The 131,102-nt window shown below is 36.7% G+C and overlaps 3 protein-coding genes across 4 annotated transcripts; 2 read left to right on the top strand and 1 right to left on the bottom strand.

Moving 5' to 3' along the window:
* Positions 1–20,384: 20,384 nt before the first annotated feature.
* LOC140156663 (organic solute transporter subunit alpha-like) lies at positions 20,385–36,758 on the top strand. The gene is made up of 7 exons (XM_072179601.1): positions 20,385–20,664; positions 28,207–28,367; positions 29,549–29,622; positions 33,518–33,679; positions 34,606–34,717; positions 35,467–35,719; positions 36,344–36,758. Exons 1-7 carry the CDS (start codon positions 20,568–20,570, stop codon positions 36,613–36,615), a joined length of 1,131 nt encoding a protein of 376 aa, XP_072035702.1. The 5' UTR covers positions 20,385–20,567; the 3' UTR covers positions 36,616–36,758.
* Positions 36,759–39,472: 2,714 nt separating this feature from the next.
* LOC140156662 (histone-binding protein RBBP4) lies at positions 39,473–63,106 on the bottom strand. 2 transcript variants are annotated; one of them, XM_072179598.1, is made up of 13 exons: positions 62,975–63,106; positions 58,064–58,211; positions 57,667–57,717; positions 56,475–56,513; positions 55,108–55,202; positions 53,986–54,159; positions 53,346–53,464; positions 52,542–52,702; positions 45,588–45,651; positions 44,037–44,099; positions 43,441–43,595; positions 42,600–42,768; positions 39,473–41,915 (listed from the first exon to the last, which is right to left on the bottom strand). In XM_072179598.1, exons 1-13 carry the CDS (start codon positions 62,991–62,993, stop codon positions 41,850–41,852), a joined length of 1,323 nt encoding a protein of 440 aa, XP_072035699.1. In that variant the 5' UTR covers positions 62,994–63,106; the 3' UTR covers positions 39,473–41,849. The 2 variants fall into 2 exon arrangements, with proteins under 2 accessions (XP_072035699.1, XP_072035700.1); XM_072179599.1 differs by having other exon boundaries at positions 53,346–53,461.
* Positions 63,107–63,198: 92 nt separating this feature from the next.
* LOC140156661 (trafficking protein particle complex subunit 10-like) lies at positions 63,199–109,256 on the top strand. The gene is given in 22 exon segments (XM_072179597.1): positions 63,199–63,406; positions 65,499–65,580; positions 66,283–66,418; positions 67,634–67,836; positions 68,724–68,922; positions 69,771–69,882; positions 78,978–79,225; positions 79,682–79,828; positions 83,155–83,320; positions 83,323–83,336; positions 88,907–88,998; positions 93,570–93,713; positions 94,919–95,052; positions 95,804–96,390; positions 97,041–97,182; positions 98,943–99,098; positions 99,344–99,483; positions 99,995–100,092; positions 101,749–101,872; positions 102,547–102,723; positions 105,105–105,444; positions 106,376–109,256. Coding segments are annotated over 22 exon segments (3,645 nt in total). The 5' UTR covers positions 63,199–63,369; the 3' UTR covers positions 106,543–109,256.
* Positions 109,257–131,102: the final 21,846 nt, after the last annotated feature.

Genomic DNA, 131,102 nt, shown 5'->3' with positions numbered 1-131,102 from the left:
CAATCCAAGTGTCATGCAATCAATTATACAGTTAGCAACCTGGACAACGGATTCTTTTGTTCTGCAAGGCTCACTCAGTCATTTAATGAGGCAATACAAACGATCGAAATTGGTGTTGAAATGAGCAAAATTTTGAGTTACACCTTTTCAGTGTAAAAATTTTTTTCTAAGCAAAATGAAAAGCAATAATTTTCATTTTTTCAGTAAATGGCTGGAAAAACTATAATGCTTGATACTGATTTTTTATAAAAATCCTGGTGTTAAACTTAGGCCTGAAATTCAATCATTTAGTGTAAGATATTCGATTTTTATAGGCTTCAGCTCGGCCCGCGAGCTTTTTCTTGGATCAACCTTTTAGCTTTTCAAAGTAATATAGTTCGCTAATGAAGGATTTTCCCCAACTTTCTAAAGCACATCACCGTGAGCTATATATCATAGTTTTGTCAGAATTTCCGTTTTGATTTCACCATCTTTCACTGTCGGCTGACAAAATTTCTAAATCAACACGTGAAATCTAAAGGCTAGTACTAGCATTTTGGATCGATATCCCTGGGTTTAATAGGAATACCGGCATGGCTATAGTGTTGCCAGAACTTCAATATAGCAAAGAAATTCCCAGACCTATAGCGCTCCTACTGATCATGTTTAACCAGAACACCCAATTGGGGATTTAATCGCTGGTCGGGCAATTTGCTTTCAATGAAAAAATTGACCTGGATAACAACAAAGGAAATATCGACTATGTCAGCTGGTTGCTCTCGAGATAAAAGTACTCACCATTGCCTACTTTTACTTAGTTTGACATTTTCGGAGCATAAATCGAAAAAGGGTAAAACAAAACGGAAATTCTGACAAAACTATAACATATAGACCCACACGATGTGCTTTACAGAGGTGGGAAATATCTTTCTTTAGCAAACTATGTTAGTTTGAGACGCTAAAACATGAATTCCGTAAAAAGCTCGCAGGCGAATTCAAGGCCTATAAAAATCAAAAATATCACACTAAAAGACACAATTTGATGCTTAATTTTAACACCAGGATTTTTAAAAAATGTATATTCAAGCACCAAGTTTTTAACTGACATTACTGAAGAAAAAAAAAAATATTGCTTTATATTTGACCGAGAAAATTAATTTCATAGCAAAAGGTGTATCTCTGAATTGTGCTGATTTTTACATGTATCGATCGACTTTTAGCGCGACTAAGCATTTCTAAAGAATTGGTTGTCCAGGCGGCAGACTGTATATAACATAGTGAAGTCCGGGAGAAAAGAGAAAGAAAATGTCGTGTATGAATGATTTTTGTTGACACTGACCGCCATAGTCATAACCATCATCATTGATTATGTAACACAATCATACAAGTAATTGTTCACAAGTCAATAGTATGCGTTTGAATACAATAATTATAGACCTGTTGGAATCTGAAATAAACATTTTGTTGCGGAAGATGTGACAGCTCAATTTGTGGAAAGTGGGTAGACAAAGAAATGGACCAGAATATCATCAAATGCGATTGCCAATAGGATATGAAAATGATCACGGCTATACCAGATTGACGCACAGTGTCATCGCTTCGATGTTTTCATGGCAGAAATCGCCATGATGGTATGGTAGGTTGAATCCACAGCCACGCTTGGCCATTTTGTTCCGACCTGTTTAATAGTTTTGAGACGCATAATGGGCCGAGGGACATCCGACTAAGGCTATTGACAATAGCCTGGTGACTGACCTCTGTAGATGTCAGTGAGCATGGTATACGTCATGACGTCATCTGCTTTTAGACTGCCTCCACCAGTGCCCAACGCTGCGCTATAGTACCGTGTATCTTCCGTGTCCCGAATGTTTACGAATGAGGGCAGCTGTCATTTTTTTTGTTCGGCACATATAAAATCAGAATTTTTGTCATTTTTTGAGTTCAAAACGCACGGTTCTTTCTCAATACGCTAACGACTATCATATTCTTTCAACACATATATTCAAGTGCAGGCCTTGAAATTGGCTTCTTTAGAATCAACAAATTACGGGAGATATTCATCATTTTCTACCCCGGTATCCAAGATTTATCGTCTGAATATCAAATAGAGGTTATCCACTTTACTCATGCGTGACTAATAACAAAAGGCGCTAGTTCCCGTAGTATTCCTCATTCATACCAACTCAATGCATGACCTCGGAGTTACCTGCATGACTTTGGCGGGCTATTTTGAAACAGTCATAGTTGCACATGTAGGTACTTCACACAAGTCCTAAACAATAACAAGGTATAGCAGCCGCTGATAGGATATGCAGCTTATAGAACACGGATAACCTCTATTGTGCATAGCACATACACGTGTATCGATCCCGGGTATTGATTTTAGTTTCTCTGCTGTACAATGTAATTATTTACCAGGCGATGTCGGTGTGTGACGTCACTTTTGATTTGCATGATTCGTTTCCGAGTGATTCGTTTCTTACTCATCAAATTTCAAATTGAACAAGACATCATCCGCAACAAAATGAAAATTTCGGATTATTATTTGTTTTATTAAACGACTTACAAACAATGGCAGTGTGGAACGTGTTGTTATAAGAATCCCAGAGCTTTTATTTATGGGTTAAAATCAAAGTTCTCTGTTGTGTTCAGCATTTTCTTGCTTGTATCCAAATTTTTTATATTTCTTTTTATGCAGCATATTTTCATACAGCGAATTATGATACTTCATTGGTTGCTCTGCGAACTTGTTGAAAAAAAAGGTATAAAGGGTCGGATTTCAAAAGTTGTAGAAGACCTTATTCGCCAACGAAATTAAGTAATGTTCCCAGCAAACACAAAACGTTTTCGACATCATTCGCATAAGGTTATAAAAGGTTGTCAGAAAACGTTTAAATGTCGGGTTATATAAAGGGTATATTAAGAGTATAAAACGTTTTCATAACCTTAAAAACATTTTTTGATAATCTACTGCTCAGCAAACAAAAATGTTTTACAGAAAACGTTTAAATGTCGGGTTATATAAAGTGTATAAAAACGTTTAAATAACATTCCAAAAACATTCTTGAAAACTAGATACAAAACATTCTAAACAGAATGTTATTTTAGGGTTGAAAAAATATTTTGCGAAAAATGTTTGCCCAAAATATTTTCAATAACGTTTTAAAAACGTTTTCATGACCTTTATATAACCCGACATTTAAATGTTATTAAAAGGTTTTGAAAAAACATTTTAAGAACATTTCTGTGTTTGCTGGGTTCAAATATTTTAACATAATGTTATTTAAGTATTGACACAATATTTGGCAAAATGTTTGCAAAAATAGTTTACAATAACATTTTTGAAAACATTTAAAATATTGTTGTAGTGGGTTTTCATACAAAACGTTTTAAAACGTTATCATGACCTTTATATAACCCGACATTTTAATGTTATTAAAATGTTTTTACCTAAATCAAAAGCCAAAATATAACTTATTTAAAACGTTTTTAAAACGTTTTTGTGTTTGCTGGGTTACTATGTCAACGGGATACTAAGAGAAATACTTCGATGCTGAATTCACTGTAGAAGTGACGTAAGGCTACCATAGCAACAGAGGAATATAATGTTTGTATAGATATCGCCCTGCACTACAACGTTCACGCGGTAGATACCTATACATTGAGCCATAGATGTCAAGGAAATACTAATCACTCGCACCTGTAAGATTAGTATCTTTGAAAAGAACGGTATTGCAGACATACACAGGTGATGAGTGCAACCTGCTTGTAGTGCAGGCCGATCTATTCAAAAATTGTATTCATCTATTGCTATGGTAGTTCATCCGATTATTACGTCACTTCTACAGCGAATTCCAAGGCCTTTTTACAGCAATTTACAGCTGCTTCTAAATTACAAAATGTTACGCTAATCAAACGATTTTTTTAGGCCTAAGTGAAGAAAATGTTTCTGTTATGAATAATTTATAATTTGTTTATTGGACGTCATTCGCAAAATGTTATAAAAGGCTGTCAGAAAACATTAAAGTGTCGGGTTATATAAACGGTATAAAATATTTTCATAACATTCTAAAACATTTTTGATAACCTACTGCAAATATTATAACATAATGTTATTTAAGTGTGGACAAAGTATTTGGCAAGAAATATTCGCAAAACATAGTTTAAAATAACATTTTGAAAATATTTTAAAAATATACGAGTGGACATTCATACGTAGTGGTAGATAAAATGATTAATTAAGAGTTTAACTTCAACATTACACTATTTTTCGCTCACCTGGAACGTTTTCACTAGTTCGACTAGCGTCTTCAGCAGATGGTGATGCTATGATGATATCTTGTCTACAATCGGGATATCCTTCACAGATGACTGATAGCTGGAAGAAAGGTGAATCGGAAAATCTTGAGCCGGAACAAGTGCTTGATTGTTTGAGATTTTGTCTGGACCCTTATTCCGGGACACCTTCTACCTTCAACGCTATGGATGTGCTATGGGAAGTTCCTGTAGTCCCCTGTCCGCGGATGCTTACATGGTATACTTCGAAAGTCAGGCATTAACATCAGCCCCCCCCCCCCCCCGCGTATTTGAATAAGATATGTGGATGATACCTTCGTGGTGATAAAGTCTACGCACATCGAAGAATTCACTGATCACATTAACAACATTGATCACAATATTAAGTTTACGCAGGAGGAAGAAAAAGACGGTAAACTTTCCTTCCTCGACACTTTAGTTTGTCGCCAACAAGACGGAACTCTCAAAGTCAAAGTGTAGAGAAAACCTACACATACAGAGCAATACTTCACCTTCTCCTCTCACCACCCACTTGAACATAAAATCAGTGTTGTGAGAACGTTACTTCATCGCGCGGAAACAGATGCGTGTTGTGACAGATCAAACAGATAAGGAGGAGGAAATCGCTCATGTGAAAAACGCTCCAAGGAACTGTGGCTATAAAGACTGAACTTTCTTCCGCGGCCAGACACAAGAAAAAGACAGCTCTTCTCAGAATCCGGACTCGGAGAAAGTTTTTGTCACCTTGCCTTGCATAGAAGGCCTTTCTGATAAGTTACGCAGAGCGTTTGGGACTGCGGGAGTTTCCACCAATTTCAAACCGCAAAATACGCTTAGGAGTGCTTTAGTAGCCCCAAAAGACAAGACAGAACCCATTAAACAATCTGGTACTGTGTACATGCGCCTATTTTGGTGGGGGGGCTTTGGGGGCGCCAGCACCTATAAATCTTTTTTTTTTTTTTTTTTTTTTTTTGCTCTTCAATTTTTCAAACGACCGTAAAAAAAATTGGGGCAACCTTTTCGGGCTGTTGAGGAAGGGGCGGCAAAATTGGATTTTCTTCAGCCCCCCGGGGAAGGGGTGGCCACGGTACGCCACTGGTGTATGAGATCACCTGCTCTGATTGTGATGCAAGTTACATCGGCGAATCTGCCAGGAAGCTAGAGAAAAGGTTTAGTGAACACAAATTCACAGCCGGCAGCTCCAAATCTGCAGTCAGGGACCACGTCGTAATCTCGATCAAAAGGACACCAGATTGACTGGGAAAATGTAAAAGTTCCAGAACGGGAGCAAAAAGAGTATTCCCGAAGAGTTCTGGAAGCAATAAACATACGAACTCAGACACCGAGACTGAATCGTGACAAAGAACTCGAAATAGACCCTATCTGGGACAACCTGATGCCCGGGGCGGCACTACATCGTAACATTCTATGACGTCATTCTGTCAATCATATGACGTCATCAGTGAAGGATATCCCGATTGCAGACAAGTTATCATTACAGCATCACCATCTGCTGAAGACGCTAGTCGAACTATAGTTAAAACGTTCCAGGTGAGCGAAAAATACAGTAAGCCAAAAAATTAAGGTACCAGTTATGTTTTCCTCCTGTATATCCTAAACAAAGACAGATATGTCATAATTGGAACAAGCAGCCAATAGCTGCATCTTTTAGCTCGAATTCAAGACCTCATTTGTTGAAATTGTTCAAGAAATAAAGACACGGCGATCCCAAAACCCAAGGAAGATGCCGATTTAAAAGTTGCAGATTGCTGCATTAAATGCCTTTTTGATTTGTACACAAAGTGTTCGTGAACAAGAGAACTAGCGCTGCGCTTCCATTGATTAGCACGTTAAAACTAGCGTCGTGCTTTCATTGATCAGAACACAAAAGTGCAACTTTTGATTTCGCCTTTTCCTCAGATTTTAGTTCACCGTTTCTTTAATTCTCAACCAATTTCAACAAATAAGGTCTTAAATTAGAGCTAAGAGTACAGGTACTGGTTGCTGGTTTTAACTTGGACATATTGGTCTTTGTTTAGGATATACAGGGATGAACACAACTGGTACCTTAATTTTTTGGCTTACTGTAGTGTAGTGTTGAAGTTAAACTCTTAAATTATTAAAAAATATTGTTGAAGTGCGTTTTCATACAAAATGTTTTAAAACATTTTTATGACCTTTATATAACCCGACATTTATTGTTATTAAAACGTTTTACCTAAACCAAAATCCAAAATATAACTTCTTTAAAACGTTTTTAAAACATTTGTGTGTTTGCTGGGTTTGCACTTTTGTATAGGGGCTACTGCAACTTTTGAAATCCGACTTTCCGAAAAAAAACTTTTCTCACCGAGATCGCAGAGCAACAAATGAGGTGTCAAAATTCGCTATATAAAATGCTGCCGTCAGCGTGTTTATTGATTTTCTCAATACCCTTTTGGTGTTTTTTTTTTAAATCATAGCGACTTTTTCAAGTGTAACTATACTTTTTATTGAACTGTGTATATAACTTTTGTATATATTTGACTTGCAAAATGCGTTTTTGAGCTTTCACTGAAGTTAATATTCTGTTATAACAACATTTTGTATTATACTAAAAATAGTATTGTAACAATCACAAATAGTACACAAAACAAACTTTGTAATAATCTTTGAATCTAGGCCTAGTATATAGTTTTGCAATCCGGTATGTAGTTTTGCAATAAATGTGTTCAATTATCTTATCGCAGCAAGTTTCTTGTTGATTGAAAACAAGTTAAAAATATATCAAAAAATGTGTTTTTGCATTTCGGGACAGTTTCTCATTTTTACAGCAACAATGCATTTCTATGTATATTCTATTCAATTTTACCAAGGACCTTATTTTGATAATGTACATTCAGCAAATTAGTGACGCTGTAACTGAGATAAACGGTGTCACACAATTATTAAATTCGATGCAATTGATCAGTGGCGTAGCCAGGGGCAGGGGGCAGAGTGCCACAATGGAGACGGCAAAGAGCAAAATGTCCTTAAAATGACGAATGGGACAAAAAAATTAACAATTGGGCTTTGCCCCCTACATGGGTACGAAATGTGGCTTTGCCCCCTCACACCAAAATCCTGGCTACGCCACTGCAATTGATGCTCTAATTGAGGAGCTTATTTTTAAAATCTACTCGAATTGATCAATGTTTTTGTATTACAGTTCTTAAGTTTTTCCCGACTGAAAGTCAGATTTTACGGTATTTATCAATTTGTTTCGTATCAACGAATTCCAGATAATTTTATATCGATACGTTTTGTATTAAATACCAAACGAAGAGGGCGTCGTTATTGAAAAGCCGGGTTTTCGTTGCAATTGTCGGAGCCTCGGCTATAGATGAATCCAACGAGCCAAGTGATGGTCCGAATTCATTTGGCCATTACTGGGTCCCCTCGGTACCAAACTGGTGTTGTGCTACCCATTTGGGTGGATTAAAGCCGCTTAAAAATCGAGGACATATTGTATTGTTTTGCAAACTTTCATCATTCTTTTGTCTACGTGTAACACAGGTGATGGAATGCAGTTTAAAATCCCCGCCAAGGCCACATGATTTCACATTTCAGATGGAGCCGACGGGGACCCAGCTATGGCTACCATTGAGGTGTAGGAATTTGTGAAATTGGATTCGTCTATAGGGACAGTTGGAAGTACATGTATTCACATTCATCTCTGTGGGTTAAACACAGCGATATATTCGGGGTTCACATATAAGGTGTAAGACATGTGCCACTCAAACGGGTAGGTTTCCCCGATAATTCTTAGCTATATTTATTTTAAAAAAACACCATATACATGAGTCTCCTTTTTTCAAAATGTCCGCGCTACGCACAAAATAAAACACGTCACTTTAACTATTCCAAAGCACATTATATGGTTCCCTATTGGAAAATCCTTAGATGTGAGTCCCTATTTTCGAAAAAAAAAATCCTTAGATATGGGTACTTATTTTTGGTAAAATTACCCTTTGAAATGGGTGAGGGTTCGGATGCTCGAAAAATAATCGAATACATAATTAAAACAAAAACTACAATCATAGGAAAGAAATGTTTGCAAATTTTGACTATCTTTTGGTGTATCTCTGCCCCGCTCTAATATAATGTTGGCCAAAGGCAGGTCCGTGATACCCTACAACATTGAAAGATGAGAAGTGGGGAAGGTTGAGATACAGGAGGAGGTCGAGTATGTGCTTCACGTAATAAATTACATAATGTTGCAAGCATGTTTCACACGCCTCTCCCATTTTGATAAGGCACGCATTTCATTATTTGAAGGGTGTCCGTTATTTTTCCATGATTGTATAGATGTCTAAGTTAATGAACAAATTATTAATGTTGATTTATCGTTTGCTTCGACATGTGGAGTTAATCGTATTTCTTCCTTATATTCAAGTGCGATGTACACTAAGCCAAAGGTCATATCTTAAAAAATTACACACAGGATTACTCTACTCTAAACACATGTCAGTAACAAAACAGACAACTGACACAACTGCAAACTGCAAGGACATATGGAACAACTTCCTGGACCAAATTCACAGCCCAATAAATTGCACCCAGCACAAGAAATCTGTGTGTAAGTGGAATACGGTAGTGTAGAACAAGACCTGATTCTTGAAGAAAGTGTGTGGAAAGCAGACATCAGCCATGTTCCACACTATTCCACTTACTCTTTGGAAACTATCATTAGTGTGTAAGGATCTTATAAATACACATTCACGCAGATTTCTTGTGCTGGGTGCCAATTATTGGGTTGTTGGACTGTGAATGTTGTCCCGGAAGCTGTTCAATGTCAGTGCATTTTGCTGTTATGTCAGGTGCACAGCAACTGCTTGGTTACTGACATGTGTTTAGAGTAAAGTATTGACGTAATTCTGTGTGTCATCTTTTGTTCAATTTTGATGCACATGATTTTAAGATATGACCTTGTTAAAAATTATAAGTTCCTTTTTTGGCTAATTAGTGTAAGTATCTCAGGAAATATATTGATATATTTTGAACAGGAATTGTTTCGTATAGACATGTTTATGGACTAATAAGCGTGGACCAAATTTGAAATAGCATTAATCAGGTTTGATAAAATCACTGTCTACTTAACATCGGAATGTTTCCATACATGTGCAATAAAAATGGAGGAACCAAACGGAAATCCCATACCCCTCTCATACGGATCAACGTACCAGTAAGCGTTCCCCCGGCTTGTCCTATGACCAGGAGGGGAGGGTGCATAAATAAGTGCAATGTCCGGAGGCGTGGCCACAGGATAGAAATCGATGGTAAACCTCCAATGGCTAGCGTCTCTGACCCCCGGCTCTGACCATGCGCATAAAAATGATTTACATGCATCATGAATGTTCTGGTTAGTCAGGAAGATGTTCTATGTTCAGCATAATGCCATAACTGATTTACTATATTCTTGTACCATGTTTACTCTGCCCTAGAACTGTGGTCATGATGATCATCAGCTTCTTTTGTTATACATAGTCGCGCAAAATGTCGATTGATACATGTTGAAATCAGCACAATTCAGAGATACACCTTTTTGCTATGAAATTAATTGGTTTATTCCTTCAGTAATATCAGTTAAAAACATAGTGTTTGGATAAACATTTTCTTCACCCGCGAGCTTTTTTCGGAATTCATGTTTTAGCGTTTCAAACTACACCAGGCACAAAAAGAAATTGACCAAGATATGCTCCTCCAAACCATCAAACCCTAAAATCAAAACTATGACGATGACCCCAGAAAAAGCTCGCGGGGCAAAATGAAGCCTGTGAAAATCGAAAAAATCTTACACTAGAAGCCTGAATTTCACACCTAAGTTTAACACCAGGGTTTGAAGAAAAAAATACATTACCGAGCATTCTTAAACGTTTGAGAACGTTCCTGCAATCTTATTGGTTCTTACCCGTGTGATATGACACGATATCACACGGGTCAGCGCGTGTACATCAACGCGATACACGTACGTACTCTCTATTTGAACCAATCGGAGGCGCATAGCAACAACGGGACTAGTCGATTTTAAGCTCTAGTAAAATGTAGGAGTTAATTTGATTAAAATTTGTAATACTTATGATATTTCAATTTGAATTAAAGTGTTTAAGAATGAGAATAAAGGTATTGTTTTTAGCCGCCGTCGTGTATGTATCGTCTCATATAACACAGACGACATCATTATTTTTGGCGTAAAACAACTCGGCTTCGCTAAAATGTCGCCCGTGTTATATGAGACGATAGATACACTCTAGTGGCTAAAACTAATACCTTTATTTTCTAAATATATGATGTTCATTTTGCTCTTGTAAAATTATTGCTAGAGATATCGACCTTTTACTTGATAGGTAGGTTGAGAGAAAATCTGGCGAAAATCGCATATTCATAGAAATTTAACCGAAAATAATGTGTACCCTATATTTTTGTACATAGCCAGAATTTTACAATTTGCAACGGCGCACTCACATTATGACGCCATAGCGACATTATGATAATGATTTGTATTTTTTTTCTGTGCTGAACGTATAGGCCGATATTATTTGTATATATGTTTTAATAATTATAATTGAACTTTTCAAGTACGATAACATTTGAAAATGTATTATTGAAAGAAATGACGCTACTCCTGGTGTCAGAAAAATACAAACTAAGATTTTAGAAATAAAACAAAAAACCATTGTGTTCTGCTGGATAAAACAATGTTATTTAGTTTGATCTAAGTAATGTATATTCAGTCAATTGTTGGGGAACATGGCTTTAATCGTTACTAAATTCATAAACTACTTTTATCATTCAAAATCAGGTGTATAAATGTATACATATTCATAAGTCTTACGAAATGATTCTAGCCATACAAAAAGCACCCTAAAATGCGTTTTTTGTTTTTGTTTTTCGGAGCCGTGCTTTTTGTGCAAGCTTTTGTTAGGTCGAAGAAAGACTATAGATTGAGTGGTGTTTCGGATGTTTTAGTTGAACCGGGGATTTGAAAATAAATATTAAAAATCAAAGTTTTGTATTTTACTGATATTGGAAGTAGGCCCCTACCGTGGGGTATTACACGTTTAATTACAGGGTGAGTAAAAACAAAGTGCAATAGAGCAAAGCATCGATATTTATGTAAGAACCAAGTTGATATTTTCCATTATTGAAAGTTTTTAAAAATGCCACACTCAAAACTCACCTTCTGTGAAAAAATGAGGTGACTCGCTACTACCGTTTAATCTGTATTAATCAATTTCATTGTTTGTCCACAAGGTACCATGTATTTTGAATGAGAGCACACAATGCATGATAAAAGCACCAGCTAACTAACTTTAACTTAAATATTAAAAGGTTGAATTTTGCATTACTTTTATTTTTTTTCTGTTCAAACAAACTTTCTAACATTACTTCAAGTCCTTCCCGGGAGTCCTTCATACCTCACTCGACTCCAACTCCAGTTTTTTAAACACCAATGTCCAACTTACTGGATATATTTTGTAATTCACTCCACTTCAATTTGCGCGCATTTCATTTCGACATTTGAAAAACCCACCTACAAATTTATATGTTTTTGATAGAGAATAAACATCTTTAAAGTAAAGGGCAAATGAAAATAACAGCAAATAATGTTTCTTCTCCTTAAACAAGACCAAGGACAATAACACTTTGGGTGCTCCATTTTATTTCAATGCAATGAGGTTAAGAAAATGGCAGTTGTTCCAAATCTACCTTATACACAGAGTGGGCTGACATTCAAATTTTAGATGTCTCTTGGACAAACATTAAAATTGGGTATCGCTATAAAATGTGTCATAAAAACAAAACGGTAAATGCTAATTCCTTGATTTTTTCACACATGATCTCTAATGGATATGTTTATGTATAAAATGTTTTATAACCTAAAAGATTCAACTCGGTTCTTAAATAAAAATGGATTCTTTTCTCTATTGCACTTTTTTTTGACTCACCATGTACCTGTAACATAATGCTCATTGGCGTTAGGTATTAAAAAAGCATGACAAAATATAATCATAATCATGCGATCAGGGCATATTTCCGAATGGAATCCGAGTATAAACCGTTTTCAATTCACATGACTTTAATCTTCCACATACATGACACAGAGTGTATGAATTTCAAGTGGGGTTACCTGATTGAGTGCCTTCATTTGAAATCACAATTGAAATCTACATCCCCTGTGTGGAAGATTAAGGTCATGCCGTCCTTTATAGGGGTGTGTGGATTTCAACTGGAATAGCCCAATGTGAAACCTTTTGTTACATTATTCTTTTTAAGAAAACACATCATTCTGAAAATGCATTAAACAGTATACGAATTTTATTCGATCATTTTTACCTTGAGGTTCCATTACACCTACATGTATATTGTTTTCATAAAATGGTGATACAGGGTGAGTAAAAAAATGCAAAAGAGAAAAAAATTCATTTTTATTTAAGAACCGAGTTGAACCTTTTAGGTTTTAAAACATTTTATAAATGATATATCCATTAGTGACCTTGTGTGATAAAATCAAGGAATTAGCATTTACCGTTTTGTTTTTATGACACATTTTATAGCGATACCCAATTTTAATGTTTGTCTAAGAGACATCTAAAATTTGAATGTCAGCAATTTTACCCTATTTTGGCCCAAAACAAGGTGTTTTCGGGCTAAAAAGGAATATGCACATGGCCATTTTATGGGCCCAAGTTTTTGGGGCCCTGCGCCCGGGCCAACCTGGCCCAATGGTAAATCCGGCCCTGTGTGCTCTCATTCAATTTACATGGTACCTCGTGGATAAATAATGAAATTGGGTATCACAGCAAAAGGACTAATAAAATTTGAACGGTAGTTGCGATTCACTTCAATTTTTCACAGGTGACTATTGAGTGTAGCATTTATAAAAACTTTCAATAATGAGAAAGTTCAAGGTCCTTACATAAATATCGATTCTTTGCTCTATTGCACTTTTTTTTACGCACCCTGTATTATTCTTGAACCTAATAAGTGATATCGATGTTTCAAAAGAACAGCGTTTTTAATGAACGCAGTAAGTGCCAGCAATGTTTCATATATTGAAAGGTGGTTTTAGGAATAATATAAAAGAATTGAAATGTTCTGATGACATGGAAATGCGACGAATCGCACATGAAAATGCGATGAGTCGCATACCAAATTACAATAAGAATGAAATGCGGGGTATAAGACTAAATAATACAATGTAATAATTATGTGATTGCATTTTGGTAAAAGAAGCCCATTTAACTTCAAAACTCCCGCCATAAGGACCTACCCATTGTACATGTCATGATTTACTTAATAATCCACATTAGAAGTGTGAATTTCAAATGGAGTTACCCATTCAGCCTGAAGCCCGTTTGAAATTCACACGCCCCGTGTAGAAGATTAAAGTCAAGTCTTGCTCAGGGGGGTTATGGATCTCAACTGGAATGACTATATGTTTATTATAGCGACAGAAATTTAACTTAATAATACTAAAGCACGAATTCTCGATTATTAGAACATTGAAATTTTCATCTTGTACATGAAATCCAACCAATATAGCCTATATTATACTAAATTGCATACCAATGTCATAGGGCCTATATGATTAATATGTTTGATCAAACTACCTTGACGATTTTAGTGCCTGTAAGATAAAGTCTGCACAAAAAGTAACGCATCTGTTATAAATACGCCTATAGCTTGTTTTCACAATATTTTAACATAGAGAGAAGGGTGATTTATTTACGCGCATTTTGATACACCATTTGTCAAATAATGTCGTTCAACATTAACAACGCCCCAGCAAACACAAAAACGTTTTAAAAACGTTTTAAATAAGTTATATTTTGGCTTTTGGTTTAGGTAAAAACGTTTTAATAACATTAAAATGTCGGGTTATATAAAGGCCATGATAACGTTTTAAAACGTTTTGTATGAAAACACACTACAACAATATTTTTAAATGTTTTCAAAAAATGTTATTGTAAACTATTTTTACATACATTTTTGCCAAATATTGTGTCAATACTTAAATAACATTATGTTAAAATGTTTGAACCCAGCAAACACAGAAATGTTCTTAAAATGTTTTTTTGCAAAACCTTTTAATAACATTTAAATGTCGGGTTATAAAAAGGTCATGAAAACGTTTTTAAAACGTTATTGAAAATATTTTGGGCAAACATTGTTCGCAAAATATTTTTTCAACCCCACAATAATATTCTGTTTAGAATGTTTTGTATCATGTTTTCAAGAATGTTTTTGGAATGTTATTAAAACGAGTTTATACCCTTTATATAACCCGACATTTAAATGTTTTCTGTAAAACATTTTTGTTTGCTGAGCAGTAGATTATCAAAAAATGTTTTTTAAGGTTATGAAAACGTTTTATACTCTTAATATAAACTTTATATAACCCGACATTTAAACGTTTTTTGACAACCTTTTATAACCTTTTGCGAATGATGTGGAAAACGTTTTGTGTTTGCTGGGACAGTAGTGCTTTTAAAGAAAAATACCCGAATTTAAAAGTTGCAGTTTACAGCGATCAATGGTTACAGTATTTATCAATACAAATAGCTGCAACTTTTAAATTCGTGTATCTTTGTTTCAAAACACTGCTGTATTATTAATATTGAACAAAACTGGACAAATTGGGTATCGAAATGCGCGTTATTAAATTATCCTTCTTTTTATGTTAAACTATTGTGAAAATAATTATTAGTTCTGAAGCTATCGGCGTATTTATAACAGCTGCGTTACTTCTTGTGGAGACTTTAGATATTTATACCGCAATAAAATAAGTAGGACGTGCCTACTATTGGAATGTCGAAAATTGATTTGTTTTCTGTGTGGAAATATCCAAAACCTCCAAACACACCAACCCCACTATGCCACCAACATACATGGACGTCTGAAAAACGATGGTCTCAAGACTGACAGTGGTCTCAAAAACAGATTGAAATAGCCAAAATAATCATTCCAATAAAGAAGTATCAACATAAATTGTGGTGGTTAAATATATACTGCATGTTGACACAGCATTAAGAAGCAAGTAGCACGGGTAATGTGCGTTTTCCAAATCCACGCTCTTCACACAAAACCATTTTGCCGATTTTGCGTGCGCATGTATAACATCAAACAAGAACTCTCGACTGACACAGGCTAATACGGTAGGTCTATTGGATATTCGTTCTGCTTTCGTTAGACCTCCCCTATTATTTTCTGAAAATAAATTGAACATTAATTTATCTCACCCAACAAAATAGTGCATCTTTAATTACACATGTCTATAATATCAGGCATTCTATTAGGTAATTTTAACTTACAAAACGGTTTATTTGCGTTGTCTATGCATCATTGTTTGCTGTATTAGAGCAACCTTCTATTAAATTAACATTTTAATGGCTGCATAAAAGTGCTTATTGGTATTGTTGAAATTGTTATATGTACAGGAAAACTAACTATTCTAATTAGTTTCTGTTTATAGCGTTGAGGAAAACATTTCTTTATCATTCATCGTTTTTGTTTTTTCTTTCTTCTTCAACATAATTTAATATTAGTGGAGACGCATATCGCTCATTCTACAAAATCGGGCGCCAATAGCCTTTTTCCCATTCTTTGGTCCACAAACACTTTGTCGAGCATTTTAGGGCATCAAACAAGAAATTTCGACTGACACAGGCTAATACGGTAGGTCTATTGGATATTCGTTCTGCTTTCGTTAGACCTCCCCTATTATTTTCTGAAAATAAATTGAACATTAATTTATCTCACCCCAACAAAATAGTGCATGTTTATAATATCAGGCATTCTATTAGGTAATTTTAACTTACAAAACGGTTTATTTGCGTTGTCTATGCATCATTGTTTGCTGTATTAGAGCAACCTTCTATTAAATTAACATTTTAATGGCTGCATACAGGTGCTTATTGTTATTGTTGAAATTGTTATGTGTACAGGAAAACTAACTTAGATTGTAATTAGTTTCTGTTTAGCGTCGAGGAAAATATAAAACATAATGCTAAGTATTTTCTATATTTCTTTATCATTCATCCTTTTCGTTTTTTCTTTTTTCTTCAACATAATTTAACATTAGGTGAGACGCATTATTCTAAAGTCACTGAAGGCTATTACAAGCTAAGTGCTGGATTGTCGCAGTGCGAACTATCTAGACTAAATATGAAATCTCTTGAATAATATCATGTTTCTGTCGGTGAAATGGCGTGTGTGTATGCGTACGGTATGTAAATATCATTTTCTCAAAATGACACACAAGAGTATCATAATCGCATGAATTTTTGAATTCTCTGACACTTAGTTGCATCGAAAAACGAATAAAACAAACAAGACAAAAATAAGTATCATTCTGTCATCTCAAATACAAAAACATCTGCGCACACATTTCTCTCACTTTAAAGGCCCTATCAATGACCCCACCTTGTATTGAAATTTGTCGTCTTTATGGAAATTTAAGGAATCGGATAGCGACGTTTGCAGATTTTTGTGGGACCTGAGAGCACACCAGACACACAAAATAACTTTTTTGAAATTCGGGAAATAGGCCTAATACAAACTTTTTGGCAAATTATTAAAAATTTATGAACCTAATGTACTTAAGGAGGTACTACACCCCTCGATAAATGTGTGTCTATTTTTGCATTTTTCTTAAAAACTAATAAAACAGTGGTAACAAAAGTTATTTATATTATATAGGGGCAAGGAATCCAATTACTACTACACTGAAATTTCAGTGACCCACATAATGAAAACTTTACCAAGAAAATGGACAAATACTAAGTGTGAGCCAGAGGTCTGTGGGGAGACTGTATATCTTGACTCTGTGACCTATCCTGGTCCACATGTATGGTAAAATATACTAGTGCGTGGGAGTATCGCACAGCCAGTTCTGATGACGTCACAGATTTGAGCTCAACACAGAGGCTAAGTTCGACTGGAACACAGTTTTTCAAGCTAAAAAAAACCATATTTCTGCTTATTCAATAGGAATGAGGTTTACATTATAAGCTGGATAATTTCAATGGCATATCAATGCAATTTGCCCCAAATTTGTACGACCTTTGGTTTTCATATACCAAATTGAGATAACTGTCCGACCCAGATATTTTGAGGCCAAAGGGGAAATTCCCCATTGAGAAGTTGTCAGACTTGAACTTTTTTAGTTAAAAAAAACCATATATTTTGTGAAGCTATGTAAATCACTTGAAGTTCGTTGACTAGATGAAAAAAAGTTCTTTTCAATGGCGTTTACCCCAGGTTGATACTATGAGCAGATCCAAAGATATGAGCTATGGAAGTAAAACAGGGAGGGTTTGACTCTATGCTTTAGTGGCCGTGTGGAAGTGTGCAGAGCAGATGTCGTGAAGTTTTCATTATGGACATATAATTAAGAAATAAGGTACCGCTAGGATGTACCTCGTTTCCTATCATATACTGAACCGCTTGTCTTGAGTCACTAAAATTTCAGTGTAGTAATTGGATTCCTTGCCCCAATAATATAACTTTTGTTACCAGTGTGTTATTATTTTTTGAGAAAAATGCAAAAATAGTCACAAATTTACCACAGGGGTGTAGTACCCCCTTAAAGGTTATGTAGCTGGGAGGAAAAGCCGTCCATCATTTGAAACTTTTGACGATCCGTACTGAAGATATACCGGTACATTTTTCTTCAAAAGACTATATATCTTCAATACGAAAGGTACATATCATAAAGTTTACTTAGAACTAGCCCCGTTCCACAAACCGCGACGCCTCTCGAATAGCGACCGAAGGGAGCACCGAGCGTAACTATCAGCTACTATCCTACAGTTGGAAAATCATCATACAGGTATCAGAGTACAGCACAGAAGCCAGTGCTAAGTTTACTTCGAGGAAGTTAGTTTATAGTCAATTGAAAAATATCCTTTTGTGTCAAAAATGACTTGGTTGAAATGACTATATTCCGGGGTCCCGATTAGTAAATAATCACGGAACGTTGGGGTAATTTAAATAAGACCCTTTTAGGGGTCAATTTATCTGATATGCCAAACAACAGAAAATTACCCCGACCGTGGTTGATTTAACCACGAATACCGTAAAACCTCGTTTACAAGCTATAGTGCTTTTGATGAAAGCTAAATTAATTAGGCGCCATCCATTAACAAAATTATAAAATTATGGAGTTTGAGCACCTATTTACGGCTGCTTCGTATTAATTTAGCTTTCATCAAAAACACTCTATATGCTTGTAGACGAGGTTTTACTGTAGGCCTAGTGTTAGATAAAACTGACCACGTAAAAGGGTTGATTATTTTGACCCAGTCGTTTTAGGGCTGTGCAATAATTATGAGCCCCCGGGGGGGAAAATTTTCAAACGGCTCGCCAAAATCGCTTGCCCCCCCCTCTCGGCCCGCCAAAATTGCTTGCCACCCCCCCCCTCGGCCTGCCAAAAATATTTGCCCCCCCCTTTACACATGCCAAATTTTTGGGATCCCAATTTGCAAACCTTAAACCCGGGCCTTAAACATGTTAAATGGTCTAAATGGCCAAAAATTGCTTGCCCCTCCCCCCAATTTTACCCTCCCCCCAGGGCTCATAATTAAAGCTTGTTTTTTGTCATTATACTTAAGTTAGTTAGTTAACGTCATTTTACATGTATAGGCCTACTGTACAGAGAAGTGGCGTGGCACCATGGACTGTATAGAAATACAGTCCATGGTGGCACTTCCCCGCTGTAGGCCTAATGTTTCCAGGGGAACTTCCTTTGGTAAAATGCACTGAGTAGTCATTGCAATCAAAAGTTATGACGATAAAAGTTATGACTCATTCAAATTGGGCTGCGCCTAAAACTCACATTGGCCTACATTATTCACATTTGACACTGCCTTTTGCTGATATGTGACCCGCCCAAAGCAGACGATGATAGCATGCAACCGTATACTTTTTATCATAAATATATAAGCCTAGTATAACTAATTTAGACATGGGGCCTACACCAAATAAAATATTTAGAATAAAATTAGCGCCATGACTCAAGCCTTATAAATATGTGCCGATGACTGTCAAGATAATGTGATTCCGATTGTTTTTGTGATTGTAAAATTCTGCTAATAAAAACATGAAGATAAAAAAGTTGGGGTCGGGGCAAAAAAAAAAAAAAAAAGGCGCCAAGGTTTTGTTTTAATTTCATGCATTTAGGTTAATAATAATAATAAATAAAATAATAATAAAATGCATTTATAAAGCGCATCAAACTAAAAGGTCACTATGCGCTGAACAACTTAATTACACTTAACTTACACTACAAAATGCATGAAAGAGCAAAATATATAACAGCAAACAAAATAAACGAAAATAATTTTAAAACCAACTGCCTCAGGAAACGAGCAAATGACACAAGAGGAATGAAACAGTGGATTAAAAGCATTAACAGCATGGCAAGATTTAAAAACAGCAAAAATAATTTAAAAAACAGCAATTTTTGATTTAAAAATTGGTAAGCAATATATACAAAAATTGGTAAGCAATATATACAACCAAAATATACACAGTTAGGCGGGGATTTTGGTGGGGAAAGTTGAATGCCATAGGCCTACTTATTTAGGCTTTATTATTATGAATATTTTTTTGCTCGTGTGGTTTTTTTTTTTTGTTTTTTGGTTTTTTTTGCTCTCGTGTAGGCCTAGTGGGAGAATTTTTTATCTTTGCTCATACGTCGGTAGTGGGGAAGTTTTCAATTTGGAATTAAGTGTTCCGGTATACAGATTATACTATCGAAATGGTGCACAATGGTAACGTTACCATGGCAACAAAAATGTTTCAATGCATACAGGCATGATCAATATCACGTGGCATAGATTACAGTGCATGTCAGCATGGTCAAAGGTTTACATACCACCAATACCAGGAACTCAGTCGTGTATTTACTTATGCAGTTCTGATTACATTATTTACAATCAGTATTACGCCCGGCATTTTACACTACACTGCACGATTGCAGCGTTATTTTGGTTGGCGGGTTTGTGTTGTTTTACACGTAATAATCTCTTATCTGTTAGGATTGTTTGTTTGCAAACTAAGATGCAGTCACGGTGAATTACTGCTTTTACGAGCGTTTGAATCATATATAGCACTAGGTCAAAGAATCGGGAGTAAAAATAACTTTTGTGTTGGACTTGGTTGAATAAGCTTAAATATGTGGTGTTGTAATGCGTTTTATGCTTGATGAAATTTTATTACCACCATCACTGGTGTAAAATTAAAATATTACCAGAGCCGACTCGCTATATATGTTGACTCAAATGGCGTCTGTAGGTGTCAATGTGTCAGGCAATGTGTCCGCAATGATCTGTCGGGGTAACTTCACTGCTAAGGAGCTGTTTTCAGGTATGATAGGACCTAGTAATCAGGACATTAATTTCATTCATCATTCATTTCATTCATCATTTATTTCCATATCAAATCATGCCCTGACGCCCGGGCCCTGACGTCATGGTTTGTAGGCCTATGGCCTCCTGGTACATGGCCTACTGAAATAACTAAAAGTAGTTGTGTGTGCCAAATGACTTTATTGGGGTCACAATTAAAAGGGCATTTGGTGTTCCACAGCCTCATCCCCCCTGCACTTTTCTCCAAAAAAGTTGAGATGTTTATACCACTGGAAACCTCTGGCTACATAATGTTTATGTAGTACCAAATATTTCTTGCAGATTAATTCGTTTAGCGAAAATATCGTCAAATTTGAATTTCGTGCTGGTATACCAGAACGAAATTACACACAGTGGCCTATGAGCAGTGTATTGTTGAGTTTGTATTGTTCTAATTATGTAACCCCCCCTACCAAATTTATGCTAATTACATAGTTGTGATTACGAGAGTCATGTAGGCTATTTTTACACTTATGTTAATGTGATATATAGCAATTCAATCAATACACTGCCAATGGATCTTTTCATTCCATAGTTAATGCTCTACCAATAGATCTTTTGTCAGGGTACCTTCCTTTTGACAGCATCTATTGGTAGAGTGATTGTCTCTGCCAATGGCCTTTTGACAGCACCTATTGGTAAGGTGAATGGACCTTGCTAAAGGATCTTTTGACAGTGCCTATTGACAACACTTAACAACCTATTGGTAGGGTGATTGTCTCTGCCAATGGCCTTTTAACACGCTCTATTGACAGCACCTATTGTCTCTGCCAATGGCCTTTTAACACGCTCTATTGACAGCACCTATTGTCTCTGCCAATGGCCTTTTGACACGCTCTTTGACAGCACCTATTGTCTCTGCCAATGGCCTTTTGACACGCTCTTTTGACAGCACCTATTGTCTCTGCCAATGGCCCTTTGACACGCTCTTTTGACAGCACCTATTGGTAGGGTGAATAGGCCATGCTAAAGGATCTTTTGACAGTGCCTATTGACAACACTTAGCCTATTGGTAGAGTAATTATCTCTACCAATAGCCCTTTGACAGGGTGAGTACACAAGAGCCCTTTGACAGGGTATTAACTCTACCAAAGGATTCTTTTGACAACCTGTGAGATAATCACTTCTAAGAGCTGATGATTGCATTAATAAATCTAGGTCAATGATAAGTGGAGCCTGCCAATAGGGTCTTTTGACACACTATTTGCAGGGCCTACTAAATCTGTGCTAACCATTGTTACAAATGTGTATAAATACAGGGAGAAATCCCATGTTGAGTCTCTCTTGGTTGAAGCTTGATGATGATAACATTATACTAGTACATGTAGTAATAAAGATCTATAGTAACACAATATACTGTTTCCAGTCTTTGTCCAGTCTCCCTAAGATTATAGATACCCAACACTGGTGGCAAGCGATGGGATTAATTATGGACTTTAACATGCCTTATTCGAACATGACTAGCTTCATGTTGCCAGTTGCTCACATGGTGATATTTATAGCAATGATATTGATGAGTAGCGTTAATGGAGTTAGCAATTGTCTAAACATGGATCCATCTATCTCAAATGTTGGTATGGTCACACTAGAAGCTACTGAGGATCAGAGTGATTATGAACTTGGCTGTGAAGATTCTACGGATCTATACATGAATATAACTGAAGGATGCTTAGGCGTACATGTTTTACTTTCAATCACAGATAGTTATGAACTACCACATAAACCTTTACATGTGCTTTAACATGATATTGTTATCATGGGTATGTCACACGGGTTGCACTAACAATCATGAATTTTCAGTACATTTAAATTGATAAATTGGAACCATGGATTTTGGATATATTTGCCACAACAAAATGAACTACTGCGAGAAAGTGGAATCTTTCTCGGATACCTTGTAACTTCAGATGGAGAAAATCTGACACCCCCCAAAAAAAAAAAAAAAAAGAGGTAGAGGTAGCCGGCAGTGCAGGATTGGTCAACTCCAAAGAACGTCAGAGGAGCTTTCCTAGAACTCTGTTCATAATTGTTATCAAGGGCTTGCACACATAGCTGGACCACTTCATCGTTTGCTGGACAGACATTGAGTGGAGTGACGAGTGCCAAGTAGCAGTTGATACCCAGAAAACCAAGTTAACTGAAGAAGAGGTATGACGTATCTAGCCGACGATGGGCTGTTCAATTTGGACACAGATGCATTGGACACGGGGATATGTGCCACTCTCAGTCAGGTACAATGGTGTGAACAGAGTCAGCGAAACAAGGGCGGCCAATCATATATGCCAGCCAATACATAATGAGCTGCAATCTAGGGTTAATCACAAATTAGTGATTCTTTTAGTTCAATCATCATGTTGTTGACTTTGACTTTTGCGGTAGTGTTTTCTCGACTTAGCAGAACCAATGAAGAGATGCGAATCTGTTGCAGTTCACATACTGGACAGTACTCGCAAGCTGGCAGACAAGCAAGTCTGAACGCAGCAATGGCGCCAATCATCTGCTTCATGAAAAACTACCCAGGGTATGTGAGATATCCGAAGTCAACCAGACATCGAGTAGTATGTCAGCAAGAGATAGAAATGAGGGTAATATTTCGACTGACCATACAAATCATCTTAAGATCCTATCAAGCAGCACAGTTGAGAAAAAAAAAAAAATGTTTTTGCCTCTCCAATGGCCACCACACTATTGGTTACTGCTTCTTGGATAGATGGTTACATGGCAGATGAAATTATGTGAAACTGCGACATGATGATTTGAACCTATATGCTATTCATTAATTAGTTAAAAGAAGTCTTACGCATCCTGGTAGAGACACTGTTGAGTTGGGACGCAAGAGTCCATACGTACACATAATTTGTATTGCTATAGAAACAGTGGTGGAGGATGATGTGCTAAGTTGGAGACCAATGACAAAACACAGTCTTATCTCCAAGTTGCAGTGCCTAAATCACTACAGAACACTTCTATTTGCAATGCACAACGCAGTGACATCTGATCATCTCGGGTTCAAGAAAACATATCAGAAGAGAAGAAAAAAAAAAAACCCGCTGTTTCCTGCAGTTATTATGATTTGAGCTTGATCATGCATGAAGATGTTAAGGGTCAGGTTGACCAGTTATTGAGTTCTGTTTAATATAAACTTAGTGATGATGATTCTTATTGATTATGACAATGACTCTCAAGAGGATTCTGATGCAACCCACTTGAACCGGTGTTCAAGAACTGTTTGCAAGATTTCTGACATTATTATAAGTCATCCCAGGTGTGTTTACTTTAAAACTAAACATAATTACCTGCCATTGACAAGGTAATTTCTTTTGGCAGAATTCTTTTGGTAGAAACATATTTACCTACCATTGACAAGATAATTTCTTTTGGCAGCATTCCTTTGGTAGGAATATTCTATTGACAGCAACATGCTAATCCCATTTTACAAGTGAACCAGACTTTTAAATTGGATAAAGAACCATGGACATATATTACTAGGGGCTTCACATTGATACATCACTTTTGCTTTTGCAACCATACAGTCCACATCAACTTCTACACTAACTTGCACTCTACATATCAAATTGCAACCATGGCATCTTTCCAGTGTCATCTTTGTTCTTCATCTTTAGGCGATCGACATTCACTATATCGTCACATGTTTCAACACTGGCCCTGGCAGATAAGTCAGTTTACTTGTGAATATTGCAAGAGAGGATTTTATAACCGTTCAGCATTTGAATCACACCTCCTTTCTGAGGCACATAAGCAGCACCTTGAATGGGCGGTGAGGATTAAAGTTCCCAAATACTATGTCAGAGCTTTCGCTTCCAATTGGATACAGAACTCACTGCGTCGACAGGAGATCTTACCTGAACATTTTCACAGGCTGAAAAATCAAGTTCAAGTAACTGCAGATGACATTGACATATCACAGCTGGAGTATGATTCCAATGCACCTGGCATGACAAGGGCACACAAACTAGTTCAAGATGAACTTGCTGCAAGCCATTCTGTTAACCCATTAGCTTTGACCATAACTGGTCTACCAAAATTAACATCTCCTCTTTCTCCACCACAGAAAGATGTTTACTCCCAGCAACAGACAGGATCAGCTACCCCTGTATCTAATTGGATACCCCCGCCGCAGTCCCCTTTTTATTCTGTTCAGAAATTACACAACCACTGCAACCAGCAGTACCAGCATCAGGGAGTGTCAGCAGCAACCCCTGTATCTAATGGAGTACCCCCGCCGCAATCCACAGTTGGACTTTTACGAATGGTAGCTCCAGACTGCGCTAATGGTAAAGCAGAACATGCTTCTCAATCAACACGAGCTTCCACGATTATGTTAAACCCCAGCAACCTTACACCACAAGGAGCAGCAGGCAAAAGCACACCCCTACCTCAACCTGGTGCTTCTCGTTCATCGATTCGTCCTAGACACTCTTCTCTGTCTTCTGTGTCAGTAGAAACACAGGTCAGAAATGCCCCTACTACATTCGACCAGAACATTGTCATTGCTAAGAGTCTGGACTTTCTGCTGGAACGTGTCGCAGACATGGAATTTAAGGTACAAAAGAAGACAACACAGGTGTGTGAAGCACAGACGGAGGATATGATTAAACGAAATAGTCATCAGCTGCAAGAGGAATTACAGCATGCCAATATGTATACCAGGCACTTAATTGCCACATTCCAAGGGAACATTTTGAACAAATGAATTTATGTATGACTTTTAATTGTGTGTAAATTTCACCAAGGACCATCATAAGAATAATGAGCCATGCTTTGGAAGTAAGTAAATATAATGTTAAAAAAAAAAAAAATTAAAAAAAACTGTGACCCTTGTCACATGTTTATTTTGGAATGATTATATCTGATATCTTAAATATAGGATCCAGCAGTGAGTGATTGATATCCTTGTTTTGGTCCTAAGATTGATTTACTTGAATAATTGCTGTCGTTTTTATTGTTGTCATTGTCTCAATGTAAATTCGTCATCGACATGCTTACCTTGGTTGGTCGCCATTGCCGATTATGAATTTTCATTGTGACATATGAAGCTCCATGTTTTTAAAAAGGTGATTATATGCTTACCTCAATTACAGTAGTTGTCATAATACTTCATTACTAGTCAATTACTGCTCAAAATGTGTATATGAATGGTGACTTTGGATATGAATTTTTTTTTGGCTTTTCATACATACATTTGTATCAGTTATTTACTAATTGTTCCACTGTTTCAATCTGTTATGATCCCTGTTCATGACATATTGGAATACTTGATATTCATGGCCTTGTCATGTGTTCATATTTAACTTTAGTTTAGACTTGTGTTTTGCTCAAGATTTAACTTTGCTCCATATTCAACTTTAGTTTAGACATGTGTTTGCTCAAAATTTAACTTTGCTCCATTTTAACTTTAGCTTAGACTTGTGTTTTGCTCAAGATTTAACTTTGCTCCATATTCAACTTTAGTTTAGACATGTGTTTGCTCAAAATTTAACTTTGCTCCATTTTAACTTTAGCTTAGACTTGTGTTTTGCTCAAGATTTAACTTTAATGTCGTTAAGGTTTTCAACAATCTATATTGTAATTCTCATATTTTGAATTTTATATTGGTGATTGGGTTTTTTTTTTAAACTAATGCATGCAATGATGAAGCTATTATGTAAGGATTCAAGTACTTCTTCAAATTAGAAATTTGATACACAATTGATTTCAGCTTATCTAAATAACTGAGGGTACTTCAAATTGTGTGACTTTTTAAGTTCTGAGTTCTGTATGCCTGTCTGTTCTCAGACCAGGTAATTGCTGCACTGAAGTGCAAACATTGGGAAGCTCTTGTCTCCTTAAGGCTATACAGTGTTAATCAATTATCAATTTCATGGTTTTTTTCTTCTTTTCAAGAACTTGCAAATTGTATAAAGTATCTCTCTTGTATTTCACAGAACATTACATTGTTCTCGTAAAATTGCAAGTTACATACAGGATTGAAGATTGATGACAGATATTGTTAATTGGGTAACAATATTATTTTCTTACTTATCCGTTTCAAGATTAATTCAGGTGTTGAGGATCCACTAACAAATTGGAGAAAAACAAAACGTGTTACTATATTTTGCTATATTTTGCTAAGTTTTGATCAACTTTATGCTACTAATTTAAAAGCAATACAACAATGAGGACATTGTCCAAACCAGAGAGGGGACAGTGTTGAGTTTGTATTGTTCTAATTATGTAACCCCCCCTACCAAATTTATGCTAATTACATAGTTGTGATTACGAGAGTCATGTAGGCTATTTTTACACTTATGTTAATGTGATATATAGCAATTCAATCAATACACTGCCAATGGATCTTTTCATTCCATAGTTAATGCTCTACCAATAGATCTTTTGTCAGGGTACCTTCCTTTTGACAGCATCTATTGGTAGAGTGATTGTCTCTGCCAATGGCCTTTTGACAGCACCTATTGGTAAGGTGAATGGACCTTGCTAAAGGATCTTTTGACAGTGCCTATTGACAACACTTAACAACCTATTGGTAGGGTGATTGTCTCTGCCAATGGCCTTTTAACACGCTCTATTGACAGCACCTATTGTCTCTGCCAATGGCCTTTTAACACGCTCTATTGACAGCACCTATTGTCTCTGCCAATGGCCTTTTGACACGCTCTTTTGACAGCACCTATAATATTGTCTCTGCCAATGGCCTTTTGACACGCTCTTTTGACAGCACCTATTGTCTCTGCCAATGGCCCTTTGACACGCTCTTTTGACAGCACCTATTGGTAGGGTGAATAGGCCATGCTAAAGGATCTTTTGACAGTGCCTATTGACAACACTTAGCCTATTGGTAGAGTAATTATCTCTACCAATAGCCCTTTGACAGGGTGAGTACACAAGAGCCCTTTGACAGGGTATTAACTCTACCAAAGGATTCTTTTGACAACCTGTGAGATAATCACTTCTAAGAGCTGATGATTGCATTAATAAATCTAGGTCAATGATAAGTGGAGCCTGCCAATAGGGTCTTTTGACACACTATTTGCAGGGCCTACTAAATCTGTGCTAACCATTGTTACAAATGTGTATAAATACAGGGAGAAATCCCATGTTGAGTCTCTCTTGGTTGAAGCTTGATGATGATAACATTATACTAGTACATGTAGTAATAAAGATCTATAGTAACACAATATACTGTTTCCAGTCTTTGTCCAGTCTTCCTAAGGTTTATAGAAACCCAACAGTATAAATACACATAATCATGCATAACTAACAAACGCATAATCGGAATCAACTGAAATTTTGGGAATAAGCTTTTTTCGTGGATATCTACTGATAAATGTCATAAAAGAGGAAGCTAGGATCACGAAATCCTCCTTTAAGTAGGCCTAATTAAACATACTTCAAAAAGAAAGTATAACTTATGCCTATGTATATTCATTAGTTTTTAAGATACTGACTTATTTTCCCCCTCCCCCACCCCTCTCCTTTATTGCAGAGATGGCAGCGTCGTCATTTTCAAAAGCTTTGTTGATCTTCTCCACCCTTCTAACTGGTATAACATTGGTTATATTTATGGAGATCGTCGTCTACGTCTCCATTAAGGTGCCGTATGGAGCCAGAAGAGGATACACTATATTCTTACTTGGACTCTTTCCTGTAAGTAAAGATTCTTGTCCACTCTTCTAACTGGTATACCGTAAAACCTCGTCTACAAGCATATAGAGTGCTTCTGATGAAAGCTGAATTAATCCAGGCGCCATTTTGGAATTTGAGCAAATAAATTACAGATCCATGCATCAAACAAGTATTATTGTAAGACCAATCTATTGTCTTGGCATATTTACGCATGTATCGTATTAATTTAGCTTTCATCAAAAAAACTATATATGCTTGTAGACGAGGTTTTACGGTAATTAACCCTGGGTATCACATTGGTTATATTGAGGTCGTCGTTTTACGTCTCCATATGGAGCCAGAAGAAGATACACCATATTCTTACTTGGACTCTTTTCCACCCTTGGTATAACAATTAACATTGGTTATATTTAGGGAGATCGTGATATACGTCTCCATTAAGCCGGGTGCCGTATGCACTGCCAAAACAGCAGAGAACACTTACTAAACACTTGAACACTTAATAAACACTTGTTTGTACAGTGAGAGTATAGAAATAAAAGGGGTGTTGGACAGTATCCACAAAGAAGAATAAGAAGAAGGGTGTTAATTTATAAACACTAATGTGTAAAAAAATATGAAGATGTTTATGATTGTTAACACAATCAAGATAGTATTAAGATAGATTTTAACACTAGATATTGTGTTAATATACAAATTATAAAGATCATGAACCTCACACAAAAATGGCGCGATTTGTGCCCTTTCCTATGTCATCATTAATACACTCTTAAAATATTATCAAACTTAATTTAATTTTGCAGTAAATTAGTGTAAGGCTCTTCACAATTACAGCAACCTATACACTGTCAATATCATACCTAATCCTGGGAACATTTGATACTAAAACATCTGCAGTAACTAAAATTCTATAACTGCCGTTCGTAGAATATCAATGTGCTGTAAATCGGACAGCATTATTTTGTTGTATTTTTAGATGCATAACAGACATTTAGTAAAAATGTCTTAGAATTGTTGAAAGGTCTTTTCTTTAGGAGGCATGTAGTTACAATGTTGACATTTTAAGCTAAATTTTCATCTAAATCAACATAGTAGAAGTACTTGACTGTCTTGAAAAAGTAAAACCTGTAATTTTTGCTGTCTTACATACAATTTTACATTAATTGTACTTATAGTGTTATTTATTCGTATACCATGCACAGGTATTTAGCGTCACATCACTTGCCAGTATCTATGTACCAAGAGCTGCGATCGTTGCAAGTTGGGCTGCTAGTCTGTAAGTCACTTATTTTAAAGACCAAAGTAAACATTTCTTGAAAATACAGAATATTATGTGATTTATTATAGCTTACCAATCCGAAATAAAGCTAAAATGCTAAATAACATTAAGGTGAACAAGCCCCCCTGGCTATTTTGGCCATTGGGTTCTAGAGTTCTTGGGGGAGGGGGGGGGGTAATGTCATGATTATGTCAAATGATGGGTTGGGATGTGTCACATGCACATGATGTTTAAATTTAACAAATATGCCCCAAAAAAAGTTAGAAAAATATTTACCAATTTCATATTAATATATCGTTATATATAGGCCTACATTATGGCTTTAAGCCATTTATATATACCCGTCGGAGTCAGAGACCCAGGCATGAGAATGATCATCCATGCAAAAACCCTTAAAAGTGAGTGAAATTATGTTAAAAAGGCCAAAATGGGCTGAAATATGCAGAAATTTTGACAAGAACCTCGTGAATTCAGGTTTTAAAATTCCCATGTCTGGAGATTAAAGGAGATAAGATCAGTGAATATTTGTGATCATTAATTGAAGCTTCCGAAATGACCTTTGATATTTACATGGTTTTATATGTTTTGTTCAAGAATTGTTGCGCTATATAGGTACAAAGGTCAGTTTAAGGTTATATTTATAGCAAAACGGGAATTGCTCATCAGCCACAACTGTTTGCACTTTTAATTGGCTTTGAGAGAAATTAAGCGGATATTCATTTGATTTCCTATGGCCATAACATGCATAATGGCTATGCCTACAAACGATTGGTGCATGGAATAACAGATGGCCGTTACAGACTCAGAGTATTCCATGTTTAGAATATTTGATATAACCACATTATTTAATATATTCCCATTCTATTTTGTAATGTTTAAGCCCGGTGTTTAAGTTATAACGGATTACGTAAATTCAATAATAAATTATGTTACTTAGAATATATATCTGGTAGAAATATATTACCGATTTTACGTCATCAAACATGCGTTAGAACTTAGATTAAATAACGCCAAGATATGTTACATCGAACATTCTACATCCACTAAAAGGGTCCTTTACTAATTTTTGTTCAAGATAAAGTATGTTTAATATAAAAGCCCCTACAACAATGAATCAATAATCAAGGCATAAAATAATTTCTTTGCTCAACAACTAAAAGATAATTGAATATACACATAATAAAAATTCCTTTAAAAGGAATAGGGCGGGCAAATGAAAAATTGTCAAGAGAAATGAAAGAATGAGTAAGTCAAGTTCACAATTAAAATAGGAAAATATGACACAACATCGATTTCCAATGGTGGAATAACACAAAACGTATAAACAAAGTTAAAAGAGTTGTTAACTTTATACGTTTGTTATTCCCCTATTGGAGGTTGTGTCATATTTTCCTTGATTTTAATCTTATCTATTGCTTATCCTTTGTTCTCTGCTGGTCAGTTGGAACAGATTTTCCTGTTTTTATATTAATCCTTCACATCATAACAGAAGACGTTTTATGTTAACATTTTAATATAAAACATTGTTATAAAACTTTTGTAGATAATAGTTATTTAAAACATTTTCGTAATCATACCTAGAGGGTTTTTTTTATCATCAGATAGAAAGACTTCTGCTCATCTTCTCTGGTGAGACAACAGGGCTGGGGTATCTTTCCATATCAAAGTTTAAAAATCTGTCATATCAATTTCCTCAATATGTTGTTTTGATACAACTTATGAGGGGAAAAGTTTTTACAATATTTCGATATTATTTTTTAACTTTGTAACTTTATTATGATTAACATAACTGTATTTCAAAGCGTCAAACTATATCATTATTTTGTCCCAACAAAAATAATCCAGGGAATAAAATATTCATTCATATATTTATTTATTTTATTCAACCTGGGCCATTTCTACTGGTGCACATGCATTCTAATAATTTGTCTATAATACCTTATACAAGCATCTATTTGTCACAAGATTTTAAAAGTAAATAGCCTATGTACACACTGAACACAATGCACATACAAGCTGTATTTAAGAACATGCCGAAGCTATCAGTACAAGATACATATTTGGTGCATACGCACCAATATGAACCTCGCGCCAATCGATTCGTGTTCCACGACTCTTTAGGATATTTGGTTTAAAAGATACAGGGTTAGGTGCACTAAGTACAAAACGTGAATATATCTCATTAACCAATGATCCTACAGATATGCGGCCACTGACCTTTTTGTTTCTTACGACCGGAGGACATATCGCACGACTCTTCCAGTTTCATACTCCCCAAGAGTCAAGGATCATTTTACCTGAGTTACAGCCCAATCAGAGCAACTTCCAATTTGACCTGACCTTTGACCTCACATGACCTTTGCGGTTTTATACTCCCCAAGTGTCAGGGATCATTTCCCCCGACTTACAGCCCAATTGGAGCAACTTTAAATTTGACCTGACCTTTGACCTCACATGACCTTTGCGGTTTTATACTCCCCAAGTGTCAGGGATCATTGTCCCCAAGTTACAGCCTAATCGGAGCAACTTCAAATTTGGCCTGACCTTTGACCTCACATGACCTTTGCAGTTTCATACTCCCCAAGAGTCAAGGATCATTTCCCCCGAGTTACAGCCCAATCAGAGCAACTTCTAATTTGACCTGACCTTTGACCTCACATGACCTTTGTGGTTTGATACTCCCCAAGTGTCAGGGATCATTGTCCCCAAGTTACAGCCTAATCGGAGCAACTTTAAATTTGACCTGACCTTTGACCTCACATGACCTTTGCGGTTTCATACTCCCCAAGAGTCAGGGATCACTTCCCCCGAGTTACAGCCCAATCGGAGCAACTTCAAATTTGACCTGACTGTTGACCTCACATGACCTTTGCGGTTTCATACTCCCCAAGAGTCATGGATCATTTTCCCCAGTTACAGCCCAATCGGAGCAACTTCAAATTTGACCTGACCTTTGACCTCACATGACCTTTGCGGTGTCATACTCCCCAAGAGTCAGGGATCATTTTCCCCGAGTTACTATATTTATTGCTTTTAAGCTTTCCCTCCGGTCTTTCCTTTTAAAGGGAATTTTATCAAAGCGTCAGATCAGTGCCCCAAACGAACGAATTTCTCAACACGCATGCTCAATTCAATTAATAAATCAACCTCTATGCAGAAAACAAATTATCGTTGTTTCTAAAAACACTATTTTCTCTGAAAATAGTGAAATTTTATGTTTTTTATATTACACACTAGCATCGCTTGAATATTTGTTTTAATAAAAGTATCATAAATATTTAAATGAAGGTAATTATAATTTACTATATTCAGGCTTTCCCCATGTCCCCACGTTCGATTCAGAAGTAAACACTAATACCTCGCGCCTCCCGGCGCGAGGAATAAAATGATATATATGACCTTCACGATGCTATTAATTTAGCCCAAAGATTAGGAAAAAAACTAGCAAAACTGGTGAACTGGTACTGTTCAAATAAAAACATCTGCAAATCTTGCTGCAATTTCCAAATAGTATTTCTATTACTTAAATAATTATTTTTGTTATTTCTTTTAATACAAACACATTACTGCCTATGACGATTTTATCGTATTACTTACATATCAAAATCAAGTAATAATTACAAAACTCGCCGTAAACTATCACCTCTGTGGGTGTTTTGGATATAACCGGCACGAATATTTTCTCAACACTGCGGCATGTGAGAAAGTAGGTCAATAGTCAGAGAATACAGGGCGGGTGCGGCACGCCGCACCCGCCCAAAAACTTTAAACTTGTTGGTTAAAATGTTAACCAACAAATTGTGTGGTTAAATCCGACCATGTTGGTTAAGTTTTAACATTAAAACATGTGTTCTACTGATATAATCCTGTCTATTTTATCTTTCTACTCCAGATATTTATCTTTAGGTTTATATATTTTCATCTTATTGATTCTGGCGCATTTTCGAGGCATTGACACGATGGTAAGACGACTTCAAGATGTTGAGATAACGTTAGCACAACCGCCTCTTGCTTGTTGCTGTCCCTGTTGTTGCTCCAAGATTAAACTAACGCAGTAAGTTTGAGGGTTTATACCTGCAATAGCTGTCAGGTGTCAAGATTTTTAGATGTGTACAATTGAATGCAGAAATTATCAAAACGTCTAGGGCTATTATAATGCAGACTGTGCTTTTGACATCGGTTTGGAGCTGTGCTTGTAAATGTCATTTGTAAAGATCAGTCAGTTGAATCGAATTTATCAATTCGAATTAAACAATTCATTACTTTGCCATATGGGCACCGCCATTAGACCACTAAGCAGGCTATGCGACAGGCGAGTCGATGATGGACCATTATAATTATTATATACAAAAGAATAGTAAATTTAAGGAGACTTTAATTCAAATTAATAAATTTGATATTCCTGACTAATAATGGCGTGCATATTCTTTTTGCTTTTATATACCATTTACGCTTGCCTTTTGAGTAGAATCATTCGATGGCGTGTGATGTATGGTCAACCCTTAAAATTTGTTATCTTAAAGGAGGATTTCGTGATCCTAGCATCCTCTTTTTATGACATTTTTCAATACATATCCACGAAAAAGACCTATTCCCAAAATTTCAGTTGATTCCGATTTTGCGTTTGCGAGCTATGCATGATTATGTGTATTACACTGCTCCATAGACAATGTGTTGTAATTTCGTTCTGGTGCACCAGAACGAAATTCAAATTTCACGATATCTTTGCAAAACGAATTAATCTGCAAGAAATATTTTGTACATAAACATTATGTAGCCAGAGGTTTCCAGTGATATAAAAATCTCTTTTTTTGAGAAAAGTGGGGGGATGAGGCTGTGGATCACGAAATGACCCTTTAAGTCAGTAATCATAAATTGCTGCGTACAGATGATATACCAAGTTTTGTTCTTTTACAATCATTAATATCTCCTGTAATCAATTAGTTTCATTACTATATATTTAGTTTTTACTGGTTTCAGTCAACATATCCATCGATTACGACTGGTTGTTCTACAGAGCGCACTTATCCAGCCTTTGACACTCTTCATTGCGTCGATATTATGGACAGACGGGTTGTATATACCAGCCTATGTACGTATAAGGTGTTGGAAATTATACATACTTCTTAGCATTTTATTTATTTATTTATTTTATTTTATTTTATTTTTTGGTTAAATGCGAGTTCTGAGGTGACAATTATTATGGAAAAACAAATTTCATTGCAAATTATTTGAATACTTTCCAGCGACAAGAGGACCGGATTTACCCTTTTCAGGGCCGACTAAAATGTAGGACCCCTGATGACTATCCGGATCCACGCGTTTACATCCCACCCCCTGTAACCCATTTCTCATTGTAAACCAGTGCTCCACTAAATTTTCTACACTTCCATTTTATTATTTTTTTTTATACTCGCAAATTTAGAGCACAGGCTCAGACCCATCTGGTATATCCGCCCTGTCCAGTTAGGATAAACCAAACTATTCTACCTCGATAACAACATCGATTTCTTGTGAAATATTTGTCCAACTACGGAAATCATTTGCAACTTTCGCTTCCTTCAGATAGTAATATATGTATAGCTTCACACATTAAACAGCAAATCATATTGGTAATATTTAATTTGATTGTACTTTTCAAACGATGTTTCTGTAAAAAATTAAGGGACCATGATGTGACCGTATTATTATTAAACTATATCAGGAAAATGTTTACTTCACTGCTATTTCAGAAAGTATGTCGCAAGAAGACTTTTTAGTATAAAACGGCAAATTGTCAGAATTTTTGCTTTCCACATTTTCCTACTGAATCAATAAAATTTTATTTTGAATTTCTTTCAGATCTCAAAAACGTCAGCTTTCTTATATCTCACATTAATCAGCCTCATCTCAACATTGGTGGGTGTCTACGGTCTTACAGTCTTTTATAAAGTCTCCATAGAACCACTCAAAAAGTACTGGATAAAAGAGAAATTCATAGCGCTTAAGATCGTTATGATTGTACCCAATGTACAGACTCTTTTGCTTGCTATTTTAGTACGGTCAAAGGTCATCAAGTGCATTGCACCGTTCAGTGCTTCTTTGGTATCAAGTAGTAAGTATTTCTCAATTGAAGGGACATTTGGAGTCCCAATCATATACAGGGTGCCCCCCCCCCCCCAACAACAACAAAAAAAAACACCCCAGAACCCCCATTGTGCCCTCTTCTCTCCTATTTTTGAAAAGTTAATCAACTATATTTTGGTATTTAAAGAAACCTTTAAGGGGGTACTACACCCCTGGCCAATTTTGTGCCTATTTTTGCATTTTTCTCAAAAATGATAGCGCATTGGTGACAAGTAAGATATGTATATTATAGGGGCAAGGGCTACAACTACTGCACTGAAAATTCAGCAACTCAAGGCAAGTAGTTATTGATTTATTGATCAAATATTGGGTTTCCCTCATTTTTGACTGTAACTCCACAACTGTTGTCTGTGCTGAAATAAAATTTCCAGTGCAGTAGTTGTAGTCCTTGCCCCTATAATATAAATATCTTACTTGTCACCAATGCTTTATAATTTTTGAGAAAAATGCAAAAATAGGCACAAAATTGGGCAGGGGTGTAGTACCCCCTTAATCGTTAGCTTTAATAAACCAAAGCAATTATTTCACAAAACCATTGGACTTTCTTTTGCAAGATATTAAATGTTTCATCATTTTCTTACTATCTATATAGTTATCTACAACGCACTGGTTATCTGCGAGATGTTTATACTAATCGCCTCATCCAGATATGTCATATACAAACTCCGTCAGAGGAACCGCAGACGAAGAGAAAGCTCCTTGTTGGAACTACAGAATATGATAGTACCGCAACATCAGACAGGTTGCACTCAGGTTAAATTCAATCAGGGTAGTAAAGATGAAATCAATGATGTTATTGCATCGGATGAAATGAAAGCTCCGGAAGGGAGCAGGATTGTCAGATATATTGAAACAGATGTTTAACAGTATGTAATGGTGACTTTTAAGTCACCATTACATAATGTTAAACATTAAGCTATGAAGTAGCTTAGAGTCTCTAAGCTACTTCATCATGCAAGTGTAAGAACATTAAACTATTATCTGCCATTTAAATAAACACAGCACACGAAATACAGTAAGCCAAAAAATTAAGGTACCAGTTGTGTTTACCCCTGTATATCCTAAATAAAGACAAATATGTCAAAATTAAAACAAGCAGCCAATACACGTACTCTGTAGCTCTAATTTAAGACCTTACTTGTTGAAATTGGTTAAGAATTAAAGAAACAGTGATCTAAAACCTAATGAAGAAACGAAATCAAAAGTTGCACTTTTGTGTACTAATCAATGAAAGCACGACGCTAGTTTTAACGTGCTAATCAATGGAAGCGCAGCGCTTGTTCTCTTGTTCACGACCGCTTTGTGTACAAATCAATAGGGCATTTAATGCAGCAAACTGCAACTTTTACATTGGTATCTTCCTTGGGTTTTGGGATCGCCGTGTCTTTATTTCTTGAACAATTTCAACGAATGAGGTCTTAAATTCGAGCTAAAAGATACAGCCATTAGCTGCTGGTTCAAAAACTTCCAATTATGACATATCTGCCTTTGTTTAGGATATACAGGAGGTGAACATAACTGGTACCTTAATTTTTTGGCTTACTGTAAGTCCCCCTCTCAACATTTCGTCATAACATTGTAAGGTTTCGTTTTGTACCAATAAAACTAACTTCTAAATAATTATATGACTGCTTACACGAAGTTTTGTGTGAAAATGAGAGATGTCCAAGACAAAAACTGCACTTTTCAAAAGTCACAAAGTAGGCCTATGCTTGTCACAAAAGTTGATTCATGGCTTGTTACTAATGGAAAAACCCCGGAAAAATCCATGTGGTTGAGTGCAGTTTAAAATCCTCACCAAGTGAACATTTATAATGTGTATCGATTCTTGATCATTTAGCCATGCAAATCCCCTTGGTGCAGAGTTCTGCACAGTGAGTTGTAAGGTGGCAAGGGCCATTCCTTGTCCCAATACACCTTAACAAGCATATGTGATGCGATCAAGCCAAATCAGTCGGAACTCGGGAAATATTAAATTCTCAGTTTCTTATAGGATAGTAAAAAGTATTTACAAAGCTGCATTTGCAGAAAACTTCATTGAAATTGAACAACCAGTTTCAAAAATTTGCGCAATAAAAGAGTTTCCAAAACAAGAAAAAACAATGCGATCAAGCAAAATCAGTCGGAACTCGGAAATATCGAAAAAAAGGAAATATTTCTTTTTGTTTCCTATTGTTCTGTAGACTCTTTAATTGCTCATATCTTTGGAACTGGTTGTTCAATTTCAATGGGGTTTTCTGCAAAATGCAGCTTTGTAATTGCTTTTTACTATCTATTCACTTCTGCACGTTCCGCCATTATGCACTATGTGCGGGAGAGCCTCGAACTGGCAGCATACATGAAAGGAAGAATTATGTAACCTTACACAGAACGTTATGACTAGTTCAATTCCCATTCATGTATGCTGCCAGTTCGAGGCTCTCCCCGCACATAGTGCATAATGGCGGAACCGTGCAAGTAGCGAATAAGAAACTGAAAATTTAATATTTCCGAGTTCCAACTGATTTTGCTTGATCGCATCACATATTTGTAGTATTACAATTAATCAACTTTGCCTTGTTTCAGATGGACAAACTTCCATGTACAAAATAAGTTAATTGCGAACGCTTATTATCTAGGCTTAAACATAATAAACAAAATCAAAATTATTAATTGTCCAACCCAAAATGATACTTTTATAGTTAATGTTGGAGAGTTTTGGATATTTTTTCTAGTTCATTCCAGCTTACAGTACCTTTATATGACCGACTGCACTTTTTGTACTGTCCTTGGCAGGGAGTGGTTGCATTACTTTGGCTTTGACGGAAATTATAGCTGTTTACATGACTGAAAATATGACTCAAATAATGAGGTGCAAGATTTTGTAGGTTAAAATTTGAGTTTTGTCTCAATTAGTGGTTTCTAGTCAAGTTCAGCATGGACATCCTCTACTGGTGTGTCCCACTTTGCACCACAGATAGTTCTTGCAGCCCTGTTTTGAATAACTTGTTTCTTTGAGATCATGATACCACAATTTCCTCAAATGTTTTTTCATCTTTGCTATAATCAAAATATCCTATTCTTAATGATCCGAGACCACTTGCGTGAGTGTTTGAAAAGCGTCACTGACCAGTGTTTGAAATATGGCTAGGTCAAGGGTAGGTCGCGAGCGTGGTATTCTACAAAAAGTGAGCTTGACCAATAGTAATACACACTGGTCGAGAATTAAATATTTGTGTAATTATCATTATGATGTTGCTGGTAAATTGCAAGTGTGCTAGCTATTATTTATTTCCTAACAATTAAAACATAAGATTCACAACTTCTAATTTAAAGTTCCTCATTTTTTTTGAACAAAAAATATTTTACGAAATGTAAAATGGCATGTGTATGTGTAGCCTTATTTGTTTTACACATGTGGCTTAATTTATAGCATCACATATCATTGCGTACAATAAGTTGTTCATTATGTAAAAAAAAGGAAGTTTTAAAATTGCACCAGAGTCCATAGCAGTCAGGTTTTCCTTAAAAAATGGCCTACTATATTGTTTAGAGTTCACTCTTGTGGACTTGGATGAACCTCTTTTTTACATAATGAACCATTGTTATAACGCAATGTATGATGAAGACGATATAAATTGGTCCACATGTGCAAAAAGTCTCGGGGAACTTGTAAGTTGTGAATCCTATATAATATGAACCACTGTAAACAAGAAAGAAAAGAAACTTGAACTCAAAAAGGTTTTACAAAATGACAGGATATTGTTTATTGACCATTGATGTCACATACATACAAGCAACCACAAGAAGCAGGGTATTGAGCTTTTGTTTTGACAGCTTTGGGCAAGTCCTTACCAAGTCATGAAAGGGTTGACATCAAATTCCACACTTGACATTTTCATTACACAGGAATCCAGGATAAACTTGTTTTAATTCATCATCACTTTGTACAGCCTGCCTGGAAAAATATCAGGGCATTTGGGAAACTCATTCAATGGAAATTATGATATTTGCTGGGAACTTTCACTTTTCCAAATAAAGAAATGCATGAAAATATTTTGTTGTTTGCTTCCTGGGAATTATAATTTTTCCAGCCGGTTGTACAGTAACATTTGTAAGGATGTAGCCCAGCTGGTTTCAAATAATTACTTTCCAAAGAAATAAATAACTGTCCAGTATTAATGTTGCTATTAAAAACTAACAGTATTACACAATTTGTTGAAGTTTCTTGTGTCATTATTTTATTATATGACATTGTAAATCAAAACAGTTTTAGCTCACGAATAAATGTTTAACCTTAGCTCACAAAAGGATTTTTAACCTAACCTAATAGAGTCCATACACAATACTTTCCATAGTGTTAATACTGAAATCTCTTGGTGCTTATGTAACCAAATACATCCAGTGATGTCAATTTGACTCGTATCAGTTTGAACTAGACTGTGGCTTCATACCACATGTTATTTGTTGGATAATAGTATTGCCTCACATAAACACTCAAAAATTGCAATGCAAGCTGGTTGTATAACAAATGGGTAGGCCCCGAAAAAAAAATGCAATTTTTAAAGGCAAAAAACAAGATCTATAAAAATAAAAAGCAAGATTTACCCCAAATTTGCTTTAAAAACCATGTTTTTACTAGTGATTGCATTTAAGCTTACTTGATGACATTAATTGATAATTTATTGTCAACACATCATTGAACTCAATGATTTTTGGAAGTTTTTATGGCATTAAACACCTTGTTTTATTGGTTGTCAAAAGCGAGATAATTACTCCATAGCAAGAATTGCGTAGAGAAAACCGAGATTGCATTTTTTGCCGAGGCTTACAAATGGGGAAGGTTGGATTGGCTCACACTTCCAAAATCGATCATCTTTGCAAGGTATGTTGGAACTAACCAAATTAATGTCATGTCAAGGTTATGAATATTATTAATTTTGCATGGGCATAGAAATAAGGATTGCTTTACACCATACTAAGTTCACACAATACTAAACAAAACACTGGCTTGAAAATGTGCACATTAATGTGTGAGAATATGCACACTATGCTTGAAAATATGCACATATGTGTTTGAAAATAATCAAAATATGCACATTAACGTTTGCTTTACAATTACAAAGTTACACAAAAAGCTGTTTTAATTCTTGTTGCAATTTACTATCCTGTAAAACTGGTGTCTGGTTATGATTGCAACTATAATCCAAGACAGAAGTAAAAGGACAAGTTTGCATCTGACATCAGGGCAAAGGCGCAGCATGATTGGTTGCTGACTTGTGCAGTACAGCATTTTGGTCTGGTTGACAGGAGGTAGTACGCAAACTAGTCTTTTTAATTCTGTTTTAGATTATATCAAATTCATAAGGTCGTTTTAAACCAATATACATAATGCTATAGATACCAACAATGGTATTACATTTTCTTTACATGGTTGTTGTATGAAAAACAAATTACGGCTACCTTACCCGAAAGATAGCACACACTCCTTCAAGAGTATTGTGGATACTGACAATAAACAATACACCTATGATGTTCCTACAACTTCTGGTACCTAGAAAAGTATATCACTAGAGGTTATTCATGTGCAACTTGCTGTGAAATCAACAGAAGTGGTATGCAGTCTGCCAGTAGACTACATCTTACATCTTCATATGGACTAAACATTCACCAGGCCTTGAATTTTAATTTTTACGGCCACCCATTTTCAAGGCCACTTGGCAAAGACAAAGAAGGACACCAAGGCCAACAAGTGACGAAGAATGCCTTGAAGTTGACAAAGATCTGGGGCACCAAGGCCAAAACTAAAAAAGTACAGGCAATGGCATTGGTGGCCTCCCTGAAATTTGTGCGCTGACATGCTCAAATCATCACATAACCCAAGAGATTTGGTGCCCAATTCTTCAGAATAACTTTCCAACTCTCCATTCGAGAAACCTTTGGACAAACAAAAGACTTTTTTTACTTATTTGTACATATCTATTGTTGCCTTTTGTACACATATGTTCATAAAAATGTAGTTCAATGAATAACCTCTGCAACTTAAATAATACAACATCACCAGGGAACTTATAGTCCAGTTTGCAATGTACACAAAATTGATTACAATCAGATTGACCTTATGAGGCTGGCTCCAATTCTTGCTGAGGCGTTTCTGGCTCCTCATCATTGTAGATATTCTCTGCCTGTAATTTAGAAAAAGAAAAGAAAGTCATTAACGACAATAGCTGGCAAACAGCACTCTCTTGTACTGATCAACGTGCATGCCCTGTTAATGAGCAACATAGGTGGGCTTTGTTTTCTCTTCAAGAAGGCCAAACAAAGTTTGATGTGTAATTGGCCATTCAGATTACCAATCTGTTATGAATGTGGGATGATAGAATTAACCAATCTTAAACTCGACAAACACAATAGAACCCTCCTATCAATGTACAGTGCTATAAAGATCAAAGCATTGTATACACTACACAAGATCTATATTTAGATTGCAAAAACATTAACTTCCACAATTAAACTGACACATTGGGATTTCTTTGAAAAGATTGTGAAATTTTCGGACACCTTCCGTATTTAAAGCCATTTTCAATGCCCCCAGGCTGCCATTCATTTTGTTTGTTTCCCATAATGCTCTGCATGCATGCTGGCCATAGGCTTCAACATAAAAAGTCCCAAGTTTGAAGACATTTTCAAGAGCTATCTCAAGTACCACTGAACCAACTAGGCTTGTTTGCACTCATTTTAATGCATTTTATTTTCATATAATTATTGTCATGCAAATTTACATATCTCTGAAATTTTTGAATTTTTAAAACAAAATTTGAAACTTGTCGTCTGCAGTCAGGAGAGTTAAGAATAATTGTTGATCTTACCATCTGCCAGACTTGCATAATGTTGTCTTCTGACACTGAGCATATGACCCATGGTTCATTAGGATTCCATGAGAAGTCTGATATCTTTGCGGTATGTCCTCCATGAATGAAGAGTAACTCTGGAGGTCCATCCTCGGCATCCTCTGGAGTTTGTTCTTCTCCAATTTTACTGGAGGGAACAAACAAAACAAAAAATACTGTTAAGTCATAATTTGTCATTTACACTGTATTACACTTTCTTCAGGCATGAGAGAGAGTTCAATCAAAATGCAGAAATTATCCAAGGAAAATCTCATTCATGTTCTTGATGCATATAATAAGGGCATGTTTTCCATACTTTTTGGCACGAAAACAAACGGTGGAATTTTGCATGCAGCATTTTTCTATTGGACTAATTAAAACAAAATAAGCTTCCCAATCACTTCAGTAGAAAAGCATAACAGTAAACGCAGGAGTTGGTGGCACAGGAACAATGCACACTTAGCATCCGACTATATACCAGCCCTTTACCAAGAGAAATTATAATGATAAGTATTTTGGAGCATAGATGCTCCATTAACCACCTCCTCCACTGTAGACTTATTTATAAACTTGCCAATATGATTTACTTTGTCAAAAAACTTGAAGAAATTATTCTAAAGGGATATTAAGGTGCCAGAAAACCCATGTTTTACAGGCTGACTGACACAAATTATTTTATGACTTTATGTACCGTAATTAAAAGTAGCCGTTTTTGGCTTCAGTGGATTGATTCTGACTGAAATATGTATATAAAAAAGTATGTGAGTTTTAAGGGCAATTTTACCTATTCCCACAAATAACCTGATCTTTATATGCTCACCTAAGATCCCAGACATTGAGCCTTCTGTCCGTTCCACTGGATGCCAGGATGGTCTCGTTATGAGGTGACCACTGCACCTGGAAAATCTCATCTTTGTGAGACTCAAAGGAATGCAGTTTCAACTTCAGATTTCTCAGATCCCACAATGCAACAGTCTGAAATGGTAATATATATTTCTCTTAATATTTATACATATATATATTTCTCTTAATATTTATACATATTCCAAACAGTCACTAAAACCATGCACGTAATGGTGCAAGAGCAAGGTAAACACAATGCGTTTTTCCAGTATCTGTGGAATTTGAGCAACCCCACTACACAAGGAATGAAAATATATGGAGGACGTGCATATTAATTATATAACCAATTTTGCTTTGTCTTTTGTACCTTGAGTAAGTAGTGATTATGGAACATGTCAAAATTGATGTCTGCATCAGTAAAACAATAATAGTTAATTTCATATTCTATGCCTCAACATAGAACCTCATACAAGAAGTGTCAGAAAGTTCCATCATTTGCAGCATCAAGTCAATAATCAACTGTTTACATAGAATCAGTGAGATCAATTGCAAGACATATTGGACAGTACCTACCTTATCTGCAGATCCTGTAGCCAAGATGAACTCGCTGTAAGGGTTGAATGACAAACAGTTCACCTGAGAGAAGGAAGAAATAAAGTGGAATGTATATTAAGCTTAAATTACTAAACAAACTCGACAGTCAAAATGAACATTCTATCAGGGTTTGGTGCAGAAACCTGTTTTTGCATAGTTTAACTTTAATTGGCAATAACCGGCAAAAACACTCATTTATAGTCAAATCAAATATTAAGGGATCTAAAATGAGCGTTTATTATGTTTCGACAGTATTTTTTGGGACATGAGAGCACCTCAGACCTATCGAATTGCATTCTGAATACTGAAGCATGTCTTTCTGATATCAAATAATTTTCATTTTTGAAAATTACAATATAATACAAATTTTATGACAAATTATAAAAATTTGATATTTTTCAAATTTTGATATATAACATCAGTCCTCGAAGTAAATTATATAAATCTAATGATATATTCTTAAAGTGTATGTAGCTGGGAGGAAAAAGCCGACGGTCAATTGAAAATTTTGACCTTTCATATTGAAGATATGGATTTTTTCCCAAAAGACCTAATTTTTTTTTTGGTGTTTTGGGAAAAAAAATCCATATCTTCAATACTGAAAAGGTCAAATTTTTCAATTGATCGTCGGCTTTTCACCTCACCTACATACACTTTAAGTATAAATCATCAGATTTATAAAGTTTACTTCAAGTACTGTTAAATATCAAAAATATCAATTTTTAATGATTTGCCATAAAATGTGTATTAAATTGCGAATTTCAAAAATCAAAATTATTTGATATCAGAATGACTTTCTTCGTATTCAGAATGCAATTCGATAAGTCTGATGTGCTCTAATGTCCCAAAATAAATACTGTCCAAACGTTCATACCCCAGCCCTTAAGAAGTAACACATGAAAGCTCATAAATAGTAACAAGCAACTTTATATGAATCATTCAGTACCTTTTTTGTCTCATCAAGTCCTGAAAATTAAAGCGTTTTGAATTTGATACGACACATTTCAGTAAGTGAGAACTGAAAACCTATGCCTTTTAACTCAGGAAATGATTTTTGTTATAATATTTTGCTTTGAGATGAAACAAGCTAATTGTTTACCACTTAATTAGTTTTTGTCAAGTGGAAAAACCTGCAAACCCTGCATTTTATTCTATGAGATTATAAACCACTTGTACACACCCATATTATAATGTGCTATTCCAGCTGAAATCCACACACCCCCTATGGAGGACATGGCCGTAATCTTCCACATAGGGGAGCGTGAATTTCAAATGGGGTTACCTGAATGGCTGAACCTATTTGAAATCTATACCCACTGTGTGGGAGAGTAAGGACACATCTGCTATAGGAGGTGTAAGGATTTCAACTGGAATAACCCAATGTCATAACTGCTCCAGATCTATCAGATTTTCAAAATGTTACCTAAACTTTTCAATCCTGGCAGAATCATTATCACAGGTAAAATTTTGTATGAAACTTGTGTAAAAGTTGAAAAGAGCTCTTTTTATACTTGACTTAAAACAACGTACCTCTGCTGTGTGTGCATCTACCGCATGACTCGGTTTGCTTGTGTTGTTTACCCTTGTGTCCCAGCTAAACAGAAAAAACATAAGCAAAGTATTGTGTTTTAAGTTTTCATATTTTGTACAAGTTTGGTCTTATTATAGTACAGGAGCAGCAACCTCAAAAAAATGACTTCGTTCATCCCCCACTACATACAAGGTTTGACACCATAGGTAGTTAGTATGGACCCTCTAGATCACTGCCAGGTAGGTAGTGGACTCAAATTGTGGTATCACTTTTTTTTTACAGGTCATTTTATGTATGGACGTATAATCGCATAAAATCACAAAAAATAGGACAAAATTAAGGGGTAGGGGAGATATAAACTCTAAGAACTCAACTTTTACTCATTATTTTGAATTCATTTTGGTATCAATATGTAGCTAAATGATTTTCCTAACTTTCTAGTATTATTTTTAAACAAAAACAGGTTTCATTTGAGCATATTTGGAAGTATATAGTCCATAAATGAGTGGTAATCTGATTTTTTAAAACCATGTGTAAAGTTTGACATTGGCCTCAAATCTCACAACTATAGCACTTTATATTTTCAAAATTGATTCAGTTTCCATTTTTATTTTTTTTATTTAAATTTTAATGTTTTATTTTGTTTTCAATGTTAAGCATATCAAGGGAAACATTATTGTAACAGTTCCAATCATTATAATATGTATGAGTTCGTTGGGGTGTCTGTGGGACGAGGTGTGTGTGGGGTGCTGGGTGTACATAGGGTATGTGTGGGGGGAGGGGATGAATGTGTGTGTACATGTCTTAATATGCCACTACACTGCACCAACTTCCATTTACAAAATCCGTTAAGTTTCCATTGATGTAATATTTTGAATATTTATGTGTAGGACGTGAGTAACCACTGGGAAAAAAGACAAAAAATGTTTAAAAAACCCAAAAAACCCAACAAAAACTGATGTTGATTTCCCTCGTATATCAGCATAACATAGAAAAATATTAAGGGGTAGGGGAAAATAAATCATCAGAACTCAATATTTTACTCATGATATTGACTTCATCTTGGTATTAATTCTATTTAATTCAATTCAATATGTATATCTAATTGATTGTTCTAACTTTTTAGTATTATTTTAAAGCAAAGCGACCATTAGTTGTCAGGTAGATACACAGAAACTGTGAGAAAATGGTACGTTTTCTATGTCTAACAGCGTAAATATGACAATATTAAGGGGTAGGGGAAATATAAACTGCCATAACTCAACTTTTACTCATGAAAGTGAATTCATCTTGGTATCAAAATGTATCTAAGTGATTGTTCTAACTTTCTAGTATCATTTTAAAGCAAAGCAACCATTAGTTGTCAGACAGATATACAGAAACTGTGAGGAAAAGGTAACTTTTCTATGTCTAACAGCGTGAAGATGACAATATTACGGGGTAGGGAAATGTAAACTGTCATAACTCAACTTTTACTCATGAAATTGAATTCATCTTGGTATCAAAATATATCCAAGTTATTGGTCTAGCTTTCTAGTATTATTTTAAAGCAAAGCGACCATTATTTGTTAGGCAGATATACAGAAACTGTGAGGAAAAGGTACATTTTCTATGTCTAACAGCGTAAAATGACAACATTAAGGGGTAGGGGAAATTTGTAACTGCCATAACTCAACTTTTACTCATGAAAATGAATTCATCTTGGTATCAAAATGTATCTAAGTGATTGTTCTAACTTTCTAGTATTATTTTAAAGCAAAGCGACCATTATTTGTCAGGTAGATACACAGTATTTGTGAGGAAAAGGTAACTATTCTATGTCTAACAGCATAACTAAATATGACAATATTAAGGGGTAGGGGAAATATAAACTGCCACAACTCAACTTTTACTCATGAAAATGAATTCATCTTGGTATCAAAATGTACTTTCTAGTATTATTTCAAAGCAAAGCGATCATTAGTTGTCAGGTAGATACACAGTAACTGTGAGGAAAAGGTAAATATTCTATGTCTAACAGCTTAAATGTGACAATATTAAGGGGTAGAGGACATATAAACTGCCATAACTCAACATTTACTCATGAGAATGAATTCATCTTGGTATCAAAATGTATCTAATTGGTTGTTCTAACTTTCTAGTATTATTATAAAGCAAAGCGACCATTATTTGTCAGGCAGATATACAGAAACTGTGAGGAAAAGGTCAATTTTCTATGTCTAACAGCGTAAAATGACAATATTAAGGGGTAGGGGAAATTTATAACTGCCATAACTCAACTTTTACTCATGAAAATGAATTCATCTTGGTATCAGAATGTATCTGATTGGCTGTTCTAACTTTCTATAAACAAAGCGATCATTAGTTGTCAGGTAGATACACAGAAACTGTCAGAAGGGACCGTTCACAAACACTTGTAAGGGGGAGGGGCCTGATGCAAAAAAATTTCATCGCAAAAATTTTTCGGCCCCCCCCTTTACAGACCTCAAAAATTTTAGGGTCCCCTTTTTGACATGAAAATTATGGGTCAACCCCATAGAAAATCATATAAACTCAATTTTTCCAGGAAAATTTGTGGTTATTTTTTCAGTCCCCCCTTAGGAGGACAAAAAATTTCAGACCCCCTTTTTTGCATCAGCCCCCCCTTACAACGGTCCCTAAATATGACAATATCAAGGGGTAGGGGAAATATAAACTCCTATAACTCAACTTTTACTCGTGATAATGAATTCATCTAACGTTCTAGTATCATTAGTTGTTATGTAGATACAAAGGAAATGTGAGAAAAAACTTCCATGTGTAACAGTGTCAAATATGGTAATATTAAGGGTAGGGGAAATATTACCATAACTCAACTTTGGCTGCATTAACTGTGAAGGGGAACACGGGAATACAAATCGTTGCACCAAAATTTGAATGTAGTATACGATTGAGGTTTCTTACGTTAATTGGTGCAATTGGACCATTTTAAAATTTGACCTTTATTTATGATATTTTTGATATATTCGACGTTATAACCGCTGAACTACGCTTCGTAGAAATATGACAATTGTCTTCTTTTAAATGCTTAGCGATGAGAGGAACAATTTGAGATTACAACATTACAACATGATAGGATCATTTTTAGTATTGGCCCCATTATGACCTTCAACCCCTCGTGGGAAACTTAATTGCTTTTAAAATAATGCCAGAAAATGAGAACAATCAAATAGCTACATATTGATACCAAAATGGAATTCATTTTCGTCAGTGAAACTTGTGTTTTGGTGATTTGTATGTCCCTTACCCTTAATATTGTCATATTTTTACGCTGTTAGACATTGAATATTAACATTTTCATACATTTTATGTCTATCTACCAGACAGCTAATGACTTAATTGCTTTTAAAATAATACTAGAAAGTTAGAACTATCAAATAGCTACATATTGATACCAAAAATAATTCATTTTCATCAGTAAAACTTGAGTTTGGGTGATTTGTATGTCCCCTTGCCCCTTAATATTGTCATATTTTACGCTGTTGGACATTGAATATTAACATTTCCATACATTTTATGTCTATCTACCGGACAACTAATGGCTTAATTGCTTTTAAAATAATACTAGAAGGTTAGAACTATCAAATAGCTACATATTGATACCAAAATGAATTCATTTTCATCAGTAAAACTTGAGTTTTGGTGATTTGTATGTCTCATACCCCTTAATATTGTCATATTTTACGCTGTTAGACATGGAATAGCAACATTTTTCTCATATTGTATGTTTAACTACCTGACAACTAATGGTTTAATTGCTTTTAAAATAATGCCAGAAAATGAGAACAATCAAATAGCTACATATTGATACCAAAATGAATTCATTTTCATCAGTAAAACTTGAGTTTGGGTGATTTGTATGTCCCCTTGCCCCTTAATATTGTCATATTTTACGCTGTTGGACATTGAATATTAACATTTCCATACATTTTATGTCTATCTACCGGACAACTAATGGCTTAATTGCTTTTAAAATAATACTAGAAGGTTAGAACTATCAAATAGCTACATATTGATACCAAAATGAATTCATTTTCATCAGTAAAACTTGAGTTTTGGTGATTTGTATGTCCCCTTACCCCTTAATATTGTCATATTTTACGCTGTTAGACATGGAATATCAACATTTTTCTCATATTGTATGTTTAACTACCTGACAACTAATGGTTTAATTGCTTTTAAAATAATGCAAGAAAATGAGAACAATCAAATAGCTACATATTGATACCAAAATGAATTCATTTTCATCAGTAAAACTTGAGTTTGGGTGGTTTGTATGTCCCCTTACCCCTTAATATTGTCATATTTTACGCTGTTAGACATGGAATATCAACATTTTTCTCATATTGTATGTTTAACTACCTGACAACTAATGGTTTAATTGCTTTTAAAATAATGCCAGAAAATGAGAACAATCAAATAGCTACATATTGATACCAAAATGAATTCATTTTCATCAGTAAAACTTGAGTTTGGGTGGTTTGTATGTCCCCTTACCCCTTAATATTGTCATATTTTATGGTACTACACATGAAAAATTGACATTTTTTAAACATTTTATGTCTTTCCCGCTAACAATTAATGGTTATTTTGCTTTAAAAGATTACAACAACCAAATAGCTATATATTAATGCCAAAATGAATGAATTATAATGAATAAATGTCGAGTTACGTTGGTTTGTACGTCCCCTAACCTTTAATATTGTCAAATTTTACGCTGTTACACATTGGAAAATTAACATTTTTATCATATTTTATGTCTATCTTATGGTTTTTCTGTTAAAAATAATACTGGAAAGTTAGAGCAATCAATTAGCTACATGTTGATACCAAAATGAATTCATTATTATGAGTAAAGGTTGAGTTATGGTGGTTTTATTTCCCCTACCCTTAATAATGCCATATTTGACATGGTTATACATAGAAAAGTAACCTTTTCTCACATTTTATGGCTATCTACCTGACAATTAATGTTTGCTTTGCTTTAAAATAATACTAACACGTTTGGACAATCAATTAGCTACATATTAATTCCAAAATGAATTCATTATCATGAGTTGAAGTTGAGTTATGATGGTTTATATTTCCCCTACCCCTTAATATTGTTATATACACACGCTGCTACATGTGGAAAAGTAACTATTTGTTTACATTTTCAGTCTATTTTCCTGACAAACAGCGGTTGATCTCACCCCACACATATAAATATTCAAAATATTACATGAATGGCAACTTACCAAACAAATTTTGTTAATAGAACTTATATAGTTCAGCCGAGTGACATATTAAGACATGTAAAACACCCCAACCCTGAACCCTATACACACCCCGCACCCACCCCCACATACCCAACCCCACCTACCCCAAACCCACACAACACAAACCAACATGCAAGCAAACATGCACATACATAAATATTTGAACCAGAACATCAAAGTTTGCCTAGATATGCTTGATATTAAAAACAAAATTAAAAAATGGAAACTTAATTAATTTTGAAAATAGAAATTGACACAATAGTAAAATTTGAAGCCAATGTCACAAAAACACCCACCCTACGCATTGTTGTGAAAAATCTGATTTTTCACTAGTGTATGGACTGGCCACTTCAAATCATGATCAAATGAAACCTAGGTTTGCTTTCAAATAATACTAAGCAGTTAGAACAATCAATTAGCTACATATTCATACCAAAATAAATTCATTATTATGAGTAAAGGTTGAGTTCTTGGAGTTTATATTTCCCCTACCCCTTAATTTTGTCCTATTTTTGGTGATTTTATGCGATTATACGTCCATACATAAAATGACCTGTAAAAAAAAGTGATACCACAATTTGAGTCCACTACCTACCTAGCAGTGATCTAGAGGGTCCATACTAACTACCTATGGTGTCAAACCTTGTATGTAGTGGGGGATGAACCAAGTCCTTATTTAGGCCCCCTGTGGGATCTTGCTCCTGGACTATTATAATTTTTGATAGTACCAGTAATATACATTATGTAATTATCCATTTCTAATGGCAATATCACATTGTATTAGGAACCTATAAATATGGCAGGACATGGTATACTCTATGACAAAAAAGTGAGAATGTTACATTCAAAAATGGCTCTTGCATAGGACCTCAAACTCAAAGATTAAATTAAAAGGTTCTTGAAGACATGTTTTTCATTTGCCTGCATCAGTGATTAATAAAAGAATAATTTCACATTTCATGCCACTGCATAAAACCATCATACAAGAAGTGTCAGAAAAATACATCATTTGCAGACCAACAGATTATTTCCCATTTCATTTTACATGCTCTGAAGGTGGTAACACCAGTGGTATACCATAGAAAGCCATCTACAAGCATAAAATGCCTCTCAATGAGGTTTTTTTTGAGAAAGAGACAAAAGGCAGACTCCCTCCACAAAAACATGAGTTTGAGCAACTACAGTGGAAATTCTAATTGAATAAACACAGCCTGACATAGCGTGACATTTTTTTGCGTTCACTATGTGATGTACGCCAGCGTGTGGGACTGTGCGTGAGTTACGCCGAAGTGAATCCAACCATGCCAACACTCTCGCGATTGGCTAAGTATTATATCCAAGATCGTGCATTAACGTTGTAGTTTGAAACATGAGATATACAATTGCGGCTGGATTGAGTACAGCTGTTGAAAGCTATGTTCATTCAATTGGAATTCTTACTGTATATTTCTGATATGGGTGGTGGCTGAGAAAGTATCTCAAAACTTTTTATGTTGAAGCATATGGCTAGCACACAGAGCATTAACTTCATCGTCGAGTACACAGCTTGATATACTTTACTTTGAGAACTATCTGATAGCACACAGTGTAGTCTGTGTAGTGCTGGTCACACAGAAAAAAAAACACCAGGAAAACTGCAGCTTTTACAGTACTTACATCATGAGTTTTTGGTCATCTGCTACCGAGCCAAACAGGCTCTCATGAAGAAGATGCCATGAAACATCCTCTACTACCGCTGAATGGCCGGTGAAGATGGTTTTGGCATCTATTACACGGTTCTCTTTTTGATTCATGTTGATGTCCCACATACAGATTGTCTACAAGCAAAATAATGGTATAAATGTTTTAGAACTTGAGATATAAAATAACATTGAACTTTAGAATAAGAAAACATAATACATGCAATTCAGATACTAACAGGCACAATCAATAGATAACCGGGATTTACTTCTTAGCATATATTCTTGGGTAGGGAATGGGAGAAGATACAGTAATAATTTGTTTGCCAAAGTGGCCCCTGGTTCAAGCGCTCTTATTTTCAACCTTGAGATACACTATACCAAACAGTATGGCCCAATAAAGACATGCTATATATGGTTGTTTGCATCAGTAAATAATTAAGATGATTTCATGATATCATCATACAAGAAGTGTCAGAAAAATACATCATTTGCAAACCCATACACCTAGATTGAAAAATATGGAATATATATTGAAATATTCCTACAAATGCCCCAGGTGTTGACCTCTTGTAGAACCATAGAGTCAGGGCATTTATACAGGACAGGCAAGTGAAGCCAACAATTAAACTATAAAGGCTACCTTGATCGGAACCTGTAACAAGGCCATATCATGGGTCACCTGCCTCACCTTTCCAGGTCATCCACAGGGATTTACTTTTGTCCTGATGACATTTTGTACCTGGGATGGTTGGACCTTGTTTCCTTGAATGTTACTTACATGGTCATCTGATGCACTAAGCAGGTGTCCACTAAGATTTGGATTCCATGATAAGCCATAACCTTCCTTCTGATGACCTCTCAACCTCATGTCTGGATTACAATCACCATTAGGATCTGCTTCAGTGAACAAATGCAAATATTGGCAAATATGTTAATACTATGCGTGCTAGCCATAGGTTAAAAATCCAAGTATTGAGACATTTAAGAACCACTGAAATAATACTAGGCTTGTTTGTATTCATTTTAATAATTCATTTACCATGCATGGAGAGAGTAAATACTTGGTACATTTTAGAGGTGCTACAAGAAGTCTTGTTGATACTTTTTACTAGGGGTTTCAATAGGAAGTATGCTTGGTGCTCTTTAGGGGGTTCAACATTAAATGTTGTTGGTACTTTTCTTGTTGAATTATCTATAGTTCCGGGTATCAAGTTCAATCATTTGTGATGATGTTGATGACAGGTGACACATTCAGAATCAAATTTACATATCCTTGTGGTTTCATGCACCAGGCATGTTACAATTAATTCTTATGGAAAAAGCTGAAAGTGATGAAGCAGAAAGAGCACAAATCAAGAAAGAATATTGAAAATTTGCAGCTTAATTATTTAAATATAATAAGTAATATAAATACAAACCTGGTTTTGACGGATGCTTTTTGTAGTCAAAGACGAGGACATCACTTGAGGGTGTCTTTGTGGCAATAATCGTGGGATTCTGTGGCATATATCGGGCTCTGTTGACTTCTCCTTCATGGTTAATTTTGATTTCTATTTCAATTTTACCACTCACAGAACCAAAACCACCAAATTCTGAAATGGGAAAATACAACATGCTATAAAAAAACATAATGCCTGCATGTACAAGCTTTGTTTCAGGCCTATTACTTGCCTTCTGTATATGTAGCCCATTGAGATTAGAAAGCCTAATGCAGGGGTCCGCAAATAGCTCCCGAGTGGCGCGCGGCGCCGTTTAGATTAAAAAAAAAAAAATCTAACCCTTTGATCAAACTTTGCAGGAATATCTCCAATATTCTATATTTCAACATTAAACAATGCAATTCCCATGTTATCCTTGTAAAGACGGGCTAAAATAGTACAAAATGTTGCACCAAATGGCGTCATTTGCACCTCAAATTTCAAAAAATCGATAGCTTCACAGGGGGGACACCCCCCCCGACTCCCACCAGCGACTTCGCAGCCATTGAGTGGCGCTTTGCAGTTTTCTTTTATTTCACGTGGTGCTTCAACAAATCCATTTGAGGAAGCCTGGCCTAACGGCTACACTTCTTGTCCTGAACCATAGCCTGTCACCATACAGACCATAGCCTGTCACCATACAGACCATAGCCTGTCACCATACAGACCATACATATTACGATACCCATGAAATAGGAAATGGTGAACCAAACTGAAGTTTCTCTGCAATTCGAGGTCAGAATTTGAGCTATTAAATATTGTTGAATGGAGGCTATTGAACAGCTTTGAATTGTGCCATTGGATATTAGACCATTTTGGCTTAGCGAGTCCTGTTTCATAATAAGTGAGTCCCAGTCGCCACTAAATTGAAGTGGACCAGGACTCACATTTTTCCAAAAGCATGTCCTGGTAGAAAAGCTCATATTTTCACATTTATGGCATTTACCTCCTATTGAGCAATGAACATAAGTTGAAGAAATTATATTGTAACTCATATGACACCTGGCAGCTATTGCAGATAGGGCCTTCTTGCCCAAAACACCAGAAATGAATGTTACCTACCTCCTTTTTCACTGTCATAGTGTGATGCGTCAAACTGTGCGTCATCATTTGGCAGCTGTACACTGGCTATTACCAAATGGTTCTGTTCGTCCGACCTGTGGAAACAAAACAACACGCAATCACACTTCCAGCTCTTACTACTCTAAAATGAATTTGAGAAATAAGTCACATGCATGTCCACAATTAGATTCATAAGCTACAGTAAATGTGGGGGTTTTCAGGTGGAAACTAGATCCTCTGAATAAGGAACTTTCTAAAAAATGTTGTGGTTTGCATCAGTAAATAATTAAGATGATTTCACGATGGAATCATACAAGAAGTGTCAGAAAAATACATCATTTGCAAACATATACACTGCAAACTATAGTCTGAGCAATGTATTGGAATATCAAGAATGCTATATCAGGGCACAACAAATGTTGTATAGTCGACTAGAATACCAGTTTTCCGATCTGTTGAGTTGTTCCAGAACCAGGGAGAAAAATTTACATGTGTAGCTCCCATGTTATTATTTTGCATATTTCAACCCTTTTGTTGTTTTGTTGAGACAAGATTTGACAAATGGGGTTATGTCTGATCATCAGCAGGTTTCCACAGCCCAAAGCAGCCTGTGTTTAATATTTTGTGTCTACTTTTTTTTTTTAAGAGCCGATGGATCTACACATCTGTGACCTATTTTCTCTTCACATGACGTGAGCAGGGGTGTGAGAGGTCAGACCAAAAACGAGGAAATCACTAAAAACAGCGTAAAATCAGGGTAAAAGCGCCACATATGGGCTGAAAATAAAAGAAAAATGCGAAAACAAAAAAAGAGGAAATCGGCTGAAAAGAGGAACTCTCACATCCCTGCGTGAGGCTATGAAAACTCCCAACTTGCTTTTGGTCACAATGGGCTTTGCTTTTGGTCACAATGGGCTTTGCTTTTGGTCACAATGGGCTTTGCTTTTGGTCACAATGGGCTTTGCTTTTCCTCTAGAATACACCCACATGTCTTCCAAATTAAAATGCAATTCATTTCAATAGAAAAATGAGAGCACACCAGAAGTATTTGTTATCTTTGTGACATCTTGAATGAAAGTATTTTTCTAAGATACGATAGTAAATAAATGTAACTACACTACATGTACATAGAATTTCCATTTCAGTTAGGTTGCAAGAGTTTCTCAAAAAACATGCAGGAACTAAACTGCAGATTTCACTGGTTGTTTCACTTCAAACCAACAAGAAAATAAGGTCTATCATTTAGCATGAGAGACAAGCATTTTACAAACATTCACATCTTTTTACACCCTATAGTATTTCAGAACTGCATTTAAGATTCTCCTGACAACCTTAGCAATTGATGTAAGTATTAAAATACCACTCACCACCCGGGTGTAGCGCCCGCTGCTGCCACTTGACCAGAGCTGTAAATATCCCAACATGCAAAAAATAAATGGTGTTATAAACAAATGAGGGTACATTCAGTCAAATATATATTCACTATACAGGAGCCAACCGTTATTAACGGTGATGAATCCAGCGTCTATGAGAACGCAAGTCTTATTGGTACATTTCTCATCACTTGCTTCATCAAATTAAATATTTGAGATGCGATCAAGCTAAATAAATTTGATGTCAAAAACTTCAAAGCCACTTTATGGCCACTTCAGTGTTGCTCAGAACAATAAAATTATAAAAGAAAAATTAATATTATAGGCTACATGTAGTTTATTCAAATCTCAAAATCAATATTCTCTACATCCGACTCATTTTGCTTGATCACATCACAAATGATGGTGCTTAACCATGATACTCATAAGTAGCCCAGAGAAGATAATTATATTACCCTTCCCAGAATCCTTTACAACATGATGTATCACCTCATTACATCAAATGACACTCTTATTTCTTTGTACATGTTCCACTTGTTTTGAATTTAGTGGCTAAACATGGGTTGATAGTCATTAAATTAACATAATTTGCAAGCTCTGGATGTACTCTGTAATTGAGGTACTTTTTGTCACTAATATTGACCCATGTTGCACTGGATAGCAAATTAGCAAATCAGTACAGATTATTGAAATGGAAGAAATGCATTGTGGGAAGTGTAAGATATCTTCTTTGGCTGAAAACACTTAAAATTGGAAAGATGTGTCCATGTTATTTTAATCTAGTCCGAAGTATTCTCACACAAAACGATGCATATTACCATACTGCACATGTAAAAAAACAAAAAAACATTTTAAAGAGTGTTAAAAGTTGCATCTGAGTCCATTGGAGTCAACTCTCAAACAATACAGTTACAAATGTAGGCCAGGTATATTCATGCGTTTATTCAAGAAAACCAGACTGCTATGGACTCAGGTGCAACTTTTAAAACGTCAGCCTCGTTTCTTACACAATTAACCACTGTGAATGTACACAATGTGTGATGCTATAAATTGGTCCACCACATGTGTAAAACAAATAGGGCACTATAATACCTGTATACCTTTTTAAATTTTTACATTTCGTAAAATATTTTTCATCTAACTTTTTAGAAGTATGGGAAAAAAAAGTTGTGGACCCTATACTTACGTGTGTGTGCCTAAAACAAGTCTGTGTATGGAGTAGTCATTGCCTTCTTTTCTGTGAACAAAAGAATGTTTTGAACATAATAATTTAGTGCTTAATAAGGGATCAACAGTACTTTTAAGTCAACTAGCCCACAGTATTACTTGCAGCTTTTGCCATCTTTAGTGCATAAGGCATGTGGTGGTCGATTGATCGATCCCGCAAGCCTCAAAAGGAAAGGCCTAAATTTGTCTGACCAAAACTTCATTGGACCCCTGGAAATATAATGGTGCGTTCCTGGTGCTGCCCTACATGTAGTTATGCAACACTAACAACCTGTGCTGGAGTTTGATTACCGGTACGCAGTAACAGAATTGTCAGGCGCCAACAGTTCAATTTTATTTCTAATTTTGGTGCTTACTTTGTGACATCAGGCAGCCATTGTGATGTTAAACTTGGCCACTCTAGGGCATGTGTCATAACCAAGTCATACAGAAATGGTGTGTTTTTCTTCCATATTTTGTATTCTTCATTGATCACTCTTTCCTCTACTGCATCATCAAAGGTTTCTGCAACAAAACATGAAAGAGGATAGAAATATGGTTATTAAAGGCATGATTACAGTGGAAACTCTTTAATACAAAATTTGTGGGGCCACAAAATTTCAGGGGTGTGATTGGTGCTTTAAGGAAAAAAACCCCAAGGCAATGAAATTGCGAAGCGGAGCGAGCGAAGCGAGCGGAGCTTGCGGCGGCGGGGGGTCCAGGGGCCCGCTCCAGGGCCCCTGGTGGGGTCCAGGCCAGAGGGGTTTTACACACTTGAGCACCACTGGAGATGCAATTTCATGGGGTAAAATGCAAAAATGAGAAACTGTTAAAATACTTCACTTTATAGTATAAAAACATTTATTATCTGTGAATACATACTTCCAGTATCATATCATTCACATACACATGAGAAATTGCATCACCATTTTTGCACAGTACAGTGTGTCTATAAATCATCCAGTCAGGGTTCTAAGGAATTTTCATTTTAAAATTGGAGATTTTCTCATATCCGAAACTGAAAATTCGGAAATGTGACATCTCTGTTAAGCATTTAGCTCTTGGTCCAGGGCCACTCCAAAAGCGAAAAATAAAAAATAAAAAAATAAAATAAAAAAATAAAAAAATAATTTTTTTTTTTTTTTTTTTTTTGAAAATCGGATTTTTTTTTTTTTAATCCCAAAAATCCGGAAAAATTACACCCTGAAATTTAGTTTGTCTTATCAGGATTTGTCTTATCCATCACACATGATTCAGTGGGACCTGAAAATCAAGCTTGTCTAATCAGGTTTTTTGTAAATATTATCAGAGCTTGTATTACGAGTTTCCACTGTAATCTACAATCCCAGACAAAAGTAGTTCGAACACTTGTGTCAAAGTAGGACTGTTTGAGACCATATTTCCGATATACTTGACATATTAAATTTCGCTTTTTTTGACTTATCAGGATTTTGTCTTATCCATCACACATGATTCAGTGGGACCTGAAAATCAAGCTTGTCTAATCAGGTTTTTTGCAGAGGAGGCTTAAAGGCATTCCTACAATGCACTATGATTGGGAAATTTGATCAATATAACCTAATTTTAAAGGCAAAGTCCCCATTGCCACACACACAAAATGGTCATTTTAAAACTGCAGCCAACGAGCTAATAGTTGAGACTTAGGACTGATATTTGATTTTCTTACAGGAAACATTCATATTGTCCCACTGCATTAATTTTATTCCTAAGTCTCGATGTTTTGAATGTTAAATAATAGTATGAAAACACCAGATATTTGCACACAATCCCAATGCAAGGTATGATCAACTGTACCACATCTGTATAAAAGCCAGACATACAAGGTCAGAAACCCCATTGGGTTGTGGGAATGTCTTTAAACATCCTCTGGGTTTTTTGTAAATATTATCAGAGCTTGTATTACGAGTTTCCACTGTAATCTACAATCCCAGACAAAAGTAGTTCGAACACTTGTGTCAAAGTAGGACTGTTTGAGACCGTATTTCTGATATACTTGACATATTAAATTTCGCTTTTTTTGACGTAAAGTCTGAACCATTTCCTACTACTACAACCCTCCCCCACCCATCAATAAATGTTGGATGTTTCTAGGGGTTCATGACCAAAAAAAACCCCAAACAACATTGATCGGGGGGAATGGGAGCATATTTGAAGCAGGGGTAGCGTTAACCCCCGATCAGGGGTGAATGACCCCTAAATTTAAAAAATATTAATTTTTCACCCTCCATATGTGGGGAATGTGCAAGCTCGGGGGTGAACTCTGACCCTCTACTTTTGGACCTTACTCCTATACCCCCCGACCACACTGCAAAATATTTTTCACCCCCGAGATTTAATTTTCACCCCATGTATTTGGATTTTCTGCAAGCTCAGCTCGGGAGTGAAAAACACGGGAAAACAAACCCTGACTTTTGGGCCTTAATGCTACCACGGCACTGATTTTGAAGTACTCATGTTAAAGTGTTCGAACTATTATGACCGGGATTGTAGTATATAGGGCAGGGCCCAGGGTAGTGTCATACATGTACTAAAGCTGTTACTTTCCTATTCGCGAGGATCTCAATTTTGTAGGTAGATAACAGACCCGTCATAACTGTCAGGACCATCCGCTTGATCCAGCATCACTCTTTTTTTAAAAGTTAATGCTGCATCCAGCTACATAAATCACGCTGAATGGAGCGATGTATTACCACTGGGTAACATTTTGCACCACTTCACAAAATTTCACACCACTGTACACTAAATTTTACCTTACATGTATGTTTGGAAGTGGAAGAGGAATTAATTATTTACGCACAAGGAGCATTTTACCACCCACCAAGTGCAAATTTCAGTCCTTTACTTTTGAGGAGAGCCGATCCCGCAGGCGCTCCTACCGCGCACCTCAAAGCATAGTCGGGAGTCTAAATAACAGCGCCCCTTATTTGGAATTACGATAATTTCAAACAAAATTTGAAAATGTCAAAAATTACTCGAGAACTGTATCACATCAATCACTCTGAATAACGATCTATTGAAACAACATGCTAGTAAAGGTGTTGCGTAGGCACCGGAGTTTCACGCGATTTAAAACGGCAAAATGCGCGGCCGGTTTTTTATAAAGCGCGAAAATTCAAGTCAAAAAGCGCGAAATGCGTTTTCCACCACTTTTTGTATCCATTGATGAAGTCACACGCAATTTGAAGTAAATCAAGTATGCCGAATTCTGCACCTATTTCACACGTGCTAGTCCGATGTTTTTCTCCATGAAGTTGATACATTATGTGAACAATGCAAATTTTATGTGAAAAGCTACTACTGTACTGTGCAATAACTGTACTTTTTTGGCGTCCAAATGTTGTTTTTGTCATGAACTGATTCGTATCTCGCGTGCGTTCTGTGACTTATATCCTACCCTTCTTCGCTCAATCAATTATGCATATGATTAATGACGTCACTCATACATACGATCGATGTAAAGAATTAACTACCACACATGGTAACACATCATGGAAAAAATCGGACATTTGCATATATCACGGAAGGGCTTCCGGGGAGGATATTGTGCTGGTCTGGACTCACGTAAACAGTAAATATTGGTGAATTTACATTGAAAAGTAGTGTGTTTGGCAAAATTCTCAAAATTCACGATGGACCACCAAAATCGTGATGGACCCCCAAAGTCGTGATTTTTTGCGCTTTTTGCGCGATCGCGCGAAACTCCGGTGCCTAGTGTTGCGAATGAAATACTGCGGCAATCGACTTGAAAAACAATAACAAATCATGTCGGGTCATTGGGTCATCTCATTGTTCCGAAAATACATGTGCGAAGTTCGTTTCTCCACTAGAACGATAGGTAGCTCGGAGGCATGGGTCGGGATCGCACATACGACCATTTTGTTTTCGATTTGCATGCATGTTTTGAAGATCAGTCGATGTACAATGATGTAATAATGACTGGGCAGAGATGTCGCTGTGGAAATTCTGAATTGTACAGTGCAGTAAACATTGTTAAGAGCCAGTCTCCCTAATTATGTACGGGTTTGCGATACAAAAAAAATAGATCTTTCTCTAAAAAATCATTTTGGTACATAACACCAACAACATAAACATTTGCTTTCTTGATTTCTTGCAGGTGTTTGGTTACCGGTATCATGTTGGTTTTAAATTGGGTGGGATCTTGAATGTCAACCAAATGATTTGGCAGATCGTTCCACTCTCTAGCAGTTCTGGTATGGGTAGGAATGCATATTTGTAGACGTCTTCGTTGGCGTGGATTTGTTGATTTGTTGTTGTAAAAGACCACTACCAACCAAAATTTAATGCAAGCATCATTCAGAGGTTTATATAGGTATGCTAGGTGAATTCAAATTTGCCATCAAATTGCATCATTTTATATATCAAATTAAAGCCCTTGAGTAAACTAAGCCAAAACTGAAAACCTTTTTTTCATAGCACTTTCCGTAGCAAAGTTACATCTTGTCAAAGATTGACTTTCATCAAAAAGATTCAGCTAGCAAAATTCCCCAAAACGGCATTTCGGGGTGTTTCTAGATCTTAGTCTCATGGCGATAGCAGCTTGCTATCAAAATCCTCTAAAATTCCATGTGCGACTTGATTATCACCATAAAAAATCATATATTTGGGTCAAGTGAAGTATAGAAAACATATTTATGTAGGTTTCCTTCACCCACCTATTCTCGAAAAAAATTCAAATTTCTATGTAAATATGCATTGTGTTGGGGCCCGGTCTCGGCGAATTAAGCTGACTAGTAAATGTGTTAACTAAGGTTTGCCTAGGTTACCTAGTTTATACACAGTTAGCGTGATGCGTCGAGTAATGATGTCTTGCTGACTATACATTCGAGATGAGAGGAGTTGATATTCAAGCAGAATTGTTCATTGTTGTGGAGCCGGCCGCCGTGATGCAGATTGACGCAGCGCAGAGAGCCTCCGAGAGTGAGAGGAGGCTGAAGCAGCCTTTCTGACGGGTAGTGATAGCACACACATTACAACAGGGTAATTTCCCCCACTTGGGGTGTTGAACTGTTTTGAACCAGAATACCAGATCAGATCAGATGAACCTGCTGTCAGATGCATGGATGATATGAATGCGCATTGAAAAGCATGGGGTGCGAATTCTGCATGTCTGAACGGATGACTTTGTTCTCAGATGCAGTTACTTTGCACATCATTACAAGCTAACTGAATCATAAAATGCAATCATAATTACATATTACCTGTACAAGTGATAATTCAACATTATGATCACTCTTAGAAAACCTTACCTCCTTCTTTTTCTGCCATTTTAATGAAATAATTTCAATGTCAAATGTGTATTGTTGGTTCTTGCCGGGGGAGCCGAGTTGTTTCACGCATGCTCCGTTGTCCGAAATTTTCCCCGCGAAATAATTTTGTTGGTTTCTTGCTCAGCATTCATTACACGTAAATCGTTCAATATGAAACTCTGGGAACAAAAGCCGGAAGTTTTCTTGATTTTGTCGGTAGACGGCGCTATGTTACGAGGTCGGAGAGCAAAATTCAGCAATCTTGTCACACAAAAATGATAAGAACAAACAGATAAACCCACAATAAATCAAAATTTACATTGTATTTTGACAATCTCACTATGGGATTGGAGAAGGAGTCTTAAAAGTTAAAGAGCCAGCATCGTGAAGCAGAAATGGAGAAGGATACAGACAGAAAACCAATTGTTACCTGTGAGTTTAGGCCTGAGACGAATATACCTAGGCTAAAGTCGTCTCAGGTTTAGGCCAAGTAAAAATAAAAACATGTTTCTCGTCCGGGATTTTAAAAATTAGGAGAATGAGGGGCTTTTTATTTTTTATTTTTTATTGGAAAACGACGCTAAATACCTGTATTTGGCAACATGTTTCGGGTACTCGACATACAGATTGATATCTGAGAAAAAGGAGGAGGCCCTTTTTATTTTATTGTTTTGAGAGGTAGACCCCACTAGTGATCACAAAACTCTTCTTAAATGATGTATTATGCATTTACAAAACCGTAAAATAAGTTTCAACTTCTGAAACATCTTTTTCTACAAGTTATAACTGAAAGTTTACAAAATAAAAAGAAATTTGAAAAATCTTCAAAAAATGAGGAGGGCGCGGACGAGAAACATGTTTGTTTTTTTACTCGGCCTTAGTTTGAAAACACATGAACATGAATTTCATAAATTTAATTTGTACCGGTACTAATCTACTATAGAAAAAATATTAAATTCGTGTACATCGTGGAACATTCAACTACGCTTGTTACTCCGCGACTAATCATGCTAACTACATGCGCGTAATCAACGCTACTCTACTACGGCTACGCGTCCATATTAGCGAGGCTATCTGCGTACAACTGCTTACTACGCACAGCCACGCAAAGAATGTTCCACGATGTACACAAATTTGATAATTTTTCTATTGTATTCTGTCAGATTTCCTTAAATTACAAATTAAGCGTACTGCTAGCTGTCCAGCGCATATTATTTTGCACAAGGAAGGTCCAATGCAAGCTCAATGCATGGACGTCGCGCACATATATACGCGATGGATAACGCTGTCGCTGTCTAGTGCCGTACTGTTACGCTGCCTTTCGTATTCGCAGAGGAGGACAATTTCGACCTCCTCGTTTGTTTACAAACAGAGAGGTAGACAAAGGGTCTGTCAAAACTGTTCCGCTTGTCCAAATACTCAAATATCAAAAGGATGTAGGACCAATGGACCATGTGCTTCTTTTGTCCAATTTGGCATCAAGATTTCGAATGGAAATAGTTCAGACCCAGAACACGATCATGTCAGAAATTAATATTTTTTTCTGGATCTGATTATTCGGACTAGTCACTGTCAAAGCCGGCAAGGGAACCTGTCCTTGGAAAAAAATATTGTCGCAAGTTTACGTCCATTTGCTGTTAAAAGTTAATAGCTATGAAGATGATCACTATGCACTAGTTCAAACTGCTCAAGCAATTTGAGCATTTTATCACAATTAGTTTGTCCGTAGCACTCGTTTGAATGTTCCTTCAATGGTGGCATCCTAAACGTTCTGATGAGAGTTGCGGACAAACTACTGCACTGCTAAAAAGCTCAAATTTCTCGAGCAGATCAAACTTCGGTGTACTTCATGTTTAACATTAAAATACTGAAAGGAAGAAAATTTGCGCAAAATCTAGAAAAGCGCCCTCACGCTCAATTTTGACCCAAAGTGGCAATTTTTAAGAAAACGGAATGTCCGATTTTTATGAAACTTTCAAAATTAGATAGCTCATTTACATATATTTAGACACCAAAATCATAGCAATATGCCAGAAAAGGAGTACCGTACTATGAAGGATTTTGTACTCAAATCCGCTCCTCTACAAGATTAAGGTATGGTGACACAAGAGGGCGCTGCACGTTTTTTTCTCAGACCCCCTGCCAAAAATGTTGTCATTTCAAGCTGAGATAGGTTATATAGAACAAAAAAAACTGTTTACCAAACAAAACAAAGTATGAGCCATCTATAGCCCACTCCTAGTTACAGTCAAGTTATTGGAATCAATTTTAACAAAACAATGCAAAGGACGAGTTTTTAGTGCTGCAGAATGGTGAAAACTTATTATTTTGCTTTACTTTTGCCAAAAGCATGATGGCAGGAAAAGGTCATTGTACAATTTGAGTCAAATTCAAGGATTCAGAAAAAGTACCGGTATAGTTTGACCTACATGTATATAACCTACGGTTCTTGATTTAGGGAAATAAATTTTTGCATTGGAAGTACTTAAAACTTTTGCATAATTATTTATTGTTATTTGCACAGGTCATGGAGAGCAGGAACTGTTTTCATCTGTTAAAGCAGAGCTACTTCAGTCACTTCAGCGAGATCCCATGGAATGGAGAAGGTGGGTCAATTCATGTATATATCTGACATATTAAATCAGGCAAAATCAGAAATCTCTTGAGCAAAAATCAATTTTGATTTTTTTATTAATTCTTAGTGGACTGGAAATGTTGGTTAGGGGATGGATGTACATAGCACGGGGCAGTGGCGTAGCTGGAAATGTTGGTTAGGGGATGGATGTACATAGCACGGGGCAGTGGCGTAGCTGGAAATGTTGGTTAGGGGATGGATGTACATAGCACGGGGCAGTGGCGTAGCTGGAAATGTTGGTTAGGGGATGGATGTACATAGCATGGGGCAGTGGCGTAGCTGGAAATGTTGGTGAGGGGATGGATGTACATAGCACGGGGCAGTGGCGTAGCTGGAAATGTTGGTTAGGGAATGGATGTACATAGGGGGCAGTGGCGTAGCTGGAAATGTTGGTTAGGGGATGGATGTACATAGCACGGGGCAGTGGTGTAGCCAGGACTATTTCATGACTTTTCTCTCAATTTGCAAAGTGAAGTGTAAACTTTTTTCATACCAACTTATGACATGTGACCTTATGAAAGATTATGATTTTAAAATGTTCCAGATTGAGTTTGTATGATGAGGGATTTCGTCAAAATAAAATGCTTATCGTTCAATCTTTATTGCTGGATATAGGCATAGATAAAAATGCTAGCATTTTGTAATTTTCTATTTTCTATTTTGTGTATTTCAGATCCTACGGTAGAGCACCTAAAGTTGTCTTTGTAGATGTTAACTTTGTGCAGTTTAGTGCTGATGCATTGCCAAAAGAGAATGATCGCCATCTCTTACGCAAACCATTCTTCCATACATATTGGACTGACTGTGCTGTAAGTGATTTTGTCAGGGCTGCTGAGCAGGCCTTGAATTAAGAATTAAGGTTTCAGAGGGGCATCACAGCAATTTTGGGAAAAATGCAGTCGGTTAACTGCTATGCAGTGCTTTATTTTCAAGGGTAACAAGGCAAACATATGTAGGGCACCAACAGCAATTGCTATCGTTTAATTCGAGCCCTGCTACCGAGATTATAAAAAGTGGGGGTAGGGTAAACAAAATTCTAGTTTTTAACCATATTGGTATACATTTTTGTACCTTTGCTTTTTATGGAGACCCTAAGGTCTTTTTTCTTTGCTTTTATGGACACATTAAGGTATTTTTCTTTCTATTTTTACAGCCATTAAAACCTCTGGCCCAGGGTAACCCCTTACTCACCCCCTTGTCGACAGTACATGTTTTTTATACAAAAACATGCTATACTTTGAGAATGGTAAAACCCAGTGACTGCTCCATCCGAAACACACTTCTTTTTAGGGGTGAGCAGTCACTGGGTTTGAGCAGTTCTCAGGGTTATTGTTTTGTTTGGATTGCTTGCATCTATAGGGCTAATAAAACCAAGCCACTTCTTGTGTAATTACTGCTAAATACCCCCTTCTGATAGGCTCTCAGAGAAAGGATAATGCGTTACCATAGCAGTTTTGTCCTCCCTTTGCACCGATGAGGTCCCTCGTTCAAGCCTCGACCATTCCCAGATGACTTAATGTGCATTCGGATTCCAGTCCATTTTTCCGGTAGATCACTCTCGCAGGTTTTCTCTGGGTTCTCCAGTTTCCTCCTCCATCAAAAACTAGTCTTTCTTCCCTGAGTAGTGAGTATATTGATCACTCTTGTCTCTACTCAGGCCTGTAGGCCCCTACGTATCCAAGCACCTTGGAACTTGTGATCACACTTTAATATCATATTTACCACACACCATGCAGTTAAGTGAAGGATCAGTATAAGGGTTAATTTTATCACTTTTTTCATAGCAAAATCAGAGAATTGCTTTCTGTGAATTTAGAGAGTGCTATATGTTGGCTACTCATGCCAAGTGTGCTTTGCATATTGTGTGAGTGACACACACTTTTTCAAGTGTACATACATGTAAGAGTAACTTTCGACACATATTTTCTGAATAACTTTATGGTTGTGGACTGTACGTGTTTTCAACTTGGGTGGTTCATATACTACATTGTAGCTTTTAATTAAACATTGATGGACTGTTTCAGGATGCGGATGCTTATAAGTTGGTAGTCAAAGATGAAATATCATCATGGCAACAGATGTTGAAGGAGCACAATGTTCAAGACTGGATGATAATTCTGGTGGAGACAAGTAATCCCAAGAGAGGCCAAAAACCTAAGCTGTCATTGCCGCGCTCATCGGTCGCAGATAAGATCAAAAATGATTTCTGTAGTCGACAGTCTGATAGGTAAGCAGGCATGATAATTCCCAGTCAATTCCCGGACATGTGCTGACAAAATTCCTGTAATTGTATTTATTTTTAGCACATTTTCAGGTGTTTTTGTCCAATTTTATGTGCTTTTCCAGCTTTTTAAACCATTTCTAGACCTTTTTCATTCTCATAACTGGGTAAGAGGGACATAAAAAACCCATATATGATTGTCATCAGGGGCTGTGAAAGGAGGAATGGATATGGTCCTTGTGGACCAGTTAGATCTCCATCTTTGTAGAAGAAATACATGTAGAGATGAATAGGAAGCCATAATGTACAATATTTCAATGAGTTTGGTCTATTTTTTTCAAACCTGATTTTTTGGCATGTTTGCAGTTTTTACACTTGTTCCAACATAGACCTAATTGGATTCAGCCAAGTTAATTTTTATTTTAGAACAACGAAACAGAACAAGTTTGAATTAAAATCATAATTACATGTAAGACTTTAAATCCTCTATATAGATGAGTTGACTTCTGACGTCAATGCCTGGCAGTACGCGCACGCATCATCACAATTTCCATTGTTTTTGCCTGGCAGTATGCTGCATGCATCATATTTTGTTCAGGGCTCGTGTTTTTAAAACTCCTGCCACATCACAATAAGACTATTGAACAGTGTAGTGGTTGCATGGGGTTCACTCAAGCATAGAGATATACCGGTCCCTTGCCTTTGTTGATAAACATTGAGGTCAACTCATCTATAAAACAAGATAGTAAGGAAGCTTGAAAATTTAGCAGAAAAAATCTAGATTTTTTTTTGTAACATTAAAAAATAATTCTTGATTTTTATCACAAAATTTCAGTCAAGTACAGTTCACTTCAACAATTTCATACAGCCTTAGATGGTTTATTTTATTACAGAGTAATTGTACTACATGAGCCTCCTCCAGTACCAACTCCACGTTCAATCGAGTCCTGGCAAAATTTCCTGCAAAGACTGAGGCAGCTGGTGCTTGTTTCCTATAACCGTGTTTTGGGCAAATTTGAAGAAATGGTGAGAGGAGAAAGGGAACGAAGAAATGAGAAAGGATGGGAATTCTGTCGCTACTTTCTTCTGCAGGTAATATAACATAAAAAATACAAAAATAAGCAATATTGGCATTACACAAATTCCCAATGCATTATGGGACGGTTTTAAATTTGAGTACATCTGAACTCTTGATCTGTTGGGAAATTTTTTTTCTTACAAATATTGTTGAAAATGATTTACTTAAGGGATCGGAATGGCGATTTTTGCACAGTATTTTTGTTGGACCTGAGAGCACATCAGACACACCAAATTGTATTCTGAATACGAGGAATGTCCTTCTGATATCAAATAATTAGATTTTTTTAAATCTGTGATAAAATTAATACAATTTAATTTTTATAATTATTAAAATTTACATTTTATTTTGATATTTAACAGTCCTCGAAGTAGACTTAATTGGTTTAATGATGTTAATGATGTGTACTTAATGTGCATGTAGCTGTGATGAAAAACCAACCATCATTTGAAAAATAATGTTAACCTTTTAATTGTATTGAAGATATATAGGTCTTTTGGGGGGAAAAATCAAAGTGGCAGATATTATGTACATGCAAGAAACAATGCGAAGTCAACACAGCACATGCTGAACTTCAAAGCTAGTGCCACTGACTGGAGGTAGATATATAGACTACAAGAATGCATTAAGATTATTGTTTTGTAAAGAAAAAAAGGTAACAATTGGGAGTCAGCAGGCTTCTCACAAACGTCTTTGCGTTATTGCCTCACTGACTTGGATCTATATCACTAAACTCTATTCACCAAGTTCAGAAGTGTGATAAACCCCACTTCACCGTATGGTGTAACCAATGGAGGCACATATTATTCAATATTTGTTTAAATTCTGAAATTCTGTGGTCAATTGCATGATTTATTTGTAGGAGGAGCTAGCTTTTACATTTGAGACTCTTTATCAATACGAGGATGCTTTGGTGCAGTATGATGAGTTGGATGCGTTATTCTCACAGTTCATCATCAACTCACAGGCTGGTGGTAAGTACACTGAGCTATGAGTTGGATGCGTTATTCTCACAGTTCATCATCAACTCACAGGCTGGTGGTAAGTACACTGAGCTATGAGTTGGATGCGTTATTCTCACAGTTCATCATCAACTCTCAGGCTGGCGGTAAGTACACTGAGCTATGAGTTGGATGCGTTATTCTCACAGTTCATCATCAACTCTCAGGCTGGTGGTAAGTACACTGAGCTATGAGTTGGATGCGTTATTCTCACAGTTCATCATCAACTCTCAGGCTGGTGGTAAGTACACTGAGCTATGAGTTGGATGCGTTATTCTCACAGTTCATCATCAACTCTCAGGCTGGTGGTAAGTACACTGAGCTATGAGTTGGATGCGTTATTCTCACAGTTCATCATCAACTCACAGGCTGGTGGTAAGTACACTGAGCTATGAGTTGGATGCGTTATTCTCACAGTTCATCATCAACTCTCAGGCTGGTGGTAAGTACACTGAGCTATGAGTTGGATGCGTTATTCTCACAGTTCATCATCAACTCTCAGGCTGGTGGTAAGTACACTGAGCTATGAGTTGGATGCGTTATTCTCACAGTTCATCATCAACTCTCAGGCTGGTGGTAAGTACACTGAGCTATGAGTTGGATGCGTTATTCTCACAGTTCATCATCAACTCTCAGGCTGGTGGTAAGTACACTGAGCTATGAGTTGGATGCGTTATTCTCACAGTTCATCATCAACTCTCAGGCTGGTGGTAAGTACACTGAGCTATGAGTTGGATGCGTTATTCTCACAGTTCATCATCAACTCTCAGGCTGGTGGTAAGTACACTGAGCTATGAGTTGGATGCGTTATTCTCACAGTTCATCATCAACTCACAGGCTGGTGGTAAGTACACTGAGCTATGAGTTGGATGCGTTATTCTCACAGTTCATCATCAACTCACAGGCTGGTGGTAAGTACACTGAGCTATGAGTTGGATGCGTTATTCTCACAGTTCATCATCAACTCTCAGGCTGGTGGTAAGTACACTGAGCTATGAGTTGGATGCGTTATTCTCACAGTTCATCATCAACTCTCAGGCTGGTGGTAAGTACACTGAGCTATGAGTTGGATGCGTTATTCTCACAGTTCATCATCAACTCTCAGGCTGGTGGTAAGTACACTGAGCTATGAGTTGGATGCGTTATTCTCACAGTTCATCATCAACTCTCAGGCTGGTGGTAAGTACACTGAGCTATGAGTTGGATGCGTTATTCTCACAGTTCATCATCAACTCTCAGGCTGGTGGTAAGTACACTGAGCTATGAGTTGGATGCGTTATTCTCACAGTTCATCATCAACTCTCAGGCTGGTGGTAAGTACACTGAGCTATGAGTTGGATGCGTTATTCTCACAGTTCATCATCAACTCTCAGGCTGGTGGTAAGTACACTGAGCTATGAGTTGGATGCGTTATTCTCACAGTTCATCATCAACTCTCAGGCTGGTGGTAAGTACACTGAGCTATGAGTTGGATGCGTTATTCTCACAGTTCATCATCAACTCTCAGGCTGGTGGTAAGTACACTGAGCTATGAGTTGGATGCGTTATTCTCACAGTTCATCATCAACTCTCAGGCTGGTGGTAAGTACACTGAGCTATGAGTTGGATGCGTTATTCTCACAGTTCATCATCAACTCTCAGGCTGGTGGTAAGTACACTGAGCTATGAGTTGGATGCGTTATTCTCACAGTTCATCATCAACTCTCAGGCTGGTGGTAAGTACACTGAGCTATGAGTTGGATGCGTTATTCTCACAGTTCATCATCAACTCACAGGCTGGTGGTAAGTACACTGAGCTATGAGTTGGATGCGTTATTCTCACAGTTCATCATCAACTCTCAGGCTGGTGGTAAGTACACTGAGCTATGAGTTGGATGCGTTATTCTCACAGTTCATCATCAACTCACAGGCTGGTGGTAAGTACACTGAGCTATGAGTTGGATGCGTTATTCTCACAGTTCATCATCAACTCACAGGCTGGTGGTAAGTACACTGAGCTATGAGTTGGATGCGTTATTCTCACAGTTCATCATCAACTCTCAGGCTGGTGGTAAGTACACTGAGCTATGAGTTGGATGCGTTATTCTCACAGTTCATCATCAACTCACAGGCTGGTGGTAAGTACACTGAGCTATGAGTTGGATGCGTTATTCTCACAGTTCATCATCAACTCTCAGGCTGGTGGTAAGTACACTGAGCTATGAGTTGGATGCGTTATTCTCACAGTTCATCATCAACTCACAGGCTGGTGGTAAGTACACTGAGCTATGAGTTGGATGCGTTATTCTCACAGTTCATCATCAACTCTCAGGCTGGTGGTAAGTACACTGAGCTATGAGTTGGATGCGTTATTCTCACAGTTCATCATCAACTCTCAGGCTGGTGGTAAGTACACTGAGCTATGAGTTGGATGCGTTATTCTCACAGTTCATCATCAACTCACAGGCTGGTGGTAAGTACACTGAGCTATGAGTTGGATGCGTTATTCTCACAGTTCATCATCAACTCACAGGCTGGTGGTAAGTACACTGAGCTATGAGTTGGATGCGTTATTCTCACAGTTCATCATCAACTCTCAGGCTGGTGGTAAGTACACTGAGCTATGAGTTGGATGCGTTATTCTCACAGTTCATCATCAACTCACAGGCTGGTGGTAAGTACACTGAGCTATGAGTTGGATGCGTTATTCTCACAGTTCATCATCAACTCTCAGGCTGGTGGTAAGTACACTGAGCTATGAGTTGGATGCGTTATTCTCACAGTTCATCATCAACTCACAGGCTGGTGGTAAGTACACTGAGCTATGAGTTGGATGCGTTATTCTCACAGTTCATCATCAACTCACAGGCTGGTGATTAAGTACACTGAGCTAAGTACACTGAGCTATGAGTTGGTATGCGTTGGATTCTCACAGTTCATCATCAACTCTCAGGCTGGTGGTAAGTACACTGAGCTATGAGTTGGATGCGTTATTCTCACAGTTCATCATCAACTCTCAGGCTGGTGGTAAGTACACTGAGCTATGAGTTGGATGCGTTATTCTCACAGTTCATCATCAACTCTCAGGCTGGTGGTAAGTACACTGAGCTATGAGTTGGATGCGTTATTCTCACAGTTCATCATCAACTCTCAGGCTGGTGGTAAGTACACTGAGCTATGAGTTGGATGCGTTATTCTCACAGTTCATCATCAACTCTCAGGCTGGTGGTAAGTACACTGAGCTATGAGTTGGATGCGTTATTCTCACAGTTCATCATCAACTCTCAGGCTGGTGGTAAGTACACTGAGCTATGAGTTGGATGCGTTATTCTCACAGTTCATCATCAACTCTCAGGCTGGTGGTAAGTACACTGAGCTATGAGTTGGATGCGTTATTCTCACAGTTCATCATCAACTCTCAGGCTGGTGGTAAGTACACTGAGCTATGAGTTGGATGCGTTATTCTCACAGTTCATCATCAACTCTCAGGCTGGTGGTAAGTACACTGAGCTATGAGTTGGATGCGTTATTCTCACAGTTCATCATCAACTCTCAGGCTGGTGGTAAGTACACTGAGCTATGAGTTGGATGCGTTATTCTCACAGTTCATCATCAACTCTCAGGCTGGTGGTAAGTACACTGAGCTATGAGTTGGATGCGTTATTCTCACAGTTCATCATCAACTCTCAGGCTGGTGGTAAGTACACTGAGCTATGAGTTGGATGCGTTATTCTCACAGTTCATCATCAACTCTCAGGCTGGTGGTAAGTACACTGAGCTATGAGTTGGATGCGTTATTCTCACAGTTCATCATCAACTCTCAGGCTGGTGGTAAGTACACTGAGCTATGAGTTGGATGCGTTATTCTCACAGTTCATCATCAACTCTCAGGCTGGTGGTAAGTACACTGAGCTATGAGTTGGATGCGTTATTCTCACAGTTCATCATCAACTCACAGGCTGGTGGTAAGTACACTGAGCTATGAGTTGGATGCGTTATTCTCACAGTTCATCATCAACTCTCAGGCTGGTGGTAAGTACACTGAGCTATGAGTTGGATGCGTTATTCTCACAGTTCATCATCAACTCACAGGCTGGTGGTAAGTACACTGAGCTATGAGTTGGATGCGTTATTCTCACAGTTCATCATCAACTCTCAGGCTGGTGGTAAGTACACTGAGCTATGAGTTGGATGCGTTATTCTCACAGTTCATCATCAACTCACAGGCTGGTGGTAAGTACACTGAGCTATGAGTTGGATGCGTTATTCTCACAGTTCATCATCAACTCACAGGCTGGTGGTAAGTACACTGAGCTATGAGTTGGATGCGTTATTCTCACAGTTCATCATCAACTCACAGGCTGGTGGTAAGTACACTGAGCTATGAGTTGGATGCGTTATTCTCACAGTTCATCATCAACTCACAGGCTGGTGGTAAGTACACTGAGCTATGAGTTGGATGCGTTATTCTCACAGTTCATCATCAACTCACAGGCTGGTGGTAAGTACACTGAGCTATGAGTTGGATGCGTTATTCTCACAGTTCATCATCAACTCACAGGCTGGTGGTAAGTACACTGAGCTATGAGTTGGATGCGTTATTCTCACAGTTCATCATCAACTCTCAGGCTGGTGGTAAGTACACTGAGCTATGAGTTGGATGCGTTATTCTCACAGTTCATCATCAACTCTCAGGCTGGTGGTAAGTACACTGAGCTATGAGTTGGATGCGTTATTCTCACAGTTCATCATCAACTCTCAGGCTGGTGGTAAGTACACTGAGCTATGAGTTGGATGCGTTATTCTCACAGTTCATCATCAACTCACAGGCTGGTGGTAAGTACACTGAGCTATGAGTTGGATGCGTTATTCTCACAGTTCATCATCAACTCTCAGGCTGGTGGTAAGTACACTGAGCTATGAGTTGGATGCGTTATTCTCACAGTTCATCATCAACTCACAGGCTGGTGGTAAGTACACTGAGCTATGAGTTGGATGCGTTATTCTCACAGTTCATCATCAACTCTCAGGCTGGTGGTAAGTACACTGAGCTATGAGTTGGATGCGTTATTCTCACAGTTCATCATCAACTCTCAGGCTGGTGGTAAGTACACTGAGCTATGAGTTGGATGCGTTATTCTCACAGTTCATCATCAACTCTCAGGCTGGTGGTAAGTACACTGAGCTATGAGTTGGATGCGTTATTCTCATCAACTCTCAGTTCATCATCAACTCACAGGCTGGTGGTAAGTACACTGAGCTATGAGTTGGATGCGTTATTCTCACAGTTCATCATCAACTCACAGGCTGGTGGTAAGTACACTGAGCTATGAGTTGGATGCGTTATTCTCACAGTTCATCATCAACTCACAGGCTGGTGGTAAGTACACTGAGCTATGAGTTGGATGCGTTATTCTCACAGTTCATCATCAACTCACAGGCTGGTGGTAAGTACACTGAGCTATGAGTTGGATGCGTTATTCTCACAGTTCATCATCAACTCACAGGCTGGTGGTAAGTACACTGAGCTATGAGTTGGATGCGTTATTCTCACAGTTCATCATCAACTCTCAGGCTGGTGGTAAGTACACTGAGCTATGAGTTGGATGCGTTATTCTCACAGTTCATCATCAACTCACAGGCTGGTGGTAAGTACACTGAGCTATGAGTTGGATGCGTTATTCTCACAGTTCATCATCAACTCTCAGGCTGGTGGTAAGTACACTGAGCTATGAGTTGGATGCGTTATTCTCACAGTTCATCATCAACTCACAGGCTGGTGGTAAGTACACTGAGCTATGAGTTGGATGCGTTATTCTCACAGTTCATCATCAACTCTCAGGCTGGTGGTAAGTACACTGAGCTATGAGTTGGATGCGTTATTCTCACAGTTCATCATCAACTCACAGGCTGGTGGTAAGTACACTGAGCTATGAGTTGGATGCGTTATTCTCACAGTTCATCATCAACTCTCAGGCTGGTGGTAAGTACACTGAGCTATGAGTTGGATGCGTTATTCTCACAGTTCATCATCAACTCACAGGCTGGTGGTAAGTACACTGAGCTATGAGTTGGATGCGTTATTCTCACAGTTCATCATCAACTCTCAGGCTGGTGGTAAGTACACTGAGCTATGAGTTGGATGCGTTATTCTCACAGTTCATCATCAACTCACAGGCTGGTGGTAAGTACACTGAGCTATGAGTTGGATGCGTTATTCTCACAGTTCATCATCAACTCACAGGCTGGTGGTAAGTACACTGAGCTATGAGTTGGATGCACTGAGCTATCATCAACTCTCAGGCTTGGATGAGCGTTGGATTCTCACAGTTCATCATCAACTCTCAGGCTGGTGGTAAGTACACTGAGCTATGAGTTGGATGCGTTATTCTCACAGTTCATCATCAACTCTCAGGCTGGTGGTAAGTACACTGAGCTATGAGTTGGATGCGTTATTCTCACAGTTCATCATCAACTCTCAGGCTGGTGGTAAGTACACTGAGCTATGAGTTGGATGCGTTATTCTCACAGTTCATCATCAACTCTCAGGCTGGTGGTAAGTACACTGAGCTATGAGTTGGATGCGTTATTCTCACAGTTCATCATCAACTCTCAGGCTGGTGGTAAGTACACTGAGCTATGAGTTGGATGCGTTATTCTCACAGTTCATCATCAACTCACAGGCTGGTGGTAAGTACACTGAGCTATGAGTTGGATGCGTTATTCTCACAGTTCATCATCAACTCTCAGGCTGGTGGTAAGTACACTGAGCTATGAGTTGGATGCGTTATTCTCACAGTTCATCATCAACTCACAGGCTGGTGGTAAGTACACTGAGCTATGAGTTGGATGCGTTATTCTCACAGTTCATCATCAACTCTCAGGCTGGTGGTAAGTACACTGAGCTATGAGTTGGATGCGTTATTCTCACAGTTCATCATCAACTCTCAGGCTGGTGGTAAGTACACTGAGCTATGAGTTGGATGCGTTATTCTCACAGTTCATCATCAACTCTCAGGCTGGTGGTAAGTACACTGAGCTATGAGTTGGATGCGTTATTCTCACAGTTCATCATCAACTCTCAGGCTGGTGGTAAGTACACTGAGCTATGAGTTGGATGCGTTATTCTCACAGTTCATCATCAACTCACAGGCTGGTGGTAAGTACACTGAGCTATGAGTTGGATGCGTTATTCTCACAGTTCATCATCAACTCACAGGCTGGTGGTAAGTACACTGAGCTATGAGTTGGATGCGTTATTCTCACAGTTCATCATCAACTCTCAGGCTGGTGGTAAGTACACTGAGCTATGAGTTGGATGCGTTATTCTCACAGTTCATCATCAACTCTCAGGCTGGTGGTAAGTACACTGAGCTATGAGTTGGATGCGTTATTCTCACAGTTCATCATCAACTCTCAGGCTGGTGGTAAGTACACTGAGCTATGAGTTGGATGCGTTATTCTCACAGTTCATCATCAACTCTCAGGCTGGTGGTAAGTACACTGAGCTATGAGTTGGATGCGTTATTCTCACAGTTCATCATCAACTCTCAGGCTGGTGGTAAGTACACTGAGCTATGAGTTGGATGCGTTATTCTCACAGTTCATCATCAACTCTCAGGCTGGTGGTAAGTACACTGAGCTATGAGTTGGATGCGTTATTCTCACAGTTCATCATCAACTCTCAGGCTGGTGGTAAGTACACTGAGCTATGAGTTGGATGCGTTATTCTCACAGTTCATCATCAACTCACAGGCTGGTGGTGAGTACACTGATTGTTTTTCTAAGCAAATTGATTTTTCAAGCAATGTTTTTGTTTTCAACTGAAAGTGTTAGTTTTTAAAACAAATGAATTAAAAAAAAAAAAAAAGGTTCGTCTCAAAGCTTGCGCGCTCGTTTGTAAAATCCCACAATTTGACAAAAAACAAATGCGGAAATTTTTTATTTAAAAAAAAATTAAAAATTTTTTTTTATAGTTTTTCCAGAAAAATCGGCGAAAATCAGACTTTTTTCTCAAAATACCATGAAAAAAGTCGAATAAAAAATCAAAAAAAATCGCATTTCGCATTTGTTTTAAATTTCTTGTGAGCTTTGAGACAAACCTTTTTTTTTTTTTGCCTTATATTACCTTAAAAAAATTGATTAAAAAACAATCTATTATTTTGATTAATCAAAATATGGCCCAAGCCTAGAAAAGATCCACGTCCATGGTGCACTGGGTCATAAAATAGTATTACACTCAACATGCTTTTTGGCTATTGTGTCAAAATATGAAGTAAAACTTTGTTGTTTTAGTTTTGGCCAAACTCCAGGATCACAAGATCCATAGAAATGTAGGGCAGGCAGAATTTTTCTAGGGGTTACAGTTAGTGTTTTAATGAAGTTTCTTTGAATTTGGCTATTCCATTTAAAATCCATACATCCCTACCCCTATATTGAAGGCATGACTTTAATTTTCCACAAAGATTGTGAATTTCAAATGGGGTTAACTGAATGGGTAATTCCATTTGAAATTTATGTGTGGAAGATTAAGGTTGTGTCAATTGCATAGGGGCTGTATGAATTTCAACTGGAATAGCCCATTGGGCATATGAAAGCCATGAAAAGGATGTTGAGCTGAGTGAGTCTAACATGTATATGTAGATCAGAATAAACAATTAATCCATCAATATTAATGAATTATGATGCCTTACTCTGTTAGATTTACCCCTAATAGTTGTCTATACTCTGATCAGCTCATAATAGGCGGGACTCATAATATCGTGGATTGATATAGAATGGGCGTACACACAGCTAGACGCAGCACCTACACGAACTGTGCTTTGCGTATTGCATGAATGACGCGCGATTTTGTGAATATACGCAAGCGTAAGTTTGGACTTTATTGACTCGCACAATAACAAAAAACAAATAATTCCCGCCTATTACGAGCTGATCATAGTATAATTCAGAGGACTTCCCTAGCAGCTATGGAATGTATTCACAGCAAAGAATGTAACAACCAAATTAATTTACAGGGGAGAGATCAATGTGGCATTAATGTTTTTTTGGTCATTTTCTTTCTGCATTACCATTTTTTTATACCACAGAAAATCCAGAATGGTTGACAGGTTTCACTGGTGCCTGCCATGGTTGGGATGGCCTCAATCTAGCACAGTCTCTCAACCTGAAGAAAAGAGAAATTATCGAGAATGGCAAACCCACCCTGCTGGATATGCGCAATTATTTGTTCTCCCGTCAATGCTCCCTGCTATTTAGTCTGCAGCGCCCCCAGGAGGTGGCTCAAAGGGCACAAGCTTTTATGCATAATGTTGTCCAGGAGCTTAGCATGTTAGAGGTAAGAAAGTGGCTTTTATTTGATAAGGGTTCAATAATTGAAAAGATGGATAACAATATTAAGCAGCGTGTTAAAATATATATTAAGGCATAGACCTGGAGTTGTTAATTGCAAGAAAATTTTATGGAGACTTTTCTTGATAAAATAGACCTACTTTGATAAAACAATCAACTCCCATAGAGTTTTGAAGGTTACCATAACATGCTCATCTATCAGGACACAGTTCGTTAACCCCAATACATTTGCACGTTCATTGAATGACCTTTGTAAATTTGGGTGCAAAAACTCATACCCTGCAACTTGAGGTCAAATTTTGCACTGCACTTGAGGTTATTGAACTATGGGATGAGGCCACCATCGCTCACAGAGTGTATAAACTGAATGCCTTTGCTAATGAAGTAATGATTCTGAAAAGATTTTTGTGATGCCTTATTTTTTTTACTATTTTATTTTCAGGTTCCCATGCCCTCAGGCAGCATTGCATGCTGGGTATTTTTAAGTTGTCTGGAAGTATTACAGATATTGGAGAAGAAGGGCGACCCAAGCAGCTTGGAGAAGTATTCACATTACACAGCAAGCTTATGGCTCTATGCACAGAGCAAGGTAGGCTATACACAGTAAACAGCTATGTTGACTTAAAATATGCTAAGTCACAGAATTGGAGTAGGAAATGGAAAACTTGGAAAATGCAATTTTGCAAAATTAGGTTTATTTCCACCAAAAATATTGGGTATTTTGAATGTATATTCAGCACAGTTGTTTGATGGGATCATTTATTAGTTTTTCAAACAAAACATTATGTACAACTAAATTTTAGGCCTGAACAGCTAAATGTGATATCTTGCTAATGTATACAGATGCTTTTGAGTCATTCTCAACTTAAATTTTCCCTCTTTTACAAAATTATTCACTTTTATAGCATTTTTATAGGCTTTTCGGATATAAAATGTATCTATTAATGACAAAATTGGTGGCGCTATTTAGTTACTGGAAATTACTCTTTCAAGCTTTTAATACAAATAACTCCTTTTATTGTTTGATAAGATATGTTTATAAAATTTCCTTGTTGCTTGTTTCACCTGTTCCAGCTGTTTAAATGGCAGTATTAATCATCTGCCCCTTGCAAATAAAGAAATATGATTTAGGATAAATAGCGCCATCTATAGTTTGCATTTAGTTAAAGGAGAACTGCAGTGAAGAAACAAATTTATATCAAATGATTCTAAAATATTTATCAAGCATAGCCTGATTATTCAAAAAAGTTTTTTCATCGTATTAGGGCAAAATATGAATAAAAACAACATTCCCTCGCCAGTAATATTTCAAATTTGCCACTACTGCCGAAGGTGCTGATGGGATAGGGGCAAATATTATGGGATGGAATTATGACGTCACCGTGCTAAAAGTGCCTTGAGCTCATCATGCTCATGTTGAGTTTGTATAGGCCTACTAGTTTCACTGAGAGCTCGAGAGACTGAAAGGTGAACTGCATATGGCAGTCATAAATAAATGTAGGAGCAGTCTCAATGCAAAAAGTGATAAATTGACTTTAAATCAAGATTGAAATCCCATTTTTTCAGTAATTTGCAGCTATTTTGTGCAAAAAGTAGCAATATATTTGATCAAAAGTGGACTGACCTTACGCAAAAACAGATTCATTTATCGGAGACTTGAATCAAGACTAGCATTTCATCCAACCACTCTACAAGATTAATTTAAATTTATTTGCTACAAAATGACAAAAAATAATTCAAAATAATTAGTATCATATCATTTAAGAGGTCAAAATAAGTATTTTTAGGATAAAATTAATGGAATTTTGAATATATTGTTCAGGGTATCGGAAGACTTAAAACAAGACTATGCCAGTGTTTCTACTTAATAGTGTCGGAGCAGTCCGAATGCTGCGAAGTTGTGAATGTAAACAACTTGCAGATATGAACTTTTCAACTTCATTTAAACTGATAAAGTTGTTGAAATGAGCAATTAGTAAGAAGGACAACTTGATCTTCCAATACCACACAATGCCAACCAATTTTGAAGAAAATTCAGTCCATGCACAGGCATGATTTTCCCCGGATGAATTTATACTCACGGAAGTCATTGACCCGATACCAGGGGTGTGAGTTAGCCGGCGATTTATGCATAGCATAAATTTATAGCAGGCCCTGCATATCGCGGAGAATGATAGTGGTATCCCGAGTGGTATACATTTTGTCTACACTTCTGCAGACTTACATGGATTATTATATTCTCCTTTTACTGCTGAAATGGTGAGGGAAATAGTAATAAATCAAGTGTTTAAATTCACTGGATAGGCCATCACTTCTTGATTCAATTCACTCAGCAGTTGTCGAATTCTGGATTGTTATATAGCCATTTATGATCTCAACGACCCGGGCTCAACAAAACCAGCGGACAGTCACAACAACCTGTTTATCACACTGACGATCCAAAAATGTTTGAAACAAATCAACAAACTTGTTCATCATCAGGAAACAAATTAACAAACTTGTTCATAGGGATTGTAGCTGATTGTCATGAATAAATGACCCCTGTTATGCTGACCGACTGACCTGAATTAGAGATGTTTATATTGCACATGGGACAATGCGTGCTTTCGATAGTGCAATCCCTGAAATTGTTTCAAAACCAATTGTAAGCATGGTTTTTATCAAAATAGTTACAGAAATCAGGTTTGGATTTAATTTATAAAAGTTTCTTATACAATTTATTGTAAATACTGTTACAACATTAATGAAGTTTGAAACAGCAAGATCCAATTTATTATTTTCTTAAAATAGCAACAGCCGTTCAGCCATAGACTCACCATGGATGGTTCAGCACAGCAACGTCATAGGCTATGAATATTCATGAGCAAAATAGAGGCTTCCGTTAGCCAAAAAAATGTCTCAAAATTGCTTATTTCTATCTTATAAGACATTATATGTCAGTTTTATTGGTAATTATGAATATAAAACTATATAAGGTTTCATATGAAGCTTTGTTGTAGTTCCACTAAAGTTCTCCTTTAATAATGAAGCCTATTCTATATACATCAAGCAACCGTGTCAGCAAATGGCCCAAGCAAATCCCACCTTTACTGATATTTTCTTCAATTATTTTTATTTATATGCCTTTAGAGCCATTAGTGGAGATATGTTTGCCAAAAATGGCAAAACCAGTAACAAGTTGCATAATTTTTGACATTTCAAGATTTTGATATAAATATAAACACTGTACAATCAGTTTTAAAATTATACCAAAAAAATTATTTCTGGTGAATTCTTGATAGACAAATCCAAATTTTCAAACACTATTTCTTGGCTTTCTGTAGCGGTATGCTTGATCGCAGGTGCTTTCCACACGGTACCTACAGCGGAACTTGTAGTTTTGTTCCTATATTGTGATGTATGCTTGATCAGTGAGTCATATACATGGTCAAGAAAATACATTTCAATGTCTCTGGAAAGCAGGGTCTTTAATAGCTAAGATTTGACAAGTGCCCATCATTTTCACCAAAACTGCCTGTCCAAAATTTGACCCTAAACACATAGACCAGACCTCTGCCCCTTCTGGGGTTCAGGAAGTTCAAATAGCTAATTGCTTATCGCCTTGACTGACTTGTCTGGTCTTGTTTTGAGTTCACAAAACTTCATATTTGAGCATTATTTTTGAATTTAGCATATGTCATAAGTATTAATTTTGCCTGTCCCAGAAGCAAACTGCCTGTCCTAAATGACGGGTGGCATGTGGCTAGCTAACACCCTGCTGGAAAGCCTGGAAAGAACCTGCGATCAACTTGAAGATGGCATATCCTGCTGTCGAAAGATAAGAAATAGTGAGTAAAAATAAGGATTTGACATCAAAAATTCACCAATTATATAAACTATCATATAAAAGCAACATTTCTATATTTAACATTTCAGCTTCATTATCTAGGAGAGATATCTGGGTTGATGCCAGATACATCCCCCACGTCTGAACAGCTCCATCTGGTGGTAGGCCTACTAGGTGGTATGTCGCGAACACAAGAGGCAGCAGAGAATAGCCCAAATCAGAAATTGAGTGAAGCCTTGAGCTCATCAGATGCATTCAGAAGCATTTTCTGGTAGGTTTTATATATGAGTTTGATAACAGCCACACTGGTTTCTATTTAGTGAAATTAAATAAGAGGAGATGGGGTTTTTTGTTACATGATGTTCTAGTTCTACTACGGGACAGCAGACATATTGATTATTATGCTTTGGGGTCAAAATAGCATCTGTGCAGTATTTTCAACATATTATTTTCATTTTGAAAAGATTTAGCTTATCAAAGGTTTGCACTGTTGCACATATTGTTGTCCCCCTGGCTTTAGCCATGGAGGGGGATCTTGCGATAGTGTATTCCTTCTGTATGTGTATATCTGTATGTATGTGTATGATGGGTGTATGTTCCATTTTGGTTAGGTTTTGCTTTTACAATATTTTCTCGCACATCTGTCATATTGCATTGTAATTTTGAATGTTTTTAGGTGCAAGTGTGTTGAGCTGCTCGGTAATGGGGAAAGTGCAGGAGGGCAGCATTGGGCAGTAGGGGGATTATTCTTAAGATCACAATAGATGAATTAGTCATTGGTAATTTAACAACTGAAGATTTAGCGGGAGTGGTTAGTTTTGCTGACGTCACCGTTGGTACTTTGGATTTTCTTTCACTTTTCACCGGTACTGGTTTAAGACTGCGTTGACGAGTTTGTAAGGGTGCTGGTATATTTATTACTACCTCCTCACCACCGCTGTCAGTGTCAGAATCTGATTCGCTGGACATCGAAACATCTTTGTGTGTCGCCATATTAGGTATAACGTTGGAGTACTAATTTCCGTTATTATACTTTTCCGATAAATAGTACAAAATGGATGCGGTAAAAAAAGGCGTATCACTAAACTGCAATATATTAGTAGACTAAAACCATTATTTGCCATTATCGTTACAACCATGGATCGGTCTATTCAACACTGGCGTGGACTTCTTTCTGTACAGTGCAGTCATACAGGCGACATACACCAAATTCAAGTATCAACATTAACTGAGACAGTGAAAAATGTGAAGTTTGCAGAGCCGAGCATCTCTTTGACGATGACTACGTATACCGACGAGCTATTTGAGAACATCGCCGCTAAAATTCCAGCTATTTGAGAACATCGCCGCTAAAATTACAGGTAAGTATACACCAACAATTTAGTAGGTGTTAGTTATAAGCAACGACGAGTAACGTCCGTAAGGAGATTATGATTCCTAAGCACATCTCTTCTGTGAAACTAGTTTGGAGTTATACAGGAAGATTTTTGTCCCGGAATTAAGGCACTTATCGCCTGTGCGAAGTTTTTATCAAAGCGATCAAAACCTTTTTATTAACCGGAAGATTTCCCACACAAATTTAAGTAGGTACCGTGTGCAAAACACATTACTTCTTGAGGTCACATTAGATTCAATGCGGTGTCATACTGTGCATGATTAATAGTACACCTATTGAAAGAATAAATTTACCCAAATATGGTTTACGTTTGAAATGTAAGGATACATTGTACTTTTTTGGTGCAGTATAGTTTACTCATGCTACATAAGCACCTAGTCTCAGCCAGATAGCCCTTATAGTTACTTGGCTAATTTGCATAATTGGGCATTATGTAATTTACATCTTTGGCCTCGCTTTGAGTTTTTTACTTAGCTACCTCCGACCTAATTGGGGTTGGCAGAACCAAATGCCGCCAACAGCAACAAAGTGGTCAATAACAAAAAAGGTGGATAACGTTGAATTTGGGATCTAAATTTAATCCTGAAAAGTTTACAATATTTTTCATGAAGTTAGTTTCCAGAGCATACCCTTAAATTTAATAACACATATAATTAAGTTGAAATGTTGTCATATTATTGAATTTTCTTGGATGGAAAAGTTTGGAACTATTTTATAAAAAGTTATGATTCACAAGTTTTAGGAAATATTTTTATGGATTTATTAGTAATGTAAGAGTAATAGAACCTTTGTACATAATATTACTGCTTTCATCATTACAGTTATAAAACATGTCTCAAGTTATTCTCCATTTAATAAAATACTTCCTTCTTAGTAACACAATATTATCAAGTAACACACTTCTCATGTAAGTATTTGTATTTTATGTCTATGAATTTTTGTTAATTATTTGCAAAAACAAAAGCATAATTCATTTATTATCAATCAGTAGTCAAAAGGTTCTTTTCTCTTATTTTTTGTGTATACACAGAGAGCAAAGAAGAGCTGTGGACGGAACTAAGAGCTGACTTAAAGAAGATGCTAAACCCCAGTTTACCATGAGTAGCGACATTGTTTCGCCAGTTGCCATCATCAAATCTGAATTTACCAGTACGGCCGACACTGACGCTTGTTTTTAGTTATCACGTGCCCATAATGCCCCGCCCAGGGATGCACAGTGCGAATTAATAAGATGGTATTCCGACCGCGAAATTGATCATAGAACTTTTTTGACTGAGTGCAGCTACTATATCACCGCAAATCCCACCAAACATTGCAGCACCCCCCCAAAGCTACCTTATCAATATGAGAGGTGCCATTAAAACCAAAAAATTTTCAGGGGGGAAACAATTGCAAAGATATGCCAAAGATAGAGGAGTTGTGCAGGCGACAAAATTTCAATTGGCGCAAAGATTATCCCCTGAGGAACAAAAAGACACAATTCAACAATGATGACACACAAACAGTAAACGAAAAACGGGAGCAGAGTGAGGGCGAGTTATTGCAAGTGAATGAAATACGGGGAACGGAGGAACGAAGTGAGGGTGAACAGAGTATTACTACTATCGGTATTTAGTTCTATACATTGTATACTCGTTAGTGTTGTGACATAATTTGTGTCTATCTGAAAGCTAGAACCTGAACCTTTCATCGCCGCGTATCAAACAGTAATCTTGTCGCACACCTACATTATAGCAGTGGGACTAGCCATGATATTGATGACGGACTTAAACTATAGTGTTTCCTCATCAAGTGTATATAAATAAGTGTTTCCTCATCAAGTGTATATAAATAAATGTATAAGTGTTTCCTCATCAAGTGTATATAAATAAATGTATATGTGTTTCCTCATCCAGTGTATATATATAAATAAATGTATATTAATCAAAAAGAGTATAATGTTACATTAAAATGTAAAATATCAATAGTGACTCATGTGTTGTGGGACATAATATCCAATGAAGCAATTGTATTAGTCGACATATAAAAATTAAATGTAAAAATGATTAGAAAATTTTGATATCTTGACAATTGTTGATGGTATTGGTGTTAGAGATACAAAATGTACTAAAGTCTTTTTCATTGTTCAGATATGCTTTGCGAAGCGTGAGGAGTTCCTGAACTTCTTGGTGGTCAAGCGTGTTTATAGTGAGCCAGATTATCTGTTATTTGGAGTATATTAGCGTATAAGTACTGCAAAATCAATAGTTATTGCAGTATAATCTTTCCTTATACAGCCACTATAAACATGCTCATATATGTGATGATGGTGTACATTCCTTAAAACCATAGTCATGATGACAAACACTTTCACTTCCTTTACATTTGGATGTCTACCAAACCATACATTCCATAGCTCTTACAGGTTTATAGAAACAAGTGTCTTAGAACATCATGACATGATATGGTAGACTAAATTCTCTTAATTATAATGTGAGAATCACACAATGAAAAACCTATACCGTAAAACCTCGTCTACAGCATATAAAGTGCTTCTGATGAAAACTAAATTAATCCAGGCGCCATTATGGAGTTTGAGCAAATAAATTACCGATCCAAGCATATACAAACAAGTATTATTGTAAGACCAATCTATTGTATTGACATGTTTACGCTTGTATTGTATCAATATAGCTTTCATCCAAAACACTGTATATGCTTATAGACGAGGTTTTACGGTATTCAATATTAATATTAATAAGGCCACACCTGATAACCATCCTTGATAATGTTATCAAATCACTTGTATTTGAGATCATGAAGATCAACAAGTTTAATAAAATACTACAATAGTAAATATACATGAGTCTGGATGATCATCATTACAATATATATCTTCAACTGAATAATAAAATATAACTTCTAAAATATTGCACTGGGGAGTGGGGAGTTTATATCAATTCCAACACTATATCAGCAAAAAAAACCAAAATTTGCCTTCATGCATTATTGTATTCACTAAATACAGGAACCAGTGTGGGTGTGTGTTTAACCATGTTTCGATAAAAAAAATGAAAAATGAACCAGGACGAGAAACATGTTTTTACTTGTCCTAAATCCAGTCCAACCCATAAATATAGCTACCCATTGTAAAGTTTCACTACAGGCTATTTTTGTGACCTGGTTTTAGGGATTACTGGTCGAGGTCAGAAAAAGTAATTCTATAGCAGGCTACACTTAGGCCAAGAAAAAAAATTGTTTGCTTGCCCTCAAATGAATTTTAACAATTGGGTCGGTCGGTCTGGATTTCTTTTCTTTCTTTTTTTTCAATTACTAGCAAACTCTACTGTTTGTATTAATTAAGGCTCAAAATATGAAAAATCAGACAATTTTGGTGTCAAAATGAATCAACTAACATTACAAAACAACTAAAATGTTGAACACAAGCTCTAAAATACATTTTCTTTTACATCTTCAGAATGCAAAAATGTCAAAAAAAAAAAAAAAAATTCAGGAATTTTGAAAAATAGGGTCGGTATTCTTTTGTACAGTAAATAGAAAAAACCACTTTTTCTGATTTCCAAAATTAGGGTCGGTCGGTTGAGGGCAAGCAAGCATCTTTTTTTTTGTCCTTATTGTTTGTTTACCCAGGTTGGTCCATGAGAGACACACACTAATCCATCAGAAAAGCATGGACTGTTTCAAGCTCATACAAATGCACAAGCCTGGATAGCCAGTGTATCTTAAAATCCTCTCCTAATAATATGCATGCTTGTCTAGATAGCTTGAAGAAATGGAAGAAAATGGCCAGGAAAAGAAGGAAAGAGAGAAGGCCACTCCCAAACACAATTTTATTCTTAGCCCTTTACTTTGTGAGAAAGGAAACTGGAATTTTAATCTCATGCCCCGATGCAAAAGCTAATTCCACTGTGTATGGAGAACTAACCCTTTGTTGTGTTAAATAGCTTTTCCAATTATACCTTGAAGGCCACACTCTTCATAAACATTAGAAGCTATATAGCTATTTTCTGTGGCAAAAAATGACACAGAATTTCTAGCGCACTTGTGTACAAAGATCTATGGCATTTCCGCTTTGCTGAGTCGGAGCTGGTCTGTGAATTTTTTTTTAATAGATGCGCTATCTAATTCTGCAAATTATGACATTATTGACCAATCATGGTCTTAGGTCGCACGATTTGTTGTTAAACGAAAAGTATGTTCATGCAACGGTAAGCAGAAGGTACATGCTCTCATGATCGAGAATTGGATATTTTACCTATAACACAATAAGGTACATGCTCTCGATCATGATCGAGAATTAGATATTTTACCTATAACACAATAAGGTACATGCTCTCGATCATGATCGAGAATTAGATATTTTACCTATAACACAATAAGGTACATGCTCTCATGATCGAGAATTAGATATTTTACCTATAACATGATATCTCATTTTGTTACAGGAGTTATCAGAATTGGCTATGGGCACTTTCAAACACATAGGACGTATGAGGTCTGCAAAACTGATAGGAAAGGATTTGGCAAAATTTTACATGTAAGTACAAGTATCTTATCATAATGAAACTTTGTGATAGGAAATGTTAGCTCTGGGATACAGGCTATCATTATGTTACAGTTGGGCTGTGATAACATTTGCTGGAAGAACTGCTGAGAGAAGTTGATGTAGCCTGTAAATAAATAGCAGTTATGGTGTAAGAGTGGTGTAAGAGTTGTATGTCTGTTTGATTTGTTCTTCAAATAACTATGAATGGTGGGCTGTATAGTAAAGCCTAAATGATATAATTATATATCATACGTTCATCTACAATATCAGAGAAAATGTGTTTGAACCCTTACTCTTAATTGACATGTTCTTCAGTGCGCATACTATATGAGTCAATTGAAACTAAGAATTATAATACTGTTGCCACACAATGTTCATCTTCTGCATGTCTCATCCCCTTTGCCTACCAATCAATGTTGGGAGAAGATCTGGTAAAGATGAGCACATTGTGCATACATTGTATGGGGTAGAAGAGAGGCTATTTTCAATAAAGCCTTTAAAGTGTTCAAACAATTGTTTCTGAGATTGTGGTACTTTTCGTGAGGGTTTTATTTTTGTGAATGCAGTAGTAATTTGAGTTCCTATTATCACTGACTTGCCCAGTAACCAAGTATGCCAAATTGCTAATATCCTTATATTCCTCGCTTATTTGATTGCAAGTTAGAGTTGTTATGATGCAAGAATCAGATTCTATCACATTATAATAAATGCAGTGTAGACCTCTGCCATGTTTGCATACATTTCTTATAAATTGTGACATGCATGTAGTGTACATCCATATGGTTTGCCATGATCCCAGTAAACCAAATGGTTTTAGACTAATATATGCATGGACTATTAAGTTTGGCATGATGAGTTCAACATTATGCCTGTAGTCAGTTACATTGGGCTATTCCATTTAAAATCCATACTACCCCTGTGGAAGATTTTGGAAACATGTTTCATAAGGGGAGTATGAATTTCAAATGGAATAACATATTAGGCAGCTCCATTTGAAACTCGCCCTCCCTCTGCAGAATATTCATGTTGAATCTTTCTCAAGGGGTATATGAAAATCAAATGGAGATGCTCAATATGCCAATTCCAATTGAAATTCATACTCCCCCTGTGGAACATATTTCCAAAATCTTCCACAATGGTAGTGTGGATTTTAAATGGAATAGCCCATTACAGTTGGTCAAGAGTCTATGGCAGCGCTAACTTTCAGCAATGAATAAATCATGAGGCTGTCATTTTGTCATGCGTAAACACTGCATACAAGTTTGATACAGGTTTGAATTTTTGATTAGAAATACCAGTCAAATGATTCATGCAGAAGAATGATATAAAAGTAAAGTATAAATCTTGCATTTAATTTCATGAAATGATAAGTTATGACTTGGAAAGACGTGATGGAAGTCCAACAAAGTAAGTATGTTCAGTATTATATTTCACATAGCTCACCCATGGTAGCACTAATGTCCTGCTTTCAAATCAGTAAAGGTATCACCCAGGTCAATAATGCAGTGGTCATGTAATACCCAGGGAGCACAGTACATTGTCTGCACAGTTTTCTACAACACATCCAGGCATAGGAGTTACTGGACCTGGTATATGCATGTGCTTTTTACCATTCTGTATAATCGGAGCCAGAGATAAAAAGACTAGTTTGCGGATTTCTTTACGATTTGTCAAGATGATTGAAATTTTTGAACACAACAGTAAAACAGCATGTCATATGTTTAATTTTGCAACTTTAAACATAATACAAACCATCTTAAAAGTTTGGTTTTAGTAATAGGAAACTTTCTTTACTGAAGGGACCATGTCAACAAGGGCTAGAAAAGTTGCCTTTTGTCTTGTAAAAGTACCATTATTTTACATTGTTTTCTGTGATTTGTATTCTCTGATGACGGCAGTAGATGAATCAACCTGCCTTTTACACACTACTATCAAATTGACAGCACAACAGATGCAAACTAGTCTTTTATTATTCAGTCTCAGATTATAATAAGTTTGCTTACACATCTCGATACACCCACTATAATATTTTGCAGTAAATCTGTGACAAGAGCATATTGTAAGCGTACATTGCATATTTACTGCGTTGAAATGCATTTGTCTCTGATTGGCTGCTCAGGTGTTGCTGAGTGGAAATTTATGAATGAACCTTGAGCCGTACGCATTGTTAGCTGTGACTTTGCAACATCACGGTAGTGGTAGTATGCACTCATCAAAGGTTTACTGCAAAATATTATAATAGAGTGAGAGGGGTGTTGAAGCATCAACACATACAAATGTGGTAAAGCCTAACATCCCTCTCACACTAGCTGGTGGGTGTATCAAGTAAATACAGACCACAAAAGAATTACGGTACCAGTATACCCTAAACAAAGACAAATATGTCAAAACCAATAACTCCCTCTACCCATTATAGCTCCAATTTAAGACCTCATTCGTTGAAATCAGTTGAGAATTATAGAAACAGTGATCTAAATTAAAAGTTGCATTTTCATGTTCTAATCAATGTAAAACAAGGTGATAGTTCTTGTGTTCGAGACCGCTTTAATTCCTTGTGATTTCGGATTTATTTCTTGACAGATTGTAACAAATGAGGTCTTAAATTGGCTGCTGGTTCCAATTATGACATATCTGTCTTTGTTTAGGATATATAGTGGTAAATATAACTGGTACCCTAATTTGTTTTCAGTATGTATCCAAATAATAGAGGTAGTCATTGTGACGTCAACGCCGCCATCTTGTGGGTACGGAGTGACTTGTTGCTAAGATCACCGCGTTGGCGCTTGGCTGAAAAGGTCGTCACACGCTGCGACTTCAGCGTTATCTGGGCGTAATGTATAACGCATGACATGCAGAACGGTAGTACCCACAAGATGGCGTATCCCGCGGAAAAGGCTGACGGCCATTATTGGTACCCATCAGTATGCACGATTGGATTCATTAGCTTCATATGAAGACTTTCCACTAGATAAAGCTACACATCCAAACAAGTTAAATGAACTTAATATGTGGATGTAATAATCATTGCATAAAATAATGGGCACTAACATTTTTGATGCACATTGTATGTACACACCCTCATATTCCTCTGTTATTGGAAAATGCCCATCTTTTATTTTTAGTTATAAAAGAAAATAGATAAAAAGTTTCATTTTGTGCAAAGTATCAAAGTAATATGAATCCCAAAACCATAAACACTCAGGATTTTTCAGCAAAATGAAGATCTAGGACTAGTGTAAAGCTCCATTGAGGAATTAAGCAGCTTTAAGCAGCTTACGGAATTAAGCAGCTTACGGAATTAAATGGTATCATCTGTTAATAATTATTATTATTATTCATGGTTTATTCAAACACACTCGCAGCTAAAAGCTGAATTGCTGTGAAGCTCACATATAAAATATACAATATATAACACACAATAAATATGATATTAAAGAGCAAATAATAACACACATTTGACCGAATGGGCCAAACTCCCTCTCCGCAACCAAATCCTAAGGTGGAAAAGTCCTCTTATAAAAGAGAGGACAAAAGACCCCGGGAAAAGTTTGCCAAGAGGGGCCTAGTCCCCGGACAAAAACACAACCAATGAGCTGGCAATACAATCTAAAGCATAAATAAACACAAGAGCAATATTGCACATAAGTTAAAATTGTTCAAATGACATATACAATGGCATATAATTATTAAGCATTATTTAACAGGTTGACCATGTAAGGAATTGGGCTGTCACGGTATCTATTTGTGCGCCACCTAGGAAGAGTAAGTTTGTGTCCATTTCTAAGCTCACGGCCATGCATTTTCACCCTTTCTTCAGGGAGCCATTCACGAAAAGAATCGGATTCCATGAGTTTTTGAGCAAATTCAAGACAAATTTTTTCTCTTCTTTGCTAGGCTAATTAGACAAAAAAAAACCAGGGTTTTTTTTTGGCACATATATGAAATCGGGAACCGAATTTCAGTTTTGCTTAACTCATAATTCATTTTGGTTGGTTCATCGCCTCACACATTTTATCATCAGTTTCATGAGGTACTGTATAAGTATAGGTAATAGAAGAGAATCACCAAGTTACTGTATTCCATCTTAACACCAGGGGAAGCTACCTGGATATGTAGAGTGCAATATTATCTAATGTGTTCTGACAGTCAAAATTGATACATGTATATGGACCTCTTGCACACATTTTGCTTTGCTGACATCTACCTCATTTGGTCGCTTTGCCATACATTTGGGTTATTCCAGATGAAATCCATACAACCACTATGGCAGGCACAGCCTTAATCTCCCACATAGAGGTGGAAATTTCAAATGGAGTCACCTATTCAAGTAACCCCATTTGAAATTCACACTGAATGTGTGGGAGATTAAGGCAGTACCTTCCATAGTAGTGTATGGATTTCAACTGGAATACCCCATAACCATGTATAAACATCCAATATTGCAGATTTTCCAAAGAGTAACACATTGAGCTTTATCATGCAGACTTATCTCCTTCCTAATAATTGCATTAAAATGACATACTTGACTGATTTTTTATCTGTTTTATATGTTCCCATTACAGAAAGAAAGGTGAGCTGAGTAAGGCTGAGTCATTCCTGACAGATGCTATGCGTATCTATGAAAAGGAAGGATGGCCACTGCCAGCAGCACATACCAGGAAACAGATAGCACAGTGTCAGAAACTAATGTCTAGTAAACAAAAATATCCTTTTTATGATCGGATTTTAATCCAAACAATCAGTAAGGAACAATATTGGTAGTTGGCAGCAAGTAAACAATAAAGAGAGATTGTGTTTTTGTTTTGAAATGTACCGTTTAACAAAGTCATTCTGGGTGGGCGCTTATTATTTTACATGGTTTGCCTAATTTTTTCCTAGCTGGCGTTTATTAGAAACAAATTTACGTACATTATAAAAGGGTCCTGAGACGTTCTAGTAGCTTTTCTGATGCAAATAATGTATTGCAAGTTTACACAGGACTTCTAATCCCAGCTATTTCACTGTATTGACGTCTATCTGTCACTTCAACATTAATGGTACCCTTTAGCAAATTGAAAATAGGTGAGCGCTTATTGGGGCATGGGCGCTTACTGGAATGAAGACGGTAATTTAATTATATTTTGGGGGGCATCTGTTGTGTCTTTGCACTGCATTGATAGTAGAGTGTGCTGTGTGTTTTAGAATAGCTTTTACAATTGGTTTTCCAGGTATTTTGAGAAAATCTGATCACAAAACAGTAACATTGACCTACTGATGACTATCCACTAACAGATAAACTCCCAGCATCACACGTTAATGTTAATAAGGGCCAAACGTTACATGGAGTGTGACATACAAAACTGCAATGCACATACTGCATAATTGTACAATCTTTCACGTAAACGGGAGGATACATAACAATATACAGCATAACATGAAGGCACGCAGCGCTGGCGTGATTTGTTAGACACATACAATCGGCCTTCATGAATATGCGAAAATTCTAAATTCACAGCATATAATACATGGGGACTTTGCCTGTTGGAGAATTGTGATATTTACTCATCTGCAGGCTTGTAGCTAGCAGTATTTCAGTGCCGGACGGCAATTTACAGAATTTAGTTTTTCATTGCAAGATTTCAACACAAGTAGACACTTTAAGGACAAATTTGGTAAAATCCACATGTTTGTTGAGTTTTAGTGGTGGTGTCTAGCATCAAAGTGAGCCTTAAGTGGTGGGTTCCAGAAGTGAGTGGTAGGTCTGTGGTTTTGCCTTTGACACAAGATAAAAAATATCAGAAAAACAAGGGGAAAAGATGGAAAATGGCAAATTGAGAAAACAGAATTTACAAATTAGAAACAGAAAAATATTGGCTATAGAGTAGGGTACATCCATGTGGCAGTTCTCTTTTCCTTAACTGAAATGCACATACCTGAAGACATGCTGTATGTTGGCTGGTGACCCAATCCTGAGTGAAGAAGATCGACTATTGTATGGCAAAGAAGTTGTCAAAGTAGCTCAGGACTTGGCTACTACAACTGATGACACACAGGCTGATCAAAATGGTAAGATGGGAAGGTGTAGCATAGCCAAGGGGGGGGGGCAAAGCAACTTTAAAGGGGAAAATGTTCAAAATGGGCTTAGAAGTACAAAAAAGGCCTAAAAATCATAATATCAGGGTGCTCAGTATCTCACATGGGGGCCAAATCTTCTCACTGGGGAGCAGTGCCCCATGCCCACCCTTAGGGGGCCAAATCTTCTCACGGGGGAGCAGTGCCCCATGCCCACCCTTAGTAGAAAGATTGAAAACCCTGATTGAAAGGTGTACTGCATGAAAGTGTATGTTTCCTGGTGTTTCAATCTCTTACAGGCTGTTGTCATCATGACATTATTCATTATTTTGTTTCAATGTATGGTAAATTCAATTTCCTGTATCAAAACTCCATGAAAAATAGTCCACCTTCGTTTGCGTGGTGGTTGCTCAACCTGCTCCCAGATGACTTCTACATTGCAGCACTGATATTTTTTGTTGATATCATAATCAGTTCACTTCACTTCCTTGATCCACAAAGGATTGTCAAGATGCAAGTCTTACAAAATGGCATTTCCTGAAAGATGTAAAAGTTTGTCGAAATTGGCCTACTTGGGCCAGCTTGGCGTAGACTGGGGATGGGGTAGTGCGAGCCGTTAACCCTCTCCTATTATGGGTCGTTGTCGAGTTCCTAAGGGAAGATCATTTTAAACAAACAAACAATCAAACTGCTTAAGTATTGGTTCAGTGGTTCTCTAACTAATGTTATCATTTTGTACTTCCAGCTGAACTTCCAGAAGAAGTAATGACCAGCATCTTACCAATACTACCAATGATTGACATAACCACCTATAGTCTAAGACCAGAGAATGGTAAAATGGGTAGGAATGACTCAGCTGAAATCCACCTCAAGCTTCACAGCTTCCTCCAGGAACCCATTACATTTGAACACATCTCACTAGGCTTGCAGCATTATTCCATAGACAGTCCTGTACCTGTGATTACCCCAACACAGTTACATGGTAACCCCCGTAGCACAAAAGACAGTGAGGATTCATCAGCTGATGGCCAATCAGGGCAAAGATATGGATCACATGGTAGACTGTTGCGTATGAAACAGCAGATGCAGCAGCCATTGGACCTTGATGAGGAAGTGCGATACCAGCTGGATGCTAGCAGTAATGTTAAGATGCCGCATGCGAGTCTGTTAGCTTGTCGTAATGCACAGACAGTGTTGAAAAGGGAGGATAGTACATCGTCTTTGGGGAGATTGCAAGAGGTGGTTCAGAAAGAGGATGTGACTGTGATGTTGGGGAACAAAGATGTAGTGGAGCTGATACCAGGATCAAATGAACTTGTGTTTTCATTCAAGGTATGTAGATTTAAGTCTAGTTCAAGGATAAAATGTTTGGAGTTTATATTTATGTTTGTGTTTTTGAAGGATGTCTTTTGGCTAGATGGAATTATAATTATATTTGAAAGTTTGTCTTCCAAATAATCTGAAAGTCTTGTTTTGTTAAAGAAATTAAGACAGTACAAAACTTTCTACCTGGACATTACATGAAAATATTTGATGAGATCTGATCCATCCCGGCCAAAGAAAAATTCTTAAGAAATTGCTAGGGTTAGAAGTATGTAGACTGATATCAGACTTTAATAAAAAGTTTCCTTTTTCCAAGTGACATAGCTTGCCACACCATCACAGCGTCTTCAATCAGTATAGTCCATAAGCACCGGGTAGTCATGTGACCAGAGGATTGCACACACTACACTGAATGAAGATGGTTTAATGGTGTCGCAAGCTACATCACTGCTAACCAAGACTCTTTTTCAGAGAAAAAAAGTACTGAAAATTTTCAGCAAATTGTTAGGGCTGTAAGACTTTACACTTAGTTTTGAGAACTACGTTGTTTACTTCATATCATGCTGTGATGTCTTTTACTCCCTCAGCAATTGCATTTTACTTAATTCTTTGTTTCTTATCTAATCATAATATGTAAATCTGTTCCCATTGTATTTCAGCCATCTGACAATGGCACATACTGGGCCAAGCAATTGATTGCCAAGTTAGGAGGGGTTGAATTCATCTTGCCTCTGGGGGATTGTGGCATCAGTTTGCAAGTTTTAAGTCCAGAACCAACATTGACTATAACAACTATAGGTGGTAAGTTGTTTTAAAATATTAAAATATCATCATGTCTGACACATTTGTATGGTCATGGACTCCATTCACACAGAGACTGAAGTTGACTTAGTCAAATTTGAACTCGACTTTATTTGTGCCCTCTATTTGAGTTGCTATGTTTTTAACTTGACTTGGACGTTGACTTCTAATGATGACCCAGAGCAACTTTTGTTGAATTCAAACTCGACTTTTGCAGTGTAAACAAACACGCAATTAGAAGTCAAGTTCATAATGGTTATTTGAAGCATTAGCAAGTGATGACGTAAAAGTCAAATTCCCAATTTGTTTTGAAGTCAACTACTGTGTTAACAAATAATGTATGTTAATCCTCAGTCATAATCTGAATTTGATGTCGCAATGGAAGTAGATTACTCTGTGTTTAAACAGGGTCGTAACTATATAGCACCTTCTCCAAATTAACACTTTTTGGGACTTATCTAGCATAAATTGGGAGTCTTAAAATGTAGTTGGGTAAAATTTTATTTATAAGATCAGAGGAATCCACCTGAAGATTTGAGTTTCAATTTAAACTTGAATTAAAATGTCATTTGTCAGTGTTCAAAAGAAGGAAATAAAAAATGAATTTGCCGTTTTAGCTGAAATGGATTCGTTAAGAAAAACAAACGTGTGTGGGGCTTTGAGACACAACATTTATTTTTTTTAACCTTAGGAATGGTATTCAACAATAAACCCATTAGGCTATTCCAGTTGAAATCCATACACAAGCTAGATGTAAAGACATGACCTTTATCTTTCACACAAGGAGTGTGAATTTCAAATGGGATTACCTGAATGAATAGTTCTACACCATTTGAAATATACGCTCCTTGGGTGGGAGATTAAGGTCATGCCATCCAAAAGGGCGTGTGGAATGACCCTTTTACTGGGCATGTGTGGTCTAGCCATAGTCTCGGTCCCTGCCGATTTGTGCTCCTTCGTCACTAAACAAACCGTCTGGCGACAACCCCATAGTACATCTTTTCTGATTGGCTGAACATCAACGCCATAAATACTGGCGTTAAATTTTGCTGTCAATCAACGCTGGGCTTCGGCGCATGCAGTGGTTGATGGACAGCTATGCGGTTACATAAATCCACACAATGTACGTGAGTACGCACTGCAAGTCGCGTACATGAAAGGCGATATCGGACGATCGGTAGCGTCAGTGGCTGCTATTAGCTAAGCGTACATTTTTCGTTTGCGGTATCTACAAAGACTACAAATAGTGGAGGGTCTATGATGTTTAGTGTCACTTACACAAGTCACGTCCTATAGCCAATTGAAAACAGTTTTATTTGGAAATCCATTAACCAATCAGCGATTGTCATTTCAGGGTTGTCGCCAGACGGTTTGTTTAGTGACAGAGGAACACAAACCGGCTGGGACAGAGACAAGTCTAGCCATTGGGCACATGCCTTGTGCTTGTGAGATTGTGGGTTCCGTGGACATTCGTGTTGTACTCTTGAGCAAGGTGCTTTACGGCAATTACTCCTCTCTACCCAGGTGTATAAATGGTTACCGGCATTCTTTAATGTTGGGATGGTAACAGACTTGCTGTGGAGGAGGTGTAGCTAGCGATCCTCCTACAGCAACATTACATGGAGGAGTCTGGGCTAATCACCAATGAAAGAGAGATGGGCACTCTGTTCACTGTTTATTTACAGGTTCACCTCCTTTACCTTACCTTACTGTTATTCCAAACAATAATAAATATTACTTGATGACATTTATCCCTACAGATGATCCCTTGTTAGCTGGTATACCCCAAGATATCACTCTTAGCCTCTTCACTGGATTCTACACCATGAAATCTGATGACACCTTGAAGATAGAGACTCATAGTAATGTAGACATACTGCAATCAAACCAGGAGCAATATACCATCAAATCAGAAGGTAAATCAAAATTTATGCCAGGGCTTGAATTCTGCATTTGCCATTCATTGGCAATTCACCTTTTCGGTAAATCCACACTAAAATTTAAGCCATATTAATTTAATTTTGTCCCAAACCTTCTGCCCGCATTAATAAACATCACAAATATCTATGTTTCTTTGTTTTCCTCTTTGTTTGTTTGTATTTTTACTTGTCCTGTTATGCATATTTTGAAGACAATAATTAATTTGTGTCTTCATCTGCAGGTAACAAAGCCACTATTAGTTTCACTGGAGACCGCATCCAACCTCGGTCAACCATAGGAATTACGATACCTGTCATGGCCAAATTAATGGAGCAAGATGAGGAGGATGATAGAGCCAGAATTGGACTACATCAATATCAGGTTAGTACATTGGCATAGCCAGGGGGAGGGGGTCAACCATAGGAATCACAATACCTGTCATGGCCAAATTATTGGAGCAAGATGAGGAGGATGGATCCAGAATTGGACTACATCAATATCAGGTTAGTATAGTGACATAGCCAGGGGGAGGGGGTCAACCATAGGAATCACTATACCTGTCATGGCCAAATTAATGGAGCAAGATGAGGAGGATGGATCCAGAATAGGACTACATCAATATCAGATTAGTATACCGGTAACAAAGCAACTATTTGCTGGTCACAACAGGCATATAATGGAAAAGCTGTTTCTGACCATGCCATTAGAATATGAGTGGTCCCATTTGGAACACCCAAAAACAATTTCGTATTTTATTCCTTTTCATTATCTGTGAGCCATTGACATACTAAATTTCAATACAAAATGATCTCTTACTGAATTGCTTATACTTTTAGGGGAGCGTATGATATCCATGAAACAAGTCTGATAATGAATTGCTTTATATTTTTAGGGGACCATATCATGTCCATGGAATGACACAGTATCAACCAATCTGATATTCCAGCAACCATTCAGAGTGTCACACCATCTGCATACAGCAGGCACAAGGTAGGTCCTAATCAAGAATTTTTTGTTCATTATTAAGGTTAAAAAAACTTGCAAACAACAAGTTTGCTTCCTGCATGATATATACATTTTGTTTCAGGAGCAGTGTTACTGCAGTTCATGGTTTTATTAGAAAAATCCAGAAACAGTCATATATTTACATGCATATAAAATATATAACCATTTCTGGATTTCTCAAAAAAAAAAACCTGTTGAAGCATTTTTTTGTATTGATCTCTCTCAGAATGGAGAGCCGCTAATTTTATCCCCAAACACCATCAGTGTCTACTTTATAAAAGCATTGTTGCCACTCACTTTGACTATTGCAATGTTGTTTGGGGAAGATGTAACAAAACCCTTAGTAATAAACTTCAAGTCTTACAAAACAGAGCAGCAAAAATTATTACAGGTGTAAGTAGATATGAGTCAAGTACAGAAGCTTTAAATGTTTTAAACTGGAAAAATCTTGAAGGAAAGTTATACATAAGCGAAGCAGTTACAATGCATAAAATTGTAAACAATCAAGCACCAAAATATCTGTGCAATAGATTTGTTAAAAAAAACTTGTTATAACACCAGAAATAAAGAAATTTTTATCATGGATAAGCCAAATACTGAATATAAGAAGCGTAGCTTTAGTTATAGAGGTGCTCAACTGTGGAACTCGATGGATGACAGTGCTAGAAGCATGTGCAATGTGAAACATTTTAAACAACTTATTTCTTAATATTTGTGAATAATTTATCATTTTGTATATTTTATATTGTTTAATATCTGTATTATTTATGTAATAGTGATCTTGATGATGTGTTTTAATAAGTTAAATTTAATTTGTATATAAATCGTATATGATGTATGGATCTTGGGTATGGATGATGCGTGTTGAGGGGATGAAAGGGTTTAACAATATGCTTGGTGAGTTGGGGTGTGCGTGTATGTAAATGAGGGGTGAGTGGAGTGTATGTTGTTTCATGGTGGGAATATGTGTGCTTGTATGAAGATGAACGTAGGTGCTACTTTTATAGTATTTTATATTAATATGAAATTTCTGTATTTGTGCAATAGTGGGCCTGCAAATTATCACGATGTATTTTAATAATTTATTTCCTAATAATATTTTTGAATAATTTATCATTTTGTATGTTTTTGTGCAATAGTGGTCTTGATGATGTATTTTAATAATTTAAATATAACTTGTACATAAATCATATTATAACGTTTTATTGTGAAAGATGTATGGAGGATGTGTGTTGAGAGGGTGAGAGAGGAGTGCATGTGAGAGTGTGACTGTATGAGGAAGAAAGCAGGGTTACTATTTTATTTATTATATATATTTTGTCTTTTAGTAAAAGATCGTATTAATTTTAGTTTTTATTATATTGTAAATTAACTTGTGTTTGTTAGTAATATTTTTAATATCCACACGGACATGTGGAAGAACAATATTGTATTGAACATGTTTTTACCGTGTATAAATAAAGCTATTATTATTATTATTATTATGGACTATTCCAGTTGCAGTCCATACACACCTTATGCAAGACATGACCTTAACCTCTCACACAGGGAGTGTGAATTTCAAATGGGATTGCCTGTGTGGGAGATTAAGGCTGTGTCTTCCATAGAGGTGTTTAGATTTCAAATGTTCTCTTTCTGTAGGAAATGTGTGCAGATATCAGTGAACAGTTTATGTGGAACCAATTTCCTTTTAAGTGAGCCATCACTGTCACAAACCAGCAAGGGAAGTCTGACATTGACAGCTGTACATGCAGATGAACCATTGGTAAGATGCTCTACCCATATGTTATCCCAGAATCTTCACCAAAGTCTGGCAAAAGTTGTAATAAAGGGATTCCTATAACTAGTGGGTTGTGGCCCTATTAGGGGCTGTGAGCTTTTACATTAATTGGGCTCATAGGTGAGACATCATGTGTTACACAATTTAGCCATGGTGTCTTGAGTGGCAGACTTCAATTCCATTATAAGTTGGGAACCCTTATTGTTATTGGTACACTCATATCATATATCAAACAGATGCAGACCTATAAAATAGGTACAAAAATGTATGTGTACCTGCAGGTAGACTAGACAGAACATGTGCGTGCCAGGACAGTAGCATGCTCTTTAGATTTTTCCATGGATTAAGGGAATTCTTCCTTTTCAGCTTTTTTTTTTACCCTGTACAAATATATATAGGATATTCAAAAATTTCCTCTTTTTTGTGTTCTGTTCCTCCTTTTTTTATTGAACTGCTCTCTAATGCCAGTGGCATGCCAGACAACATTTTTGAGGGGTTATGATGTAACCAAGACAATATTTTTATTATGCTATGGTAATTTTGGTCTAAAATGGCAAAAGGTAAATCCATACTTCACAAATGTTGGTAAATGTGCTATTATTACAAGCCGCTGGTTAACTAACCGCAATATTAAACAGTGTTGTTTTCTTCATTTTCAGACTCTATGTAGTGGTAACAGTGTCTCCTATGTATGGATAGTAGAAGTCAATGAGAATGGGGCTGCAGGGCATAATGTCATAGGACTAGAATTTGGAATCAAGTACCAAGCAGTCTTGCCTAGTGAAAAGCCAACAACTCATGTATACACACAAGGATTTACCCTTGATAATTACCAGGTAAGCTTCTATCCCAGATTTTACATACTATAGGCAAAATATCCAATTCTCGATCATGAGAAGATGTACCTTGTTCATCAGCATACTTTTTGTGGAATAACATGATCATGTATTCTTGAAGAGGTTCATTAGGTTTGTAGAAATTCAAATACAATATTTCATCTTGACAAAACCAATTTGTTTTACTGACCTGACAGTTTCGACCATCTTGGACGATGGTCATCTTCAGAGTGATGTTTTTTTCGACTTCTGTACACCAACAGAGGGCGCACCAGCGCCCAGAAGTGGGTCGTACACATGACTAAGGTAATGGGCCCCCTCATCAAAGCCAGATTAGAACATGACAAGACTCTGAGTAAACGGACTATTCTCGCGGTAGATGACATCATTGATCTCCTTAAATTTGTGTTAACCACCACATATTTTCTGTTTCGTGGAAAAATATATAAGCAGCGTTTTGGTGCAGCCATGGGGAGCCCGGTGTCCCGGTTGTCGCGAACTTGTATCTGGAGTTTCTGGAGCAACAAGCTATAGCAACAGCCCCCTTGGATTGTAAACCGCGCTTATGGAAACGTTACGTGGATGACATTTTAGAAATTATAAAGGAAGACCAAGTGGAAAATCTCACCACGCATCTCAATCAAACGGACCCCACGGACAGCATCAAATTTACGTATGAGAAAGAGCGAGAAGGATCCATACCGTTTCTTGATACTTTGATTGTGCGCAAACCCGATGGTTCGTTCAAGCTACTGGTCTACAGGAAAGCTACACGCACAGACCAGTATTTAAATTTTGCTTCACATCACCCTATCCACCACAAGTTGGGCGTGATCCGCACATTATTGGACAGAATGAATAGTGTTATATCTGAAAAGGAGGACAAAGATCAGGAAGAAGGCAAAATCAAGCACGCACTTAAACAATGTGGCTATCCCGAGTGGACGTTTAATCATGTTAAACGCAAGATGGATAGTAAACAACAGGCAACAAAGCCCAGTAAGAACAAGAATTCCACAGAAAAAAGCAAAGCACTTGTTATAGTTCCTTATGTTGAAAAAATGACGGAGACAGCCACTGTATTTTTAGAAAACATGGTATAGCTACTGCGGTACGTCCCCCACACCACATTAAGAAAATGTTGGTTCATCCAAAGGACAAAAGAGACTCCATGAGTACTACGGATTGCATTTATGAAATCCCCTGTGCAAATTGTGACAGTACTTATGTAGGAGAAACTGGGCGTCGCTTCGAAACAAGACTGAACGAGCATAAGAAAGAGACAGAGAAAGTAGCGCGTACATGTAGTAAAGGAACTTTTACTCAACAAACAAGGAAACAATCGGTCAGTGAACAGTCCAAATCAGCGATTGCGGACCACGCCGCACAACAAAATCATATTATCAATTGGAAAGATGCCCAAGCCCTCGAGAAGGAATGTAATTCGGGAGCCCGCCGTATCCGTGAAGCAATCTGGATAAGGAAGAGAGCACCGAACACCATGAACAGAGACGAGGGGCCCATTACCTTAGTCATGTATACGACCCACTTCTGGGCGCTGGTGCGCCCTCTGTTAGTGGACAGAAGTCGAAAAAAACATCACTCTGAAGATGACCATCGTCCAAGATGGTCGAAACTTTCAGGTCAGTAAAACAAATTGGTTTTGTCAAGATGAAATATTGTATTTAACATGATCATGTCTTTGCATAATACGCTTGACGCAAATATCTGTGTGTAGCCAAGTTGATTCTCATGATCGAGAACTAGATATTTGCCTTAAGTCTCCTCCTCTCCCACCAAAATTTTTAAAAATCACCCAATGATGCAAGTGAGAAAATGAGAAATTACAACACAGTGGCATAATATGGGGGACAGTAATACTGATCAAAAGGGGGCAGCACACAGGGCTAGCTAACGGTATATCGCAGTACTGATGCTGATGATAACTGTTAAAAAATTGATATGCTGCCCTCTATAGGTAAAGCATTGATCCCTTGTTTGTTTGTTTGTTTAAACGGTCGCTCAGTGTGGAGACACGCTTGGGTCCTGATGGGACCAGGCTCAAACAAAATGCTCAAGCCAGGCTAAAAGCCTATATACATGTAAAAGAGAAGTGAGAAACAGATTTGAAGACAAAGAACAAGGAAAAGAAGACCACTCCCAACAATCAAGTTAATAATTTTACTGTCAGCCTTTGAGTCATGAGAAAGGAAGTGCTTAATCCAATCTCAACTGCCACTGGGGCTGTTGTTCTCTAATTCAAATATAATACATGCGTAACATTATTTTACCAAAAGCCGACCAGTCCATACCCTAAAAAGAAGATGGTAGAATCAAGAAAAGCTCCTTTAATTCTAAATATTTGTGTATTTTGCCTACAGACTCAATATACTGTCAGCTCATTGGTCAACCCACCATCAGATCAAGAGCTATGCAGGGCAGGCAGCTTGTGTACACTCAAATTATTCATCCAATCAGCATTGACTAATGGACACACTATCAACCAATCAGGAGATAGTGCTATGACATCATTGATGTACCAAGTGGAGGCTGATGCAAGCATGTGGGCAGTATGTGGCAGAAGCAAAGGGGTGGTGACTATGCCATCTGGTGATGAGATCAGGGAGGTGATACTAGAGGTTATGCCTCAGATTCCTGGCAATCTACCACTACCAATGGTGAAGCTTTGTAAATATTGGAATGCTGAACAAGGAATGGAAGGTAAGGCTCAATATAAGCTATAGTTTGATCAGCTCGTAATCGGAGGGAATTGTTAGGCTTTTACCACTACCGTACGCCGAAAAGCAGACCCACATTAAGAATGATATAGTTTACCTGTCTGGTCTATATTGTGCATATTAATGAAAGTAGATGAAGTATAGGATTAAATTTTGTAAGATTAAAATTTGTTCAAAGTATAGGACTTGGAATTGATAATTGGTGATGCGAGATGTCACAAGACAATTCTTGAAATAAAATACATCAATATTAATCTGTGAGGTGATAAGTCCCACCAATTACAAGCTGATCAAACTATTATGTAGAAGTGTCAACTGCAGACGACAAGTTTCAACTTTTCTTTAAAATTTTTTAAAGGATTGTACATTTTCATGACCATATTTGGAATCACCTTGAAAAATGTGTTAATATGAGTACAAACAAGCCCAGTATTGGTTCAGTGATTCTTGAGATAGCTGTTGTTTATTTGATAAAATATCTCAAAATTTGGGACCTTTCATGTTGAAACCTATGGGTAGCATGTAAAGCATTAATGTTATATGTAGAGATCTATGCTAAGAGTAGGAGAGGGTGTCATGAATAGGAAGGTTGTCAGATAATATCATTGAGTTGTTCTAGAGGGGCTATTTTTTTTTCCTTTAAAAAGAATTCCATTTTCATTATTTTGTGAAGTCTTGACAGTTTTTACAATTAAGTTTTAGTTTGGAGGCAAAACTTGTTAAAATGTTTAGCAATTACTTTATATTGTGTTGGTTTTTTTTATATAAAAAATGCTATTTTTTTGGGTTAGTTTTCAGAATCCTAGTTGTGCATAATTCTCACCCTAAGCAAAATCAAAAGCTGGTGTTCATGTTTAAATGAAAATTAAAGAAATATTTTGGTACTTAATATTTATTGCTGTTTCTACACACAGGTGCAGAAAGCCCAGAAGGTGACAACTCTAGACAAACTGAGCCATCAGATGACTCCACACCTAGTCTTCTCTCATTTGAACCAGGCCAGGTCTATTATAAGAGTATGGCAAGTCAGGTTTTAGTACTACCTGAATCTGATGTCAGTGTGGTAGAGGTGCAATCATAGACAACTCTAGACAAACTGAGCCATCAGATGACTCCACACCTAGTCTTCTCTCATTTGAACCAGGCCAGGTCTATTATAAGAGTATGGCAGTCAGGTTTTAGTACTACCTGAATCTGATGTCAGTGTGGTAGAGGTGCAATCATAGACAACTCTAGACAAACTGAGCCATCAGATGACTCCACACCTAGTCTTCTCTCATTTGAACCAGGCCAGGTCTATTATAAGAGTATGGCAAGTCAGGTTTTAGTTCTACATGAATCTGATGTCAGTGTGGTAGAGGTGCAATCATAGACAACTCTAGACAAACTGAGCCATCAGATGACCCCACATCTAGTCTCTCATTTGAACCACACCAGGTCTATAAGAGTAATGGCAAGTCAGGTATTGGTCCTACCTGAATCTGATGTGAGTGTGGTAGAGGACCAGGGAGGGGGCAGATAAAGTAAGCGCTAGCACTGGAATAGACAAGTTGGCCACATCTGGTCCGATATGGTTTCCTATTGCAGCCAGGGCTGGTCCATGACTGGACTTACGTGTTGCCTAGTGCTGGCGCTCACTGTATCTTAAAGTGTCTTGAAGTGGCCCATTGCATAGCGCCTACTCATATGGTCCACTTTTAAGTGTCACTTTATTTGGACCAAGCAAAAGTCTTTTTGTCTGGTCCATTACCCACCATATTGCCCAGTACTGGGCTACATCAGCCACGCTCCCTGTGATATACTCATTATTTTGGTTATTAATTGACAGCTAGTGCTCCACACATACGTATTTATGGGCACTTGTTGCAAAAATTACAAACCAATTACATATTGCTCAACCAAACTGTTTTGAGATTGACCACTTATGCATTTGGAATGTGTAGAATAAGTGAAAGCAAAACATGAAGAAAGATACTCAGGAGCAATGTGTGTGAGACATTTAAAAGTTAAGTAATTGATGCTACAGCTAAGTTTAACCCTGTCCAGGTCTTTCATCATATTCCCTACTGACGTTCTGATGTCTGTAGAGAACAAAACATGAGCCAGCTAATTATGCAAAATCCGGAGCTCATTTATGTTATAGGCACTGAAAATGGACCAAACAGAACTGCAGTAGTTAAAATGAGGAAAGACAAGGACTTGAGAAAGCATTTTGACAGTTTTCCGTGGAAGGTATTGCTATATAATTAACTCTACAAGTAACTCCTATGAGCTGAGATATATTATGTGATCAATAATTTATGTTCATTGCATGATAGATGTGAATCAAAGTTAACTCTTTAATATATAACTCTTTTAATTTTTTATTTCCATAGACAAGATAAACATTCTTAAATTTAACATTGAGGTTAAGGTGAAATCCTAGAGAAACACCTATAATCCTATTATTGATTAATGAATGATAGGTGCTTCACAGAGAATATATCTGACAATTCCCATAATGCATTTCTCCCATTTCAATTTCTTTACAAATTTGCTGTGTAGTACAGCTTGGGTTGATAGTAACAAAATGTACCTATATTGTAATTCTTGACTATGGACTCAAGTTTAGCCAGTCTACTCTCAAAATGAAAACAAGGGGAAACTGTACAAAGTAATGGGAGTGTCATAGTGATGTATCATGTTGCAAAGGATTCTGGGAAGGGTAAGGTATCCTCTCTGATGGCAAATCACATGTTGGTTCTACATGCATCGATGTCAGTTTGGTTGAAACGCAGTTGTAGAAAATCCACAGTACATAATTTAAGTGTCATATCGGTTATTTAACAAAAGTATGTCAAGGCACATGCAGCATGTGAATCTGATATCAGTGCACAAGCACAGTGCCGGTCAAGACACTTCTGTATGTAACGGTATGTTGGTTGACGTGTGATACTGGGACTACCTGTTTGCGAATAGTGCAGCCAATCAGTATACTTTAGTAATATATCTTCAAGCCATTCAGTACAATATATACTGAGAAACATACATTTTATTGTCTTATAATTATTATTAAAAAAAGTGAATCAATTACATAGAATGTTAATAATTATGAAATTTGTGCCAGCTGAAGAATAAGAATCCAGACCTTTCCCCTAAACTAGTAGATGATGATGCTCTTGCTATACAGTTTTGTTTAAATGTGTCAAAGTCGAAATGGATCAATTCATGGGCAATACCTACAGTATTAAAATACTGTAGGTATTGCCCATTAATGACAATGCTGTTCATTATCATGCCTAAAGCCTGTTTCAACAAGTGGAACATGTTGCTCAACCTCTTTATAACTACTGAAGGCTTTCATGATAAAACTTATGTAAAAAAAGTGCAATAAAATATAGCTATTATAATACTAATAAATATATTCTGCCTTTATACTTATAGTTAGTAGATATGTCAGGAATGGGGTTAACCAAAAGAAAAGATGAGTTTGTTTTGAAAAATAAAATGAAATTTGTATACATACATTTCATCATATTTGTAGACAAATATTTACAGTAGTTTATTGCACAAAACCAGGATGTGGGACCACAGAATTGGACCATGTGCATAAGTGTCTATATTACCATGAAGTGGAATTTTCAGTTATATTTGTCAAAAAATGCTTTTAATTTTTTTGTTTAATTTTCCTTTCCATTGGTAAAATATATTTGATAACAGTAATGTTTAATAGAATAGAAAGATGAATACAGGGAATTGTGTGTATATAAAATGTGATAGAAAATAAATAAATATGAATATATGATGTGGAAAAAAGGTTTAAACTCTTTCATTTCAAGTCTGCAGTGGTCACCTCTAACTTACTTTAATGCCATAAAATATGATTTTGGTAAAACCGGGAATCCCTGGTTTTAATAAAAACTCCTAAATTTGACTTTAATTAAAGCTTTTCAGGCTTAGTCATTCACAGGGTATTTGTGACATGTCATGTCAAAAGGAGACACTTTTGGGCAGGATCGTAAATGGAGAAATAGCCAAAAACCTACTCGGGGTGATTTTTTCACAATTTGGGTTTGTTGCGAATTTGTGATGTTATTAATGTTAAAAATATTTTCTGATAGTTTCAGACCAAAATATAACTGGCATCTTTTTTTTTGAGACATTGTCAATAATATTTTTAAAAGCCGATATCTCAATTTCCAATTTTATAATACCATAACTTACGAACTCAATATCTACACTTAGGAATGTCCGATTTCATTGGAGAAAACGGCGTTGTGGAGCAAAATATCTCTATATTTAAGATATGTAAAAACATCAAAATTGATAACCTGCCCAAAAGTGTCTCCTTTTGACATGACACGTCACATTTAAGTACACCATTAGGTATTACAATTATTGTGCTAAAAGTAAAAATTAGGGGAACAAATCGAGGTGGTTCTTGTGAGCAAATCACACATTGCTTTTATTCGCTGTCGTAGTGCACGTTAGTAACCATTGGTTACTGCTCCAAGCCTGGGCTCATACACCTGTTCAATTTTGATATGCCATAGGCTTTGTGTTGTGATCATTTCGATCAGTGGTTCGTAACAAAGAAAGCATGATCCAGTCGACCTAGCAACGGTCATATTCTAACGTGCACTACGACAGCGAATTGGCAGAATATAGTGTGCACACATTGGATTTCGACCTGCAGCTATATGCTCCTGGACCATAACTAGACATTCCTCACAGAGCAGCTATTCATTATTATGATCCAAAATTATACTTGGATTTGTGATTGATTGTGTTTTCTAATATGGTAATCCTATCTGAGAAACAAAAATTAAAAAACTGAATTTCACCAAGACTTGAACCACCAACGTAGAGACTACTAATGTCTATACTGCTACAGCACACGTTCGAATCGCCAGAAGGTCGTTTATCGACTAATAATTAATGTAGTACAGGTATAAGTTGATTCCATTTCTTATGGTCCAGGACCATGGTTGTAGGTCAATAACTCACATAGACAACATTACAAGTCTAGACATAGGTAATGGATTTCATATTGGTTAGTGATTTTATTCCAAATTATTCATAGGCAGAACCATTGTATTCATTTCAATGTGGATTAAGCATTAAAGGATATTAGAGTCGAGCGGTAGCATGACCAGCAAGTTTTAAAAAAAACGACTGATAAAGAAGAATAAACAGATGCACCGCGGGACTATATTTACACGAAACAAAACGCTATTGTTCTATGATATTTTTCGCTGGGTACAAAATATATCTAAAACCATGCTAAATCTTATTTACTGTCCAAAGTGTAATATTTTAATAACTCATTAATTCAATCTTACAGTCAATCCGATTGTTTGATAATAAACAAACATTCTTGCTTCATTTTACGCAGTATTTTATAGCCAAATTTAGTGGCAAATCATAGCTAATCATACTGATATCCAGAATCTTTCGACACTGCTACAGCCATACATGGCTGTCACTGTCGCACTACTTTTTTGAGATTCACTTCCAAATATACCCTAGCAATTTCCTGGATACCCTCCATACAAATTCTGGATCCCATTCGCCAAAAAATCAAGTTTTTCACAATTCTTTTATTCTTTCCGGACCACAGCATACATTCATATTAATAAATACTCCACTTTTACACGTCGTTATATCGAAACGTCACCGTGGCGAAGCGGTTAAGGCCATGGACTTCTAATCCATTTATGAGTTTTTGCTCAAGTTCGAAACTTCCCACCACTTTTTTTTTCAATGTTTTATTAACCAATTTATTGTCATAAATCAAGAATAACACCATTTTGAACACCCATTGCTATGGTGATATTATTTTTTTTCATCAAACAAACAATTTATCAGTGGCTCTGTTCACAGCTCAGACTGAAATTATATTTTGAATAAATATTATAAATTGTCACAAATTAAAATCACAAACCGCGAAAGATAGCCAACAACTGCCGCTAAATATTGATATCCAACTAGATTTCCCCACAGGGCTATAAAGAACCACAACCCGCGAAATTTGGATATCCAACTAGATTGCCCCGCAGGGCTACAAAGAATCACACACATATCCAACAAGCTTAAATTATAAATTAGCTCCCAATAGAGGGCAGAGCTTGATAAGGGACATTCAATTCACAAATCGCGAAAGATCGCCGACAACCGCCGCTTAATAGGGATATCCAACTAGATTGCCCCGCAGGGCTACAAAGAACCACAAACCGCGAAATTTGGGTATCCGACCAGATTGCCCGTAGGCCTATCGATTATAAAGAACCACACACCGCGAAATATGGATATCCAACAAATTAAGACCACAAACCGCGAAAGATCGCCAACAACTGCCGCTTAATATTGATATCCAACTAGATTGCCCCGCAGGGCTATAAAGAACCACAAACCGCGAAATTTGGATATGCAACTATTGCCCCACAGGGCTTCAAAGAACCACAAACCACGAAATATGGATATCCAACAAGCTTAAACTATAAATTAGTTCCCAATAGAGGGCAGGACTTGATGAGGTAAATTAAAACCACAAACCACAAAAGATCGCCGATAACCGCCGCTTAATAGGGATATCCATCTAGTTTGCCCCGCAGGGCTACAAAGAACCCCAAAGCGCGAAATTTGGATATCCAACTAGATTGCCCGCAGGCCTATCGATTATAAAGAAAAAACACAAGCCGTGAAATATGGATATCCAACAAATTAAGACCACAAACCGCGAAAGATCAACAACAACTACCGCTCAATATTGATATCCAACTAGAAAGGGCTACAAAGAACCACAAACCGCGAAATTTGGATATCCAACAAGCTTAAACTATAAATTAGCTCCCGATAGAGGGCAGGGCTTGGTGAAAACAACAAACCACGAAAGATCGCCGACAACCGCCGCTTAATAGGAATATCCAACTAGGTTGCCCGAAAGGGCTATACAAAGAACCACAAACCGCGAAATTCGGATAGCCAAGTAAATTGCCCCGCAGGGCTACAAAGAACCACTAACATTAAAACACGATTATCTTGCCTAGTCGGGGCATTTAGACGCTTCCGTAGTATAGGCTTAAATATATGGTCGAATCCAACGAAAAGTGTACACGGCATGTTCAGGGCCATACCTTAAAAGTATTAATCAATTGGCATTCGTTTTTGTATTGTGTTTATTCGCCTTGATCATACGCTTCGCGCCATATATAATAAGACCCCCTTCTGTGAAAATCTTAGACACAGAGACCCCAAAACATGCTTTTTTTACCCATTTTTTCAAAATATTTCTTAAAGTATTTTTAAAAACGTCTAAATCAGTTATGAAACGAAGTCATTGGATTGAATCTAAATTGATTTCCTGAAAGGCGTGTGTTCAAAGATTGCCTGTTCAATTTCTCACATATTTTACATAATTATTTTTTGAGTGTGGTATTTTTTTACATTACCTACGAATACAATTTTTCATAGCACTAGATATATCTTTAAAAAATGGAAATCACTAATAAATGCGCAATTGATACAAGCTTTGATATGTCAAATACTGAAATGCATTGCATTCGGACATCTTTATTATTGTGTTTAGCTGCCAGAAATTCTAAATGGCACAAAGGTAGGTTTGGTAAAAAATATGCATTACCTCCGAATACATGTTAAAAGCTGTGTCATTTCCACAAAGTGAGAGAATAGTAAACAATAGTTAAGCAATAGGTGCAGGGTAATACACTCTTTATTTCTACCAAGTTTCAATAGCCTGCGTTTAAATATTTCTGAGATGTCAACAATAAAAGCAAGTATTCGTAGGTAAATTTCGGTAACCGAATGTTACCTACGAATACAATTTGATATCATGACAGTATTGTGAAACACCGCCATTCACGCCAATGCCCATATTGGTACATAACGAAGGCCTGTATGTTTGCTATCAAATCATGTGTCAATGAAAGTTGCGAATTCACATACATGCCCACCATGCAAAACTGAATTTGGCTTAATTGTTGAAAAATATGTACTGAAATAGACGACGGTCTGCTCATTTGAAAGAAAAATCAGATTCAAAGAAGATTAGAAGGGACAAATACTTGGATTTGTCAACTGTCATGTGTGCTTCATTTTAAATGTTTACCGACCTTCTGGTGTCTGGGTAATTTGTGTCCAAATTGATTTATTCGAAGGTAACTTTTGACGTTTTCGCTAAGGTTACCTACGAATACCATGGAAAAAACGACTGTTCTCATTGTCTCATGATCTACTGACAACATAATGATGGACCCTGGTATAAAGCTAATTGTAGTTGCCCTCAAACGAAAGCCCACAAGACGTAACTGACTCCAAGATGGACTTCACAAGTCTGCAATAACGGTTTTAAGCGAGTTGTGTGCAATTAAGCAAATTAAAGTCACTTTAGTGCCTTTATTTCTTACTTCAATACTCTTTCAACCGCTGTGAACCGACATTATTAATACATGATAGGGTCTAAAGTATCAATAAACGCACATAAAGAAAATGATACATTCAAAGTGCTTTATAAAATGAAGTTTTGATTGGGATATCCACCAAAAGTCTAATTCTTACCTACAAATACTGAAATGTTACTTACGAATACAGCATAATACATGACATGTGTAATGAAGTGTCGCTACCAATGGAAATTAATTGTCAAAAACTTTAAGCGGTACCCCAGGACACTATTATTACCCATATACGGACTCATTCAACAATTATTTATTATGTAAAATTGCTGATTAATTACTTGTATATCAAAATGAAGTGGTCAAAATCTTGCTAAAAGCATCAAAAAAATATTGATCTAAGGTAATAGCATTTATTCATTTGGACGTACCATCTGAAAGAGATCTAAAAACTCCCATTTTATTAATTCATTACCATAATAGCAAACTTTAAACCTCTAAACTCAATATAGATATTGTCAAATCGCTCATTTTACCTACGAATACCCGGGTTTCTTCACCTTTTCATTGTATAAAGCTTTAGGTGTATGCGTATAATTCCTAATATTCTTGAAAACATATATCCTACTCGTTCATATACAATGTGTAAATTGATTCATACTCATTTGATAAATAAAATACAGAAACTGACCTAAACTTCATTTTCAAAAATGAACTAGCATAAATTGACTAAGATCATATTGATCGCGTTATAAAAATAAAAACAAATATTTTCTGGTTGAGCTAGCATTTTCCTGACACCCTGTGGTCTACATTACACGAAAAAAGTGTTAATGGGAATATTCCATTTGTTTTAGGTTGATTAGTATTGCGATAGTGAAAGCATCCTAGTGGTATTCGTAGGTAACATTGGGTTTTGATATCACATTTACTATCACACGTCCTGAAATGGCACTTTTGGTTCCTATAAGGCCAATATGTCATCAATCAATGGGCAAAAGGAAAAAATTGTGGAGACATTTTTATTTCGGATTTTTATTTTTGGCCCGTGGACACTTTTGGTTGGATTCGACCATATGCGCATTAACCAGTTCCGACTTGAAGTAGGCCTAAAGCGGACTTACTCTCTGTGTCTCTCTGGCATTGTCTACATTGGGTGTGTGTTGTTCATATTTACATTTTCTTTACATATTTACGTTGCCTTGAATAATTAAAGTGTATTAAAATATATCTTAACATTACAGTCACGCGTGACGAGCAAGTTTTAAAAATAAACGACTGATAAAGTTTTGTTAATTTATCTTTTATTGTCATGAATCAAGAATAGCAATCTCAAACATCTATTTTTCGTTATATTATTCGTTTTATGGAGCACTTCGTAACCTGATGACTTCTAAGCTTGGAGCTGATTGGCTACATTCATAAAAAGAAAAGAAATCTACCAAAAAAACGTTGACAACGTAAAGAAATCAGCAAGTTTAAAAAAACCCACCTCGGCTCACTTTTTGAAACTTGGTCCCACTTTGAACATCAACACGAAATCAGTGTTTTTATTTATTTCAACAGAATACATCGTTTCCAACAAGATTACAAGCCTACTTGTTATTCGTTTAATTCAATCATTAATCATGATTATTATTAAAAAAAAAACACAATAGGATATTGGTTTACCATGCAAGAACAAGATAATAACCTTTTAGGTCGTTTCAGAAAGCTTACAAATTAATATCGCATTTGCACATTAAAGATACATAACACTTCTGGAAATGTTTTAAATTTATATAAATATGATAAAGTTGAAATCAGTACCTTTTACAAATGGGACCAAGTTTCAAAAAGTGAGCCGAGGTGGGTTTTTTAAACTTGCTGATTTCTTTACGTTGTCAACGTTTTTTGGTAGATTGAAATATACATGAGTAAATGATCGAGTACTAAGTAAATACTTAATCACCATCCTCCTCAATTTACTAGAATACATTTTCGCCTATAGAGGAAAACGGAAGAGTCGTGATTGGTAATTTTGACCTATAATATAAGGCCATACTTGATGTGATCAAGCAAAATCAGTCGGAACTCGAAAATATTGCTTTTGAGATATAGCTAAACAAAGGAATTATTTCCTTTTGTTTCCTCCTGTTTTGGAAACTCTTTAATTACCCATATCTTTGGAACTGGTTGTTCAATTTGAATTGGGTTTTTGAAAATGTTATTTACTCTCATAAAAAACTGAAAATTTTTTATTTCCGAGTTCCGACTGATTTTGCTTGATCCCATCACATAATGAGATTTCTGGAAATGGGCAATAAAAGAACATTAGCTATTAGAAAGCAATATATTTCGGCATAGAAAGAGCAAAGTGTTTTGTTTTTAACATGCGATACACTGCACCTTAACCACTGCCGTTGCCTGTTCTCCGGACGAGCTTCATAAATGTTTATTATATTACATAAAATTGTGGGATAGGCTTTTACGACGGGAATTCATAACAATTAGTAGGTTTTTAGCGTGTTCGCCGTCGGACAAGTTTAGAACTGTCAAGCTTTCGTCAGGAGTAGCTCTGACTTCTTCAGGACAAAGTACCTAAGAATGAGACATGTAGACCGCCCCTTGTCTACTGATGACTCTGAAAAGAGCCGTTTGCTGAAGACTGCCCCTTGTCAGCAGAAACTAGCAGATCTCGCCTATCTGCTGATTTTGTAAGTTTTGGTGGCTCTAAAAGAGCCGTTCAATGAAACTGCCCTTGTCTACAGAGAACTAGCAGATCTCAAAATCTGCTAATATAAAGGTTTTGGTGGCTCTGAAAAGAGCCGTTTGCTGAAAACTGCCCCTTGTCTACAGAAACAAGCAGATCTCGCCTATCTGCTGAATTTGTAAGTTTTGGTGGCTCTGAAAAGAGCAGTCTTCAGCAAACGGCTCTTTTCAGAGCCACCAAACTTTCAGCAGCAGATAGGCGAGATCTGCTTTTTCTGTAGACAAGGGGCAGTCTTCAGCAAACGGCTCTTTTCAAACCACTTTTATATTAGCAGATAGGCGAGATCTGCTAGTTCTCTGTAGACAAGGGGCAGTCTTCATTGAACGGCTCTTTTAGAGCCACCAAAACTTACAAAATCAGCAGATAGGCGAGATCTGCTAGTTTCTGTTGACAAGGGGCAGTCTTCAGCAAACGGCTCTTTTCAGAGTCATCAGTAGACAAGGGGCGGTCTACATGTCTCATTCTTAGGTACTTTGTCCTGAAGAAGTCAGAGCTACTCCTGACGAAAGCTTGACAGTTCTAAACTTGTCCGACGGCGAACCCGCTAAAACCTACTAATTGATATTACATAAATGCACTTATTACTTTAATACTGCTCCAAGAAAGTATCCTTACACTTGGAAAAAGTAATCACAACTTCAAAACTGAACTATATTGGGGTAACTTTGTTTTTTTAATAGATGCACTATCTAATCCGGCACATGTTGACACCCCATTGAATCCTATGTGACTTCCAAGAAGCAAAGTTACAAGCATTTGATTAGATGAAAGTCCAGTTTTAAAAGTGACGCACTGGCCTATTCAAAATTCCACGGACTAGACATCTGGTTTGAGAGTGGTATATGGCTAATTTGTGTGTGCCTTTAATTTAAAACAAACCCACCCAGTAAATTATTTTGCCCACCCTGTAAATTCAACTTGCCCATTGCCCAAAAGTGCCCATCCAGTAAATTATTTTGCCAACAAAAAATTGTGGCACCATATAATAATTACCATCTAATTTCACTGCTCTTTCATACATAGGAGTAATGGTGAGTGATAATTAATATATGATTTCTAAATATCCAAAGTGAAATATAATATGGTATACATTTTTCTTAAAAGTTGCTAAACTTGCCAGTCTCTTTGTTGCGCTTGTTGAAATCTTTTTGCGCCTTGTATAGGCCAATTTGTCACTTTTAAAATTGGACCTTCGTCTATTCAATTGCTTGTAACTTTACTTCTTGAGGTCATATTGGATTCAATGTGGTGTCATAGTGTGCCGGATTAGATAGTGCATCTATTAAAAAAACAAAGTTACCCCAATATGGTTCAGTTTTCAAATTGTGATTATTTTTCCAAGTGTAAGGATACTTTCTTGGCGCAGTATATATAGCTCAGTGGTGACAGTGTTGTGCTAGGCTCCCAAAGGTTCCTGCTCAGGTTTTGGTCAGATTTGAGGTAAAGGATAATTTACGATTATAGTATGAATAATAGAGTGAATGAAATGAAATGCATTTTCCTTATAGAATAACAAGCATAGCAGCAGCATCGAGGGTCGAAAATGCAACATAATTTCCATAAAGAATGGGAAACATTTGCCATTCAAATTTGAGGTGTTCAAAACGTAATATAGAACACTTTCTTGATGTGTTCACAGCTGAGACGAATATAACTCAGATTCACAGTGCGTTATTGAAGTGTTCTTATTGATGTTCATGCGTTCTAAAAATAGCCACCGAGTCAACGTTTTCTGGATGTGTTCTTTTGATTTTCTGACACATCATTCGAACACATCGAGAACACACCAAGAACGTGTTCTCCTGCATGTGATATCGCATCATCATGTTTTGCAGTGCACCAGCACTCAATATCTTAAATTGCTGATTTCCCAGGACCGGTTTATTACCAACGTAATGTGCTAGATGTAAATTAAATTGCGTGTTCTGCAAATTTATTTTCAGGTACGATTAAAAAAAAACATGTAGCTTGTATTCCCTGATGTGTGGTAGCGTCGAATTAAAGACGTTATGACGAGCGATCTCTTATGGTCCCATTCCAGTGATTACCTCTGCGTCGGGTTACCCGAGTGTTTTATAAGCATTCAGAAAAACCTCATTTTCCCAAATTATTTCCGAAATATCACGAAAATTTACTTTGTTGATAAGTTTACCGCAAACACTAGTTCAACCGTCGAGATACATAATGAGACATAATGCTCCCGGGATAATGCTACGTACACTGGGGAATGGGGGGGTCTCAACATTAATTTTGGTGGAGTTATGCGGCGCGGAGCGCTGAACCTTTAAGAACTGAGTCAATCGAACTGATTTCTCGACAAAAATAGGGGCTTCTGAATTCTGAAACGAACAAACAAAATCTGAAATTTCGGGTTGTTTTATGTTTTCAGTAACGGTCAGTCTCTTTAATTATCTGTCCAGCCTGAGCATCTCAATAATTCGGTCGTTTCAAGTTATAAGGTGCAGGATTGTCTTTGGTTTTGGTTTCCTATTATCCTGCCTAAGCTCTTGACTGACGTCATTACCGATATCGTTGTCTATACCCTTTGTTACAAACTTGTAGAAAGCTTTTGCGGTTTTCATTCCAGTTTGTTATATAATCGTGTGACTGCAGAATGAATACCAGGTTTGAAGTTACCTTGATCAAAGTATACAAAAGAAGTTTTTATATTTCGCAGTGCATTATTCGCGAGCAGAGAAGTGGAAGAACTACATTTGAAACATATCAATTTATAAGCGCTCTTTTCAAAAGTCATAGTTCATTGAATTTACAACCGTATGACAAAACAGGCGAAAATAGTAAATTTTTGCACAAGATTTGCAATTTAAAGAGAATTGACCATTACTCATTCTAGTGACGCTAGTATATTGACAATATAAGTGTGCTTGTTCATTTAATGACATAGAATTTGAAAAAATATTGTAGGGAACACGTGAGGTTTTGACTTTTAAACCCTACAGTTTGGTCAAAAAATGTGCTTGGATAGGTATATAGTTTTCAACAGATTTTCCACATTCACCTTGCTATAACATTGAATTGCGTTATCTGTTGACCTAGTGACGAAAAGTGTTTTAGGGGGAAGTGTTAGCTTTCGTTTGATATTTAAAAAAATTCTGATTGGATGAAGGGAACACTTGAGTTTTCGACAAAAACCAATCAAAGAGGCCCATTTTTCAGCTGGAAGCTCCACGGTTCTTACATTAATATGCACTCAACCGTGTAGTGTAATCAAAGACTGTGGAGGAGACATTCACTGCTTGTTGTTCTCTGCTTGGAAGATCTTGGGCTTAGGTGTATCGAGGTGGAAACTGTGCGCATGATGGTGTATAAGAGAATCGTTTTTCTATAGAAACTTTTCCATATGGCGTAGTTTAGTTGGCGAAATAATCCTAAGATTATTTCTCTGTGCAACAATATAATAGACATCGAAATATTTCTAAATTTTTAGAAGGACCAATGGAATAATCCCCTGATTTTTGGTTTCTGAACAAAAGAAAAAGTAAAACTCATAACTTGAAACGAGATAATGTATCACGTATTGATTACGGTTTCTGTATTTGGTTGCCTCTTAACCAACCGATCAGCAAAAGACAAAATTCACTTCCAACAAACAGAATACGCCTAGGCTAATCTCCACAAAAGAGGGTTTCACATTGTAGTCAATGGAAGAGCTATACTCAATGGCACAAGCCTACCAAACATTGGAAGTTACTGTGGCAATCAGAAAACAGAAACTGAAAGCATTTTTATATGATATACAAATATTTTGTGCACGAAATACGATGAACTGCAATGATTGATGGACATAATTTAGAATTCTGAGAATTAGCTTAAACCAAATTGAAATTATGTGGGTTGTAATGGATTTGGTTAAGTTATTTGGACCGAATTCGTTTACTCTCTGTGCAGATCAAACAACTCGATTTGCTATTTTGATTTTGTGTGGGATATGATTGAATTGATTAGTTATTTAGACTGAATTAGTTTTCCTTACTTTTTGATGAGCGATAAATAAACAACTTGATTTACTATTTTGAAATTGTATCATGTGATTGAATTGATTAAGTTATTTAGACTGAATTAGTTTTCCCTAGTTATCTTTATGAATAAATCAGTAACTTGTTACTGTTTTGAGAATTACAGCTACTACACGACATAATCAACTTTCATTTGCGAATTTACGTAAATTTAGTAATGTTTATTAGTAGAACAATAATTGAAAAACGTCAATGATTTTCATAAATGTACGTTACTATTATTATGCCAATAATTCTGCTGTCAGAATTCTAAATGTCTTTCATACTTCGTGCGCGTGCATACAATCAAGCATTGGAAGTTTGAAATAGAAAACAGAAACTGAACTGAAAGCATTTTTATATAGTATACAAATAGTTAACTTATTTTACAACTGCGGACATATTTAAAATTCTGAGAATTAGCATAATTAGTAACGCAAATTGAAATTATATGGGACGTAATGGATTTGGTTAAGTTATTTGGACCGAATTTGTTTCCTTTGTGTTACTCACTATGACTAATAAATAAGCAACACGATTTGCTATTTGAAATTGTGTTGGATGTGATTGAATTGGTTATATTCTGAAATTGTGTTGGATGTTATTGAATTGGTTATTTATTTGGACAGAATTACTTTTCCTTACTTCACTTTTGAAGACCGATAAATAAACAACTTGATTTACTATTCTGAAATTGTGTTGGATGTTATTGAATTGGTTATTTATGTGGACAGAATTACTTTTCCTTACTTCACTTTTGAAGACCGATAAATAAACAACTTGATTTACTATTCTAAAATTGTGTTGGATGTTATTGAAATGGGTAAGTTATTCAGACTAAATTAGTTTCCTTATTTCACTTTTGATGACCAATAAATAAGCAACTTGATTTGCTATTTTGAGAATTACAGCTTCAACACATCATAATCAACTTTCACTTGCGGATTTACGTAAATTTAGTAATGTTTATTACTGAGACTAATGATTGAAAGACGTCGATTGCCATAAATGTGCGTTACGTACTATGACAATAATTCTAAATAATATCTATCATATCGTATACGCGTGCCCCCACGCGTGCACAAAATTTATGGCAACTTTTAACAACCATAATGACTTTATATAACACTACAAAATAATACAGAAACGACTTAAAAGGTTTATTATATGGTTGATTTATTGGTTTTTATTATGTTCAATCTTTAAAAGCTTTAAAACGGAAGAAAAGTCTCATTCTGATAAATTTCATGATTTTTATTAATATAATGAATATGAATTTATGACTTTCACTCAAATTTGTCTCCAATCGGTTGGAAATTGCCTTCATATTAATTCCATGTGGCAGGTTTGGATATTAATGTCTACTTAATGATGTTCATGATGTATGAAGTTCAATATCGAGTGTCTCCCATGTTGAACCCTGACTTTAACACTTGAACAAGTAACTGTCATAAAAGTCGCTATAAACCAATATATTAATATAATTGCTTTTCAGAATAATGTGAAATATATGTCGTTATGAACTCGGCAGAGTGACGAATAATTTTTAGCAATTATTGTATGCTTATGATTATGTTTCAGGTAATCTTTTATTTCCACCAAGAATTAACGGTAAATCTTATTGAAATCAAATAAGGCTGCCGAAGGGTGCAATTTTCTTTTTTACAATTTTAGATGGGAAACTTTTATGAAGAGTTGGGTGGGGAAATTTTGAAGACAACAATTTCGTCTCACTGGTATTTTTCAAAAACTCCCATCATGCCCATTCCCGCCCCTGGAAATCAACTGGTGCTGCGCCCCTTAACTATCTTAACACATTTGGATGTCTCAAATATTGCAAAACAACACACTGTTTGTTTGAGTTTACAAAACATGATTTAACAATGACCTTGCACATAAACATAAATGCAACCAAATTACATTCTCTAAATTACAATAATGACTATGGTTATCCGGCTGTCTTCTTCCGGCTGACTATCCGGCTGATTATCCGGCTGTCTTCTTCTTGATGTTGATTACAAATAATGTCCAGTTCCAACTTTTTAATTCCACGGCAATGTGAATCCTTTGCCAATGATGACACTCACATTTATTACTCTCACCGCAATTCACTCGTTGCTCTTCAAGAACCGCTCTCCGTTCTGTTCTGTTGAGACTTTAGAAGCTTACGGTATTGAATTAGTTATCAGCTTATCGACGAACACAAAAATAAATCCCTCTTTTCGAGATAACTCCACAATGTGTGAATTTTGTTCATTTTGAACAATTCCAAGTAAAAACGAAGTTGATTTACTGACGTTTTTAGTGACGTTTCACCTATACACTAGTGGCTTTATCAGACTGGCAACTCATCACATCTGACTGCTTGCTTTTATAGGCAACAGGATGCACCGTGGAGGGCGTGATGAGTTGGTCAAAGATGAGTGAGTAGGCCCCCTCGTCCTTGTTTAGAGTGTCATCCTTTTCGGCGGATCCAGATGGCTTCTTTCAGCCACCTGGTGGTCTTGTCGGCTTCACGATCAATAACTTGTGAGTCCTCCCAATTGATGGAGTGATTTGTAGAGGCCACATGATCAGTGATGGCGGATTTGTGAATGTCCGTGACAGATGATTGGCGTTTTGCTCGAGTAAATGGTTTTGACTCAAATTTCTCCACCTCTTTCTGGTGCTCTTTGAGTCGGATACCAAAGGGCGACCAGTTTCACCAATGTAGGAACTGGGACAGTCACCGCAGGGGATTTCATAAATGGCTTCCGCTTTCTGTTGAGGGAGAAGTTTATCCTTCGGATGGACGAGCATATTGCGGATAGTACGATGTGGCTTCATGGCTGTGGAAATCCGTGTTTTTTAAACACCCTGGACACTCGCTCGGATACGCCCTCTATATAGGGAACCACAACCATGCCTTTGGGGTTTTCACTGTCAACTTTTCGTTTTGAGGACGAGGGGGCCTACTCACTCAACAACACTATCTTTAACCAACTCATCACACCCTCCACGGTGCATCCTGTTGCCTATAAAAGCAAGCAGTCAGATGTGATGAGTTGCCAGTCTGATGAAGCCACTAGTGTAGTGGTGAAACGTCACTAAAAACGTGAGTAAATCAACTTCGTTTTCACTTGGAATTGTTCAAAATGAAAAAAAATTAACAGTTGATATCAACATTCCTAATGAACTTGTTCAAAAACTCCACAATGTGTCCTTTACTATAACTCTGAATTGACTGACTCTAAATATGTTCAACTTTGTGAACATTTTACTGCACTACATTTATCAGAGATCACATGCAGCTAGCTTCATAATTACTAAAATCTGCCAGTCTTGATTTTTTCCTTTTGTACCAAACTTTTACATACATGATGCAATACAATGAATATTCTGGAAACATCTGGGACGATTTCTAAACATGAATACTCTAGAAAATTATGGAGATTGCCAAAATCTATAAATAGACACGATGTAATTTTATATTCTGATCAATGGGGATTTCCCTCTTTGATCTTAACAGTAAACACATATCAAACTAAATAACTCACATAGTCAACATGGCACGTCTAGTCGAAGTCTAGACATATGAAGGTAATGGATTTCATAATGGTTAGTGATTTTATTCCAAATTATTCATAGGCAGAACCATTGTATTCATTTCAATGCGGATCAAGCATTAAAGGAGGATTTCGTGATCCTAGCATCCTCTTTTTATGACATTTTTCAGTAGATATCCACGAAAAAAGCTTATTTCCAAAATTTCAGTTGATTCCGATTTTGCGTTTGTGAGTTATGCATGATTATGTGTATTAAACTGCTCCATAGACAATGTGTTGTAATTTCGTTCTGTTGCACACGGAACGAAATTCAAATTTGGCGATATTTTTGCTAAACGAATTAATCTGCAAGAAATATTTGGTACATGAACATTATGTAGCCAGAGGTATCCAGTGGTGTAAAAATCTCAACTTTTTTTGGGAAAAGTGGGGGGATGAGGCTGTGGATCCCGAAATGCCCCTTTAAAGGATATTGAAAGTTCGAACATTGTACGCTAGTGGCTCCGTGATAAACATGATATTATGGGGATTTCAATGTCATCATTGTATATCACCATTATGAAAACCTTTTTAGCATCAATAGAATGATCTGATTTAGAAAGTAAAACTTTCTAATGTGTGTGTTGTATCATTTGTGCCTTCAAAAAGATACTTGTCGCTGTGAGCCAGTCATTTTGTTCAGTATTACATTATACACCAATCCGAGAAGCGTTTACTGTATTTGGCCCTCTATTGACGGCAACACAGATGTACCAGAGCGGAGATTTAATTCGTAATTCAATACTCATGATTGTGTATTGAATATCACTGTTGTGTACAATTCCCGGGTACAATTCTGTATAGCACACAATAAATAATGGATAGAACCCCCGACCTCGGGACACCGCAGTTTTACATCGGGGACACCGCAGTAATGGCGAAGTCGGATAGGTGTATATCGTTATGAATTCAGCAGAGTAACGAATCGAGATTACTACACGTTCACTTTTATAATAATGATTGATTCCGTTGCGCTGGAATGCCAAAGGTGCCATGTCAGGTTTTGGACAGATGTGATTTTTGGCTTCTGTTAGGGAAAAGCCAAGATGAAGGATAATTTACGATTATATTATGAATAACAGCGTGATGTCCACAAAAGCTTGACTTTTTTTTTAATTTACAGTATATCCGTGGAATAAATTTATTTTGAAATTAAAAAGACATGGAACAGTTGAACTTATTTTGCTGATATTTCTCAAATATTCTTATTCTATCGGTCGGACATCCGGGCTATCTCTACTCTCGGGCCCAAACTGCATGTGGCTCACGGTTTGTTATGAACAACAGAAACCGACTGTGAAGGAGGCTACATAGCGATGTTGTTGGAGTGATATTCAATTTCGGAAAAAAAACGACACTCGACCATGGAATTTAATTTTAAGTTTGTCAGTATATAAACGGTAAATCAAGTAAGTTTCTTCCACTCTGAAGACTTAGAAACTGTTGTGTGATTCCACTGACTATTTGCGGTCGAAATTTACATAACACCAATGACAGAAATCATCAACAAAAATTGAATCAGGGACTTGTTTTCACTCGAACATCATCAACCGGAAGTGACGTGACACGGACCGACAGAATAATCCAAAGTTAATTTGCACATAATTGCATAACAATGATGAAAAAGTCAACATTCACAAAAGAGTATCTGTATCTAGCTGTATCCGTCTTGTCACGGATAATCACCATCACTGGTTGTCGCATACTAACATCTTCCACTAGCACTTAATTTAGCTCCTTTAATACAGTCACGATGTTGAACACTCGTTTTCCGGGACTGATTTATAACGAACTTGATGTTCATAGATGTAAATTAAATTGCGCATTCTACAGATTTATTTTCAGTTACGATGCAAAAAACACGTAGCGTGTATTCCTCGGTGTAGAGCATGAAAATAAAGACGTTAAGAGCTCTCTCCTCTCGCGGTGCTTACCCCTGTGTTGGATTGCTTGTCTGTTTACACAATCAGCATTAACGTCACATTTTCCCAATTTATTATCAAAAGCCTACGAAATATTGAGTTTGTTGATAAGTTACCACAAATATTAATTCAACCATGTTAATCCAATACACACGTCTGAAAAGGCACCCCTAGCAATGGCAATCAAATAATTGAACTATTTATGGTAAAATCTGCCAAGTAATCGCCAACCAAATTCGTGTATGTCGTATGTCAGTTTCTCTATTGCAATATAATGTCTGGGAGCACAGAGCAATTATTGACAATAGAGTAGTCATGGGAAATCCACTTAAGTGACTGCTTATAGCTTCGAATTTCAACCAGCCTAATCACGAAACTCCAGTGGCCGAGTGGTTATAAGGCACATGTCTCGTAAATCCGATATTTTTCAGGGATCAAATAGGGAGGCCAAAGACTAACGAGTAGAGTGACTTACAACAGTACTAACAATTTCAAATGGGACGAAAATTTGGCTTTGCCCACTTACACTTAAAATCATATACGCTACTGTCTGGGTTCGATTCCCAGGCAGGATCACTTTTTCTACTTGTCTCCTTTATTATTTGCGACGGCGAGCCTGGTGAAAATTATGTTTGTTGAAATCCACTTAATTTACAGCGGTAAATCTGTATTACTGCGGTATTACTGCGATCTTAATTTACAACGGTAAATCTGCAATACTGTACGAGCCGTTTAAGTGCCGGTACAGACCTTTTTAGTGGCCGTAGAAGTAGAATATTCGATACAACATGTCTGCGTTATTTAATCTATCGTTCCCATTCTATTCGCAGTAATGTTTTTCTTCTAACGAATGTTTAATGATGTAACAGACATTCGACAACAACATGTAATTGATTTCCGTGAAGAAACATTCGTTAGAAGATGAAAATTAATTGAAATAGATTGAATAACAAATACTTGTTGGACGAATATTGGGAGTCTGTATACCCCCCTGGCAATCAAATGGTCGATTCGATTACCAGAAATGCAAACTCGAGCTGTCAGGTGTGGCACAGATAATGGTGTTCAAATCCAGGTTTAAGTCCAAATGAATAATTACCAGGGACGCACCTTATCGATCGGCAAAGACTACAAGGAAAGTGAGGAATGACCTCCTCGTAAGATGCTTTCCATTAATTGCTTTAAATATTAAATGTAAGATGCTTTTGTGTACAAGACGTTCCTTCCAAGAACCCAGCCAATTGAAATGCATTACTTGCCGACTATGATGAATCATCGAGAGTAAATTAGACGAATTTAAAAGCAAAACATGAGACCAGGTCTTACATTTTGTATTATCTAATACATCTTCGGTCTTGTTTTCATCGAAGCAATTATTGGTCCGTGTTGTGTTTTTGCTGACTTGACGCCAATTTCCTGTTACGTCCGGTAATACGAGCCTCTGTATTTATGTTGTTTTACTCTTAGCTATTGTACGAGTAGAAGGCTGTCCTGCAGAAAATGGCTTTCAGGCTCTTTAAGTCTAGTCTGGGTTACGCAATGAAAGCTTGATGTAATTCGCTATTTATAGAACAGAATATAGATATTTATTAAGAAGTAAAGAAAACGCTGTTTCTTTCTTTCTTTCTGTCTGTCTGTCTTTCTTTCTTTCTTTCTTTCTTTCTTTCTTTCTTTCTTACTTTCGTTCGTTCCTTCTTTTTATCTTTCTTTCTTGCTTTCTGTCTTTCTCTCTTTCTTTCTTTCTTTCTGTATATCTCTCTTTCTTTCTTTCTTTCTTTCTTTCTTTCTTTCTTTCTTTCTTTCTTTCTTTCTTTCTTTCTTTCTTTCTTTCTTTCTTTTGATTTTTACCAAAGACTCTCTTATCTCTTATTAAAGTGCAACATGTAAGAAAATAAAAAGATTTGGGGAATTGTGATGCCTCATTTGAAATTTAATAAAAAGTAATCCAATGCAGATATAGTGTCGGGAAATTTCTCCTTTGCTTCACAATTAACCTTGGAATTCCATATCAGAAAATAATTAAAGTGAGATATATTTACTTTATGTTTTTCGCGAGGGAGTGTTCAGAAATACTTTGGTGGGGGTTGGGCACTTGGAAATATTTGGAGTCAAACATGAAACTTATTTTACCCCTCCCACTTTGGACATTCTCCATTTGTACAGTAACGAACTCAATCATTATAACAGATCCTGTTTGGTTTCCATATGTCTGTAGACAAAACTTTGGTTTCAATTTATATCAAAGGTAGTGAGCACTTTATATTACATTACATTAGTAGACTATGTTAATAGCATCGATAAAATAAATCTATCCAGTACTGTTTCTATTCATTATCTTGTGAGAAACACGACGGATTTCATATTCTGCTCTGTTTTTCGCTCTGTTTATAAAATATATTTGCTCTATTTTTTAAGTTAGCCACAGATGTCATATTCTGCTCTGTGTTTCGCTCTGTTTTTGAAATATAGCCACAGATTTCATATGCTGCTGTTTTTCGCTCTATTTTTGCAATATAGCCACGGATTCAACCAGCCAGCAATCAAAGCATCTCTTTTATAACGTTTAGCGCATGCACAAGCAGCATCCCAGCCAACAATTTTACGTTGTTACAACGTCGTATAAAAAGTCATCTACGTTATAAATACGTCATTTTGTGAATTTGTTTTGTTACAACGTTATTCAATGAATAATATTCATTTTAGAAAACCATTTTTGGGATATGAGTTTTATAAAATAATAAACAGGTGTCAAATACTAAAGCAATTATACCTAATGATACTGCCTTCCCAAGAAAACGCAGCATTTGCTTTGTTACATTTACATTTCCTTTGACAAAAGTAAAAAGACAGTATACTGCTTTAGAGACTTGACAATGATCGATCAAAGTTCTTTTTAATGGGTATGTCAACTTCAATGCGACAGTATTTTCACAACAGTGTTTTCTAATTGCCTACATTAGAAGATGGCACTTGAATGGGTGGCCACAGCTGGTCCAATATGGTTTCCTATGCAACTAGGGTCCATGGCTGGACTTACGTGTTGCCTTGTGCTGGTGCTCACTGTATCTTAAAGTGGTTTGAAGTGGCCCTACTCATATCGTCCACTGTCAAGTGTCAGTTTATCTGGACCGAGCAAAAACCTTTTTGTCTGGTCCATTACGCACCATATTGCCCAGTACTGTGCTACATCAGCCAAGCTCCCTGTGCTATACTCATTATTTTGTTTAATAATTGACAGGTGCTCCACACATACGTATCTATGGGCACTTGTTGGGTGGGAATAGCTCAATCGAGCGATATTGACTTAACAACAGATCAGAAGTCATTGGATTTCACGCATTCACTGGCAATGATTAAAACTCAGATTTTTTGCAAGGGAAAACGTCAGTGCTGGAAACTTCTGGAGTCAAAGCCAAAGTTTGTGGACACATTCTACAACATTGGAGTATTAGATTTTCCGTCAGAAAGTTTATGCAAAGAGCTAGAGGAGTACGTTTCACTTCTATACGGAGTGAAGGGCAAAGATGTCAACAAAGCAAGATACGATATCTTTGATCAAAAGTTTTCAAAAGATAAAAATATTGCAGATACTCGCATATCCTTACTACCACCATGTAAGAAGGCGCAGACGCTTCATATCTTATTTATTTATTTATTTATTCTTTCTTTATTGAGGGTTATACTGCTTCAGTGACAAGCACTGCTTTTCAAGCAGGCCCTCATATCCCTGATGTTATATAGCAACAAAATATATTACGATACACAATATTTACAAAGTATCATACAGTATTTACAATGTATTTACAATATATTACAAATAAGTATAATGGTATCATCAACTACAGATAATTATAAATACCATGATTCAAAATACAGAAATACAACAATTATATTTATATACAAAAATCAAGCAAGTAAATGAATAAAATATAGATAAAGACAGGCCTAAATTTCTTTAATTTTTGATTGAAATTGGCCTAAAGTCATATTTTCCATCTGAGCTCTTACTGTCGGAGGCAAAGAATTCCATGCATAGGCTGCCCTGACATGAAAAGTACGTTGACCTGAATTTGATTTAAATTTTGGTACAATTAATGTATTAGAAGTATGATTTCTAGTTATATGATTATGGTTATCATGAACAAAATCAAGTTGAGAAGATAAGTATGATGGATATTCATTCTTTAAACATTTGAAAACAGTCATTAATAGAGTATTATGCCATCTTTGATCAAGTTTAACCCACTGCAATGTATTCATTAAATCATTAGTTGGTGTCCTTATATCTGCTGAGAGAATTATTCTAGCTAAATTATTATGAAGTACCTGAAGCCTATTATGGTACTCTACACTAAAATTTGACCAGACCATGCTTCCATAATCAAAGTGGGGAATAACAAGAGCATTTGATAACATTACAGTGGTTTTGTATGGAAGGAAATATTTTATACGTTTTATTATGCCAGTTCTTTTGGAAATAGTTTTACTAACATTATCGACATGAGCTGACCAAGACAGCTTGAGCTGACCAAGACATTGCAAGAGATTGGAGAGCAGCAGATGTCACTGTATAAAAAAAAAGTGTTCAAAAGTCAACTATTACCTTTTCCAATCATACTTTCCTTCAATTTTGTCGGCCATTTTTAAAAAAGCACCATCGCCTATGACATCTTTTAAAATACCTTTGTATTAATAATCTGACCTGGTAATGCTTTGCCGCTATCAATAACAACATACTACAATATTAAACCATCGTTTTACTAGAGGTGTACCAATCTCCTACCATAATATTTCCCGCTGAACTAAAACACTCATAAGCGCCTATATGACTTATGTACATCCTTTGTGCCCTATGTGTTGCAAATAGCCAAAATTTTCCAATTTCCGAGGGTGCACTAACATTATGACCTCATACCTCATAATACCTCATATCGCCATAATGTAGAGTATGTTGGTACAAAATTTGGGTATCAC

This window comes from Amphiura filiformis, chromosome 7 (genome assembly GCF_039555335.1).
Source record: "Amphiura filiformis chromosome 7, Afil_fr2py, whole genome shotgun sequence".
NCBI lineage: Eukaryota > Metazoa > Echinodermata > Ophiuroidea > Amphilepidida > Amphiuridae > Amphiura > Amphiura filiformis.
This window is presented reverse-complemented; position numbering and strand designations above follow the sequence as displayed.

Bases quoted from the DNA above. Each gene is read 5' to 3' on its own strand.
- LOC140156663 (XM_072179601.1), top strand. From the start codon at position 20,568: ATGTTGACTCAAATGGCGTCTGTAGGTGTCAATGTGTCAGGCAATGTG. The intron at 28,368-29,548 runs GTAAGTAAAGAT...TACCATGCACAG, and splicing joins TCTTACTTGGACTCTTTCCT to GTATTTAGCGTCACATCACT. The intron at 34,718-35,466 runs GTACGTATAAGG...AATTTCTTTCAG, and splicing joins GGTTGTATATACCAGCCTAT to ATCTCAAAAACGTCAGCTTT.
- LOC140156662 (XM_072179598.1), bottom strand. The intron at 56,514-57,666 runs GTAAGTATAGGG...GGATATTTACAG, and splicing joins CTTGTTTTAGGCACACACAC to CTCTGGTCAAGTGGCAGCAG. The intron at 43,596-44,036 runs GTAGGTACTGTC...TTACCATTTCAG, and splicing joins CTACAGGATCTGCAGATAAG to ACTGTTGCATTGTGGGATCT.